Source organism: Pelobates fuscus, chromosome 6, assembly GCF_036172605.1.
Source record: "Pelobates fuscus isolate aPelFus1 chromosome 6, aPelFus1.pri, whole genome shotgun sequence".
NCBI lineage: Eukaryota > Metazoa > Chordata > Amphibia > Anura > Pelobatidae > Pelobates > Pelobates fuscus.
In genome coordinates this window covers 230,344,873-230,446,147 of record NC_086322.1, presented here as the reverse complement: position 1 = coordinate 230,446,147, position 101,275 = coordinate 230,344,873, and the positions used below count along the sequence as shown (strand labels likewise).

Here is a 101,275-nt window from a genome sequence, read left to right as displayed (position 1 = left end):
GTAAGCACTGTATTTTCTGAGAAAATGCAGTGTTTACATTGGAAGCTTGGAACACCTCTTGTTGCAGTCAATCAGACGGCCACCAGAGGGACTTCCGAGTTCAGAGGCCCTAAAAAGGCCTCTCGTCCGATGCATTCTGGGTGAATGCATCAGACGGGCTATCAGCACACAAAGCACTGTGAACGCGCTTTGTGTGCTGATAGCCTGTCAGCACTGCTGTGGGCGTGGCTTCAGCTGACAGCTTCAGCTTCAGCTGACAGCTGAAGCCCGAACCCACAGGGACGCTTACTGTCCACAATAGTGGTTGAAGGGGGGGGGGGGGGGGGAGACCTACTCTCCTTCCCCCCCCTCGGCCCCCACCGCTGTGCGGCGGGTGGGGGCCCTAACATTATCAATGAGGGGGGGACCTATCTATTGTCCCCCCCCGGCCCCCACCCCTGAGCGGTGGGTGGGGGCCCTAAAATTATCGATAAGGGGGGGACCTACTGTCCCCCCCCCCCGGCCCCCACCCCTGTGCGGCGGGTGGGGGCCCTAAAATTATCAATAAGGGGGGGACCTATTGTCCCCCCCCCGGCCCCCACCCCTGAGCGGTGGGTGGGGGCCCTAAAATTATCGATAAGGGGGGGGACCTACTGTCCCCCCCCCGGCCCCCACCCCTGTGCGGCGGGTGGGGGCCCTAAAATTATCAATAAGGGGGGGTACCTACTGTCCCCCCCCCCCGGCCCCCACCCCTGTGCGGCGGGTGGGGGCCCTAAAATGATCAATAAGGGGGGGACCTATTGTCCCCCCCGGCCCCCACCCCTGAGCGGTGGGTGGGGGCCCTAAAATGATCAATAAGGGGGGGGGGGACCTACTGTCCCCCCCCGGCCCCCACCCCTGTGCGGCGGGTGGGGGCCCTAAAATTATCAATAAGGGGGGACCTACTGTCCCCCCCGGCCCCCACCCCTGAGCGGTGGGTGGGGGCCCTAAATACAAAGGGGGGGGGGACCCTAGTTAACCCTCCCCCCCCCCAAAAAAAAATTATCTCCCTACCTACCCCCCTCACCCTAAAAATAATGAGGGGGGGAACATTAACTAAAAACCTGTAAAAAAAAAAAGAGATAAAAAAAACTTACCATTCAATGTTTTCTTTCTTCTAAAATCTTCTTTCTTCAGCCCAAAAAAGGCCAAATAAAAATCCATAATAACCGACGCAATTAAAAAAAAAAAAAAAAAAAAAAAAACGAGCGCAAAAAAAATAATCCATCTTCACCCATGGAGGGCTCCGCGCAGACTGAGCTCCGCAGGGTGGGGAAGGCTTATAAAGCCTTGCCCCGCCCTGCAATTAGGCTAAGAACACTCTGATTGGTGGGTTTAAACCAATCAGAGTGCTCTTTGTCATTTTACAAGCGTGGGAAAGTTCTTTGGAATTTTCCCACGCTTGTAAAATGACACAGAGCACTGTGATTGGATGGCTTGAAACCCATCCAATCACAGTGCTCTGTGTCATTTTACAAGCGTGGGAAAATTCCAAAGAACTTTCCCACGCTTGTAAAATGACAAAGAGCACTGTGATTGGATGGCTTGAAATCCATCCAATCACAGTGCTCTGTGTCATTTTACAAGCGTGGGAAAATTCCAAAGAACTTTCCCACGCTTGTAAAATGACAAAGAGCACTGTGATTGGATGGCTTGAAATCCATCCAATCACAGTGCTCTGTGTCATTTTACAAGCGTGGGAAAATTCCAAAGAACTTTCCCACGCTTGTAAAATGACAAAGAGCACTCTGATTGGCTTAAACCCACCAATCAGAGTGTTCTTAGCCTAATTGCAGGGCGGGGCAAGGCTTTATAAGCCTTCCCCCGCCCTGCGGAGCTCAGTCTGCGCGGAGCCCTCCATGGGTGAAGATGGATTTTTTTTTTTTTTTAATTGCGTCGGTTATTATGGATTTTTATTTGGCCTTTTTTGGGGCTGAAGAAAGAAGATTTTAGAAGAAAGAAAACATCGAATGGTAAGTTGATTTAATCTCATTTTTTTTTTTTTACAGGTTTTTAGTTAATGGTCCCCCCTCATTATTTTTAGGGTGAGGGGGGTAGGTAGGGAGATATTTTTTTTTTGGGGGGGGGGAGGGTTAACTAGAGTCCCCCCCCCCTTTGTATTTAGGGCCCCCACCCACCGCTCAGGGGTGGGGGCCGGGGGGGACAATAGGTCCCCCCCTTATTGATAATTTTAGGGCCCCCACCCGCCGCTCAGGGGTGGGGGCCGGGGGGGGACTGTAGGTCCCCCCCTCATTGATAATTTTAGGGCCCCCACCCGCCGCACAGGGGTGGGGGCCGGGGGGGGGACAGTAGGTCCCCCCCTTATTGATCATTTTAGGGCCCCCACCCGCCGCTCAGGGGTGGGGGCCGGGGGGGGCAGTAGGTCCCCCCCCATTGATAATTTTAGGGCCCCCACCCGCCGCACAGGGGTGGGGGCCGGGGGGGGACAGTAGGTCCCCCCCTCATTGATCATTTTAGGGCCCCCACCCGCCACACAGGGGTGGGGGCCGGGGGGGGGACAGTAGGTCCCCCCCCTTATTGATAATTTTAGGGCCCCCACCCGCCGCTCAGGGGTGGGGGCCAGGGGGGGCAGTAGGTCCCCCCCCCTCATTGATAATTTTAGGGGCCGGGGGGGGACAGTAGGTCCCCCCCTTATTGATAATTTTAGGGCCCCCACCCGCCGCTCAGGGGTGGGGGCCAGGGGGGGCAGTAGGTCCCCCCCCTCATTGATAATTTTAGGGCCCCCACCCGCCGCACAGGGGTGGGGGCCGGGGGGGGGACAGTAGGTCCCCCCCCCTTATTGATAATTTTAGAAAGCGAGCTGAGCTGTCAGTCAGACAGCTCAGCTCGCGAACGCGCATTCCGCGCACATGCGCGGTAAAGCGCTCAGGTTCTTCATAGGGCGGCATTCAATGGTAGGTAGGGATCGACTGAAATAATAAAATAATAATAATGATTTTTTTAGAGCCGATACCGATAATTCGTGAACTTTCAGGCAGATAGCTTGCCGATATTCTGTACATTTACCATTTTGAAAAAAATAAACTAATTCTAAAGTTAAATGCACAAAATATACATGCCACATGTAGTGGATCCAGTGTGTTTAGACAGTGGAGCTGTGTATATTTGTGTAGTGTGTATAGTGAATGCAGTGAGTGTTTGTGTAGTGTGTGTATATATAGTAAATGCAGTGTTTGTGTAGTGTGTATAGTGAATGCAGTGAGTGTTTGTGTAGTATACATATATATATATATATATAGTGAATGCAGTGTGTATAGTGAATGCAGTGAGTGTATATATAGTGAATGCAGTGTGTGTTTGTGTAGTGTGTTTAGTGAATGCAGTGAGTGTTTGTGCAGTGTGTTTAGTGAATGCAGTGAGTGTTTGTGTAGTGCAGTGGTAGTAAACCTTTTTCTACCTACCGCCCACTAATGCATCTTTCTTGATGGAAAAATGTCCTTACTGCCCACCAGTTTTTGCGCAAGTGCGGAATATTGGTTAAGAAAGGAGGGTGTTTAAAAAAAAAAAAAAGAAAGAAATGTACGTACATTTATCTTTTTATTTCTACTTTATGCATGTTTATAATGTTTTTAACTTTATAAAGTTTAATTAGAAAACAATAAAGTAAATTGAAATTAGCTTTACTAGTGAGATCCTTGAGGCTGATGCTGCGAGACTAAATATTTGATATCTGGTTTGATTTTCGTAAGGAACAAACGAAGGTCTCCTCTTTCAGTGATATTCAGACGGTTTCTCTGTTTGCTCATAATATGATTAACAGCACTAAAGCCTGATTCTACAAGATATGTGGTAGGGAAAGGTATCAAATGTTTTTATTTTGCCAGAGTTTTTGGTATCCACCACTGCCAAAATTACATTTACTCTCTTCGTCATATTTAAGTTCTAATAGTTCTTGGCAAGTTATATCAACCTCAGCAACATTTGCTGTAAAAGGATTTATCATCCAGTCATGCACCTTTAAGTTCAAAATATCTTGAAATCGTTTTTCCATATCCAATTTGAGTTCCTTGAGGTGGCTACTGAACCTTTCAATATCCCCCAGAGTTACATCATTGTTTATAGATGACAATTCAGGAAACTGATGAAATTCTCTCTTGAAAATATTATGACGGGGAAGATCAAGCTTTTCGATAAATAATGACACAATATTTTTGCAACTTATAAGAGTTATATTGGCTCCTTGAAGCTGCAAATTAATTTCATTAAATCTCTTGAAAATGTCTGCCAAATAAAAGGCATCATTCTTTATGTTTTTTTAACTGTTCATTGAGATCAGCCTCATTATCACTTCCAAAAAACTGTACGACACTATCAAATAATGCAACAAAACAAGACAAGCATGTACCCTTTGAGAGCCATCGAACTTCTGTATGTAAAAGTAACCTAATAAACTGCTCGTTATTGTCCTGGCACAGCTGTCGAAACATTCTATCACCTTTGGCATTAGATTTGATCTTATTTACAGCTTGAATTATTATACTTAATGATGAATGGAGACTTGTACTTAAATGTTTTCCTACAATATGTTGTCTGTGCACAACACAATGAATACACAAAACATTTGGCACTTCTTCCTTCAAGTAAGCAACAAACCCACGATAGCTGCCTACCATTGATGGTGCTCCATCAGTAGCACATGCAACAATATTGTTCAAGGGTATATTCTTTTTTGCAAAGTATGATTTCACAGCATTAAATATTGATAATACTTTTGTATCTGTAATCAGATTGACCGCGAATAGCATTTCTTCTTGCAATGTATTGTTTTCATCAAGGTACTGTACATATGTCATCAGTAGAGCATTATTATCTGCAATGACAGACTCATCCAATTGTATGGAAAATGACGAATTTTGGAGAATACCTATAAGTTTATTTTCAACATTAGCCGCCATTTCGTCAATGCGTCTCTTTACTGTGTTATCGCTAAGGGGCAATGTTTTTAAAACTTCAGGTATATCCTGATGCATTACTGTTGAGATAAATTATTTGATAGAGGGTATTATCAATGTTTCTCCAGTATTATGGCTATTACCACTTTTTGCAATTAAGTGTGAAATACGATAAGTTGCAGTTAATCCATCCTCATTCTTTTCATGTTGTTTTTGAAAGGATGTTGCTATTGTTGAACGATTTTGAAATCTTTTATAGATTTCTTGAAAATATTCAATGGGCTTATCTTTATCTTGCGAATGCTTTGTAGCATCGACTTGGCTTTATTGCTTCATTAGATAATGTCTTGTGGCACAGTAAACACATTGGAAGCTGTTTATTTGTAACAAATCCAATGAAACCCATCTTCAGATATTCTGGTAAATAGCCACGAGCATATTTCTTTTTTTCAGACATGGGTTCTAAATTAGTTTCACAATTTAACCCCTTAAGGACCAAACTTCTGGAATAAAAGGGAATCATGACGTGTCACACACGTCATGTGTCCTTAAGGGGTTAACAACTACTTTTACTCTTACGTTTTGATCTGCACTCCACACAGTGCTTTTTTCCCTCCTCTTTTCCTTTTTATTACAAACACCAAAAACAATGCTGTATTACAATTTTTATTAAGTGTCACTATCAAAAGAAATTCCTTTTCCTGCCTTCTTCTTTACCTTGCTTAGTAAATCACTATATCAAAGATCTCCTTTTCCCTTTTTTATTTTCTCCTTCTCCTTCCCACTACACACTACACAAATGCATTCACTTTACCCACACTACAAACACTGCATTCACTATACACACACTACACAAACACACACTCTGCATTCACTATACACACACTACACAAACACACACTCTGCATTCACTATACACACACACTACACAAACACACACACTACACAAACACACACACTCTGCATTCACTATACACACACACTACACAAAAACAATGCTGTATTACAATTTTTATTAAGTGTCACTATCAAAAGAAATTCCTTTTCCTGCCTTCTTCTTCACCTTGCTTAGTATATCACTATATCAAAGATCTCTTTTTCCCTTTTTTTATTTTCTCCTTCCCACTACACACTACACAAACGCATTCACTTTATCCACACTACAAACACTGCATTCACTATACACACACTCTGCATTCACTATACACACACTACACAAACACACACTCTGCATTCACTATACACACACACACTGCATTCACTATACACACACACACTGCATTCACTATACACACACTACACAAACACACACTCTGCATTCACTATACACACACTACACAAACACAATGCTGTATTACAATTTTTATTAAGTATCACTATCAAAAGAAATTCCTTTTCCTGCCTTCTTCTTCTTTACCTTCCTTAGTATATCACTATATCAAAGATCTTTTTCCCTTTTTTATTTTCTCCTTCTCCTTCCCTTACTTATTTTTTTCTTTTATTTTATAAGATAACAAAACTTAATTTATGAGCCAGACTAAACACTGCTTACTCTCCTCTTTTATTTTATCCCCTTTTCTCTATTTTTCTTCCCTTTTATCTCATTTCTTTTACCTTCCTGAGGTACAAAAGTAGCTAATTAGCCCAATTATTATTAGACAACAACAATTCTTTCTCCTGCCTATAACTTTTCTTTCTCCTATTTTGCAACTGCTCTGCTCCGTTTCTGCCTGCTTCTGCCTGTCCCTGCTATCAGTTTCCACTCCTCCCCTTCCTCTTCCCACGTTTGTGTGCTTGCGCTTTAGTTCATTGATGTGTGCGCTCGCGCTCACCTCCTTCTCGCACAAAAGGAGGTTGATTGATGTGTGCGTTTGCGCCTGCCTGCTCGCTCAAAAGGAGGTTTTAACCTCCGAAATCCCTACCGCACGCATTCTCGCGCACGTTGGTGTCTTGATGTGTGCGCGCTCGCTCTCGCGCCCGCCCGCTCAATAGGAGGTTTTAACCTCCAAAGTCCCTACCGCCCACCTGGAATCCTGAAACGCCCACTAGTGGGCGGTAGGGACCAGGTTGACGACCCATGGTGTAGTGTATATATAGTGAATGCAGAGTGTGTGTTTGTGTAGTGTGTATATAGTGAATTAGGGATCGACCGATTATCGGTTTTACCAATATTATCGGGCGATATTCGATATTTTCGGCAATATCGGTATCGGCCAATATGGATACCGATATTACCTCCTAGGACCGCCAGGCTCATTACAAGCCGGCAGTCCTGGGGGGGCCCGCAGGAAGCCGTTTCTTACCTTGCCAGCAGCTCCTCCAGCTCCCCAGTGCAAATCTCGCGAGTCCCGCGGCCGCAGAGCGTTGCCACGGGTTACCATGGCAACGCTCCGCGCGGCACTAAGGGCCGCAAGATTTCCACAGGGGAGCTGGAGAAGCTGCAATCAAGGTAAGAAACAGCTTCCTGCGGGACCCCCCAGTACTTAACAAGCCATTGGACCACCAGGGAATACTATATCTCCCCCTCCCTGGTAAGAAGCAGGGAGGGGGACTAAACAAACAAAAAAAAAACATTTAAATCCCCCCCCCCATTTTACACAAATTACATCACTACACACACACACACTGAATTATATACACACACACACACACTGCATTATATATATATACACACACACACAGCATTATATATACACACACACTACACAAACATTGCATTATATATACACAAACTGCATTATACACACACACACACACTACACAAACACATTCACTTTAACCACACTACAAACACTGCATTCACTATACACACACTACACAAGCACACTCTGCATTCACTATACACACTAAACAAACACACTCTGCATTCACTATACACACACTACACAAACACACACTCTGCATTCACTATACACACACTACACAAACACACACACTCTGCATTCACTATACACACACTACACAAAAACACACTCTGCATTCACTATACACACACACTCTGCATTCCCTATACACACACTACACAAACACACACTCTGCATTCACTATACACACACTACACAAAAACACACTCTGCATTCACTATACACACTACACAAACACACACTCTGCATTCACTATACACACACTACACAAACACACACTCTCCATTCACTATACACACACTACACACACACTCTGCATCCACTACACACACACTACACACACACACACTCTGCATTCACTATATATACACACACTACAAAAAACACTCACTGCATTCACTATACACAATACACAAACACTCATACTACACAAATACACACTGCATCCACTACACACACACACACACACACACACACACTACACAAACACACACAGCTCCCCTGTCTAAAAGACACTTCATCCACTACATGTGGCATGTATATTTTGTGCATTTACCTTTAGAATTCGTTTATTTTTTTCAAAATGGTAAATGTACAGAATATCTGCAAGTTATCGGCTTTTGGCCTGAAAGTTCACAGATTGTCAGTATCGGCTCTAAAAAAAAAAAATCGATCCCTATAGTAAATGCAGTGAGTGTTTGTGTAGTGTGTATATATAGTGAATGCAGAGTCTCTTTGAGTAGTTTGTATAGTGAATGCAGTGAGTATTTGTGTAGTGTGTATAATGAATGCAGAGTGTGTGTGTGTTTGTGTAGTGTGTATAGTGAATGCAGAGTGTGTGTGTGTGTGTGGTGTGTATATAGTGATTGCAGAGAGTTTTTGTAGTGTGTATAGTGAATGCAGTGAGTGTGTGTGTAGTGTGTATAGGGAATGCAGAGTGTGTGGTGTGTATAGTGATTGCAGAGAGTTTTTGTAGTGTGTATAGTGAATGCAGTTTGTGCAGTGTGGGTATAGTGAATGCATTTTGTGTGTGTATATAATGCAGAGTGTGTGTTTGTGTAGAGATGTAATTTGTGTAAAATGGGGAGACATTTTTTAATTTTAATTATTTTTTTTAATATTTAAAAAAATTTTTAGTCCCCCCTCTCTGCTTCTTCTTCTGCAACAAGCGGTGACTTACCTCCCAGCAGCTCCTCAGTGTAAATCTCGCGGCCTGCATGCCGTACGGAGCGTTGCCATGGTCTCGCGAGATTGACACTGGGGAGCTGGAGGAGCTAAGTCACAGCTTGTTGCCGGCACCCCCAGGACCACCGGGCTTGTGATGAGCCCGGCGGTCCTGTTAAGTATTATCAGCAATATCGGTATCTATAAAACCGATAATCGGTCGATCCCAAATAGAAGGCTTATCAATAAAATGCAATCTTTAAGTTTGGATTCCAATATTGTTGAATGGGTAAGGCAGTGGCTGAATGACAGGCAACAGAGGGTTGTAGTCAATGGAGTATATTCGAAGCATGGGCTTGTCACGAGTGAGGGTACCTCAGGGATCTGTACTTGGGCCCATTCTCTTTAATATTTTTATTAGTGATATTGCAGAAGGTCTTGATTTTAAGGGTATGTCTTTTTGCTGATGATACTAAGATATGTAACAGGGTTGATGTTCCAGGAGGGATAAGCCAAATGGCAAATGATTTAGGTAAACTAGAAAAATGGTCAGAGTTGTGGAAATTTACATTTAATGTGCATAAGTGCAAGATAATGCATCTTGGAGGTAAAAACCCAAGGGAACAGTACAGAATATTTGATAGAGTCCTAACCTCAACATCTGAGGAAAGGGATTTAGGGGTGATTATTTCTGATGACTTAAAAAGGTAGGCAGACAATGTAATAGAGCAGCAGGAAATGGTAGCAGAATGCTTGGTTGTATAGGGAGAGGTATTAGTGATGTAATTAAAAAACCTGTATTGAATTTTTGTACTAACTCCATTTTAACTTCATTTCATGACAGATTCTCCATTTTAACTACAGAATTTCCTAACAGCATTTAGTATAATGAATAGAGACTGTATTTTCTAGAAGGACATGACTAACACCGGACTTATAGAGTTCCTGTAACATGTAACAAAGTATAGCCAAGGCCATGAGAAAGCTGCTCTAATGAAATGTTCTTTCATAAAAAAGAACCCTGAATCTGACCACGAGTCTGACATCACTAACTACCCAAAATGACGCCCAAGCCCCCCTTCCCACCGAGTAAGCCTCGTGCTGGGTAAGATGGCGCTTGAGCCATCTGTCCACACCCTTGTCCAAAATAACGCCACCTCCCGGTGGGAGGACACCTAGCTAACCACTTAGTTCTTGAGCCAATTAATAATATTGATGGGTGGACATTGACATAACCACTTAACACTTAATCCAATTAATGATGTTTATTTACTGTTATCTTGATATGCAATGATGATGTAATTTTGCTCTTATAAGGGTCTGCGAGCCCGCTTTTAATCAGATGCCATTAAATTTTCTCGAAGTGCTTTTAACCTGAACTCCGTGTGTCAGTGTGAACTTACTTCTGCGTATTTGCAATTTAATCATCTCAGATTTGGACAGGAACAGATAGACATTTAAACATATTTGTTTATTTCTAAATTAATCTACATCAATTTGGCGCCCAGAACGTGGGGCACCGGGCTATGGCCTCTGGCCGGTAAGCCGTCCTAAGGAAGACGCTGTTGGACGGAGGAATCCTGGGGGAAGGATAAGAGACTGATCACCTCTGAATACACGGTAGAGACTACTGCAGAGCCTATCCGGTATGTTCCAGCCCCTTTGATTGACCCGTCCAAGTGTCTGTGACTGCTACCGGGAGGACATCAAAGACAGGTAATATCTTGCCCGGTGTCTTGTTGTTACCAACTTGTTTACCTGCATTTAGTCTATCTGTTGCCTGGGTGTGTTTGTATTGGCCTGTCTCTAGCTTAAGTGCCCGGGTAGAGTGTTTATCTGTGTACCCCTTTTGGGATAAAGGGGGGTGGACCCGTGGTAGTTTGCCTGGGGGTCCTCTGTTTGTCTGTTTACCCCTTTTGGGATAAAGGGGGGTGGACCTGTGGGTGTTTGCCTGGGGGTCCTCTGTTGCCTGTTTACTCCTTTTAGGAGCCACATGGCTGTGGCTGTAGGGAAAAAGGAGGGTGGACCTGTGGAAGTTTTCCTGGGGGTCTTCTTGGCCTGTTTACCTCTTTTAGGTGCTGGGTAGCTGCAGCAGTAAGGAAAAAGAGGTGGGGGGGGGGATCTGTGGAAGGGTGTAGACTCATTGCTTCCTGGGGATTCCCCATGGTGTCACTTTGATAGCCTAGCTAGCATCATTGTGCACATAGAGAGAGGTGGTACCCTCCAGCTTCGAGCGCTGAGGCTGGTGGCATTCCAATTTTATTTGTGGTGCGTGGATTCGGGCAGGCATTGCTGTCTCCATCACCACGGGGTAGTGGGACTTACGGGTGGGTCCGTAGGGGCGCTACGGGGGTGAGGATAGTGGTGGTCACGAGTATCGGACCGCTGTAACGAGGGAGGCATATGGATTTCGGGCCGGTGTTAGCTGTTATCCTTGGCCGCTGGTAGTGAGACTTGAGGAAGTCATTCTCCGAGCGGGGACACTACGAGGTTGAGGGAGGTGGCTTTGGTCACATGAGTAAAGGAAAGGGATTACTGTTGATTTTATTTGAACTGTGATGCATGCACTGTATTTCAATTGAATTGTTGTCTTAATTGGGAGTCATTCAAACTCCTGTGTCTGTCTCTACTTTCACTTTACTTTTACTTTTTTACTCTACTTCCTGTGTTATTTACACTTTCCACTCCTATTTCTCTTGTGAGAGAAGTGATTGGTCACACACTTCTCACCTCGCTCCAATCCGTGGCTACCTTGGGTAGGCGGAAATTAGTGACTAGTCTACGTTTTGGGAAGACGCACTTGGGGGGACCCACCCTTCCGAGTGGCAGTTGAGCATTTAGACTCTCTGTTTCATCTTCCTTTCCCTATATCTGGGACACCTTTTATAGGGGGATATGGGACAGGGATTGGGTAAGCCCGGTAAGGGCTGGTTAGCGTGTGATCTAGTTGAAGACAGAGAGGGTGAAGAGATGGTTAAGGGAGTTGAAAAGATTGCTAAAGTGTGTAAAATTGCTGTGCCTTCATGTGGTAGATTGCAGCCAGAGAGCTGGCGTAGATTACTGACAGATAAAAAAGGCAAGCTTACAGATAATGATTTATTACGTACTGCAGAAGCATGGTATAGAGTAGCAAAGGCTATTCAGCAGGAAGGTTGGGTTGAGGAAGAAATAGATCACAAAGGTGTGAAATTGTATGTATATCATAATAATTATGTTGCTGGGGCATTCCCTCAGCCAGCGCCCCAAAATGGCGCCCAGGGGATGTCCATTCCCAAGGTTCAGTCAGCAATAAGTGACGGCCAGCTGACCATGCTCCCCACTCCCAATCCTCCCATCACCCATCCCGTCATTTCCCCTGTTTGTCCGGTCCTGAATTCTGATGGATCATTATTTTCCCCATCATCATCCCTAACATTCCCATCATCCTTATCCATCCCTGCACTACCTTCTCAGCCTAATCCTAACATTTCATCCGCCATTCCTTCCCTACGTTCTCTCTCCGTCAATAATCCTACCCTCCCACTTGCATCCACCCAGTCCTCTAACCCCCTCCTCACCCGCTACTGTCAATCCCACTACACCCACTCCGGTCCCTCCCACTACACCCGCCTCTGCTAATCCCTCTCCGTTCTCTCCCCTTCCTACTCCTCCCACAGCCCAAGTTCCCACCCCTTCAGCTTCATATCCGTACCCCGGATGTCCCACCTCCTTCCCTAATCCCTGCCCAACTAACCCACCCTCTCCAGGTTCCACCTCAGCCCCTGCCCAGATGGCCTGGCCATACCCCTTCCCTTATCACATGGCCCTGTCCTATCCAAACCAAGCCTACTTCCTTTCCCAAGCCACTCCCCAGACCCCGGATGTGCCCACATCCAACATGGCCGCCACTTCCTCCCTTAACCCTAACGCAGCTTCCTTTCACGCCTCCAATATGGCGGCCCCCAGTCATCCAGCACCCCTAATGCCGGTACTTCCCGGTGACTACTCACCCCAAGCTCATAATCCACTGGCCACCCCAGCATCTGGGATTCCCTCATTTCCCCCGGTTCTGACACCTCAAACGGCCCCATTACTCAGAGGGGTCCAGGTCACAGACGAAGATGAGTATGAGGAGGGATCCCAGGGCTCACAGGATGCCACGGGGCCCCCGCCCCGCCGTTCCCTCGATGATCCTTTCGGACATACGGGCCGGGGGGGATCGGCCCCTCCTAAATATGTAGCTTTTAATCCTACTCAGGCTAGTGCCCTGATGAAATCACTCCCTGACCCAGAAAAGCAACCTATGCCTTTTTACCGAGGGATAGTTCAGATTCAAAAGACTTATTCCGCAGCATGGCGTGATTTACTGAGCATTTGTGCTATTAAAGCCGGAGATGCATACTGGCCCAGCATAGCCAGCCACCTCAGTACAGATCTGCTTATAAGTGACATTGATTACCCCTCCGGAGTAACTTTTTGTAACCAATTAAAAGAATGGGCTAAGGACAAACTTGCTGATCAGGCTGCTGGCCTTACTGATATTGTACAGGAAAAAGGAGAATCAGTGGAAAAGTTTCATGCAAGACTGTTTCAGCTGTTTACAGATTTGGGATTTGATCTGACAGACAAGATCCATTCTCAAATGCTGTCTGGTGCATTTGTCCAAGGTGTTAAAGACTCCATACGCAAGGGAATCATTGCTGCACGCCCTGAATATAAGGTAGTCCCTCTGGATACCTTACTCTTAGTTGCTAGGGGTCTGGAATCTGCCCAGACTCCTAGGAGGCCCAATTCAGCTCCTCTCATGGTGTCCCACACCGGACCTGTCCCTAAAGGCACCAAACCCGAGGATGGATATTGCTTCAATTGCAAAGCTAAAGGACATTTCAAAAATGATTGCCCTGAACCCAAGAAGATGTCCAAGCCTGCCCCTGGCCCCAAGGCCACAAAAACAGTTCCAATAGTTGAGGAACCTGATGAATAGGAAATTGGCAAGCCTGTGTCATTAACCCCTGTCATGGCAGTGTCTTCAGGGGATAAGGGGGGGGCCACTTGCCACTGTGACTCTACCAATTGAAGGACAACCTACTACATTTCTTGTTGACACAGGTGCAGCCCGAAGTGTTCTACGGGAACAAGACCTGCCAGACCCATCATTTCTGTCAAATATTGATGTCTCTTGTGTAGGAGTGGATGGCCAACCAAGACACAGTCCTTTAACAACTCCATTAAGAGTTGGCAACTACCCTAGCTTGCTTGCTCGTTTTGTGGTATCCTCCACATGCCCAATTAACCTGTTAGGCGCTGATGTCCTCTCACGCCTGCAGGCATCTATCATCTTCACTCCAGATGGACAATTAGAACTATCTACCCCTCTATCTGTATCAGACACCTCAGCCTTGTGCTCCCTGCCTTTGATGCTCCATTTAGAGGAACCCCATGGGGAGGCAAAAGAACTGAGGTCCAATTTCCCTGATTCCCTGAAGACACAAGTACCTGCAAAGCTGTGGTCCTCAGGCCCAGAGGACATAGGACACCTAAAGGTCCCTCCTGTGGTGGTAAAACTCATTCCAGGAGCAAAACTACCAAGGAAACCACAGTATCCTTTAAAACCAGCCCAAGCTGCAGCTAGTCAATTCAAATCAAAGCACTCTTGGAGAAGGGTGCTCTCGTGAAATGTGAATCAAAATGCAACACCCCATTATTTCCTGTGAAGAAGAAGACTCCAAAAGGTGAACCAGAGAAATACAGAATGGTCCAGGATCTCCGTGCAGTGAATGAAGCCACAGTCCTGGACACCCCTATTGTGCCAAACCCACACACTCTGCTCTCTGGGGTCCCACCTTCTGCAAAATACTTCACTGTCATTGATCTGGCCAATGCCTTCTTCAGTGTAGCACTGGATCCAATTTGCCAATACCTGTTTGCCTTCTCACATGAAAAGCAACAGTATACATGGACTGTCATGCCCCAAGGGGCACAAAATTCTCCAAGTCAATTTGCAAAGGCCATGTGCTCTATTCTTGACCCATGGCAATTAGACCATCCAGAAGTTGTCCTACTCCAGTATGTGGATGATTTGCTGCTCTGTGGAGATGACATACCAACAACAGAAAAATGTTCAATTAATCTCCTTTGCTATCTAGCAGACCAAGGATGCAAAGCTTCACTCCTCAAGCTTCAATTCTGTCAACCCACTGTCATCTTCCTTGGCCATTGTCTATCCCAAGGTACTAGACATCTCACCCGTGACCGAGTTAAAGCAGTACTGGAAATCCCACCTCCAAGGACTTCAAAATCTCTACATGCCTTCTTAGGCCTCATTTCCTACTGCCGAGCATGGATCCCAGAAGCCTCTCTGCTCATGCAACCACTCTATGATGCACTCAAGTCAGACCCATTCTGCCTGACCAATGAAGCACTGGATAATTTCAATACACTAAAACGTGCCATTGCATCTGCTCCTGCTCTAGGCCTACCAGACTATACCAAACCCTTCAAGTTATTTGTCTCTGAAAGACAAGGCCATGCCACAGGAGTCCTTACTCAAACAAATGAATTAAGAGGCCGTCAAAGGCCTATTGGATTTTTCTCCTGCCAGCTGGATATTGTGGCCAGAGGGACCCCTTCTTGCCTTCGGGCCGTTTTTGCAGCAAGAGAACTTATTGAAAAAACTGCAGACCTGGTCCTTGGCCACCCTCTAGTTGTCTTGGCCCCTCCTGACATTTCTGCCATCATTAACCAAGTACAACTCAAGCATGTGTCTCCTGCAAGGCACCTACGTCTTCAATGTCATCTCCTGTTACCTGACAACATTACCATACAAAGATGTCAAGTTCTCAATCCGTCCACTCCCCTCCCACTACCTGAGGGGGGTATTCACTATGGGTTTATCATGGATGAAACCTACATCTACCTTCTTACTGGTACCATCAAGAAAATGCATCCTGATTTATCCTTTCATGATGGACAAACACCTCTCTGCGAGGGAGCAGGATATGCCTTCTGTACCATGTGGTACAAACCAAACATCAGTCCTGAACCTTGCTATGAAGATGAACTCTATCATTGGGTGGAGGTGAAACTCACTGCACAAGACTTTTACTGTGACTCTGAAGGCAACAGCATGGTCTTGATTCAACTACCTTCAGAACTCAAATACTTGTACCGTCATTGGGATACTGCCATTCCACATGTCCCTGTCACCAAGTTGAAAACAAAATCATGGAATGATCTTGGGCCCATGGCAAAATTATGGGCCACCATGGATGAATCACAGCTACAAGAAAATGGCATTGTCAAATACCCAACAACTGACCATCTTGAAGCATGGCCACGCCACTTCCTGGAAAATGAATTTCAAGATCTGGTCATAGTGAATGATTATGATCCAGAGACACCTCATGACTGTTTTGAACAGATGAAAATGGAGACAATACATCTGCCAACTGTACATGAGAATCCATTAGCAGATCCTGATCTCACTCTGTTTGTGGACGGTTCAAGGTATGCTGATGAAGAAGGAAAATACCACACAGGATATGCCGTAACCACAACAGATGAAGTTATCAAATCATCATCTTTACCACCAGCAATGTCTGCACAAGAAGCTGAATTGCAAGCCCTGACTTCAGCATGCAAGATCTCCGAAGGAAAACGTGCCAACATCTACACAGATTCAAGATACGCTCTGGGTGTGTCACATGACTTCGGACTAATTTGGAAAACAAGAGGATTTCTTACCACTGCCGGTACACCAGTCAAACACAGCTCTGCAATCAAGGAACTAATGGACGCCCTCCTACTCCCTGAAGAAGTGGCCATCCTGAAAGTGAAGGCACATGGGAAGTTGGATACAGATGATGCAAAGGGCAACCACTTAGCTGATCAGGCTGCTAAGCAAGCAGCAAGAAATTTGCAGGAAGTGGATGAAGAAGTGTCCGGACACGAAGAAATTCCAATTTTCACTTTGCAGACTCTTCCTACTGACTTAAGAATCCTACGGGAACAGCAAGCAACAACTGCCCCCGAAGAAATACAGAAATGGAAGAAGAAAGGAGCAGTCCTGAAGGATGGTGTATACTACAACAACCTTAGATTCTGTCTTCCTAAGAATTTATATCCAGCAGTTGTCCAATGGGCACATGGAGCTGCAGATCTGTCAAAAGACTTAATGACTGCCCTCATACAGAAGTATTATGAAGCACCTGGAATCACAACATTGATCAACAACTTCTGTAGGGCCTGTGTCATTTGCACAAAATGCAACCCAGGAAAACCAACCAAAGTGCCCTTGAAACACCTGGCTAAGCCTACGTACCCATTCCAGAGAATTCAGATTGATCATATACAAATGCCCAAGAGTGGGCCTCATGAATATGCACTAGTAATAGTGGACATGTTTTCAGGCTGGCCTGAAGCCTACCCAGTAACCAATATCACTGCAAAAACAACAGCAAGACGTCTACTTACAGACATTGTATGTAGATTTGGACTTCCAGAAGTTATTGAAAGTGACCAGGGCCCAGCCTTTACAGCAACAGTGACTAAAGAAATTTGGACTGCTCTGGGAGTGACCCTAGCTTTTCACACCCCTTACCACCCACAAAGTAGTGGCAAAGTGGAACGCATGAATGGCACCCTAAAAGCCAGAATGTTAAAAATGTCACAAGAAACAAAGATGCCCTGGCCAGAAAGCCTGTCAATAGCTTTATTCAGCGTTAGGCACACACCTAGAGGGAAGCACTCATCATCCCCATATGAGATTCTATTTGGGACTGCACCCAGACTAGGTTGTTATTACCCGCAACAGTTGCAGCTTCAAACTGATGTTTTAGTAGACTATGTAACTGAACTTGCAAGTGCCTTGAACAAAATACATGCCCAAGTTTTCTCTTCAATTCCAGATCCCGATTTTGACACAGGTACCCACAACCTGGTTCCCGGAGATTGGGTTCTGGTCAAGAAATTTGTGCGGAAACATACCCTGGAACCAAGATTTGACGGACCATTCCAAGTTCTCCTGATCACCTCAACCTCCGTCAAGTTGGCCAGCAGGCCACATTGGATCCACGCTTCCCATTGCAAGAAGACTCCTGCCCCAGAGGAAGCAGATACCGCACAACCATGTGCCTCTGGTACATCATCTCCTTAATTAAGGCCCAACAAGTAACCATTACTAAAGATGCCAGTGGGTATACCTTCTGGTACAATTCTTCATGTACCCGTGTGGCTACTTACACTTTTGATTACTGTGACATTGTAGACTGCCCATTCCCTACGTCACAAATTCAAAATATCCATAGAGATATCCCACATGTTATATGACCCCTATGTTTGTGTAGTTGACAAACAATGGGGGCATAACTGTAACCATTGGGGGGCTGCAGGGTGGAATGCTGGGCCTGCCTGGGGTTACAAACCCAAAAGTGCCTTATCTAAGGTAGATGACCATGGTAGATGCCTCCTCCAAAGAATGACCCTAAGGAAGCCTGGAGGAGGTACACCCATGAAATTAATCCTAAATATTGAGCATCCCAGCCCAACAGATGCAGACCAGTATGTAATGGGAATGTATTGGAAGAAAGGTTCCTATAACAAATTAGGGCACTTCTACCTGAAAGATATGTGCCACTCCCCAGAGTGGCAAGGGGCCACCCATATGGTCTCAAATCCATTAAAACCACACATCCAGTCCTTTAAAGACACGATGGCCATTGCTAACCCCACCTTTGAAGATACCATGGCCGCTGAAACAGGTTTTAATGATGTTAATTTATGGTTAGAATGGATGAAATATAATGCCAACAAACATAACAGAACTGCATGCTATGTGTGTGGTGGTGCCCGGCCTCACCTCGGCACCGTACCTTTAACCTTACCAGTAGATATAGAAGAATGTGTTTTGAGTCTTTTTGCCTACCATTACAACTATAATAGGTCCCTCTGCGAAGCATGGACAGTGGAGTACCCTCTCCTAACCAAGGATGTCAAACCCCCAGAAGGTGTTACAGTTTATAAAGGTAACTACACCTGCTATGCTAATTATGATGGAATTGGTAAATTCTTGGGTAACTTCTCCAAAGGGTATTGTGCCACTTACAGAACTGTCCCTATGCACCTGTTACAATTCCATACCAGGTCATTGGGGGATATTTACTGGTTGTGTGGGGATTTACAGCTAAGATCCAGGATGGACAAGGAATGGTGGGGGGAGTGTACTCTGGCTAAAGCCATCATGCCTATACATATTATCTCTGACACACACCCTGACATACACGAGTCCATACACACACCAGCCAAGGTTAAGCGTGAAGCCCCAGTAAGAGGCAGTTTTGACCCTCACATTTACATTGATGCCATTGGGGTGCCTAGGGGGTGCCTAATGAATTTAAAGCAAGAGATGAAGTGGCTGTGGGGTTTGAATCACTTTTTACCATAGTTACTGCAAACAAGAATTTAAATTGGATAAATTACATTTACTACAACCAACAATGTTTTGTTAACTACACCAGGGATGCCCTCCAGGGTTTAGCCGAACAGCTGCAGGCTACATCTCAAATGTCCTTCCAGAATAGAATGGCCTTAGACATGATTCTAGCTGAAAAAGGGGGTGTATGTAAAATATTGCCCGACACCATGACCTGTTGTACTTACATCCCAGAAAACACAGGTCCTAATGGTAAAGTCACTTTGGCCATAGAGAAATTAAATGAGCTCTCTGAAGAGTTAAAGAGGAATTCTGGGATAAAAGATCCCTGGGAAAGATGGTTTGGTTGGATGACAGGATGGCAAAAAGCTTTAATGCATATTGGTATGGCAATACTAATTTCTCTTTTTATTTTTGCTCTTCTCGTTTGTTGTGTCCTCCCTTGTCTGAGAAAATTCCTACAGAACACTGTAGACCAAGCAACACCAACTTTTGCACATCTGACAGTTGATGACCAAGATTTCCAAGATCTCAACTCACCCTGTATACCGCTGCAAACTATCCCTTTCACTGATAAAGTGCAAGAGTTTTAGGTAGGGAACCAGCTTAGGGATAGCGTCCGTCTCTATGGAACTGACTGCCGTGCGGAGAAGTGGTGGACTAGCCACCATGGGCCACCAGCGGAGTGAAGAGATTTCCTGACCGTATTGACGGATGTGCTGCAGCCTGTTAGGGAAAGGAAGGGACAGAATTGCACTTTGCAATAACACCTAGCTAGCGGTCACTGGGTTTCTGTGCCTTTGGGCTAACACGTCTTCTGGTATTAACAAATAAAGTTTATCTTTTTTAGAATCTAACATTTCATAGGGGGGACTGATGTAGAATTATTAAAAAACCTGTATTGAATTTTTGTACTAACTCCATTTTAACTTCATTTCATGACAGATTCTCCATTTTAACTACATTACATGACAGAATTTCCTAACAGCATTTAGTATAATGAATAGAGACTGTATTTTCTAGAAGGACATGACTAACACCGGACTTATAGAGTTCCTGTAACATGTAACAAAGTATAACCAAGGCCATGAGAAAGCTGCTCTAATGAAATGTTCTTTCATAAAAAAGAACCCTGAATCTGACCACGAGTCTGACATCACTAACTACCCAAAATGACGCCCAAGGCCCCCTTCCTACCGAGTAAGCCTCGTGCTGGGTAAGATGGCGCTTGAGCCATCTGTCCACACCCGTGTCCAAAATAACGCCACCTCCCGGTGGGAGGACACCTAGCTAACCACTTAGTTCTTGAGCCAATTAATAATATTGATGGGTGGACATTGACATAACCACTTAACACTTAATCCAATTACTGATGTTTATTTACTGTTATCTTGATATGCAATGATGATGTAATTTTGCTCTTATAAGGGTCTGCGAGCCCGCTTTTAATCAGATGCCATTAAATTTTCTCGAAGTGCTTTTAACCTGAACTCCGTGTGTCAGTGTGAACTTACTTCTGCGTATACGCAATTGAATCCTCTCAGATTTGGACAGGAACAGATAGACATTTAAACATATTTGTTTATTTCTAAATTAATCTACATCATTAGCAGTAGAAAGAGGGAAGTGCTCATGCCATTGTACAGAACACTGGTGAGACCTCACTTGGAGTATTGTACGCGGTACTGGAGACTGTATCTCCAGAAGGATATTGATACCTTAGAGAGAGTTCAGAGAAAGGCTACTAAACTGGTTCATGGATTGCAGGATAAAACTTACCAGGAAAGGTTAAAGGAACTTAACATGCATAGCTTGGTGGAAAGACGAGACAGGGGGAATACGATAGAAACATTTAAATACATAAAGGATCAACACAGTAAAGGAGGAGACTATATTTAAAAGAAGAAAAACTACCACAACAAGAGGACAGTCTTAAATTAGAGGGACAAAGGTTTAAAAATAATATGCATGGAATAGCCTTCCGGCTGAAATGGAAGAGGTTAACACAGTAGGAGTTTAAGCATGTGTGGGATAGGCATAAGGCTATCCTAACTATAAGATAAGGCCAGGGACTAATGAAAGTATTTAGAAAATTGGGCAGACTAGATAGTCTGCTGTTACATTCTATGTTTCTACGAGTCAAATGTGAGGCCATGTGTTCGACAACTGAAGCTTGGCCATAAATGGGTCACGCAACAGGACAATGATCCAAAGCACAACAGAAAATCTACAACATTATGGCTGCAAGAGAAAAGCATCAAGGTGTTGCAAAATCCAGACCTCAACCCGATAGAAGTGTTGTGGCAGGAAGCCTCATTGAACTGAAGAAACGTTGTAAAGAACTGTGGGCCAAAATTCCTCCACAACAATGTGACAGTTTGATAAACTCATACAGAAAATTATTTCTTCAAAGTTATTGCTGCTACAGGTGGTTCTACAAGTTATTGAATTATAAGGTGTACTTAGTTTTTTACATGGCTTCTCCATGTTGGGTTTATTTTTGTTAAATAAAATCATGACACAGTGTAATATGTCATTTGTTGTTCATCTGAGGTTGTATTTACCTAATTTTAAGACCTGCTAAGGAACAGATGATTGTTATTATGTCCTAATATGTAAAACCAAAGAGGGTGTACTTTCTTTTCCCCATGACTGTAGATCATGCCCCTGCAGTCTAACCGCTCAATTCTCTGCCAATTATGTCTGTTTATGCAGCCCTAGCCAGTCCACCCCTGGCTGTGACTCACACAGCCTGCATGAAAATATGGTTTCATTGTCAGATTATCAGATGTTAACTTGCTTTAACATTTTGTTTTTTACCTCCTGCTCAGTAAAGTGAATTTTAATCACACACAGGAGACTTCTGCAGGGTCTATGAGGCTATTGACAGAGCAGGAAATTCTACATTAAACAGAATGTGCAATACAGGGACCTACAATATATAGGTAATGTTTCAGGAAGTGTTTATGAAGGCTGTGCAAATCACATGCAGGGAAGTGTGACTAGGGCTGCATGAGATAAAAAAGAAAGTTATTTAACTCCTAAATGGCATTGAATTGAGCGTTGAAACTGCAGGGGCATGGTCTATACCAGTGATGGCGAACTTGTGGCACGCCGGGCCCTTTCTGGCCGTAGGTTCGGCATCAATGCAGAGTAGGCACCTGCCTGCCCAAAATGGCAGGCACCTACTCTGCTTCCGTGTCGGCAGGACCGGAAGGAGGCATCTAGGAAGCAGCTCTCTAATAAGTAAATTAAAAAATGTAAAAATAATAATAAAAATTATATATCTAAAATGAAATTTTATTCTAACTGTATTTTGATATTAATCTATATATATATTTATATCAAAATACACTTAGAATGAAATTGTATATATATATATATATATAAATAAAAAGAATACGAACTATACATATGTCCATATACAAAATTACATAAATAATTATATAAATATACACGTAGACTTCAAATATATAAATATGCATACACCGTATGTTTCGCTCCATAAGACGCACTTAGTTTTTAGAGGAGGAAACCCAGAAAAAAAAGATTCTGAACAAACGGTCCCATAGTGTTTCTTACTATGGGAAAGTTTGTTCAGAATATTTTTTTTTCTACCCTGTCCCAGTGTTCCTTACCACCCACTCCCCTCTCCTGTTCCATAATGATCTTTAACCCCCCTCCCCTGTCCCATAGTGATTTCAACCCCTCCTCCCCTGTCCCATAGTGTTCTTTAACCCCCTCATCCCCTTGTCCAATAGTGTTCTTTAACCCCCTCATCCCCTTGTCCAATAGTGTTCTTTAACCCCCTCATCCCCTTGTCCAATAGTGTTCTCCCCTCCCCTCATCCCATAGTGTTCTCCCCCCCTCCCCTTGTCCCATAGTGCACTTTCCCTCCCATAGTGTCCCCCCTCCCATTGTCCCATAGTGTCCCCCACCCCTGCCCCCATAGTGCTCCCTCCCCGCATAGTGCCCCATAGTGTCCCCCTCCCCTCATAGTGCCCCATAGTGTCCCCCTCCCCTCGTCCCATAGTGTCCCCCTCCCCTCGTCCCATAGTGTCCCCCTCCCCTCGTCCCATAGTGTCCCCCAGTGTCCCCCTCCCCTTGTCCCATAGTGTCCACCTCCCCTCGTCCCATAGTGTCCCCCTCCCCTCGTCCCATAGTGTCCCCCAGTGTCCCCCTCCCCTTGTCCCATAGTGTCCACCTCCCCTCATAGTGCCCCATAGTGTCCCCCTCCCCTTGTCCCATAGTGTCACCTCCCCTTGTCCCATAGTGCCCCCCAATGACTTACTTGTCTTGTAGCGTGGGCCGGCTTCACAGCGCGCACCGCGGTACTGGAACTTCAATTTCAGGTTCCGGTGGTACTGAAAGGAAGTGTGCACACTGGTTCCGGTTTCCGGCGGTACTGAAAAGAAGTGTGCACACTGAGTGCGCATTTCCTTTCAGTCCCGCCGGAAACCGGAACCTGAAATTGAAGTTCCAGTACCGCGGTGCGAGCTGTGAAGCCGGCCCACGCTTCAAGACAGGTAAGTAAAGCTTCACATTCGCTCCATAAGACGCACAGACATTTCCCCTCACTTTTGAGGGTAAAAAAAGTGCGTCTTATGGAGCGAAAAATACGGTATATTTAAATTCTACGTGTGTATTTATGTAATATTTTTACATAACTAAGTGATTTTATTGATTGCAATTTGAGGGACCTGCCTGCCAACCCAGGTCAAAAGTCCAGAGAATTTAATTTGCTAGCACTGTATTTTACCCTGTAACGTTCTACGACACCCTAAAACCTGTACATAGGGGGGTACTGTTTTACTCGGGAGACTTCGCTGAACACAAATATTAGTGATTCAAAACAGTAAAACATATCACAGCGATGATATTGTCAGTGAAAGTGACTTTTTTTTGCATTTTTCACACACAAACAGCACTTTTACTGATGATATAATTGTTGTGATACATTTTCCAGTTTTGAAACACTAATATTTGTGTTCAGCAAAGTCTCCTGAGTATAACAGTACCCCCAATGTACAGGTTTTATAGCGTTTTTGAAAGTTACAGGGTCAAATATTTTTTTTTTTTGTCAATCTGTATTTTATTGAGGCATGGTAGTTGGGATACAGAATAGAGAGAGGGAAATGTGCATTTAGAATACAGTATAGGGTTCGCTAACAATGGTAACTAACATTTCCTTAGTATTCGTGCCTCTTTTTTATATATTATGGTTTAACGTCTACAGGCAAGCAAAACAGTAAATAGTATTAGCAGAATCAAGCAGGGTCTCGGCTAGTCAGTATTAGTGAGTGTTTCAGTCGTTTAGTTTCAGTAGCTGAAGGGTGATATAGTTATTCGCTTTCAGGCAAGAAACGGTCGTTCTAATGCTACGGTCAGTCGCTTTAGTGCTCTCGTTAGTCACAGAAATAGTAATTTTTGTCGTGTTAACCCCTGTCGCTGTAACATGTGTCGCTGTAACATGTGTCGCTGTAACATGTGTCGCTCTAACATGTGTCGCTCTAACATGTGTCGCTCTAACATGTGTCGCTCTAACATGTGTCGCTCTAACATGTGTCGCTCTAACATGTGTCGCTCTAACATGTGTCGCTCTAACATGTGTCGCTCTAACTTTTGTCGCTCTAACTTTTGTCGCTCTAACTTTTGTCGCATTATCGTCAAACTTTTTAGTAGTATCAGAGCTTAAAATAAAATAATAACATAAAGTCATACGAGTAGGCAAAATGGGGGGCATATGCACAAGTGGGAGTCCAGCAAGGAGAGTCCATGGGGGTCATTCAGGCTAGAGCACTGCGTCTATCAGCTAAAAGTGGTGATGGTGGGGACGCCAGTTAGTGGGGTCTGTTCAGCCAATACCTCTGCTGGGCATGGTGGGGAAGTTGGCACCGTCGTTAAGAATGAGCCACCGGGGTACGGCATGGTGCGAGTAGGCGTCGGCCGTCGGCCGGCCCCAGGTCATTATGAAGGCCTTCACCTGTGTCCCACCGACTCTGTTGCTCGGAGAGAGCGGGGCTCGGGTGTTCTGCTGCCGCCAGCGGCGGGCGAGCCTCCGGCGGTGTGGTTGGTGTCTTGGAGTCGGACTCCATGCGGTCTTCAGCCTGGGAAGGCGTTGTAGACGGCCTATGGTAGAGGCTTCTGGTAAGTGAGTGAGTAGTCGGGCGGTTTGTCGCAGTGTGATAGTACCTCGCCCCTGCTGTTGCGGGTGAAGCTTTGGGCCTTGAGGTGAGACTTTGAGCCTGACTGGGACACTGCTGGCTGAGTTAGGCCTATTGGTTTGAGTTTGAGGCACCTTTGGCTTGTGGGGTCGTGGTTGGCCCTTCTCGCTGTCCGCCTTAGCCTGGCATGTGTCATGCCACCGCCATGTATGAGGTCTGTGAGTGAGAGGTTGCTCGCTGAATCGCCGTGAATCAGGCCGTCGGTGGTGCGAGGCCTCGGCCCTCAGGAGGGTCTGGGCTGGACGGGACATTAGTACCTCCAGTTTGCGCCAAAAGATTTGGAAAATTCTGTCCATTCTCGCCTCATATCCCAGCTCGCTCCGTGCCTCCTCAGGCTTCCACGTGGCCGGCGTTCCCCCAGCTGTCTTGCTGCTGGTATGGGCTCCCGTATATGGGTTGGGTTTAGCCCCATGCTGTATGCGGTGGACCGGGATATCCCCCCCGGACCTGTGGGGGGGGGGGGGGAACGGGACTTTGTGAGGACTCGTTAGTAGGGGAGGAGAGGGACGGGAGATCGGCCGATTCTCCCGCCCGCAACCCCTGCTAGGCCGCAGCTGTTCCACCTGGCTTTTGCCTATCAGCGTCTCGGCTTTCCGCTTCGGGACTTTCCAGCCGTAGTCTGCGGCAGATGGGTACCCGTTTGGAGCATGATGTGAGCGGCAGGAGTCCCAGCAAGTCGCTTGACAGTGTAGGTTAGTAGGGAGCTCCTGCATGCTGCGACCGTCCGCCATGCTGGTCAAGCCCCGCCCCCCGGGTCAAATATTTTTACATTGAAAATGGCCAGGTTGGTTATGTTGCCTTTGAGAGCGTATGGTAGCCCAGGAATGAGAATTACCCCCATGATGGCATACCATTTGCGAAAGAAGACAACCCAAGGTATTGCACATGGGGTATGTCCAGTCTTTTTTAGTAACCACTTAGTCACAAACACTGGCCAAAATTAGCGTTCAATTTAGTTTTTTACTTTTTTCACACACAAACAAATATGAACGCTAACCTTGGCCAGTGTTTGCGACTAAGTGGCTACTAAAAAAAAAAGTCTGGAATACCCTGGGTTGTCTACTTTAAAAAAAAAAAAAAATGTACATGTGGGGTGTTATTCAGAGATTTATGACAGATAGTGTTACAATGTCACTATTGATACATTTTAAAAATGTATGTTTTGAAACCGCAATGTCCTACTTGTACTTATAGCCCTAAAACATGCAAAAAAATAGCAAAAAGCATGTAAACACTGGGTAATTTTAAACTCAGGACAACATTTTGAATCTATTTAGCAGTTTTTTTCATTCGCTTTTGTAGATGAGTAAAAGATTTTTCACATAAAAGTCAAAAAACATGTATTTTTTTTTCAAATTTTCATCATATTTTTTCTTTTTTTTTAATTACATGAGATTATATAAATCATGGTATGTAAAGAAAGTCCCTTTTGTCCTGAAAAAAACAATATATAATAATTTGTATGGGAACAGTAAATGAGAGAGCGGAAAACTACAGCTAAACACAAACACCACAAAAGTGTAAAGAGAGGCCTGGTCCTTAAGGGGTTAATTATTGGGAAATGCGTAAACAAAATATGAAGAAAAAAATAAATCATGTGATGTCACAGCTCCTCTTTTAAAAAAGTATCCTGCTCCCCCTACCAAATATACAGGCAGAAAATACATCAGTTCATTCCACCTGACTCCATCACTGGACATGACATGGGCCTTCCTCTTCTCTCACATGGCTATTATGTGTTGTCATGGCACCGGTCTCCCATCTCTCTCGTTTGGCATTTCGACCACTTCCGGTCCTCCAAGGACCCATCATGCATCATTCTACTTCCGGTTTACTTGGTATCCCAGCATGCAGTGAGGCTCCCTATGACTGAGCTTTTTCGTTCCAAACGCCTCTCCCAGACCCAGTTAACCAATTAGCGCTGACTGACAAGACCCCAGCCCAATCAGCAGCCACTTGTTTTATTTCTCTCACCAATCAGCGCATTGTGGGAGGGGTCTGCAGAGCGCTGCTGTAACCGGCTTTGGGTTTCGCTTTCGCACAGAGGGAAACGACACGGAGCAGCCATGGTGAGACCCAAGAGGACAATGGAGGAGGAGGGAGCCGGGGGGAGACAGTATAGCTCGGGGAAATCCCAGGACAGAAGGGGGAGGGGTGTGTGAAGGGGCTCCCCAGCGTGTTGGGCTGCTGGGGTGCCAGGGAAAGGAAGGGGGGTGCCAGGGGAAGGACATTAGAAGCTGTCGTGTTGGGGTGCCAGGAGATGGAAAGTGGGTGTTGGGATGCCAGGGGAAGGACATTCCGTGCTGGGCTATCAGGAAAAGGAAAGTAGAACCTGTCGTGTTGGGGTGTCAGGGGGCTACAGAGAGGGAGGCTCTGTTATGTTGCAGTGCTAATGGAGGAAAACGAGGCTCCTGTGTTTTGGGGAGTCAGGGAAAAAGGGAACCCAGGCATGTTTGGAGTAGTGGATATTATGGAGGCAATGTTGTATGTTATTTCTTCTGGCAGGATCAAGTATAGGTAAAGGAACACAACAACATTCAAAATAGTTGTATGGTTTTGACATTTGGAGTGTGCCTTTAAACGGACACTATAGGCACCCAAACCATTTCATTTGATTGAAGTGGTCTGGGTGCACTGACCTCTTAACCCTGCAGCTGAAAACATTGCAGTGTTAAGGCTGCTAGAGGCACTTCCTGCTGTAAACAGCGCAGGATGATATCAAACCTCCACAACGATGCCCTGCATCTTTGAAGTCTGCCATAGGAAAGCATTGAATCAATTAAGGCATAATCACTCAGCACTCGCTGCATATTCACATTCAGTTCCCCCCTCGTGATGACTTCACAGGAGACAACTAGCGCCAAGGTTTTTTTTTATACCCTTTAATTGTCGCTGAGGCAGTAGGACATTATAGTGCTAGGAATACAGCTTTGTTTTCCTATTAACTCTCTACACGCTATATCTTAGAGCAGTGATGGCGAACCTTTTTGAGCCCGAGTGCCCAAACCGCAATACATGCCAATTTTTTTTCCTTAAAGTGCCAACACGGCAATTAAACCTGAATATTGAGGTTTAAGTTTAGAAAAAACAACTCGTACTGTTGTCCGAACTAATTAACAACTTTTGTTTTAAAAGAACACAACGACAGAGAGTTCAATGATACAAATTTTAAATAATGATATAAATAGATAAAATTAAGCTTATATTTATTAGTATCTCGAAAAAATGCAATACATACACACACAGACTGCTGAATACATACACACACACACAGACTGCTGAATACATACACACACACACAGACTGCTGAATACATACACACACACACAGACTGCTGAATACATACACACACACACAGACTGCTGAATACATACACACACACACAGACTGCTGAATACATACACACACACACAGACTGCTGAATACATACACACACACACAGACTGCTGAATACATACACACACACACACAGACTGCTGAATACATACACACACACACACACAGACTGCTGAATACATACACACACACACACACAGACTGCTGAATACATACACACACACACACACAGACTGCTGAATACATACACACACACACACACACAGACTGCTGAATACATACACACACACACACACAGACTGCTGAATACATACACACACACACACACAGACTGCTGAATACATACACACACACACACACAGACTGCTGAATACATACACACACACACACACACACAGACTGCTGAATACATACACACACACACACACAGACTGCTGAATACATACACACACACACACACAGACTGCTGAATACATACACACACACACACACAGACTGCTGAATACATACACACACACACACACAGACTGCTGAATACATACACACACACACACACAGACTGCTGAATACATACACACACACACACAGACTGCTGAATACATACACACACACACACAGACTGCTGAATACATACACACACACACACAGACTGCTGAATACATACACACAGACTGCTGAATACATACACACACACACACAGACTGCTGAATACATACACACACACACACAGACTGCTGAATACATACACACACACACACACACAGACTGCTGAATACACACACACACACACACAGACTGCTGAATACATACACACACACACACAGACTGCTGAATACATACACACACACACACAGACTGCTGAATACATACACACACACACACAGACTGCTGAATACATACACACACACACAGACTGCTGAATACATACACACACACACACAGACTGCTGAATACATACACACACACACACACACACACAGACTGCTGAATACATACACACACACACACACACAGACTGCTGAATACATACACACACACACACACAGACTGCTGAATACATACACACACACACACACACAGACTGCTGAATACATACACACACACACACACACAGACTGCTGAATACATACACACACACACACACAGACTGCTGAATACATACACACACACACACAGACTGCTGAATACACACACACACACAGACTGCTGAATACACACACACACACACAGACTGCTGAATACACACACACACACACACAGACTGCTGAATACATACACACACACACACACAGACTGCTGAATACATACACACACACACACACAGACTGCTGAATACATACACACGCGCACACACAGACTGCTGAATACATACACACGCGCACGCAGAGGCTGCTGAGTGCGCGCACGCAGAGGCTGCTGAGTGCGCGCACGCAGAGGCTGCTGAGTGCGCGCACGCAGAGGCTGCTGAGTGCGCGCACGCAGAGGCTGCTGAGTGCGCGCACGCAGAGGCTGCTGAGTGCGCGCACGCAGAGGCTGCTGAGTGCGCGCACGCAGAGGCTGCTGAGTGCGCGCACGCAGAGGCTGCTGAGTGCGCGCACGCAGAGGCTGCTGAGTGCGCGCACGCAGAGGCTGCTGAGTGCGCGCACGCAGAGGCTGCTGAGTGCGCGCACGCAGAGGCTGCTGAGTGCGCGCACGCAGAGGCTGCTGAGTGCGCGCACGCAGAGGCTGCTGAGTGCGCGCACGCAGAGGCTGCTGAGTGCGCGCACGCAGAGGCTGCTGAGTGCGCGCACGCAGAGGCTGCTGAGTGCGCGCACGCAGAGGCTGCTGAGTGCGCGCACGCAGAGGCTGCTGAGTGCGCGCACGCAGAGGCTGCTGAGTGCGCGCACGCAGAGGCTGCTGAGTGCGCGCACGCAGAGGCTGCTGAGTGCGCGCACGCAGAGGCTGCTGAGTGCGCGCACGCAGAGGCTGCTGAGTGCGCGCACGCAGAGGCTGCTGAGTGCGCGCACGCAGAGGCTGCTGAGTGCGCGCACGCAGAGGCTGCTGAGTGCGCGCACGCAGAGGCTGCTGAGTGCGCGCACGCAGAGGCTGCTGAGTGCGCGCACGCAGAGGCTGCTGAGTGGCGGGGGGTAGGGGTGCTGTGTGTGTGGGGGGGGGGTAGGGGTGCTGTGTGTGGGGGGGGGTAGGGGTGCTGTGTGTGTGGGGGGGGGTAGGGGTGCTGTGTGTGTGGGGGGGGGTAGGGGTGCTGTGTGTGTGGGGGGGGTAGGGGTGCTGTGTGTGTGGGGGGGGGTAGGGGTGCTGTGTGTGTGGGGGGGGGGTAGGGGTGCTGTGTGTGTGGGGGGGGGTAGGGGTGCTGTGTGTGTGGGGGGGGTAGGGGTGCTGTGTGTGTGTGGAGGGGGTAGGGGTGCTGTGTGTGGTGGGGGGGGGGGTAGGGGTGCTGTGTGTGGTGGGGGGGGGGGTAGGGGTGCTGTGTGTGGTGGGGGGGGGGTAGGGGTGCTGTGTGTGGTGGGGGGGGGGGTAGGGGTGCTGTGTGTGGGGGGGGGTAGGGGTGCTGTGTGTGGGGGGGGGTAGGGGTGCTGTGTGGGGGGGGGTAGGGGTGCTGTGTGTGTGGGGGGGGGTAGGGGTGCTGTGTGTGGGGGGGGGTAGGGGTGCTGTGTGGGGGGGGGTAGGGGTGCTGTGTGTGGGGGGTAGGGGTGCTGTGTGTGGGGGGGGTAGGGGTGCTGTGTGGGGGGGGTAGGGGTGCTGTGTGTGGGGGGGGGGGTAGGGGTGCTGTGTGTGGGGGGTAGGGGTGCTGTGTGGGGGGGGTAGATGTGATGTGTGTGTGGGGGGGTAGGGGAGGGATGCTGGGTGCTGTGTGGGGGAGAGGAGGGGTGCTGTGTGGGGGGTAGGGGTACTAATGGGGGGTAGGGGTGCTGTGTGTGTGTGGGGTAGGGGTGCTGTGTGTGTGTGGGGGGGGTAGGGGTGCTGTGTGTGTGGGGGGGGGTAGGGGTGCTGTGTGTGTGGGGGGGGTAGGGGTGCTGTGTGTGTGTGGGGGGGGTAGGGGTGCTGTGTGTGTGGGGGGGGTAGGGGTGCTGTGTGTGTGTGGGGGGTAGGGGTGCTGTGTGTGTGGTGGGGGGTAGGGGTGCTGTGTGGGGGGGGTAGGGGTACTGCTGGGGGGTAGGGGTACTACTGGGGGGTAGGGGTGCTGTGTGTGTGTGGGGGGGGGTAGGGGTGCTGTGTGTGTGGGGGGGTAGGGGTACTGCTGGGGGGTAGGGGTACTGCTGGGGGGTAGGGGTGCTGTGTGTGTGTGTGGGGGGGTAAAGGTGCTGTGTGTGTGTGGGGGGGTAAAGGTGCTGTGTGTGGGGGGGGGGTAAAGGTGCTGTGTGTGTGTGGGGGGGTAAAGGTGCTGTGTGTGGGGGGGTAAAGGTGCTGTGTGTGGGGGGGGGGTAAAGGTGCTGTGTGTGTGTGTGGGGGGGTAAAGGTGCTGTGTGTGTGTGGGGGGGTAAAGGTGCTGTGTGTGGGGGGGTAAAGGTGCTGTGTGTGGGGGGGGGGTAAAGGTGCTGTGTGTGTGTGGGGGGGTAAAGGTGCTGTGTGTGTGTGGGGGGGTAAAGGTGCTGTGTGTGTGGGGGGGGTAAAGGTGCTGTGTGTGTGGGGGGGGTAAAGGTGCTGTGTGTGTGGGGGGGGTAAAGGTGCTGTGTGTGTGGGGGGGGGTAAAGGTGCTGTGTGTGTGTGTGGGGGGGGGTAAAGGTGCTGTGTGTGTGTGGGGGGGGGTAAAGGTGCTGTGTGTGTGGGGGGGGGTAAAGGTGCTGTGTGTGTGGGGGGGGGTAAAGGTGCTGTGTGTGTGGGGGGGGGGTAAAGGTGCTGTGTGGGGGGGGGGGTAAAGGTGCTGTGTGTGTGTGGGGGGGGGGGTAAAGGTGCTGTGTGTGTGTGTGGGGGGGGGGTAAAGGTGCTGTGTGTGTGTGTGGGGGGGGGGGGGTAAAGGTGCTGTGTGTGTGTGGGGGGGGTAAAGGTGCTGTGTGTGTGTGGGGGGGGTAAAGGTGCTGTGTGTGTGTGGGGGGGGTAAAGGTGCTGTGTGTGTGGGGGGGGGGTTAAAGGTGCTGTGTGTGTGGGGGGGGTAAAGGTGCTGTGTGTGTGTGGGGGGGGTAAAGGTGCTGTGTGTGTGTGTGGGGGGGGTAAAGGTGCTGTGTGTGTGTGTGGGGGGGTAAAGGTGCTGTGTGTGTGTGGGGGGGTAAAGGTGCTGTGTGTGTGTGTGTGGGGGGGTAAAGGTGCTGTGTGTGTGTGGGGGGGTAAAGGTGCTGTGTGTGTGTGGGGGGGTAAAGGTGCTGTGTGTGTGTGGGGGGGTAAAGGTGCTGTGTGTGTGTGGGGGGGGTAAGGGTACTGCTGGGGGGGTAGGGGTGCTGTGTGTGTGTGGGGGTAAGGGTACTGCTGGGGGGTTGGGGTGCTGTTTGTGTGGGGGGGTAAACGTTTAAAAAAAAAAGTATGGTAAATCATTATCCTCTCTCCCCCCCCCCCCCTTACCTTTAATGAGGGGGGGGGCACAGTCATCCCTGGCGGTCCTGTGGTGGCAAGTACTGCTTCCAGTTCGGGAGGCAGGGGAAGGATCTGTGAAGCAGCTCCCCTGTACTCCCGCGCGATGCTGTGTGGAGCATTGCCATGGTAACGCGCTGCAACGCTCCACACAGCTTGCTCGCGGGAGGACAGGGGAGCTGCTGTGTGTGGGGGGGTAGGGGTGCTCTGTGTGTGTGTGTGTGTGTGGGGGGGGTAGGGGTGCTGTGTGTGTGGGGGGGGTAGGGGTGCTGTGTGTGGCGGGGGGGTAGGGGTGCTGTGTGTGGCGGGGGGGGTAGGGGTGCTATGTGTGGCAGGGGGTAGGGGTGCTGTGTGTGTGGGGGGAGGGGAGGGATGCTGGGTGTGGGGGAGAGGAGGGGTGCTGTGGGGGGTATGGGTGCTGTGTGGGGGGGTAGGGGTGCTGAGTGGGGGGGTAGGGGTGCTGAGTGGGGGGGTAGGGGTGCTGTGTGGGGGGGTAGGGGTGCTGTGTGGGGGGGTAGGGGTGCTGTGTGTGGCGGGGGGTAGGGGTGCTGTGTGTGGCGGGGGGGTAGGGGTGCTGTGTGTGGCGGGGGGGTAGGGGTGCTGTGTGTGGCGGGGGGGTAGGGGTGCTATGTGTGGCAGGGGGTAGGGGTGCTGTGTGTGTGGGGGGAGGGGAGGGATGCTGGGTGTGGGGGAGAGGAGGGGTGCTGTGGGGGGTATGGGTGCTGTGTGGGGGGGTAGGGGTGCTGAGTGGGGGGGTAGGGGTGCTGAGTGGGGGGGTAGGGGTGCTGAGTGGGGGGTAGGGGTGCAGTGTGGGGGGGGTAGGGGTGCAGTGTGGGGGGGTAGGGGTGCAGTGTGGGGGGGGTAGGGGTGCAGTGTGGGGGGGTAGGGGTGCAGTGTGGGGGGGGTAGGGGTGCAGTGTGGGGGGGGTAGGGGTGCAGTGTGGGGGGGGTAGGGGTGCAGTGTGGGGGGGGTAGGGGTGCAGTGTGGGGGGGGTAGGGGTGCAGTGTGGGGGGGGTAGGGGTGCAGTGTGGGGGGGGTAGGGGTGCAGTGTGGGGGGGGTAGGGGTGCAGTGTGGGGGGGGTAGGGGTGCAGTGTGGGGGGGGTAGGGGTGCAGTGTGGGGGGGGTGGGGGTAGGGGTGCAGTGTGGGTGGGGGTAGGGGTGCAGTGTGGGGGGGGGGTAGGGGTGCAGTGTGGGGGGGGGTAGGGGTGCTGTGTGGGGGGGGTAGGGGTGCTGTGTGGGGGGGGGTAGGGGTGCTGTGTGGGGGGGGTAGGGGTGCTGTGTGGGGGGGTAGGGGTGCTGTGTGTGTGTGTGTGGGGGGTAGGGGTGCTGTGTGTGTGTGTGGGGGGGGGTAGGGGTGCTGTGTGTGTGGGGGGGTAGGGGTACGGCTGGGGGGGTAGGGGTGCTGGGTGTGTGGGGGGGGGTAGGGGTGCTGGGTGTGTGGGGGGGGGTAAGGGTACTGCTGGGGGGTTGGGGTTCTGTGTGTGTGGGGGTAAACGTTTAAAAAAAAAAAAAGTATGGTAAATCATTATCTTCTCTCTCTCCCCCCCCCTTACTGTTAATGAAGGGGGGGGGGGGGGGCGCACAGTCATCCCTGGCGGTCCTGTGGTGGCAAGTACTGCTTCCGGTTCGGGAGGCAGGGGAAGGATCTGTGAAGCGGCTCCCCTGTCCTCCCGCGCGATGCTGTGTGGAGCATTGCCATGGTAACGCGCTGCAACGCTCCACACAGCTTGCTCACGGGAGGACAGGGGAGCTGCTTTAAAGATCCCTCCCGTGCCTCCCGACCCGGAAGCAGAGTAGGCGCCTGCCGTTTCGGGCAGGCAGGTGCCTACTCTGCATTAATGGCGAGCCTATGGCCGCGTGCCCACAGAAAGGGCCCGGCGTGCCACAGGTTCGCCATCACTGTCTTAGAGGGAGTGGGGTAAAGTGACACAAGACGTAAGGGTAGGATGTATTTCATATACGGGAAAAGTGGTCTATAAGTTCTAAGTAACGGTTAAGAGAGACCTCCGTCTTTCATAATGAATGCAATGAGCATACAATGCTATGGTACCATTTTAGAAACAATAAGAAAATGACTTCAGTACAGAACTGGCAGACCATAGCTTGGGAAGATAAACAGGAAATGTCTATAGGTCACAACCACTAAATGTTATTAGTTTTTCCCCCTTGGTTGGTGATTACTGTGTTGAACCTGCAGCAGCTATGTTGTTACCATTCAGTAGTAGCATAATATCTAATGTTAAAACATCTCCAAATATCATGATGGCATCTGACAACTCTTTCTGTTGGTCATTTTGGATGAGGAGGAAGTATTTCATGTGGGTGCATCTTTAGACTTTCAGTTGATTTTTGCCAGGATAACACGTAGATTCATTCTGGGACCATATAATTTACATGATTTGTGGATTATATGCTTCTTAACAAAACTTAAGCAAAGAATACATACTCTGTATAAAACTTTCATTGTACCAAAATTCCATTGCAGTTATCCATACGCCTAGATTTTGCAAATTTAGAATATTAAAACATGATGCAGGATATGTAAGTTCAAAGACATACAGTGCCACAATTATGGTAAAAAAAAAATAATGTGAGGTAAGTATGATTTATTATCAAAAGATCACAAATTTAGGGATTCCCTCTACTTATATTAGCAGAGGGATTTCCTAACAAACAGTACTGAGCCCTTTGCGAGATTTCCACATGAAAAGGAGATCGTCCTCTCCTGCATGCTGTTCCTGTACATCCCAGTTGAAATATTGTTGGCAGCAGGGATTGCAGAGTGACTCTATTTTGGGCAAGGATGTAATCACACCAAAAACATAATAAAGGGAAACTCTAAGCACCAGAACACAACAACAGCATAATGTAGTACTGCTTAAAAGTGACTGTCCCTGCATTCTCTAGTAATGCAGCCAGCCAGTAGGGGGGACTCCTGTTGCAGGACTAACGTTTGGCATCAAAACACTCTGCATTAAGACGCCAAATGCTTCTCATGCTAATCTCTATAAAGAGAGGCTAATTGGCATATCATTGTAATTGCCGCACATGCACAGTAGCCTCATAATGTTTCCCTATGAAAAGCATTGGATAGACTTAAATCATCATTAATGAGCTCATTTGGGACAAGAGCATTGCAGCGCTAGCCTAAAAGCAAGTAAATCTTAGTTATCTTTTTAGGGAGGACCCAATAATCTTGATTGTTTGGAAAACACTCAACATTAGACATCATACAGTTTTATATACATTAGGTTGTTTTTTTTTGTCAGTCAAACCCTGCACTATTCACTATACCCTGTCATAGAGAATTCTAACCAGCCATAATTATGGCTATGTAAATAATGTGTCCCTAATCTTGCTTTGCAGTCTATTATGTCATATAACGGTGGGGCCGTCATGGCCATGAAAGGAAAGAACTGTGTGGCTATTGCTGCTGACCGCCGCTTTGGAGTCCAGGCTCAGATGGTGACTACTGATTTCCAGAAGATCTTCCCTATGGGAGACCGCTTGTATATCGGATTAGCTGGTCTTGCAACAGACGTACAGACTGTGTAAGTGCTGTCCTATGTCATCCTTAGTGGACAAATTGGATTAGTGGAAGAACTTACAGTATAGGCAGAGGCTATTTCAGAATGTACGTACAAACCTACTTGATATACCATTGTCTTGAGTCTCAATAACGTCACAGAGCTTACATTTCTTGTTGGACGTGAAAATTATTGTTGTAGTACTGATCACGTCTTTACACTATATAATAAATGTTTCAGGCTGCATGGTATGTATTAGTGACAGATTGCCATGGACAAACTCAAATTCTTCATTGTTTTATTGGAGAAATACTGTATAGTCATTGAGAAAAGGACTAACCAGCAATCCTTATAGATAGAGCTGTATTTTGTACTTTTAGTTGTTCTGCTCAAGTCTTTGAGGTAAAGACTTGAACAGAGCTCCACAATAAAGTTATTTTGTTATGAGTCTGTTATTCCAGAAACTAAATAGATTTTACAGCCTTCCGAATATATAAAAATATAGGCTTAGGTTGGTTAAATGGCTATTGCGTACTGTAAACTACTGTTTCTGTGATGGAATCTCGAACCTAATATGAGTTCTGATCCACTGTCCTAGGTCCCAACGTCTGAAGTTTCGTCTGAACCTTTATGAATTAAAGGAAGGATGTCAGATTAAACCCAAAACATTCATGAGCATGGTGTCTAACTTGCTTTATGAGAGAAGGTGAGTGGCATAGTTTTTCTATGACTTAGTGGCTGACCATTGAGGTCGCATGAGGCAAAATAAGGTGTACAGCTATGCTCATTGATAAATAGGTGATAGGGATGACATAAATGTACATGGATTAGAACAATTGTAGGCAAAAATAGGGTAAATGGGGGGCGGGGCCGGACCGCCGAGCTGGATGGTCGCAAGCATGAGAAGCTCCTGCAACAATCCACTAAAAATAAGCAAAATGCTGCCAAATAACAAGCCTGCACACTTGAAAATAGACCGACAGCACAGGCGCCCAAAGCAGAGGGAACACTGGATCCAGGGAGAGGCTGGCCTATCGGGCTCCAGTCCCCTGGAGGAGAACTTTCCATGGCCTCAACGGAGGCCTTCTCCAGCGGTGAGTGGGGCAGACGGCCGCTGCCCCTACTATCCTGCAACAAAGCTCCCAGCCAACGGCGCCAAACATAGTGGACCTGGCCCTGTTCCCCCCCCTTTGGACCGGTGGGGGTCATCCCGGTCCTCACCCTGCGGCTCTGGCCGGGCTGCCTCTGAAGGGGCCGTGGGCACGACAGCAGCGTCTAAGATGGCGAGCGCCACGTGTACGGAGGACGAGGGGGAGGCTGACTCCCTCCCCACACTCACAGCGGTCACCGCAGCTCCCACATTCCGAACATGCCACAAGAATGCCGGTGGGGGTCATCCCGGTCCTCACCCTGCGGCTCTGGCCGGGCTGCCTCTGAAGGGGCCGTGGGCACGACAGCAGCATCTAAGATGGCGAGCGCCACGTGTACGGAGGACGAGGGGGAGGCTGACTCCCTCCCCACACTCACAGCGGTCACCGCAGCTCCCACATTCCGAACATGCCACAAGAATGCGGGATAACACTCGCATACCCTCACAGCCGAAACAACCAACCTTGACGGCAGCTGCACTGAGGGGAAAGCACAACAATGCACGCCAAACGATCCCGCCCGAAATACCGAATCTGCAGCCAAGCGAGAACTGCCGGCACCCCAGCCGACCTTCTACCGACCTTCTACCCACCTCCCAGCAAGCCTGCACCGAGACGTCCCAAGAACCGGCAAGCCTGTTCAACCGACTTAAAAATCTCCCTGCGGCACCTGTCATCAGCCTCCAGATCAACATGAGGGGCATGCACACCACCTTACAGCTACAACCTGAGAGACGTTTGCAGGACACCCACAGCACGGAAGGGAAGCGCTCTGACACCCACTCAGACAGATCCTCGAACCTAAACAGAAGCAGCGGAGCAGGTGCCGGACGGCGGTGGGACTCCTTCTTTGCCGGTGAGAGCTCGGGACCAACATGCTGGCTCTCTCGCCTCCCCCCCCCCTGGGGCGGCTTGGACAGCCCCGATACAATAGGGTGAAAATCTGTAATACACATGATCCGTATTTAATAGTATCTCTGCCCACTGGCCCTCATGGCGTTATTTTACTTATCATTTCGTTTGCATTTTTATTAAGCGATATTTTACTTATTCTGTGAAACGTTAACCCAGAGGCAGACTCTGAGGGATCCCCTCTAGCGCAAAATCACAGCAACTGCTTAGCTAAATATCCTTAGAGCAGTTAGCTCGACCCCAGTAGTCTACAAAACTACTTGTCTCCTCAGAATGCCACTAGACAACTAATATTTCAAGTTTAACAAATAACATAACACCGAACAGCAACTAAATAAGCAACCACAGCAGTGACTTAGCTAGCATGTAACTTAACGTATGGTTCATACCTAAGAAGTCATATCCGTGTTATACCCATTTATCTGGTCTATGCATGTTTGTAGTGGCACTATATATATATATATTAGACAATTCATTGAGAATAAGCTTAAAAACTGTATATTAAACATAAAATTGTGCATGCAAAAAAAAAAAAAAGCAGGTACACACAACCGTTTAGCCAAGCTTGCTAAAAATATAATATGTGCGGACTCTCATGCCACTGTTTATCCAATGTATTATATATATATATATATATATATATAATAGACAATTCATTGAGAATAAGCTTAAAAACTGTATATTAAACATAAAATTGTGCATGCAAAAAAAAAAAAGCAGGTACACACAACCGTTTAGCCAAGCTTGCTAAAAATATAAAATGTGCGGACTCTCATGCCACTGTTTATCCAATGTATTATATATATATATATATATATAATAGACAATTCATTGAGAATAAGCTTAAAAACTGTATATTAAACATAAAATTGTGCATGCAAAAAAAAAAAAAGCAGGTACACACAACCGTTTAGCCAAGCTTGCTAAAAATATAAAATGTGCGGACTCTCATGCCACTGTTTATCCAATGTATATCTTGCAATACGCTGTGTGGCGTCTGTTGAATCCTTGTACCAACCTGCACAGCAAAAATAAAGAATAAAAAAAAAAAAAAAAATAGGGTAAATGTACTTAAAAGAATACCATGATGGTCTGAGATGACCTTTTTAGAAACACCTCTACACATTCAAAAGAAAAAACACTAGTTGCTCCTAAGGGCTCGTATCACAGTATGCATGGTCTGACCAACACTACCTATACCTGACGGCGCCTGTTGTACCTTAATTGTCCATCATGTATACATGGTCTGTCCCTGTAGCTCAAGAGCCCATCTGTATTTCTGATCATGCCTCATCCGAACACTAACGCAACTACATCAGACGCCTCTTGTGTTTATTATACTTTGTACTTTTCTTTTCTATACACTATTTTACCTGTAAACCTACAAATACCTTTAAATAAAGAATGTTAGAAAGAAAAAAATATACCATGGTAACCTATGCTGATAATGTTGGTTACAGTGCAATTAAAGGACCACTATAGTGCCAGGAAAACAAACTCATTTTCCTGGCACTATGTAGTCCTTAGGTCCCACCTCCCCCTCTCTGTGAGACAGCCACTAGAGGCTGGATTTAACCCTCAGTGTAAACATAGCAGTTTCTCTGAAACTGCTATGTTTTCAGCTGCATGGTTAAAACTAGAGGAACATGGCCCCCAGGCCACTTCATTGAGCTGAAGTGGTCTGGGTGCCTAGAGTGGTCTCCATTCTATTTATTATAGTTGCATAGATAACAGGGGCAAACAATGCTTTTGCTGCCTGAAATGTATTTGTATGAAGGCTGCACATCATAGACCTCCATACTACAGCACTCTGTCTAAAACCAGTCCTCATGACCCAGTAACAGTCCAGGTTTGTCAGTAGTTCTAGAAAAGGAAAAACCTAAATCTGGACTGTTGCTTGGACACGGAAATTGGTTTGACTACCACTGCTTTAGAGGGTGTTTTGCAGTCTTTCATAGAGCCTGTTCTGAGGTTCCCAAGACCTTAAAAATGTATAAAACATAAAAAAAAAATGTAATTGAACTTGGACAAAGCTGTTAAAAAAAAAAAAAAATGACATGACTATTAAGTATTTGAACTTGTAAAATTTTATATGAATAAAATGGTAACCACGTCAAAGAGATCAACTGGTTATAATTCTTTGAGTGTTCTTTAAAGGAAAAACCTGTTATTTGTTTTCTTTTCAGGAAGGGAAGGCAGGAATAGGGCAGCAAAAATAAGGTGGTTCAATTCCTAAAGGGTTGAAAATTGACTGGTGGTATGATCTATGCACCAGAATCACATCTTTATAGTAGTGTTTTTGGTGCTTAGATTGATAATTTAAAGGACCATTATAGTGCCAGGAAAACTCGTTTTCCTGGCACTATATTATTAATAGGTCCCCCCCACCCTCATGACCCCCCTCCTGCCAGACTGAAGGGAGAGGAAGGGGTTAAATCACTTACCTTTCTCCAGCGCCGGGCTCCCTCGGCGTTGGGGACTCTCCTCCTCCTTCCGACATCATCGGCTGAATGCATATGTGCGGCATGTTTTCCTATGGACGCTGGCGTCTTCTCACTGTGAAAATCACAGTGAGAAGCGCCTCTAGCGTCTGTCAGTGAGAGAGCCACTAGAGGCTGTATTAACCCATATGTAAACATAGCAGTTTCTCTGAAACACCTATGTTTACAGCAGGCAGGGTTAACACTAGATGGACCTGGCACCAAGACCACTTCATTGAGCTAAAGTGGTCTGGGTGCCTATAGTGGTCCTTTATAGCAAAACCCTTCAAGTGCTCCAAAGAGAAGATGTTGGCATGCCACCATCAATATATATACTTGTTGAATTAAAAACCCCTGAAATAAGGGTATTAAACTAATAGAAGCGAAAATGAGACACAGTTTGTAGTTTGATTTCTGTTTGCTTGCCAAATAGTTTTGTATAGTAATGCAGCTTTTCTTATAGTAATGTTCTATCCTGGGTGTTAAAGACAAAAACTACTTATGTCTTCTGGTAATTTCAGAATAGGATTAAAGGGGAACGCTAAACATCAAATCCAAGTGGTCTTGTTGCATATATAGAGTCCCTGCAGACTAACAAATGTGAGCATTGCTGTTTCTCTAGTGTGCCACTTTAGGCACTCTCTCCTAGAACCCCTTTTTTTTTTTTTGGCTTGATGTTTAGTGTCATGACAATGAGGAAAATTCCAAGCGCACAGCGCAGCATGCTCAGTAGAGTACTTTTTTGGGAGAAGCATTAAATCGGCTTGAGATCATCCCAGTGATGATCTCAGGAGATGGCAGAGTGGTGGCCATGGCAAGACCTGAAGGCACCTGGATAGAAAAACATTGTTTAACTTTATTATTATTATTATTATTTGCAAAGAGGGCCCAACAATCTAATGCCACATGGGACACTGTAAGATTCTAAATATTTAAATACATTAAAAATGTTAGTGTTCATGTAAGGGTCATGGCTTGAACTTAGATCTACTGGTTAGACTTTAGAATTATGAGACCTCTTTCCGGGTAATTTATTTTTATTACATGACTTTATTATTTTATGTTATTCCTAACCCCAAAAATATAAAATAAAATGTAATCTATTAACTAGTTTAAAACATGCCAAAGAGCTTTTGAATAGTAATTTATTTTTCATATTGTGGCTTCCAGCATCTTACAGGAGCTTTCCAAGTATGGGATAGCAATGAAAAAACACAAACTGTAAAATCTAGAGAATTGCATGTTAAAATGCGATCAATAAAACATAAATATTCACTTAGATCCAGTGCTCAGAATGTTTCCTCACAAGTAATTTGTACAGATTAGTAAAGTTGGCTTTACAAACTGTTGGTTTGCTTTTTATCCTTAATGTTCTTTGGATATTTATTCTTGACTCCATCAGGTTTGGCCCATACTATGTTGAACCTGTCATTGCTGGCTTGGACCCCAAGACATTTGAGCCCTTTATTTGTTCATTGGACCTAATTGGTTGCCCGATGGTAACAGAAGATTTTGTTGTGAGCGGAACGTGCTCGGAGCAGATGTATGGAATGTGTGAGTCCCTTTGGGAGCCAGATCTGGTGAGTTAAACAAACTCTTATGCAAGATATGGATTTCCAATTTTCTAACTTTTGGCTTGGTTCATGCCAAACAATTGAAATTGTTTTTACAACCAATGAAACTTCATGAAAACTCCTACTGACTGCACTGGAAGTACAGAATCCTTCTAGGATTTTGTGATGCGAGCTGAAAGCTATTGGTTTCTCCTGGAGCTGACTTACTCCCCAAATGTCTTCTGATTGTCCCTTTTATCCAGTTTACAACCTCTGTCTCTGAACAGCTCAGCTCACATTGTGTTCACAGTGGTTCATTATGTACTGAAAGGCAGAGGCCAGTCCAGAACACTGAAATGGGGGATTTAAGGAGGCAGAAAAACGTAATTTAAAAAAATATATTTTTTAGCAATAACTAATGAATTGGGCACTGACAAAAATACAACATACCTGTGAACTCAAAGCATGAGCTATGTTTGTAGCCAGAGGGTCTCTATAACTTTATATCCTAAATCTGCAGACATTTCTGGATGTTATTGACATATCAGCCTTTTAGTGTTGAGCTGAACTACAACTCAGAAAAAAACATAGCCGTGCTTTTGGATTAGATGTACTATCCTTCTGGAAAAACACTTCAGATTTGAAAATAGTTAACATCTACTAAAGCAATTAAATGTCACGTGAATTAACCACAAATTCAGGATCATGGGTCTTGCCTGGAAACATGCACCTAGCTCCTCCTCCATGATGCCACCCTGGTTTCATTGTTTGATAGAAGAATTAGCATAACAAATAAAGTATATGTGCTGTAGTTGCGGTTGCAGAGGAGAGCAAGTTAAGCTGCACAGTTAGATTTAATACATACAAACTTGATGTTGTAAAGTCTTAACAAGGTATGCAATAAGGAGGTGCACTCAGAAGAGTGTCTATGGTATGTAGCTTTTAGCATCATTAGACAAATACTTGAACAGGCCAGTTACAACTGTTAACCTTGTGTTTGAAACATGTCCAAATGTTACTCATTTATTTTACCCATTAATTTCTGTATTCATTACCCAAAATAGGAACCAGAGGATTTATTTGAAACAATCTCTCAAGCCATGCTAAATGCAGTGGATCGTGATGCAGTGTCTGGAATGGGAGTTGTCGTACATGTAATGTAAGTTTTTTTGGAGAGCCAAGTACAGTCAGAAGAATACAATGTCATTATGATACCCCATGCCATTAGTGCAATGTATTGTCAAAAATGGTCTTTAGAGAGCTTGAGAGGAACAAATGTCTTGACACTTTTGTCTAACTATTTAGGTCTCCAGCCCCCCTTGCATTGCATGGGAAAGGTTTAACTAATCTCCCCCCCCCCCCCCTGTGTAGGTCGTGCCATGGCTGGCTCCACTTTTTTTTTTTTTTTTATCATTTTTAGAATAAATGCAAGACCATCATATTGGGCATAAAATGCCAGAGTAATTATAGAGAGCATATGTGCAGACAGATAAGTAATGAGTATAGCTCAGTTATGTGGTGACGGTACTGTGTCCCAGTTGGAGAAGGATGAAATGGCAGTGCGCTTATAGAACAGAACCACATCTGCTCATTACCGGCTGCCGGGTCAGTCAGATCTCCGCTGTGTGGGATATGGTTGGCAGCTAGGCTGGTTTTGGATTCTCATTTGTAGGAGAGACAATAGATGCTGGGGTTTCCTGGTTTGTGGCGAGGTATTGGCCTGTGCACTCCTGTGGGTGTGCCACACATGGGGAAAAGGCAGGATATTCTGACATATGTCTGCTTTGCTGTTGCAGGGAACTGCAGTAGGCTACTGAGATTAGAGCAATTTTTGGAAAAGTCAAGTAATGCTGTAGCCTCCTATATTTTAGACTGTCAGATTTTTGAGAAGTGGTTGGGTATAATTGAAGAGCAACCAATTTAAAGATTTCAGATTCATCTACTGGACCCATGTCCTTCTTGGACCAAAATATTCGCCCCTAGCTGCATACAAATTGTAAGAGAACAACTTGGGCTGTTTAAAGTGAACCTAACATGCAAATTCACTGACCTGCAATAGTTACTATATATCACAAAGATACATGGTGTATCAATGTAAAATCTAGAGATTTGCTCACTTTGTCTCCATTCCAGAGCCGCCATCATGCTTTATGCGTGTTACAAATAGAGTAACATCCATCTCTGGGCAGTGCTGTGCTCTTCTCGCAGTCTTCTTTGATTTGCCCCACTCGGGGCGCATCCCCAAACAGTGCAAATCTAGTCAGTGATGCAGGTGTCGGGATGGAGTGAAGTCAAGTCAGTTTCCATAGTAACTACAGCACATGCACTGGTTGCAATGGGTGGAGAGCAGAGAGACCTCCAATGGAAGATCGTTTCTGCTTTCACTCACCAGTGAATGCCTCGGTACGTCGAGGCATTGACTGAAACCTGTGAGAACTTTTTTTTTTTTATAGCATAAAGGTATAGATTAGGAGCCAAAATCACTTGGCTGAATTTAGAGGTAACTTTCCCCTTCTCCCTCACATATTGAACTTTACTAGTAAGTCATAAGCCTTATGGGTTCTACCTCTTCACTTGCCTGTGGTCTATATTCTGCTCCTAAAGTTCAATATCCCACATACATGTGCTAGGATCAAATGGGAGATATGCCCCAAAATTTTTTTTTCCCCCCCTTGCTTCCTACAGTTGCTATTTTGTTAAAGGTGACTGTATTGGTTTCACCATATTGTCTAATTTTACTTTGATACTATATATATCTAACCCTGGCAATTACCCTGGGGGCTAATTTACTAAACAGCTGAGTGATTACTTTGAGAGGCAATCACATTGCTTGAATTACCTCAACTGATAGCCAAGATAATGTAGTGAGGGGAAACCTGCACACTGAATAAATGTAAATTTTAGTTTACAGTCAAAGGCTTCCCCCACGTAATGAGAATACATTTATTTGTACTTCAACACTAGACAGCAACCAAGTGTGGAGCCAACAATGTTTTAACCCAACACAGTTATTTGTCAAGCTAGAAAATTATCGGTTGCATTTTTATTTATTTTTTGACAGCTTAGGCAAGTGATCACTGTTGAGTGCCTCACGACACAATTAGTCAATCAGCGACTGGTGCTGGACTGGCTCGTTTCTGAGGCAGCCAGCAGTAGTCAGTTCACCCTGGAGTGCACTGTGGTAGCTGGGTATAAGATTGCTGTGATTGGCTGCCACAATAACCCTATAGTGTGGGTGAGAGACCTATTCAAGCTGGACAGTCTCAAATTAGGCTGCCTAGTATGCCCTGCAACGGTGCACTAAACAGTTGTTAATGCAGGTTCCCCAGGCAACTGTTTAAAGGGCGGTCACAAAATGCATTGACAGCACTGTGCCCTATAAAGTGGTTGTTACAAAGCATTGTTGTTTACACAAGCCCCAAGACTGTAAAGTACTCATGTGATTCTAACACATTTTTCTCTTTGCAGAGAGAAAGATAAAATAACCACAAGAACACTGAAGGCACGAATGGATTAAAACACTTCATATGTTCTGGATTCTCTGATTTCGATCAATACCTTTTTTTTATTATTAAAAAATTATATATCCACCAAATTAAACACTTGTATTTATTTCTAGTGCCATGGTAGTGCATATTTGCTCTCTGTACATTGTGTTGCATGCAGGGTGTTTAACAAAATGATTGACACTACTACAAGAGTAACCAAGAACACTCACTTTATTGACAAGTTTTACAATTGATGAAGGAAAAAATTTGGCAAACTGCTGTTTGTGGAAACATGAACCATTCCCTCACCTCTGCTAGACATTCAGACTAGTTCTTGAAAACAATTCCATCAAGCTCCAGTGCTATTGCAAATGCAATATATATTTTAATTACTAAGGATAAGAAGATTGGGAGGACATACTGTAACACCAGCACTCAGACCAAAAGATCATCATTATAAAAAAAAAAATATGAAAAACTCAGACAACCATATATACCATGATTAATATTAAATAAGTACAAGGAATAAAAGATGACCTAGGAAGAGAACCAAATCAAGAGCCAAAAAAAAAAAATCCCTTTTTCTTTAAACAAAAAAAAAATTGCAACTCGTTAATAAAACAATACTGTCAGAAACGATTAGCATTTGTAACAGAATGCTACATTATATGTAAACAGATTACAGAACACTTATATTAAATCAGTTAAATACCTGGGAAAAGGAAGCAGTTTCCTTTAGGGTAAAACTGAAGGAGTGCCGTGGCAGTTAAGTCATAGTGAACTCCTTAACCAACACAAGGATCAACAACACATCTGATTTAGGGACATTGGACCTAGAACAGTATAAATACTACAAAAAGGAGAGGGGGATTTGGGGAGTTTGTCTTCATTATAGACTGTAACATTTCCTGTGCCTTTAGGATGAGGCTCAAGTTATATAAGAGCATTCTGTGAGGATGGGTAGATCTCTCCTGCCATCATACTGAAATTAATAGTTATAAGTGACTAAACTTCAGCTATCTGAACCCATAGACCTAGTTTTATACATAATTCCAAAATTGAATATTTACATGAATATTGTATTGAGCTACCAACAATGAAATTGAATGTAGCATGGTAGTAGTGCTTTTTAAAAGGATACTTTAATGGCCGCAGAATTTCTGCTCATTACCACCTTTTGCCCAAAAATCATCTGGTCAATAAGAGGGTAGTCTTATTCGGTCTTATTTTTTTTTGCACTGGAATGTAAGTGAAATTCTAACATGGTTTGATAGTTTCAGGATTCTATCCTAAAAAATTAAGTGACAAAACAATAGTTCTGATGGATGCTAGCTAATGTGTTAGACTGGTACATTCCAAAATCTAGTTCAGTTTAATTGCACCAAGTAAACTGCATAATCAATGCAACGTTCCATTAAGAAACAGTGTAGGCACCAATCTATCACTGTCATGCAAAAATCAAACAATCATTTGGATTTATGAACAGCATTTCACATCAAACAGCTTAATGTATTTGTCCCATTCATTCTGATATGCATGTACTTCTAGATTGATTAACCTCTGAATCCATGCCAGGGCGAGCACATGGAAGCCAGAACGTTCTATTATACCAACGTTTGGAGCTAATGAATATGCTTCATTATTCTGAGAGATCCCATATCATCTCTCAAAAAGTATATTAATCAACATTGTTTTTACTTGTGAAACCATAATTTTTAGGTTTGTGTATTGTCAAGAGGAGAAATCCACCATCCATTGACACAAATTGCTCCAATCTACAATAGATCAAATGTTTTGAGACAAGATTAGTTTAAGTCAGTGATAGCTACCTTTGGAATTGCAGATGGACGTGAACTGTATTTCTGTGATAGGCTTGAGGCCGGTTATAAGAAATCTAGTGCACTAACCTCTGTAATCCAATGGCGTAGCGATGGAAAACTCAAGCAGGACTTTGGTGGGAAAAGGTCATATAACAGCAATAGTGTGCACACACCTTACAGGCAGAGTACAAAATACTTTCAGATAAAGATAAGGGCAGGGAAGTCTCTACTGTGGGACTGGGGAAGTAACTCAATTCCTAGTATGACCATATTGTCTGTGTGACCTTTAAATTCAACATTACAAATTTTAAACAAAGGGTGGGGTTGTCACATTATTGTTAACATTGTAGGGTGGGAGGGGGGCTCTACAAACAGGATGGGCATGCAGCACAGACCAGCTCACTCAGACTCATGCAGACACTTGCACGCACACCCCCGGGAGTGACCGTAATCTCTCTAGGCATAAAACGGGTAGTGCCAAGGGACGGAGAAAGGAGAGCTACGCAATGATGTTGGACATGAACTCAATAAAGCGCTTTGAATACTGCTCCGGATTTACTGTTGAGATCTCTGCTCCTGCCTAGAAAATAAATGAAAAACAATAAGAAAGCAACATGGAGTAGAGATTAAAAATGATTGTGACAAATTCAGCATTTGGCGACTTTGCTACTCTACTCATGCTCACCCCATGTTTGACAGTTTTGGCTGCATGTGCAGCTTTTTTCTTGGCATCATATGGTGTCAGGATGTCTATAATGGCCATGAAATAAACTTCCTTCTTCGGTGCATCTGGAGAGAGAAATCATTTTACTTATTAAAAGTATAAACAAAAACTCTAAACTATTGTATTGAAGTCAAACAAATGTTAGGCGCGGATTATGAAAAACAAAGGCTATTTTGAGATGTGACCAAGGCCCTTTTGTCATGCATTCATTTTACTACAAGTTCACCTTGTCTGTTTAAAAAGGACACATGACATGATTCCCTTTTATTCCAGAAGTTTGGTCCTTAAGGGGTTAAATAAACCCATAAGTATTGTGTGTGCCCGGGGACAAGCCGTAATACAATGTCGGTTGTGATGTGATGAAACCGACGTACGGGCCTGTAAATAAAGAGGGTTCCACCAGGTAATGATTTAATAAAAAGGGCAGTGGTAGGTGGCCAAATGGTCGGCCACGGTTTAGATAAGAGGGTTGTGGAAGTGGAAGGGATATCCGGTGTAGCGCTCTAATAGTAGTGGATATATAGAAATAATTGAAAGAAATCCTAACTGTACCTTAATGGATCATATACATTTATGAGTAGTATCACTCTATTCAGGGTAACCTTAAACAAAAAACACAAATATACAGAACATAGTGCAACCTGTATACAGAGTGTAAATAAAAAAAGGAGTGCGTAGATAACTAACTCACACTTTCAAGAGCTATCACACTAGCTCAGGTATATGCGCCTTAGGGTCCGTAGAGGCGACCCTCACCCTCCTTTCAGTCCAAGTTTTCTCCAGGTGAAATGTCCTAGGTAATGGGTATAGGAGGGAACGCTATATGTTCCCTCCTATACCCATTACCTAGGACATTGCACCTGGAGAAAACTCTGACTGAAAGGAGGGTGAGGGTCGCCTCTACGGACCCTAAGGCGCATATACCTGAGCTAGTGTGATAGCTCTTGAAAGTGTGAGTTAGTTATCTACGCACTCCTTTTTTTATTTACACTCTGTATACAGGTTGCACTATGTTCTGTATATTTGTGTTTTTTTGTTTAAGGTTACCCTGAATAGAGTGATACTACTCATAAATGTATATGATCCATTAAGGTACAGTTAGGATTTCTTTCAATTATTTCTATATATCCACTACTATTAGAGCGCTACACCGGATATCCCTTCCACTTCCACTATCTTTGATAGAAAGATAAGCACGGTGGCATAGCAGCTCACTATAAAACTTTGGAACTATCCAGATTACTAACCTATATACATAAGCGCTTGTACTTCCTATTCTAGATAAGAGGGTTGTTTGAGTTTAAATAGCCATGTAAGCTTTCCTGCAACTACAGGCTATAGCAAATTCTCAGTTTTACATTTAATAATTTATACACGCCAAGTTCAACTAAAGAAAACAAACTCAAAATAAATTTAATTAGTCCTGTTTAAATCCCTATATATTTATTTCAACTCCTTTTTAGAAATTATAAAAAAAAATTGCAAGGAGGTGTTTCCGGTTTTAAAGCAAAATTCAGCATGCTGAGATTACAACTTCTATAGTAGTCACAGAATACAAAGCCGCTACACATACTATATTATATCTATATTTTCCGAAATTACATCCCCAGGTTACTCAACTAAGAGCATTTTGACACTTTTAATGCAATTATTTAATTACAAACCTAGGTCAAAATATTTAAATGTGGGTTTTATTCACATGTGGTTTTTCTTGCTGAAATTTAATGACCTGTGTGTCCCACTACTGTAAAACACCATATTTGTTCTGCTACTGTTCTTGATTACAATCATACCCACATGCATACCTTTTCCCCTACAATTGCCCTTAAATTACTGAGGTTGATATAACTTGCCACGAAGAACTATTAGAACTTAAATATGACAAAAAGAGTAAATGTAATTTCGGCTGTGGTGTATAATAAAATCTCTGGCAAACCAATGGAGACCTGAACCCAATGGAGGGGGCATCAGCAAAAAGCTGGACTTTGGTCCTACAGTGGGACTATCGTGGTGAGAGTGGGAGTAAGGTGATCCACACATACAGGACTCTGAATACAGCATTAAGCCAGTCCCTTCTGTGTATATACAAATTACCCAGTGTACCATTATTACATCTCTAGCACCAAAGTGCACGTGTCTCCACAGTCTCATAGAAATGTCACCCATGCTAACCATAAATAGCTTGACTTTATTCTGTTGCACAGCCTAAACATGTATGCTTCTATCAAGGTATTAACTAGCCTTTTCATATCTAGCGAGTCCACATAGTTAGACACATACTCATTTGCTACAGTCAGGCAAGTAGATTATGTTCATTGAATGTTAATAAGCCTGTTTTACATTTTACATGTCCAGTGTACACCAGCTAACTTACATGTTTACCTTACCTTTACTGTTATATTCACCGCATAATTTGCCTAGCCTGTACTAAAAGTTATGTTTAAGTTTGAATATAAAAACATGATTCAATTAAGCGACGCACAAAACTGAATCAACTACACTAGTATGCTGGTATAGTTACCATTACACCGGACACAGCATCTTAATTTTATTCCATGAGCAGAAAGTTTAATCGACGTTATTTTAGTTTATTTTATGTTATGAATATGCTTAAGCAACGACAATCGATACCGTATATTGCATAACTCAACCTTATAAAAACATGCAAGATCAACCCTGTACCTCTATGTTTAAATGTTTTATAATGCGCTGGAGGATTGCCTCTGGGGTACCTCACAAGCGATTGTACTAAGCTTATGCACTACAAAAATAAAGAATTAAAAAAATAAAATTAAAAAAAATCTGGCAAAATAAAAAATGCCTGCGTTATATCAAAATATGTGGAAAATGATATTCAATTTATTGCTACCTTTCCCTACCACATATCTTGTAGAATCAGGCTTTAGTGCTGTTAATCATATGAGCAAACATAGAAACAATCTGAATAACATCGAAAGAGGAGACTATTTGTTCCTTACGAAAATCAAACCAGATATCAAATATTTCGTCTCGCAGCATCAGCCTCAAGGATCTCATTAATCACCAGTTAAAGGTAATTGCAATTTACTTTACTGCTTTCACATTTAACTTTATAAAAGTTAAAAACATCATAAACTTGGCCTGCAATACCTTGAGAGGGTGAAGAAACAAGAAAAATCCTATCAATCCCAATCATTTTTCTCCTTGTGGCCTAGAATAATGGATTTCTCCAGCACTAGCAGAATCTTCATCTAGAAAATCCTTTCACAAAAGACTGAACTACTCTCTCCAAAGTCAGAATGTAATATTAGCCCAAGCCTCCTTTCCTCTGCACAAAGTTAAAGATATTATCCAAATGAATGAGAGAAAGCAGATCAAAAACAAAATTACAAGGGAAAAATCTACCCCTTTCATCAAAAGGATGGAAAGTTTAAGGACAATACCTCCCTCAATAAGTGATGCCGCAATAATATAAAATATAAATACATTATTCAGCCTTGCCTTTAGAAAGAGTTACTTCTCTGACAGATTCAATGTAGAAGTACATATCTGGCTCTGGGACCACGTCTACATCTACAAGTCTATATCTCAACAGCAGTAAAAAGAGAGGGATTATTTAAGAAGTCTGTCAAGGAATTTTCCGTAGCTGTTGCATTTATTTCTCAAAGCATATAATAAAATATATTATGTCTTAAAGGGACACTCCAGTGCCAGGAAAACAAACCTTTTTCCTGGAACTGCAGGTCCCCTCTCCCTCCAACCACCCATCCCATGTTGCTGAAGGGGTGGAAACCCCTTCAGTGACTTAACTGAGACCCCCGACGATGTCCCTCGCGGTGGTTTTGGGTCCGCCCACGCTCCTCCCGGCGGGGGAGACCGATCGCGCATGCGCAGCTGCCGGCGGGGGAGACCTAATGCGCGCGCAATGGGGAATTGAGCGACGCTGGAGGTCCTCACACAGCGTGAGGACGTCCAGTGACGCTCTAGCACAGAAAACCTGTGCTGGAAACCAGGAAGTGCCCTCTAGTAGACAGCCACTAGAGGAGGAGTTAACCCTGCAATGTAATTATTGCAGTTTATGAAAACTGCAAAAATTACACTTGCAGGGTTAAGGGTAGTGCGAGTTTGCACCCAGACCACTTCAATGGGCAGAAGTGGTCTGGGTGCCTGGAGTGTCCCTTTAAGTTATGGGGAACAGTTTATTTATCTAAAGCATTTTCAAAGTGATCTAGTCAGGAAATTACTAAAAAAAAGTCCATTCAGAAATCAGCTAGGAATGACCGGAAACAGACGTCTATCAGTAGTGTCGATTATACCAGGAGGGAGCCATAGTGACCTAAATTGAAGGGTTGGAAACTGACAAGTTGGAGTTAAGAAAGCCTTCCTAATAAAGGAAGGTCATCACAGTCATTCAGAGGATATGAAGAGGAAAATTATCTTCAAACTCCTTCTGGGAGGTGTGCAGGTTCTGATGTAAGTTAATGTTGATGAATGCAACATTATGAATTTTGAGATGAGAATCCAAGCAACTTATTCACTAAATTATACCGAGTTAGGGAAAACAAAAAAAATAAGGCAAAACACTAAACACAGATTAAGCACTCACACACACAAAATACACAGTTTTAAATTTCATCTGTTTGCCAAGATTTTAAGTACCCTTGTAAAAATTAAAAATTAATTTTTTGTGTGCGTTGTTCCTTAATCTGTATTTGTATATGTTTTGGTCTTTACAGCAACACCACTAATGAGAAATGCATGTTTCGGATGTGCACCTAACTCCCCTTTTTTCTGTAAACAAAAAAGACATGTTGGTCAGCATTTGCAAAGTCCACTAAGGTATTGTCATGCATGAAAAGAATATTAATTGAGGCGGAGCCTGAACGTTGAAGAGAACGGTCGCACAAGGGATTTGCTCCGGGCCCTAATCGAAATTAAAACCACTATAATAACCTCCCTCCTGCACCAGAACCGACAAAATCCACCCAGAACACATATGGGGCGAAAGGGGAAAAAAGTGAGTCCACAAAAGCCCACCTCAGGACTTACGATTGGAGAAATGTGGAGGCAGGCCCGCGGCACCAGCGAGTCAAACATGGCGGCGCTGCATGGCGGATGCTCGGATTTCTCAGAGAAGCAATCTGACGATATGGAGGAAGACTATATACCGACCCCCACCTCCAAACAGAAGGTGAACCGAAGGGGAGCCGGAACGGACTCAGAGCCAGTCACCGCAGCGGTCCTTAAAACACTGCTGGCGGACCTGTAGAAACACATCCACGAGGATGTCACAGCGCTCCGCACGGACATACAAGGCCTGACAGGTCGCATCTCCACTCTGGAGGGAACCTCGCAGGCCCAGGCCCAAGACATAAATGCTCTGCAACACTCTGCAGGAGCTGCAACAGCAGAACCAGCAACACGAACGTCGCCTGGCAGCGCAGGAAGACTCCAGGCGGCAAAACAATATGAACATAAAGGGAATCCCTGAAGAATACCGGAGGCTGATCTCCCGAAAGTCATGAGGCGCCTACTGCCAGCAATTCTAACAAACAGACAAAACATAACACCTTCCCCAGAAGAGAACTTCAGGGTCCCCAAACCTGCCAATGCTCCGTCCACAGCAACAAGAGATGTGATAATCACTTTCCACAAACGTCATGAAAAAGCTACGATCCTCGCAGCCCTACGGGGAAAAAACTCCCTTCGAAACCATGAACCTGACATTCTACGCGGACCTATCCGGAGCCACCCTGGCCTGGCGCAGGTATCTCAAGCCAATTACCTCCGTACTCCAGCTCCACAACATCGACTACCGCTGGCGATCTTCCAGAGCACTGACGGTGAAACAGGGGACAACCATACACACCATCCAAGAAGCACAGGCCCTACTGCAAACTCTGGGTCTGCCACACGAATCCACTACCCAAATGACGCCGACCAACAACACTCCTTCAACCCACACCTGGACACCAGGCAAGACCGCACCATTCATTCCCCGGGACTCCACGCCGATTTCCTATGCAGCGGTCACCTCTTAGGAGCTACATGCCCCAAGGAACTCCCGACACGAAGCCGGGCACTGTGAAGAATTGTGGTATTCTTTGCTTTAAATTATACTAAATCTGACCCCGGAGCCGCAGCAGTCTTCCTGTCTTCTTTAGTTTTCTTTAAAATCATAAGACAAAGTAGGGACTCTTTGTCTTATGGAGGATTCCTCCGCTTGACCAGCTCAGACCAGCGGAGGAGCAAAGTGTGCTTCATTTCCGCTGGTCAGAGCAATTTTCCCATGATCCCTAGCTTTCCTCCCTGTTTCCACAATGCTTCATGTCAGTATTGCCGAACATCCTGTCACTTAGACAGAACGCCGGCAAAACTGCCGAATTGCATCCTAACAGAATGAGCACTGTTTCTCCATTGGTGTTAGGATGCAATTCGGTACTTTGATCGTATCGGAATTTCATTCTAATGAATGAAACTCCGATCCTATTCATTGCCGCGGCTGCTTCTTGCAGCCGCTTAGTAGATAGCTCCCTGATACCGTGGGAATTAGGGAGTTATCTACTAAAAGGCTGAAAGACCTAAATTAGTCTTTCAGCCAACTTTACTAATACTAAGTAAAGATTACTTAGTATTAGTAAATAATATGCCCCTACTCGCTATACCGCGAGTAGGGGCATGTCTAGTAAGCAGTGAGCAGCTGCGGCTGCTCACTGTAAAAAAAAAAAAAATTAATACACCCCCCCCCCCCCCCTACTGTCCTCCCCCCTGGCCCCCACCCCTGCGCGGTGGGTGGGGGCCCTAATAAAACAATAAGGGGGGGGGAACCTACTGTCCTCCCCCCTGGCCCCCACCCCTGCGCGGTGGGTGGGGGCCCTAATAAAACAATAAGGGGGGGGGACCTACTGTCCTCCCCCCCCCCCGGCCCCCACCCCTGAGCGGTGGGTGGAGGCCCTAATAGAACAATAAGGGGGGGGGGACCTATTGTCCTCCCCCCTGGCCCCCACCCCTGCACAGTGGGTGGGGGCCCTAAATGAACCCCCCCCCCCATCAAGGTGACTAGGGGTCCCAAGCCCCTAGTCACCCCCCCACCCCCCACCCAAAACATTCTATCCCCTACCTACCCCCCTCACCCTAAAAATAGTGAGGGGGAATAAAATAACTAACCTGTAAAAAAAAAAATTAAACTTACCATTTGACGTCTTCTTTTTTCTAAATTCTTCTTTCTTCAGCCCCCCAAAAGGCCAAATAAAAATCCATCATACCCGTCGCACTTTAAAAAAACAAAACAAAAAAAAACAAAAAACGAGTGCAAACTAAAATTAATCCATGTTCACCCATGGAGGGCGCGCCGCGTACTGAGCTCCGCAGGGCGGGTCAAGGCTTATAAAGCCTTGCCCCGCCCTGCAATTAGGCTTAGAACACACTGATTGGTTGGTTTAAGCCAATCAGAGTGCTCTGTGTCATTTTACACTGCGTGGGAAAATTTAAAAGAACTTTCCCACGCTGTGTAAAATGACAGATCACTGTGATTGGATGGTTTTCAAGCCATCCAATCACAGTGCTCTGTCATTTTACAAGCGTGGGAAAATTCCAAAGAACTTTCCCACGCTTGTAAAATGACACAATTACATTTTATTCCCCCCTCACTATTTTTAGGGTGAGGGTGGTAGGTAGGGGATAGAATGTTTTGGGTGGGGGGGGGGGGGGGGGTGACTAGGGGCTTGGGACTTGGGGGGGGGGGGGGTCATTTAGGGCCCCCACCCACTGTGCAGGGGTGGGGGCCGGGGGGAGGACAATAGGTCCCCCCCCTTATTGTTTTATCAGGGCCCCCACCCACCGCGCAGGGGTGCGGGCCAGGGGGGAGGACAATAGGTCCCCCCCCTTATTGTTCTATTAGGGCCCCCACCCACCGCACAGGGGTGGGGGCCAGGGGGGAGGACAGTAGGTCCCCCCCCTTATTACCATTTTTTTTTTTACAGTGAGCAGCCACAGGCTGCTCACTGTTTAGTGGACATGCCCCTACGCGCGGTATAGCGAGTAGAGGCATTGGGGAGATTTTAATCTCCCTTGTGCTATTATGGGGGTCATATTGACCCCCATAGAGTGAGGGAGGGACCTGGGGGGGCTTATGAAGTGGTGGGGAGCACTGCTCCCTGCCGCTTCTATAGTTACATATTACAAGGAGGGAGCTGCATGCCGGTAGCTCCCTCCTTGTAATAAACTGAAAGAACAAACTAACACTGATACTCAGTGTTAGTTTGTATGTCTGATGTTTCTATTCATTCATTTGTCTGTCTGATGAATGAATGAATGGATGAAATTCCCGTTCGCATGTCCAGGTGTTTCACTGGGCATGTGCGGGAATCTCACAGTCTGTGTAGTGTGGGCATATGACGTGTCCCACAGGGACTTCACCTACCCACACAAAGATGGCGGCGCCCTGAATATAGATCGGGCAGAAAATAAAGAATTAAAAATAGGTAATGTGGGGGGCTTAGGGGCATTTGGGGGTGACTACAAGGTCGATTGGATGTATTGGAGGCGGGAGGGGGGTTAAAAAAAAACGGGATTCGGCATGACAGTGCCGCTTTAATATCAAAATCCTTTTATCAAGTTTTGAAAGGAAATAGATTTTTATTATTAAAAAAAAAGAAAAAAAAAAACCTCATTGCTACCTTTAGTATTTGTCAGGATCCTTCAGGCAAGTAGATGCACCTTGGGTCAAACAGTGTTTGTAAACTGACAGTTAATCTCTCTCATCATCATTTTATGCAAAGAAGCATGGAAGACTATAGGGACTAACTTGTTTTCAACCACGGCTGGTCCCAAGATGCACATATATATTTATGGCCGAAAGATCCTGCATGGTCTTTCAAAACTTGACAAAATGATTATTATACTAAAAAAATAGTTTTGAGTACTAGACCATACTAGCTCTTTCCAGAAATCGTAACTCCGACACTAGTGTGTCAAGGGCATTGGGAGTGGGGACAGACACTTGTGGGCATGGTTGGATTTTGTTTTCTTTCAGTTTGTTGTATTTTGCTTGATATTTTAAAATGCTAATGATAATCTTCTTTTCTGCATTTTTTAAAATTTTTAAATTTTGTATTTTTGCAGTGCAAAAGAATATAACAGGCAAGCATGAGGTACCCCAACGGCATTCCTCAGGCGTAATGTAAAGTTATTTTATAACGATGAGGGAAATAAGTCACAGGTTAGGTCAAGATACAAACAGGCATATAATAAGATTCTATTCTAACCGGTGTGCGGAATTGTAAACATATGTGATGGTTGTCAGGCTGAAACATGGCTTAGAAGTGATATATATGCATGCAGTGTGAGATGTCTGCTGGGTTTGGAGAGTTGGTTATGGTTAATGCTATAACGCGGTTACCTTTAAGAGCAGGAGAATGGATAGGTAGAGAGATAAGGGAAAGCAATAAAGTATTGAGCATGCTAGACAGGGCTCATATACATTCAAAACTTTTCTATGTCCCCTAGGATTACAGTGCCTGGTGGCAGTAACGCAGACACTTTTAGGGTAGGAGTCCAGGGCTGTACATTTCTATGTTAAGTAATCACATTGCGTGGAGGCCATTGGCTATTGGGGACAGTGCGTGGTTCTGTGTGGATCTTGGATCAAGTGTTGATACGTGTTTTCAACCCACTCCGCAGGGCGGGAAAGCGTGGTGGTCCCGGGGATCCAACCATCAGGTCGTGAGGGGGGCCCTGTCTGTCCCGTGCACAAATATGCGTCACTAGATAGTCCTTCCTTGGCAGGAGGTCTTTTGGCTGACCTGGGTGTTTGTAGTTTCCAACTGTTCATTGACTTGTGGTGTCTGCGTGCCACGTGTCGTCGGCCTGAGGCCTTAAGGGGAACTTGCGCCTTCGATCCCTTTTCGAAGGTTGTGGGCCCAGGGTACCTTTGTTTCTCGGGTGTCTCGTCGGGTGTATGGCTGGCGTAGGAGAGGTGCCTCCAAGTGAGTACCCAGCTCAGAGGAAGGGTAGGTGGCGGAGACTTCAGCATCGTCCATGCGTGGGGCTGAGCTTGTTGGTTCGATGGAGCTGGTCGCTGAGAGGGCTGCTGTCTGGAGCTGCGAGGTAGGAGTGATAGGCGGTTGCGTCTGCTCTGCACGGGCTGCAATCCGGCACCACAACGCTGCACATTTCCTATTAAATTAAGCGTTAAAGTTGGTTTCCCAGGTTGGATCAGTGTGTTCCCCTACTCCGTTGGCCATGTTGGTTGCAGCCCAGGAGCAGGAAGCGGCAGTGTAGCTTGATGGGGTGCACTCTACTGCTTTTTCCCCAGCTGGGACCAGGATGACCCCAACTGGTCCAGAGAGGGGGAGGGGGGAGGGAACGGGTTGCTTGCATTAGCCCTGCGGCCCTAGGTTGGAGGATCGCCCGTTTCCTCCCCCCGTGGGTTCTTAGACATGTGTAGGCCTCAGAAGCGGCTTTTGACGTCAGATCGGCGGGCGAGTCTCCGGAGTCATCCGTGAGTGTTCCCCATCGCTTAGGTACAGTATACAGTCTTTTTGGTTGCGGTTTTGGGGGTATCATCCCATTTTGTGCTCTGTTTGAGAGAGGAGCTCACCGCACACACGTCTGTTGGCCACGGTGGTCAGGCCCCGCCCCCCTCTTTTCTGCATTTTACTAAACCGTAACATTTACATTACACCATTTGCCACACTTTACCAGTGTCCCAACTAAGCCAAAATATAGTATATACTGGTCAATCCAGATACCTTGAGTTTTCATCTCCTTTACAGCAATTCTTCCTGCTAGGACAGAGCTCAAGGTCTATAATTTTTTTATTACACGTTTGAACAGTGCACCTATCTGTCAATACAATATATCTTACGGTCAACCTAGCCATGTTGTTTCAGACTATAGTTGTAAAAGGGGACATTTAGCCAACTAGTGCCAGGGCGCTACACGTCTCTACAGCCAATTAAAGTGGTATGTGGCTTTGCACTATTTTGCACAGTTTCTTTTTTTAGATTTATAATAAAAATAAAAAAACCCATACTGCATCCCCTATAATCACTATAGAAACCCTTGCACACACTAGATCCCCTGTATGCAAAAACACTCTACAGCCCATACATACTACGTCACCTTTACACACAATGTACAACAGCCTCTATGCACACACTTGCTGTATCCCCTAAACACACACACACTGTAGACCATAGCCACACATATTACACCACAAAACACTACTGAAACCAACCTATCACCACAAAACACAACACTACAATCAGTTTACTCTACACACACACAAAAAGCCCAACACATACACAATACTGTTTCCTGGCCCTTTTGTCTACTAGTATCCCACTAATGGAAACACCAGAGACAAATCACAGTCATTAAATTCACTTGTGCTGCGCAGAACATATACAGGGCCTTTGTCTCATGCAAGAGCTCTTCAGCAGGGCTCGGCACATTGGCTGCCCTGGACGAATATTAAACCACTTGGGGGGCAAGGGAGGCGCTCTCGTCATGGTGATACAACAGGCCCAGCTCTATTCCCTGGGACGCTGCGATAAAAAAAATGCCCTGGACAAATTTGTTTCCCAGTCCGGCCCTGAATACACCCTAAAACTTGACAGTTGGTATACATGCATTCACTAACACAAGTTAACTTATTGTGATAAGGTGAATGGGGTGGTTTGTGAGGGAGTTTATATTTCGCCAGAATTGTTCAGAGAGGCATTTGATTTTTAACCCCAGGGGGAGTGTATGTTTCTGTGTGTATAAAACCAAAATGAATATTTAGTTATGGGCCCCTGGGATGGAGCATTTGGAGAGCAGGGTCGGCCAGTGCTCCACTCCGCAGTTTAGCGGTTTTCTTGGGAGACATAGATCCAGGCCAGGGTTTTTGGACTGTCTCCAACCCACTGCTCCGCTGCAGGTAATCAGCTGCAGCAGTGGGAATAAACCCCTCCCTGCTAGGCAGGTAAGGAGAGAATGTTTGTTTCTCTCTGGAAGCAGCAGGCTGACTAAACACTGGAGTGCTGACAGTTGACAAAGACACTAGGTTGGTGAAACCAATATTATTTTGTTATAGTTTAACCCCTGAGAGATAGGGAATCTGATGTTAGTTAGTGCTCAGACGAGCTAGGTTTTTGTTTATAGGGATTTGCGTTATATTTATGTTTTCATTTGCTGCTGTCTCCTGTGTGGACTTACAAATAAAGTGCCTGGAATTAAGTTACTTTTAAAGACTGTGCATGTTTGTACCCAAAAGGACCGTGCTTGCAGACAGGGATCACATTATTAACTACGAATCTGTATAAGCCTTTACTTACTGTCATGGCTCTTCATTGCATAGACATCAACGGACGGGTCAAACTCCCCTGGCCCAAAAAAGCGAGGGAAATTGAGGAGGTTCCCAGGGCTATCTGGAGGTGTGCCATATGAGCAGATAGGATTCCCAGAACCATCCTCACATTCTTCTTCTTCTGCCCGTTCTTCTACTTCCATCTCTTCTTGCTCTGCTCGATCCACATCATGCAGGCCCACCAAAAGACTGTAATCCATGATCTTCAGTACAGAGAGGAACTAGGGAAAGATTTATTTATTTATTTTTAAATGATTATTTTCAGATGAAAAATTTTTTTGCTAATTTTTGTTATTAGGTTTTTCACAAAGAGTAATAATACACAAACATACTAGTGCATTTGCAGCAGGAGCATACAATAGATGCAAAATGCATTCAAAGTATACCATCTATTTTTTTTAGAAATATACAGTCAATAAATCAGAATACCTTATTCTGTATTGAGTTAATTTAGGTTAACCCCTTAAGGACCGCTGACGGTTCAGGACCGTCAGCGGTAAAACGTGCGTTTGGACCGCTGACGGTCCTGAACCGTCATAACGGTTTTGGGCTACTTACCTGATCGCCGTCGGTCCCACGGCGGCGATCAGCTCTCCTCCCGGTCCAGGGGGACTGCCTGTCTGCCCGGGCAGTCCCCCCTCAGCAGATCAGGACCACACGGCCATGTGATCACTCGATCACATGACCGCAATAGGGGTCTGTGTATCTGCCTGCAGGGGGACTGTCTGTGCTGACAGGCAGTCTCCCTGCAAGTGAAAAATCAAAAATAAAGTGTAAAAAAAAAATCTGTGTAAAAAAATAATAATATGTGTATATATATATATATATATATATGTATATATATATATGCTATATATACACATGTATTATATCTATATATACCTATATATAATATATGTATATATATATCATATATATAATGTCACACTAAGTGTATTTTTATATTTATATATACGTATATAATTATAAAAATACACTTATATTTAAATTACACACGAATATATACAATATATATAATAACTATATATATGGTATATATATATTATTATAAAATACAAATATGTTAATAAAAATAAATAACAAAAAATAAAAATATTTTTTAATAATTAAAAAAAAATTATATATATATATATTCAGTTTTATTCTAACAGTATTTTGATATTGATATATATATATTTATATCAAAATACACTTAGAATGTAATGATATATATATCTATGTATAAATAAATAAAAATAATACGAAATATACATATGTCCACATACATAATTACATAAATAATTTCATAAATATACACGTAGACGTCAAATATATAAATATGTATATATATTAAAATTCTACGTGCATATTTATGTAATACTTTTACCTAATTAAGTAATTTTAATGATTGCAATTTGAGGGACCTGCCTGCCAACCCAGGCCAAAAGTCCAGATAATTTAATTTGCTAGCACTGTGTTTAACCCTGTAACTTTCTATGACACCCTAAATCCTGTACATGGGGGGTACTGTTTTACTCGGGAGACTTCGCTGAACACAAATATTAGTGTTTCAAAACAGTAAAACATATCACAGCGATGATATTGTCAGTGAAAGTGAAGTTTTTTGCATTTTTCACACACAAACAGCTCTTTCACTGAGGATATTATTGCTGTGATACATTTTACTGTTCTGATACACTAATATTTGTGTTCAGCGAAGTCTCCTGAGTATAACAGTACCCCACATGTAGAGGTTTTATAGTGTTTGTGAAAGTTACAGGGTCAAATATAAGGCTTGATTTTACTTTTTTTTTTTTATTGAAATTTGTCAGATTGGTTAGGTTGCCTTTGAGAGCGTATGGTAGCCAAGGAATGAGAATTAGCCCCATGATGGCATACCATTTGCAAAAGAAGACAACCCAAGGTATTGCAAATGGGGTATGTTCAGCTTTTTTTAGTAGCCACTTAGTCACAAACACCGGCCAAAGTTAGCGTTTTTTGCATTTTTAACACACAAACAAATATAAATGCTAACTTTGGCCAGTGTTTGTGACTAGGTGGCTACTAAAAAAGACTGGACATACCCCATTTTGAATACCCTGGGTTGTCTACTTTAAAAAATATGTACATGTTAGGTGTGTTTCGGGGATTTATGACAGATAACGGTGTAACAATGTCACTATTGATACATTTAAAATATATATATATTGAAACAGCAATTTCCTACTTGTATTTATAGGCCTATAACTTGCAAAAAAAAGCAATAAAGCATGTAAACACTGGGTGTTTTTAAACTCGGGACAAAATGTTGAATCTATTTAGCAGTTTTTTTCATTAGCTTTTGTAGATAAGTAAAAGATTTTTCAAGTAAAAGTCCAAAAACATGTTTTTTTTTTTATTTTTCACCATATTTTATTATTTTTTTTAAATACAATATATGACATAATATAAATACTGGTATGTAAAGAAAGCCCTTCTTGTCGTGAAAAAAACAATATATAACTTGTATGGGAACCGTAAATGAGAGAGCGGAAAATTACAGCTAAACACAAACACCACAAAAGTGTTAAAACTGCTCTGGTCCTTAACGTACAAACATCGCAAAAACAGGCCGGTCCTGAAGGGGTTAAAAAAGGACTGTAGCGTTTATGTTCATTGCATGCTAACAAGCCTGTTTTACATTTCACATACCCAGTGTACACCAGCTGACCTACACGTTTTCCTTACCCTTCACGTTACCCACCTCATAAATTGTCTAGCCGGTATTAAAAGTTATGTTTAAGGTTGAACATATTGACTGTAAGCCATCTAAGCGGATTGTATATCCCACCCCATTACAGCTCACACTATTACCTCTAACTTGACCACCAGCGTGTGAGGGGGCTTCCCTGATGATACCAAAATTGTTAACCAAGTTATCCATCCTGCAATTTAGCATGAACTAAACTACTGTACCTTATACATGCATAACCCATAGCACTCGTTGTCTGTTCAAAAGGCATGTCATGCTATATATTACTCCCTACAATACTGCTATTTACTCTTGTAACCTCAACTATTACAAAAGAGAAAACAGGGCAGCATATCTTGTCGATTACAATACCTGCTATGTCATTCATCAATGTTGCCTTGAGTTATTTACTATACGCTCACTGTACTGTTATCATACTCCCTTAAAATGTATGCATACTTAATCTGCCACAACTGTTATAACATGTAAATGAATATCAAGCCTGCGAATGCCGTTGTGGCAAAACAGGCACTGTTGTACCTACCTGCATACCAAAAATAAAGAATTTAAAAAAAAAAAAAAAAGGACTGTAGCGCACAATAGAGGAATTGACAATTTAGTGACTAAACCCTTTTGTATCAATGTGCACAGCATATATAAAAATATATCAGATGAAGTAAAAAGATGTCTGGGAACACACATATAGCCCAAGTTGCATACATTCCACTCCAAAAAAATTCTAACTTGTGATATATTTTGTGTGTGCTAGACATCTTTTTCCTTCATCTGATGTGCTTTCATGGATTGGTTTGTAGGGCACCACTGTGTTAATCCTCTCTTAAAGCAGCACGGTCATGGGCGCATCAGTTTTTAAATTTTTAATTTATTTATTTTTTATTTAATTTTTAACCCCCGTCCCGACTTTACTACTTTTAATTGCCCCTCTAGTCACCTCCAAATGCCCCCCTATGACCCCCAATTTAGCTATTTTTTTCCCATCTTTACTTTATGCCCGGACCTAGGCGCCGCCATCTTTGTGTGGGCAGATGAAGTTCTTGTGGGATACGTCATCTACCCACACTAAATAGCGCTGTGAAATTCCCGTGCATGCCCAGTTAAGCACTTGGGCATTCGATATTGTCAGAAATTCAGATGGAAATTTCGTCTATTCATTAATTCGTCAGAAAGACGAATGAATGAATAGAAGTTTCAGACGAACAAACATCGAATGTCAGTGTTCGTTTGTTTAGTTTGTTACAAAGAGGGAGCTAATGGCGCGCAGCTCCCTCCTTGTAATATATAAATGCGCACTGCTCCCCGCCACTTCTTAAGTCCCCCCCCATGTCCTCCCTCAATCTATGGGGTCAATATGACCCCCTATTAAGATAAGGGAGATTGAGAACTCCTGAATGCCCCTACTCGCTATGCCATGCCGCGAGTATGGACATGTCTACTAAACAGTGAGCAGCCTGTGGCTGCTCATGGTTTTACCAATTATTTTTAAATCCCCCCCCGCTCCCCATTAATAGGTGCTCCACCAAAGGGCACTTTAGTAGAGGAGGTTTTTTTTGTTTGTTTGTTTTTTTAAACAGTAAGCAGACATTGGCTGCTCACTGTTTAGTAGACATCCCCTACTCGCGATATAGCGAGTAGGGGCAGAAGGAAGATTTTAATCTAATTTAATTACTAATACCAAGTAATCTTATTTAGTATTAGTAATGTTGGCTGAAAGACCAATTTAGGTTGCGTTTCTACCATTTAAAAAGGAACGAGGAATGCAGTGTAAACTAAATACAATGGAGGGCTATTTCTGATTTGTCTAAATGGCTTTATTACATAATTTTACTGTATTCTCCCTAAATGCTTTCCGAAGAAACGCAGATTAGCATTTCATCAACTGAATCCCAGCAAGGCATCAATTGCCTGTTTTCAGGAAACCCATTTTTCAAGTAGTAACCCACCAAAATGTTATTCTACTAAATATCCACTTGCCTTTCATGCATACTCACCAAATAAGACTAAAGGAGTCTGACTGGGTATTTCAATGTGAAAAAGAGTATGAGATATAGAGGGAAGAATATTAGTTTTGGTGTAAATAATGTAAAATTTACAGTAGCCAATATTTATGCTCCCAATTCATACCAATATAATTTAAGAAAGGCTTTTAGGAAGATAGATGAACTAAAACAGGGAAAATTGCTTATTTGTGGCGATTTAAATAGGTCTGGGAGTGCCATGGCTTCATTACGGAGCGCAGCTTGAGCAGAAAAATGGTTTATCTCTTGCAGAGCTTCAGCCTGTACGATACTTGGAGGTCACTTTACCCTGCCACTAGGAACTACACTTCTTATTCGAAAGTTCACGACCAGTATTCGCAAATTGATATGTGTCTTATAGATAGAAATTCCTTAGATACATTAGTGGATGTTAATATCTTGCCTATAACCTGGTCTAATCACTCTCCAATAATGATTAAATTTTCTACTCTTTATCCGACAAGAGGTAGAGGCATGTGGCGCTTAAATTAGTCATTATTGGTGACTGACCAGTACAGAGAGGAAACCAGAACAACTATAAGGAATTTATTTGAGGATAATCCTTACCAGTTAAATGTTTTTACTATGTGGCTTGCCCATAAGGCAGAAGTGATATGGGGACTTTTAATAAAACAAGGTTCCCATCTAAAACGTAAAAGCATAGACAAAAGCAATAATTTGATGGCTGGTCTAAAAAGAGCAGAGGAACAACATAAATTACAACCGAATGCCACAACAAGTGGAAAGGGCGTTAAGAAAATTAAAATGCGATTACTATAGACAGGGAAATAGAGCAGGTAGACACTTGGCCCCACAATTAAAACACAAGGCTTCTCAGATTAAAATAAGCTATTTACTTACAGAAACTAAAATCAAACTGACTAATCCTAAAATGATTATCAAGGAGTTTGCTTTATTTTACAAAACTCTATAATCTGAATTCAGTTATCAGTATATACCAACAAACAAGGAAATATCCGACTTCCTAGATGGGGTAGAGTTGTCCAAGTTGCCTTGTGAGCAAGTAGAAGATTTAGATAGGCTCTTTACAAATGATGATATCTTTCAGGTATTAAAGGAAACTCAAACATAAAACACCAGGACCACATGCTTTTCCACCTATTATTATACCAAATTTGCTGACTTTTTAATACCTAATTTGACTGCACTCTTTAATAATATTCAGGAGTAGGGTTATCTACCACCAGAGATGTTGCAGGCAACTATTATCACCCTCCCTATACCAGGAAAATTAGTCTCTTATAGTTAGGATAGCCTTATGCCTATCCCACGCATGCTTAAACTCCTTTACTGTGTTAACCTCTACCACTTCAGCTGGAAGGCTATTCCATGCATCCACTACCCTCTCAGTAAAGTAATACTTCCTGATATTATTTTTAAACCTTTGTCCCTCTAATTTAAGACTATGTCCTCTTGTTGTGGTCGTTTTTCTTCTTTTAAATATAGTCTCCTCCTTTACTGTGTTGATTCCCTTTATGTATTTAAATGTTTCTATCATATCCCCCCTGTCTCGTCTTTCCTCCAAGCTATACATGTTAAGATCCTTTAACCTTTCCTGGTAAGTTTTATCCTGCAATCCATGAACCAGTTTAGTAGCCCTTCTCTGAACTCTCTCTAAGGTATCAATATCCTTCTGAAGATACGGTCTCCAGTACTGCGTACAATACTCCAAGTGAGGTTTCACCAGTGTTCTGTACAATGGCATGAGCACTTTCCTCTTTCTACTGCTAATACCTCTCCCTATACAACCAAGCATTCTGCTAGCATTTCCTGCTGCTCTATTACATTGTCTGCCTACCTTTAAGTCATCAGAAATAATCACCCCTAAATCCCTTTCCTCAGATGTTGAGGTTAGGAATCTATCAAATATTCTGTACTCTGCCCTTGGATTTTTACGTCCAAGATGCATTATCTTGCACTTATCCACATTAAATGTCAGTTGCCACAACTGTGACCATTTTTCTAGTTTACCTAAATCATTAGCCATTTGGCTTATCCCTCCTGGAACATCAACCCTGTTACATATCTTAGTATCATCAGCAAAAAGACATACCTTACCATCAAGACTTTCTGCAATATCACTAATAAAAATATTAAAGAGAATGGGTCCAAGTACAGATCCCTGAGGTACCCCACTGGTGACAAGCCCAAGCTTTGAATATACTCCATTGACTACAACCCTCTGTTGCCTGTCACTCAGCCACTGCCTCACCCATTCAACAATATTGGAATCCAAACGTAAAGATTGCAGTTTATTGATAAGCCTTCTATGTGCAACAGTGTCAAAAGCCTTACTGAAATCTAGGTAAGCAATGTCTACTGCACCACCCTGATCTATAATTTTAGTTACCCAATCAAAAAAATCAAATCACCTATAATATGTGCAAACTACCGCCCGATAGCATTATTAAACACGGATATAAAACTATTTTTCAAAGCAATGGCCAATAGAGTAAGACATCTTTTGTCCATCTTAGTATCCCCTGAACATGCAGGGTATGTCCCAGGGCGAAAGGTTGAGGACAATACACGGAGAGCCCTGAATCTTTTTGAACTAATGACTTCTAACAATAGGCCTGGCCTTGCTCTAGACGTAGAGAAGGCTTTGATCATTACGGTCTTTATACTCTGTACCATCAGCTAGGGTGTTGAATGCAGGTTTTTTTATCTCTGAATTTTATACTTACAAATGGCACGAGGCAGGGTTGCCCCCCGTCGCCCTTAATCTTTATTTTAGTATTAGAACCTTTTATTTATCTGATCAAACATTATAAGGACATAGAGGAGGTTCTTACATCAAAAAGCAACCCAAAAATTGTTGTATTTGCAGACGATATTTTATTATTTCTTCCTCGCCTGCATTTTTCTTTGAAGTCCGTAATAGCGCTCCTTGAAGCATATGGCAAAGTGTCTTATTATAAAAAGAACACGGCTAAAGCCCAGGTGCTTCCTGTAAATATTCAGCATCATCAACTGAATGAACTAAAGGCCTTATATGAGTTTGAATGGAGAAAAGACACTAGCTTATTCAGGGACACACTTGTCATTTTCAAATTTTATTATTTTGAAGCAAAACCATTACAAACTACAGACTAAAATATCCCAAACTTTAAAGGGTTGGTGTGGGACCAAAACCTCATGGTTAGGACGGATTAATGCATTGAAAATGCTTGTTTTGTGTACAATTTTTGTTTCTATTTCGAACACTACCGACTGAAATCCCTATAGCGCTTTTAAAGAAATACCAACAGACAATAAGCACATATATGGAAACGCAAGCCCCCGAGGGTTTCCTTGACAAGTACTTGCACTGCCATGAAGGATGGAGGCTTGGATGTTCCAAATGTGGCAAAGTATTATGTGGCATCTATCCTGTCACAGACAGCCACAGCAGGTGCCACATGCACCCCCACCCCCCAACGGTATATATTAGAACAACCAATAAGTGCCCCACATTTAATAACAGATCTATTTTAGATCCCGAAACAGCAGTATCCATCTAAAGTCATAACATTGGCTACAATGTAAATTGTCACTGTCATTATAGCGCAAATTGGTTCCAAAACTGGTATCGCTACTGATAGGCATGTATGCCACTATGCAGAGCATGCAATACCACACACGTGACCGGTCTCTAGCGAATTGGAGTCAGAGGGGTATAAAAAGAGTAATACAGTTAATAGGTAAAGAAGGGATTTGTCAGTTTGCAGAAAGGCAAAGGAGCTGATATAGCACTCCTCCAGGAGACGCACCTCCCCAGGTCGGCAACCACATCACTGAGAGACATGAATTACACGGTGGTACACAAAGCAAGACACAGCAGAAAAAGAGCAGAGGTTGCGGTACTCCTACACAAACGCTGCCCCTTTACAATCACCGGGAGCCAGGCGGACCCGGAGGGACGTTACATTAAGGTAACAGGAACCATACATAACAAAAATTAGCATAATCAACGTCTATGCCGCCAATGACCCAGACACGACCTTCTGGTCTGCATTGGACACCCTTACATCGGCTCTCAGCCGGGGAACGATGGTGGTGGGGGATTTTAATTCGGTGCCATTCCCAGTGATGGACAGGAGCACAAAACCAGGGACCCTGCGATCCCAGGGTAGAGGGAGGCAGGATAGGTTACTACATGAATATCTGACTCACACAGGCCTCCTAGACGCCTGGCGACTGCAACACCCTGATACATTAGACTACACGTTCTACTCAAACCCACATGACAGGTACTCACGCATTGATAATATCTTCAAAAATGACATAGGCATGAACAAAGTAATACACACCGAAATTAATAGCATCACATGGTCGGATTATGCCAACATAGCGATCTCACTAGGTAAGCTGCAAAACAGCTCCTCGTGGATCTGGAGACTAAACTCTGGCCTTCTCAGAGATGAAGGAGCATGAGCCTCCATAAAAGAGGCTCTCTCCTTTTACTTCGCACTTAACTCTACGCCTGGCACGGGCCCCACCTCGCTTTGGGCGGCCCATAAAACAGTGATAAGGGGGCACTTCATCAAGATAGCCATCCACAAGAAGAAACAAAAAACTCCTCCTAGAGCTCCAATCAAGCCTCCGGAGACTGGAACAGCAGCACAAAACACGCCCTACCGCCCCTAAACTAGCGGAACTCACCACTCTTAGACACTCCATCAAGGAACAAATGTTAGAAGACATAGCCCGCTCCTTGGCATGGTCCAAACGACTCTACTATAAGAAGGCAAACAAGATGGACACACTACTGGCCAGACAACTCAGACCCAGACAAGAAAGCAAACCCATCACTAAAATTAGAAGACCCAATGGCGATATGGCCAACAACCCAACACAAAACACATCAATGCGGAATTCACTGCCTATTTCACCACATTGTATGATCACTCCCCACTTCATACCCCTGACAACCCCGACTACATGGCTCACATAAACACTTTTCTTGGCTGCCTCCCTCTGCTGCGGGTCAGAACCACGGAATTGGGAGAACTCACTGCACCAATCACAGTAGAGTAGGTACAGGCCGCCATATCTCACCTGAACGCCAAAAAGACGCCAGGCCCCGACGGGTTCGATATGAGTTACTTTAAAACATTTAAGGAGGAAAAACACCCCACAAACCTACATAACCACTTCCGGGAGGGAGGCGCATCCGATGCAGCCATATGCCACTGCGAACATAGTCCTGCTACCAAAACCAGACAAGGATCTCACACAAACATCTAGCTACAGACCCATTTCGCTAATCAACTCTGACCTAAAGATATTTGCCACAATCCTTGCCACTAGGCTCACGCCGCTATTAACGTGGCTGATACACCCGGTCCAGGTGGGGTTCATGCCAGGGAGACAGCTCTGCACAAATACCCGTAGAAACGCAGATCTCTTCTGGTATAATGAGGGAAACCAGAAGGCCCTCTCGTTGGACGTAGAAAAGGCGTTCGACAGAGTGTAGTGGCCATACCTTTTCGAACTATTGGGGAAACTGGGCTTCCCAGACCCTGGGCAGTTACCTAGGTGTCACACTAGCGACTGACCCTTCCTCCCTCTACCTTCGCAACTATACACCACTCTTCCAAACGCTAATGGGTGACCTTGAGAAGTGGACTGACAGGCCCATCTCATGGATGGGACGACTGCACACGGCGAAGATGAATGTCTTACCGAGACTACTCTTCCTATTCCAGTCCTTGCCCCTCAGGCTAACTAAAGGGGACCTGACGCCTATGCAAAAAGCAATCAACTCCTTTATCTGGCAGAGAAAAAGGCCTAGACTAGCCCGGAACCTATTATACCAACCCAAGTACAGGGGGGGCCTAGGACTGTCCCCCCCCCTCTACCACTACTACCAAGCAGCTCAAATGGCCCAGATAATTCACTGGCACTCACCCACGGACAGCAGAAAATGGGTGGACATTGAGTCCCTACTGACGAGGGCAGATCTGCCACAATTTTACTTACAGGCCCCCAAACCACAGAGGCCCATTTTACAAACCACCTGCCCGGCCATTCTGAACTCCATACAAATTTGGGATCAGACCAAACACAAACATAAGCTAGGGAACAACCCGTCCCCGCTAACCCCAGTTCTTAGGAACCGAGCATTCCCCCCCGGGACTCAGAGCAAGGGACTTTAAGGGCGTAGAAGCCACAGGGCTACAAAGGTACATACACTTATATGTGGACAACAACGTGGTCACCTACGACCACCTGAAAACTAAAGCCCCACTTCAGTCTAGAGATTACTTCCGCTACTTACAGATAAGAGACTTTGCCCACACAACGGAGGTCCGAGTGGCCGCAAATCAGACCCTCACTTTTTTTGAAAAACTATGAAAAACTACGAAGAAACAACCCAAACCAAACTCATAACACTATTATATCAACACATTAGCTCGGAGTCTGGGGAATGCGGAACCCTCAGATACACAGACCAATGGGAAGCCGACCTGGGAGAGACCCTAGAGCAGGCATAGGCAACCTTCGGCACTCCAGATGTTTTGGACTACACCTCCCATGATGCTTTGTCAGCATTATGGGTGTAAGAGCATTATGGGGGATGTAGTCCACAACATCTGGAGTGCCGAAGGTTGCCTACCCCTGCCCTAGAGGGAATAGAATGGCAGGAGATCTGGGAGGCATGCACCAAAGTGTCTATGTGCGTTACACAAAGCTATAAAACCCTCTTTAGATGGTACATGACACCGGTAAAACAATACCACATGAGACTAAGCCCCACAGATACCTGCTGGCGCCTCTGTGGCGATCGGGGCAGCTACATCCATATGTGGTGGCAGTGCCCGAAGGTACAAGTGTATTGGACCAAGGTGGTGGACCTTAGCTCCCAGATACTCCAAAGAAAATTAGAACTAGACCCATGGGGCGGTTTGCTGTCCAGGCCCACTGAAGGACTTAACCGCTATGAACAGAAATTACTTAACTTGCTATACCTGGCAGTACGTCGGGCACTGTCGCAAACATGGGCTAGCTTGGACCTCCCACAAATAGCCCTAGTCCTCACGAAAATTAGAGATAACTATCTCATGGACAAGATAACCGTACAGGTCCGAAGCACCATACCTTCTTTCACTAAAATATGGGAACTGTGGAAATAATATGAGAGTCAGCACTAGACACATGGGAATCACCCACCTACTTGCGCACCGCCGCTCCCACAAGCCATTGACACCAATAACCAATAACCAGGGGAAACAGCAAATACACTCATGAGTCGCAGAGCCATTTAGTTACATGTTTGTATTAAACTGTTAAAGTATACTATTTTCACAAAACTTGACAGAATGTCGCTGTAGAAAGCCTAGATTAACACCTCAATGTATAACACTGCAAAAACCATATCAAGTTTGTACACCACTACCTATACAGCACTGACATTTATCAGCTTCTGCGCAAGCCCAGCAAAAGTATGTGAACTACTGTCAACGCAAAAATAAAGTTTAAAAAAAAAAAAAACAATTTGGTTGCAGGTACAGGTACTCATTGAGCGTACTAAGACATTGTTGCTTCCCCTTAGCCCAGAGTTTTATTTGCTTCACATGTTGCCTACAACCTTTCCGAAACATGCTGCTGTATTAGCTGTGCATATCTCATTTCTCATTGGCAGCAAAGACATGCATAGCGAGACTTTGGAAATCTCCTAACAGTCCTGATATTAGGTTAGTTATAGAGAAAATAAACCGTACCAAAAAATATGAGGAAATGGCACATAAAAATATGGGTACGAGGGGCAAGTTTACCAAAGCATGGGGACAACGGCAAGAATAGTGGGGCGCTGCAGGGATACAGAATAGGATACTCTGATTGTATCTAGAACATCTCATGGAATTGTATTATTTAAAAAGAAAATTATTTGGTGTATGTGTATTTGTGTTTACTTCTTGTATTTCAAAAATGAATAACAATTGTATAGATGTTACATTGTATGCTGGAATTGATAATTATGGCCCAATGGGGTACTGTTATGATTTTCTTCTTTTTTATTTGAAGATAAGTCTTTGATATAACAATTGAGATTTGCTTACAATAAAAAAATTTTTTTTAAAAAAAATCCTGAGAGAGGCAGAGAAGAGGAAGAGATTGGAGAAAGGTAAGTTCGGCGTGACAGTGCCGCTTTAAGTGTGTGTGGTTAAGGTTTTGGAGCATATACAAAAATGGCAGACTGGGGCGTGGCCTGACTGCCGATGGAGTGAGACGCATCTCTGCACAGCTCCTAGGCCCCAACCTGTTAAACCCAGCATAATAGCGCTATTAATCGATTAAAATGGGGAGAACAAGGAAACCTCATGACGCAGATACCTCCGGGATGACACCGGCGAAAAACAACCCTGGCCCGATGGACGGATTTTTACTGGCCTCCCAGGGCCCGCGGGGCCTTGACGGCACTGCCACGCCGGCACCGTCTTCCCCGGCCTCCAGCATGGCACTCTCGGGCAGGACCTCACCGACGGCCCCCACGATGTCACAGATATCAGCCGAGCTTGCCAATATCACCGCTAACATGCTTACCCGCAGAGACAAGGCCGACATGGTCGCGGAGCTGAGAGCGGTTATCCGGGAAGAGATCACGGCAGTCCGAAGGGACCTTACGGCCCTGGAGCAGCGTGTAGACAACTTGGAAGTTGATCGCCTGCAAAGCAACCAAACGATGCAGGCTGCAGAGCTGGCGACTGGGAGACAGGGAAATATCCTCCTGGACATCCGCCGCCAAGTCGAGGATCTGGACAACAGAGGTCGCCGTAAGAACATCAGGATTAGAGGCCTCCCGGAAACTGATGGGGAAAATCCGCACGAGGTTCTAACAGGCCTCTTCACTTACCTTTTGGGAGAATCTGCCCCTAATGACTTTGGCATAGAAAGGGCGCACAGAGCCTTGCGGGCCCCTAGAAGAGACGGCCTCCCGCGAGATGTAATTTGCTCCCTTGACTCCTTCCAATTAAAAGAGGCGATAATGCAGGCCGCAAGGGCGCAACAACGGATAACTTACCTGGACTCACAGGTCTCCCTCTACCAAGACCTATCCACAATAACCCTGGATGCCCGTAGAGCGCTCCGACCGTTAACCAGGCTTCTGCAGGAGCGGAGGATAAACTACAAGTGGGGGTTCCCCTTTAGCCTCCAGGCGAGAGTGGGCAATGTGTGGCACATCATCCGCTGGCCGAATGACGTTCCCCGCTTTCTTCAGGCGGCGGGCCTGCCAGCTACACAGATTCCGAATTGGATCCTGGAAGGACCCCCAGCCAGGGCCTCGGGCCCTCTGGAAGTGGCGCACAACCTCAGGGCGGGCCCTACCCCGACACCACGTAGAGGAGGCCCGGAGTCTCCAGAAGAATAATCGGATACGGAACCCGGCAGGTGGCCTGGACACCCATTCCGAATGTCCCAGCTGAATGACATCTTGCCTCGGCTGCCCTCCACGGGGTCCCCTTACACCGGCCCCTACCGCACGCCGCCTTACCAGGGGTATGTACTTTCTTTACACTCTGCACATTAGTATTAGCTTGGGATAATAGGGGGGGAACTACTTAGGTGGGGTGGGGGGACTGCACAGGGAAGTGAATGTGGGGACAAAAGTACACCCAGATAACCACCGATGCAGTTTACTAACATAGGGGTCCCCAGCCAGGTTGGGAGGGTTGGGCCCTTTCTGGGGGTACGCAGGGAAGCAGTGGATGGACTCATCTAATGGTAATCGGACACATTGTAAAGGGTGGTCCCCTGTAAACGACCTCGATCGATGGACACCTGATGGACCACAGCCTGTTTCAGGGGGGGGCGGTGTGGGGGGTACCGGGAGGGCATGGGAGGTCGGGGGCTTAATGGAGGGGGGTTACTGGGCTGTATGTTGGGATACGGATCTGATTTGGGGGGATGCTGTGCAGCACAATGTTTTTTCTTTTATTATACCATCGTTTAGACATGTTGAAGTTGTACATTATGTTTATAGGCCCACATGTTTGTTACGAAGCCACATAGTATACACGTTAGGGGTAGCTATGTTCGCACGGATGCCAATCTGCACACAAATGCCAACGGTTGACAGCACACCTTACTGCACACGTGGCAACCGTGCACACACACTATGCAACTGATGCGACAATGCACCTCCCCAATCTAATACTCTAGCCGGAGAAATCCGCATGGGCACGCTGATAGAAAGGCCCCTTAGCCACGCATGTTAAAGTAGATCATTATGTTTCTGGGCCCACATGTTTGTCCCGAAGCCACATAGTAACCACGTTAGGGGTAGTTATGCAAGCACGGACGCTAATCTGCACGCAATTACCAATGGTACAAGTCGCACCTTACTGCACACATGGCTGCCGTACACACGCACAATACAACTGATGCGATAACGCACCTCCCCAACCTAATACACAGGCCGGAGAAACCCGCTTGGGCATGCTAGTAGAAGGGCCCCTTAGCCATAACGCACAGGACGAGCCTGGCACACCTTACAACACCCCACAGGATACACAATAAATGGGCACAGGGACCCCAAATTGTGCAGACATAACGAACAGCTCACAACCCCACAGTTAACACACGAAGGGGGAGATCTTGACATAAGGGAAGTGGGGAATATCCCCCACGCACACACAGGGCTGGGCTCACGGAAGACTCTGTGGCTACACGGGAGACCGGAGGGACACGAACTTGCCCCGCACTCCAGTTCAAACAGTTCACTACGCTACGCACATAGAAGCCTACAACAGGTTGGGAGCCGTGGGAGACGGTAGAAGTAGGAGGACATATAGACCGAATCACTCCATTGGTTACGACGGACTCGACCTCACTGAGACTGACCCATTTGTAAATACTACCGGGGACCAGGTAGGGCTGACTGCCGACCCATAGGATCCACAACAAACCGGTACAGGGTCGTTGTCACACTAACGAGAAACCCACACACGGGATTGACTGGACACCGGACCGCCCCAACCCCTAGAACCCACTTCCCCGACAACTCTTATCCCAGTAACTTTCTGGTGCGGCGGCGGGTAGGTCGTTCCCCGCCCCTTGCTTCCCCAGTGGAATGACCGCCGCACGAGGGTTTATCCCAGCTCAATTGAAATATTGGTCCAATAATGTCCAGGGACTCAACACCCCGGAAAAACGGGCTCACCTGCGCCGCCGACTATGGCACGCCAAGGCATCAATAGCCTTCCTCCAAGAAACCCACCTCAAAGGTGGGAACGCACCAAAATTGGAAAATCAACGCTTCCCATTAGGCTACTACGCGAACCACCCCGACGCAAAAAGGGCCGGGGTGGCGATTCTGTTCTCACACACTGTCCCGTTCCAATGCACACAATCTCAGGCGGACCCGAATGGGAGATATCTCTTCCTGAAAGGCACAATAGCTGATCATGTATACACCTTCGCCTGCCTCTATGGCCCAAACAGGAAACAACACTCTTTCCTTAGCCGAACACTGGCCAAGCTGGAGAGGTTCAGGGAAGGCTTACTGATCATGGCAGGAGACCTAAACATGCCACTGGACCCATTACGGGATACGTCTAGGGGCCAAAGCTCGATCCCCTCGCACTGCTTGAGAGCAGCACAACGTTCCCTACGTAGACTGGGATTAGTGGACTGCTGGAGGGCGTTCCACCCTGAGGGACGAGACTACACCCATTATTCTTCTGTGCACTCGCACTATAGTCGCATTGACTATTTCTTTATAGCCCAAGAGTACCTCAACCTGCTGCTCGGTGCAGACATCGACATCATGGACCACTCGGACCATGCGCCGGTACAGATTCGCACTCGCTCGCCTCTCTTTAAACCACGAGAGAGGCAGTGGAAGCTGAACGAATCTTTACTGGGTGACCTGGAATTCACCGCTGCGATGTCCCAAACTTTGACCGATTACTTCGAAACGAACGACAGCCCAGATATGCAACCCCTGACAATATGGGAAGCCCATAAGTGCGTGATACGGGGTCACCTCATCACTGCGAGCACTAGACGAAAACGGCTGAGGATGGCGCAAATTGCCGATCTAACGAGCAGAATTGCCGATCTGGAACAGACCCATAAGGTCTCCCTAGACGATTGCACTTACCTCCGTCTCACGGAGGCCCGTAGAGAGCTCAGGGATATCCTATCGCAGGGCCTGATTCACACGGCAAGGAAGTCGTCTAGGTATTTTTATGAGCACTCGAATAAAAGTGGGAGACTACTTGCGAAGATGTTACAGGAAAAACGGAGATCCCGGCACGTCCACAAGATACACACAAAAACTGGGACCGTTACACAGCTTCCAGAGGGCATCCTATCAGCCTTCCGCGAATACTACGCGGCATTATATGCCCAAACGCAGGCTAAAAAAGGGCATGAGGAGCAACTCCAGCGGGTGCGGATCGCAGCATACTTAGAGGAACACGTCACACGCAAACTGACCCCAGAACAAACGGCCGTCCTGGAGCAACCCATGTCAGTTGAGGAACTGGCGGGAGCACTGAAGGCGACTAAACCGCACAAAGCCCCTGGACCCGATGGTCTTCCAGTTACATACCTTCGAACGTTTAAAGACATCCTCCTGCCCAGACTTTTACTGGGACTCAATTCCATTCAAGACGGGGGATGTTTTCCTAAAGATTCCCTGAGGGCTACGATCGCGATCCTGCCGAAGGAGGGGAAAGACCCGACCAACTGTTCCAGCTACCGGCCGATTTCGCTGCTTAACGCGGACGTAAAACTTTTCGCCAAGGCCATGGCTGCCAGGGTGGCACAGACACTCCCGGACCTGGTACACGCGGATCAAGTCGGGTTCATCCCAGGGAGAGAAGCAAGGGACAATACCATCCGGGCCCTTAACATCATACACAACGCGGCAGCAAGCAAACGAGACATGGTGCTCCTCTCTACCGACGCCGAAAAGGCGTTCGATAGAGTGGACTGGCATTATATGGCCGCTACCCTGGACCACATGGGATTCGGGCCGCGCCTGCGAACTTGGGTTGCGGCGCTATACACCGCACCCTCAGCGCGCATAAGGGTCAACGGAGTGTTGACAGATTCATTTGACATCAGCAACGGCACGAGGCAGGGATGTCCCCTGTCCCCTCTACTGTTCGCCCTTACACTAGAACCCTTTCTGGAAGCAGTCCGGCAACACGGGGGGATCACGGGACACCACATAGGGGGGAAGGAGCATAGAGTGGCGGCGTACGCCGACGATATGCTCTTCTTCCTAGAACAGCCGAGAATCTCGACACCGAATCTACTGGAAGCATTTCGTATTTACGGTGAAATATCCAATTTGAAGCTCAACCTGGACAAATCTGAGGCTCTGCCTCTCACCAGGGACCAGGCGCTTAGACGTCACCTTCAAACGCAATTCCCATTCAAAATATGCACCACCAAATTGCGCTACCTCGGCATCTGGCTGCCAGAAGACACAAAGGACATATACCAACTTAACTTCGCGCCCCTTTTGGCAACCATACAACAAGATATCAAAAGGTGGACGGCCCTTTACGTCTCGTGGTTTGGGAGGATAAACGCCGTAAAAATGAATGTCCTACCTCGCATTCTGTACCTCTTCCAGACATTGCCGACAGCAATCCCAAGGAGCTTTTTTCAATCGGTGTCGACCACCATACGACAGTTTATCTGGAACCACAAACCTTCACGTATAAGAAGGTCCACACTGGAACGCCCAAAAACCGAAGGGGGAGCGGGACTGCCGTCCATCGTTACATACTATCAAGCTACCCACCTCCATAGACTGGTCGACTGGCATGCCAGCCCGAGCACAAAGCAATGGGTTCACATTGAAATACAACAGGCCAGAGGCAAGATCCCTGCACAGCTATGGCTTGGAGGCGCTTCCCTTGGGGAACTGCGCACAGGTAACCCAATGATAGATGCGACGCTGTGGGTTTGGTGCAGTGTGCGCTATAACAGACACCTCACAACATCTCCCAACCCGCTAACGCCCATCACCAACAACCCGAAACTGGCAGGGGGGCTTAACCCGTCCGACCTGCGGAACCTAGGTGCACAAGACTGGGTATACATTAACCAGTGGTGTATTGGACCGACTTTGAAACCGATAGCGGTATTGTTGCATGACCGTAGACCTAGCGGGCTGGACGAATTCCGATACCACCAGGTTAAACACTATGTTACTTCAGTGGCGGGCAAACACCACCTACATCGCCCACTGTTCCACCTGGAGAAGCTTTGTGCGGCAAGGCACCACCTTTCACATGGGGTCTCGACCTTATACACATTGCTCCAAAGCAATGGTGGCAAAACACCCCTAGGATTCACGGAAAAGTGGGAAAGAGATGCAGAGGTAGAACTCACGGAAGAAGACTGGGGAAAAATTTTCCAACTAACGCACAAAGGGACTATCTGCACCAAATACCAAGAATGTAATTACAAAATCCTGACGCATTGGTACAGAACACCGGACGTTCTTCGCCATGTGCATGATTCGATCTCGAGTGTATGTTGGAGATGTGGCGCAGAGGACGGGACAGGGATACACATATGGTGGAAGTGCACGCACATCATACCATACTGGCGAATGGTGCAAAGAACAATCAAAGACATCACGGGAACGGAGGTCCCCTTTCAGCCGTTACCTATGCTGCTAAATCACACGACTACACCGACAAAAGTATACAAGAAAGGTCTTGTTATACACCTGCTGACGGCGGCGAAAACGCTCATTCCAACGATGTGGAAGAGCCCGGCCGTGCCCACGTACCAGCAATGGATAACCAGAGTGGAATCCATATATGACATGGAAATGATGACGGCATCCCTGCAAGGCCGCTCGGACAACTGCGCCCGGACGTGGTTCCCATGGATGGACTATATTTCTAGGAGAGCAGCGGAGGCCGACACGGAAGGGGACGGGGACACCAGTGCCGCCGCACGAGAGAACCCGACGGGTTGACTAGCACTCATTGACTCTATTACACCCGACTGACCTCACCTACGACGGAACTCCCCCACGCTTTTCCTTATTCCTTCTTCCCTACCCGGACAGTTTGACGTCAGACGGACCATGACTACAGACAGGTGCTCGACAGGTGAAAAGAGGGACGGACACAATGTAGACATCACAAGCGACTTCAACGACTAGTGAGGCTGGACGAGATACATAGGATACCCTTGGAAAACACAACCACGCACTGGCATAAGCAGGGACCCCAGACGACGGGACTGCCCTGGTTCGACTACAACTAACGGAGACTGACAGGGGCTACCAGCACCCACACCATGACAGGAAAACGGACACTGACAGAACAATGAGACATAGGCAAGCATCAGACACATACTCACAACCACCGCATGATGCTGCCAAACACCGCCAAACACGCCCCTTCCCACCATAGCCCAGGCACCTGATAGCAAACATACACGGACCTACATCGCACTTGCCATCCCGATAGACCCTCTCGGACCAGGGAGGGAGCGGGCAATCACCTGACTTACAACTGAATGGGATTAGGTAGAGGATACCACGAACGTAGGCCGTAAAGACAACCCACCTATCCCTGGACCCTGACTTCCCACACGAACTCAAAAAGTCAACCACATTCACGCTGCCATCGCCCTTAGCAATTACAGACATGGGGGGAGATAGAAGGAGGGTTAGTAATGAACACCTAACGCTAGCGACCGCTACGACAGTACAGCAGGGAAACAATCGTGAACAGTCATGACACGGCTCATACTAGACAGGGGAAGCAGACATTGAAGTTATTCGATACACCACACGATAGATGGGATCAATAGTGAATACGCCCACGCAGATTGGGGGACACAACGACACCCAACCAGGTATGATTCCCCCGCTGTCTCCGCCCGCAACCTCAACTTGCGAGTACGGGGACATGCCAAATTAGACAAAACCCGCCTGCTTACCGAAATGCCTACTATTGTCCCCGCCTAGAGCTCTAACTAGCACCCGCACATAGCTTGAAGAGAAGTTTACTCGGGCTGTTGGGTAATGAAACTCTTACATTGCGATAAGTGGCCTATCTTCACTAAATCATAACAGTCAGGATACTGTAGAACCACCTAAGAACCAGGACGCCGGCCCTGGGCCGGGAAGTCCCTACGTAAGCCTATCCATGTCATGTTATTGTATTACTGTCATACGTATGTATCTCATTGCTGTAACTATTTACTTTGACCGAACCAATGTCCATGTATGCGATTATTACTGACTGCTGTTGTAAATATGTACGCCTGTTCGGAGACTAAAGTGAAGTATTACTGTATTATCCGCTACGTTAAAGATGCTCACTTTCCAATATACTTGTATGATGAAAAAACTACAAATAAAGAATGTCAAAAAAAAAAAAAATGGCAGACTGTCTGGGATAATTCATTCAGATTTACCAAGGCAGCCAAGGATACACTATGATGCTGAAGTCTATCAACACTACTATTTTAAGATTGACACTCCCAAACAAGCAGAGACAGAATCTCACCTCAACATCTCTCTTCAACTTCTCCAGAAAGATTTTCTTGTTCTCTTCACCCACGTGGAGTTTCTGCCCTTCATTTAGAAAATCGTTATCTTTAAATGTGGGGAGTTCTTTTGCCTGTTAACAGGGGGAAAACAGTATTGAGTATATTATTACGCTCAAATATTATGAAAATACTAAAGTAATGTTAGTATATCATTAGTTACATGAGATTGAGCAAATTAATAAAGACTTGGGGACAGAAGTTTACACAGAACGTTAATGTTCAATTTATTTGCAAAAAGGCTTTCCTTATATATTTGAATGTAGATTAAGTAAAAGGAAGCTGTACAGTTTATTGGAAATACAAACATAGCCATGTTTGTGTAACAGTTGATTCCACCATGCAGAGAACTGCTCTGAATCATTGCCGTGTGTCCTCTAACTCACCTTTTCTTTATCACTGGCTTCTCTGGAGACTGTGGAACCCTGAATGGAAGAGAGAAAAAATAAATAAATGTATATATTACAGGGGACTAAATATTAACCAGCATCCATGATCTCCCTTGTCTAGTTGCTTCACAGGAGCACTTTGCTACAGTCCCTAATATGCTCAAGCAGGTATGTTGATCTCTCAAAAATGAGGTGAAAAATTGATTTGTGCCAAAATGAATTTAAATTGTGGTGAACCCAGTCAAGCCACAACGGTTTCATGAAGGCATGAGGGCTGGAATTATTTTATTTCACTCAAGTACAAAGAGGAATTAATTACCTCTCTTGATTCTTACTCCCTTATTCGTAACAGACTTTTCCAACTGTATGGAGCCATATCTATTCAGCCACTTTATAGACAAAGGCCTCTCCCACTTATGCCATCTTTTCCTTCCTTTTTCTGATATTTCCCACTCACACTTCTTTTCTCCCTTTGATTAATTTTTTTTTTTTTGTTATCTACAACTGTGTAGCTTTTCCCCTGCACCCACAGTTTGTATGAGTGGTGTAGCTAAACTCACTCCTTTTTATATATATTTTAGCCTAGATAAAATATTTGGGTCTGTCGGATGAACCCAGAATCTGGCAGGTCATCTGGTACTATACTGCCCATTAACACATAAGGAACAAGCTTCCAAAACCCAACTACGCTGGTATCTTGCTTCTTTACTACTTTGTTAAAGGAGTAAAATACCCACTGACTTTTTCTGGAAGGGTTGTTGGTGGACCGCCTTTAAATTCAGCCGCTTTGATTTAGCTATAACTTCATTTATTTCTTCCACCCTGTGTTAATTGTGTTCTCATGTCAATACTTCTCTCTAAACCAAAGAACTCCCTCACAAGCAGAAAATAAGTTGGCTGCCAAAATCGACTTTGCAAACCCACAGGAACTGGGAGCTGATAGCAAACATGCCAATAGGAGTACTATTACCCGTGAAACAAGAGAGACCATGGAATTTGACAAAATGACCACAGTGATCTATGATACACCTAAACATTTCCACAAAACATTGAATCTTTGTCTGTCGTCCCTACAAATCTCTAAAACCAAGCTCTTGATTTCTCCACTCTCTCCATTTCTTTTTCTCGCTCATGTTTCTTTCTAAATTTACTTCAGCTATAAAGAAACTTAATGAAGGAAGACAGTGGCAGGGAAGGTCTTTGCAACCTATACAAATGACATGGCAATGTTATGTCTCCTGGACTTTCCCTTTGATTTTATATTGTTGTTAAAAACTCAAGTAGCAGGTCCACTTTAAATTCTTATATTATGTTTGAGAAAAACCAAAGAGTAAATATTCCTTTTAACACCATCAAGATATGTAACTTGACAGGACTGTCATAATACCAATGGATATGCCTAATCCTGGAAAAAAGTACCTTTAGGTCATACTTTCGATGGACCCCAAGTCGATGGCTGAACACATTCCTGGTGACAACCATATAGGTTTCTACACCATCCACTGTAAGCCGGTACATACCAAGAAACTGTGGAAGTAGTGTGTTACCATGACACTCCACTATAAACTGGTAAGAAAGATAAAATAAATAATTTATCATTATTATTTTTTTTTAATTTTTTTTTTAAACAGCGTAACATTATGAAATTCAACAAAAACATTAAAACAAAAAAACAAAAAAAATGAAAATTTGGAAAGCAATAGATACCTGGTGATATTTCTTTAAGATATTGTGCATCTCAGCCACATCCTCGCTGGATATCGTTTTGATAACAAACCGCCGGTCAAAGGTGGTGAGAAAACGCGAGCCAAATCGGCCCTGAGTCTCGCTGTTCACAGGTGCACTACGGGTCAATGAGTTCTAAGGAAGATCATACAATATATCATCATAATTACAGAGTATCTGTGGCATCGTATTCCAGCTGAGGTCAAAACCATACAGAAAATTAAAGCTGCTTAAAGTAAATTTTAAAAAGAATAAAGTAAAAAATTGGAAACTAATCTTCCAAATTACGTGCTTCTATAAGTATACTTTGGTTATTTCACTAATGTTCCTAACCTGGTAGTCTTGATCATCGATGCCAAATCTTTCCCGCAGGTTTCGGAAGACCATGGGACAATACTCCTTAAATTTGAATCGGCTTGGCAGGTTCTCTCTACGGGTAGAAGTATTTTTACAGGTAAATGTACAATGCCGTGATTAAAAATAAAAATATCATATAGAGGATTTGGCAAGGCAGTATTTTGGACTGCTATTATACATTCTAATCTATACATTATATGACGTTTATAACATGCTGCATCTTAAAGGAACACTATAATGTTATAAAAATAATTAAATAAATAAAAATTTTACAGTAATCAAGCACAGGGACAGACACCGCTAGGCAGCCACTTCTCTCCTGAGATCATCTCTTCTGATTATTTTTAGTACAATCTAATGCTTCTCATAGAAGAGTATTGGGCACCTATGGAGCAAGTGTGGCAATAGTCAGATACTTTTAACAGAGGAGCATTAAATCCAATGTTTCTTTTTGAGAAGCATTCACAGCGTTTCTTGCTTGAAGTGATGTCGCAAAACTAAAACTGAAAGTCTTCAAGGAAAAGTGTCTCTAGGCAATCTAGATAGACGGCCACTAGAGGTGTGGTTTAAAGGACACTTCACACAGGACAAGTCTGTTGATCTGCACTCATAGGGAAACCCCCAGGAAGAAATCGTAAAAAAAATTCACATTTATTGAAGTCAAAAAAGAAAATACAAATGGCAAGATACTAGAACAGCAGTCCTCATGTATTGGCCCAAGCATGTAAAAAAAAAAAAAATGGTTGTGAACAAAGTATAAAATGTCCAAAAACGGAGCATAGGACCACCCACAGCTGCTGTACATGGGGAAAACCACCAAAGAAGCCAAACCTAAAGAAAGATTAGGAAAGCCCTGGGCACAGTTCACACCACTCCACTTTCTCAGCAGCATCTTGCTTGAAGTGATGTCGCAAAATTGAAGACCTAAAAAACTAAAAAGGTCTTTAAAGGGACACTATAGTCACCAGAACAACTACAGCTTATTGAATTTGTTCTGGTGAGTAGAATCATTACCTTCAGGCTTTTTGCTGTAAACACTGTCTTTTCAGAGAAAATGCAGTATTTACATTACACTTCACTGGCCACTCCTCAGATGTCTGTTAGAGATCCTTCCTGGGTCATGGCTGCCTAAAATGCATTCAAACATTCAGTGTCTCCTCCCTCTGCATGCAGATACTGAACTTTCCTCACAGAGATTCATTGATTCAATTCATCTCTATGAGGAGATGCTGTTTGGCCAGGGCTGTGTTTGAATCATGCTGGCTCTGCCCCTGATCTGCCTCTTTGTGAGTCTCAGACAATCTTATAGGGATGCATTGTGATTGGATCAGGCTATCACTTCTGCTGATGTCAGCAGGCAGGTCTAAAGGAAAGAGGCACAAAGCATACAGCTGCAGACTTGAATACAAGTAAGATTTACTATATTTAGGGAGGCATGAAGGGACCAGGGTGGCTAGATGTTTGTTCCTGACTCTGTAGTGCTCCTTTAAGAAGAAGTGTCTCTAGGCACTGTCAGATAGACAGTCAGTAGAGGTGTGGTTTAAAGGACTACTAAAGTCACCCAGGCCACTTCATTTCAATTAAGTGGCCTGTGTGCAGTCTTCTTGTCCTTTTAATCCTGCATTGCAAAATAATGTTTACATTACAGGGTTAAATCCGCAGAACATGAAGCAAAGCTCTGATTCAAAGCTTTCCTATGGGGAAGCTTGAATGTGTGCATGGCACTCAATGCACATGCGCATTGTGTCCCCAAATTCTCCTCTCTGAGGAGCATTGAATTGGATCAATGATGGAGGATGCTATGCCTATTCTGAGACATTAAGGGAGGCAGAGAGGTGAGCAGAACCAAGGGAAACTTGTAGCTAAAAAAAAATGTAAGTTTAACTTTAACTTCTCTTAATATTTATAGCAAACGGAGGGGATCTTAAAACAACTAGGGACAAGGACACTAAAACGTTAAAAAAAAAGTGCCATTTCACTGAAAATATAATGCTACTTAAAATAAAATTTAAAAAATTCTTCTTTTACTTTTTAGGACTCTTAAAAAATGTATTATCTATATAGTAAAATACTAGTAAAAAGCAGAATGGGTTCAGTTATAGCTTAAAGCTGCCCTTATTTATTCCCTCAGCCCTGAGCTCTTTGGTTTCAGTTCAACAATCCCCCAAACTGGTGCAAATAAAATTTTTTTAAAGAGGTATCTATCCCGTTGGGTCTTTTATCACATCACTGAGAATCTTAAAGTGTAGGACGGTGGCTGAGAATGGCATCCTCTGCCCTTTCCTTGGGTGTGCATGTAGAATCACTCCATGACCAATAGTTGCCACAGAGCTCAGTTGGCTCTCACAATAACGCATGAGTGCATACTGAGGATCTGTGACACTCCGCTGTTGAAAGGGACGTTGGAGGGAGGTGAGTATTGACCAAGACGGCTAATGACAAAAATGACAAATGACAAGGAGCTTGACTACAGCTCCACCTTTTTTTAACCTGCAGGATCTACATAACGACAAGTTGTCCCTACTTTTCCTTATGTAGAACATTTCAAATAAGCACCATTAAAATAAAAAAAAAATATGGGGCTGCCATGATGAGGGACATGAAAAGAAAAGGGAAAAAAGTGTCAGTCTCTTTAAATGCCTAATTTTGAGCTTTACTTTATCAGTAAATACTGGCTTTTTAATTTATTTATTTTATTAAATGTTTTAAAATCAAATCTTCAACGCACTCCTTAAACATGTACCTATTTGTAATAACCATAATACCACAAGCTCACAGAATTTTTAGATCACATTAGCCTATGGAAATGCCACACCAGTTTTACCATGATGCTGGTAGCAGAGGCATAAACAGATATGCTCATTTAGGAATACAATTACCTACAGAGTTTCACCAGGTCTTATTCACATGGCAGAAGCACACTGCAGGTGTCCGCTTTTACTCCCAATAACGCAACATATCATTAAATCATGTGTTGTCTGATTTAGCGTGTAGCATAAAATGGGTAACACTCACTTGTTGAAAAGGTGATTGTCCACTTTGATCTTGCTGTAGGCTTTAAAGTCATCGGGCATCAGCATAACAGGTACTGGGACATTACTCAGCTCATTGATCTACAAAAGGGAGACAATTGAATAATGACAATAAGAGGGGGCATGACAGCTTTCACGTGTAGTTACATATGCATTAATACAAGGTTAATCTGTTGCCCTTCCAAATCTGTGCAGTCTCCTTTCACAACACATACATTAGTTGTATGATATGGCAAGTGTTTCTTAACTTTAGCCTATGAAGAATAATTATTATTATTATTGGAGCCTACATTTATCAGATCTACAATCCCTTAATTCTACTATGGATACCTTAAAAACATAAAATAAAATGTTTTGTGCTCCTTACAGACTGTAATGAAGAAACTATACGGCTCATTCGCTAAAATTAGAATTGTGAAGATTAGACAAAAAATAAAAATGCAGTTTTAAATTGAAATGGCTTAGTTAAAAAAAAAAATAGGAGTTTTTTTTTTTCCCCAAAGTAGATATTCTGGTCTGAAATTTGAAATTGGCTAGTCAATTCTCCACAATTCCTTATTTATTGAATAAATGTGAAATACATAGCCACAAAGATTTCTAGCAGCTGCATTTAAAACAGTTTGTTGAAAACGGCTCTCCATGTGAAAGATAGATGTAAATGCCACATGTGGCCAGAATGGTGGCTGCACCTTATAACTAGTAATATATTAAGAAAAGTATAAACCTTCATTTCATATACACAGGTAGCTCTGATCAAGGATCTTAAAATAAAAATCTAAATTTATAAAAAAATAAATAAAAAAGGTTTTTATGAGCTTTTCATTTCAGCAAGTAACTTTTCCCACTAGAAGAAGCTCATGGAAGTCATTATAGAAACCAAGTTTCAAATTTCTCTCAGTCACAACTGCTTCTAAACATAATCAGTGAGTGACCCAGCAGTTCCTAGTTTCTCGGAGGTCAATGAACTCACACCAGCCATTAGAAATTTGAGTCAAATGACTGCAGGCTTCCCCTAAACCACACAACAGGAAGAGATTCTCTGGGAGGAAATAAAAAGAGCATTCTGTTAAAATATTCATATGCTGCAATTGTTTTTAAACTCTCAACAAATGAGAAGTACAATAGTGTTTCTTTCAATAAATCTGCCAATTTGAAGGTGTTAACAAAAGTATAAAAGTAAGCAACTGATTCTGGGTACCAATTGATAAGACTAACCTACAAATAAATCTAATATGCTGCATTGCGTCAGAAGAATTCACAGGAGACAATATGATTAACATACGGAAAGTAAGGAGGTCTAAAGAAAAAAATATTAGAAAAGAAACTGCACCGTCACACAAACACTGGAAAGAGTGATACCTTTATAGAGTGCAAGTGTTCTAGACTAAAAAAAAAATAGACCTGAGAGGTCTGTATGGAATGCCTGTCCTCTAAATATATATAGTTCTATTATAACAAAGTATCACCTTTACTTTGTTTCTTTAAAGAAAAACAAAATAACAGAAAATAAAAGTGGCTTGTTCGGAATTGAGAAATAGCTACATAAACCTATATACTCAGAGGGAGGTTGGGAGATCAGCCCAGAATTCTTCATCATGATGTGTATCATGCTTACAATAATAAAGACGTGGTATTCCATCTAACCTATACATAGTAAAATAGCAAGGATAGAGACCTGAGGTACCACAAGGACAAGTAAAAGAATGTTTTAAAGTATATGATGCTGGGTGTTCGTCTCATTGTCAAGGAAACCAACAAAAATTAACTGAAACTAAAGGGCCACAATTACAACAGTACATGGAATAAAAAAACAATTTGGTGTATACAATGTACATATACTTTATCTGCAATGGGTCACTCACTAAAGATGTTCTATATCTGGCACACAGGGCAGGGTGCCACTCAGAATATACTTAAAACAACTCCCAACTGTGGAGATGTATGTGCATATATAGTGTGTGGGCATTATATTTTCTAATTATAGATTTAATTGCTAGGGAACAATGCTACTTCGAGATATATAGTAAATGTTCATTTAATGAAATTTACACATTTTAGGTATGATACATAAATAAGCTCATAGATGCGGAGCTCGAATGACTCCTGATTCCTACATTATTTTGCCTCGTGAGGAGGGTCGGCTAAATTAATGTACCTATGTGAGGTAATTTTGGCTTTTTTAATAAAACGTGTGTGAGCAATAAACCTATATAATCCACAAACCATAACCACTTAAAGGGACACTAACCATTGTAACAATTACAGCTCATTATAGTGGTCTAGGTGCAAACACTCTCTGTGCACTGTGCGGTGTAAAGCACCAATCACAAAACTGGGAATTGTGCAGTAGATAGGCTGATAGGGACACTGGGGCATCTATCTGCTAATTCAGATATTCCACTCATCAGAGCTCATAAATTAAACAACTGCAAAGGAATGACTTGCATGTCTCAAACTCCTGCTGGTCAGAAATTTATGAGATATTATCAGGACCAACAGTTTTCAATAAGGCTCTTTGTCGGAGACAGATATAAGGGTAGCTTCTTTATGTTTCAGTTTTATTTATTTTCTATAATTGAATGCATTACCTATTTAATCCACTAAAAATGGAGGTCACCTGCAATATGGAGTATTATAAAACGTATTCCCATATATGTGTGAATATCACACAGAATGTGCAGAGCAAATTCAATCAAACATATATGGGTAGTACGGGTGAGTTCGCAGAGAACAATAATTCCCCAGCCTGCTTGATCTGTACAGACAGAAATAGGGGCTTCTCAGCATTTCTCATTATAAAGGTTTTTTCAATGTGCTTCTAATTTTTAACCTGTAAAGAAGAGTACTGGTAATACCTATAAAACAGGCGTTGGCAACCTTTGGCACTCCAGATGTTTTGGCCTACATCTCCCATAATGCTTACAGCCACAATGCTGATAAAGATGTAGTCTACAACATCTGGAGTGCCAAATGTTGCTATTTGGGGTCTAGACATATAAGATGGACACCTGTCACACAGGAGAACTGTTTTGTCAACTTTGCATTTTAAGTATTTTTTATATTTTTATAATACTATAACAATATTGAGAGATGATAGTGAACATACTAAAATATGTTGGTAGAATGTATAGTAACATTGAACTAAATCATGCCTGCCAACATGAAATATTAAATATGTGTATTCTTTCCATGTTAAAAAAAAACATACACAGAAAGAGACTGAGCCGCTGTTATCCCCATACCTAGGCCTGATAAATGTAACATATGGGCAATATCACAATGTGACGGGAACCACATATCAGTAGCAATGGTCACATTATGATTGGGCCCAAACCAAATCAAAACATCTACGATAGACACTTTTCATAGAATATTAACATAATTGCAACCATATAACAAACTGAGATTATAGATGTACAATGGTGGGAGTATCTGATAGTTAAATGATACATAATGTGGTGTGTTTATATGACAGCCAGGCATAAAGTGGTGGACAATCAGTAGTGGCATTATAGGACAATCTGGTGGGATTATATAATCAATAGATATAGCACTGGAATTACATGACGATAGACAGATAGACCAATAGATATATATGGTTCAAGATAGATAGATAAATGATATAGTACAGGATGGATGGATAGATATAGCACTAGGATTATATGACATAAAATGGATTAGATAGACAACAGAGGTGGATTAAGATGGACAGACAGCTAGATAGAGGTAGGACAGGTTGGATAGATGATATGGTACAGGTTGGATAGACAGACTGACGTGGCAGGTTGGTGAGAGACAGACAGAAAGTAAGTGGTGGGATTACAGGACAACCAGTAATGGGATATGACTGAAAAGATTGGTGGAATTATATGATGGATAGATATAGCACTGGAATTACATGACGATATAGATAGATAGATAGATAGATAGATAGGGCACAGGACTGACAGGTAGAGGTGGTAGTAGATAGATAGAGGTAGTAAAGGACTGACAGGTAGAGGTGGTAGTAGATAGATAGAGGTAGTACAGGACTGACAGGTAGAGGTGGTAGTAGATAGATATGGTACAGGACTGACAGGTAGAGGTGGTAGTAGATAGATAGATGTGGTACAGGACTGACAGGTAGAGGTGGTAGTAGATAGAGATGGTACAGGATTGACAGGTAGAGGTGGTAGTAGATAGAGATGGTACAGGATTGACAGGTAGAGGTGGTAGTAGATAGAGATGGTACAGGATTGACAGGTAGAGGTGGTAGTAGATAGAGATGGTACAGGATTGACAGGTAGAGGTGGTAGTAGATAGAGATGGTACAGGATTGACAGGTAGAGGTGGTAGTAGATAGAGATGGTACAGGATTGACAGGTAGAGGTGGTAGTAGATAGAGATGGTACAGGATTGACAGGTAGAGGTGGTAGTAGATAGAGATGGTACAGGATTGACAGGTAGAGGTGGTAGTAGATAGAGATGGTACAGGATTGACAGGTAGAGGTGGTAGTAGATAGAGATGGTACAGGATTGACAGGTAGAGGTGGTAGTAGATAGAGATGGTACAGGATTGACAGGTAGAGGTGGTAGTAGATAGAGATGGTACAGGATTGACAGGTAGAGGTGGTAGTAGATAGAGATGGTACAGGATTGACAGGTAGAGGTGGTAGTAGATAGAAATGGTACAGGATTGACAGGTAGAGGTGGTAGTAGATAGAGATGGTACAGGCTTGACAGGTAGAGGTGGTAGTAGATAGAGATGGTACAGGCTTGACAGGTAGAGGTGGTAGTAGATAGGGTACAGGCTTGACAGGTAGAGGTGGTAGTAGATAGGGTACAGGCTTGACAGGTAGAGGTGGTAGTAGATAGGGTACAGGCTTGACAGGTAGAGGTGGTAGTAGATAGGGTACAGGCTTGACAGGTAGAGGTGGTAGTAGATAGGGTACAGGCTTGACAGGTAGAGGTGGTAGTAGATAGGGTACAGGCTTGACAGGTAGAGGTGGTAGTAGATAGGGTACAGGCTTGACAGGTAGAGGTGGTAGTAGATAGGGTACAGGCTTGACAGGTAGAGGTGGTAGTAGATGGGGTACAGGACAGGTAGAGGTGGTAGTAGATGGGGTACAGGATTGACAGGTAGAGGTGGTAGTAGATGGGGTACAGGATTGACAGGTAGAGGTGGTAGTAGATGGGGTACAGGATTGACAGGTAGAGGTGGTAGTAGATGGGGTACAGGATTGACAGGTAGAGGTGGTAGTAGACAGATTGCTGGATAGCTATAAGGTGGGGGATGCTCTCACTGTATGATTGACCCCCCACATTAGGACACTCAGGAGGGGCTCGCTGGCTCGGAAGAGCTTCACTTTCTGACACACGAAGTGTTTTTTCTTAGTCTTGGTCTTGCTGGCGCTCCCGGTCACGGCGCTGCTGCTGCAGTTTGAGGCCATGGTGTCCGTGGACCCCCCGGGATGTGACCCGCTCCCTCTCCGGGACCCTTTCCCGGGCCACCGGCTGCGGCTACCAGCAGCTCATCTTCCCGGTCTCTTGGTCCGAGCTAGGACCCGCCGGGAGAGCCAACACCCGGTCCCAACCGCAGCCCAGGGATCGCAGTGCCAGTCCGGGTCTCCCTCGGTGCCCCCCGGCTGGTGCCGGTTCCGACCGCTCCGGTAAGACAGGTCCCCACCCCCGGAATCCCCTGCTCGGCCGGGCTGGGGTGTCAATGCCGGGATTCCAAGTTACACCCGGCTTTCCTGCTGGTCTCGGTCCGGTACTCCCGGTAGCGCCGGTCCGGTCCCCGCTCCGGACAAGATGGCTGCCGGCTGGGGGCGGGCGGAACACTGCAGCCTGGGGAGAGGAAAGGGGGGCGAGCGAGAGCGGAGACAGAGACAACGGAGGGAAACAAGGCGATAACTCCGGGATCGAAGTGCTCGCACATTGGTTTAGTAAATACCGCATGGCAGCCCCGGTAACAGAACCAGCAAACCGGCATTGCGAGCGGCCACTCACTGACACAATTATAGACAGACACTCCCCCCTTCCGGGTGCCGAATGGTACAGTCCGACACGGCCTGACAGATTGATGGAGGATGCATCTAATCTGTGCAAGGGGTGTGTGGCTAGAATGTGCATGAGCGGTGTGTGTGTGTGGATATAGAATGTGTGAATATTGCAGAATGTTCTGTGTGTAATCATTATTAAGGAATATGTCAATATAAAACCCAGCAGAGGATATACTGAGTATTTGGAGGGCCTCAGGGCTGCAGTGATTTTTGGCACACATCTGGCACTCAGGTTGTAAGGCTTGGGTGGCCAAACCCTGATGCTTTGTCAGTATTAAGACTGGCAATATACCAGGGGCAAGCAACCTTCCTCACTCCAGATGTTGTGGACTACATCTACCCTGATGCTTTGCCAGCATAATGACTGTAAGAACATTATGGGAGATGTAGTCCAAAACATCTGGAGTTATGAAGGTTACCTACCCCTGTAACACACTATGGGTGTTGTTGTTGTTCTACAACAGCTAGAGATAATTTTAGGTTTTGGAGTAAAGAATGTGTGGGCAGACAGTGTCAATGCATGAATGAAAGATGACAACGCTATAGCAGCAGTGCCAAACACCGCTTCCATATGAGAAATATAAATAAGCAGCTACTTGACATGGTTATGGAGCTTGGAAACCCCCTGCGACACACCAGTGTTCAGCGTTAAACCAGTTTTAAATGGTTTACCACTTAATGAGAGTCCCTAGGTGCCTTCATTAACAATGGGATGGCACCAGGGAGCTGCAGACACCATAACTAAATGAGATTAAGCAGTTATGGTGCCTAGTCCCTTTAATATATTACACTGCAACTAGCGGCAAAGCTCAGGACTCTTGGGCAACTAGTCTGACAAAAATCATACTGCAAGGCACTTTTTGAAGGACCATGATGGTCTTCTTAAAAAAGATGGTTTATGATAAAATGCATTATGGCACAAAACATGTCTGACTGTTGACTGTATGAGGCCTGCTTGGAATAGAGAGCCCCAGACAAGGAATCTCACATAAGAACAGGCCAGACCTTATCTTCAATAAGATAGGCTCTCATCCCATTCTTAAGACTTTAATAGATATTAAATTACTTTTCGCACTGTAGCTAGCCTTTGTAAGAGATGCTAGGTCAGTATAAGTGGGCAACATTAAAACAGCTGAGGAAGATACAGTTGTCTCCATATACAAGCAAACTGATCTGGAGACTTAAATAAAACACATGAAACAAATCTATGCTATAATGTAGGACAAGCTATAACGACAGAACCAAAGAATATGAATCTACACATTACCAACAGTTACCCCACTTTCTGTGGTATTTATTTTTCCCTATTTTATTTCCTTCAACAGACCAGGTCTGTTGGTATTAATAGTTATTTTGGATTACTCAAATCTCCAAGGATTTATGTGGAAGCATATACAGATCTGCAAGGGAGATTCTGACTGGAGAAGGGCTAACAAGCAAATTAAAACCAGTGTAGTTTAGTAAAAGAGTCAGTCATATAATTAAAGACAAGAAAAGGGCGAGCAAAACATTTTAATCGGAGGGGTCAACAACATCCTATAAAAAAATATAAGGATGTCAACAGGACTTGCAAAAGTTTAATTAAAAGTGCTAAACATGGAAATGAAAAGCTCAGAGTCATAGCCAAAGAAAGCAAGACCAACCCCAAAAGGGTTTTGTTTTTTAAGTACGTCAAAAACTACCACAACAAGAGTACAAAGTCTTAAATTAGAGGGGCAAAGGTTTAAAAATATTTCAGGAAGCATTACTTTACAGAGAGGGTAGTGGACACATGGAATAGCCTCCCAGCTGAAGTGGTAGAGGTTGACGCATTGGGGGAGTTTAAGCATGTGTGGGATAAGCATAAGGCTATCCTAACTATAAGATAAGGCCAGGGACTAATTAAAAGTATTTTGAAAATTGGGCAGACTAGATGGGCCGAATGGTTCTTATCTGCCGTCACAGTCTATGTTTCTATGACCAAAAGGTTAATAGTGAAAGTGTTGGTCCTTTGAAATGTGAGATGGGTGAGTTAATCAAGAAGGATCAGGACAAGGCAGAAATTCAATATATATTTTTTTCTTCAGTGTAAATGGAAGAAGACTCTATGGCTGCCAATTTGCAAATCCCTGTTACAAAAGCTTTACAGCAAACAGGTGATTGGTTAACACACAATAAAGTGCTTTAGAAATTAAATAAAGTTCATGTAAACAAATCTCAATGGCCATGCGGTATTTACCCACACGTGCTTAGGAAGCTTAGTGTAGAAAACTTCAATTTTACTCACCGTTAATTCCTTTTTCCTTAATATGGTGGCAGTACAATAGGGATAAACTCTTCCCATGTGACAAGCATCTGAAATTAAAATTAACATAAAAAGTTCCCACCCCACCCCACAGGTATAAGACACCGACCTGCCATACACCTTCAGTACGTATCAAGAAAACATTAGAGACTCAATACTGCAAAAATATCAAATTTATTCATAAAGGGAGGGAGTGATGTACTGCCACCATATTAAGGAAAAAGGAATTTACGGTGAGTAAAATTGAAGTTTTTCCTGACATATGGTGGCATTACAATAGGGGTATATCGAGATCCCAGAACTATGGGCGGGAATTACGCAACCACCACTTGTAACACCTTATGCTCAAAAGCAGCGTCAGAGGCAGAGAATAAGTCTAGTCTGTAGTGTTTGACAAAAGGTGTTGAACGAAGACCATGTAGCAGCTCTGCAGATATCTTCTGGTGAAGCTTGTGCTTTTTCTGCCCAGGAAGTAGCCATGGCTCTTGCAGAATGGGCTTTCAAGTAGGTAGGCAAAAGTAGATTTGAGGAAGAATAAGCCAACTTAATAGTGTCCACGAGCCATCTAGCCAGAGTAGACTTGGAGGCAGCATGACCTTTAAATTTTCCAAAGAAATTCACAAAAAGATGGTCAGTCTTCCTGTATGCACAGTAGCGGTCTAAGTAGATTTTTAAAGCTCTTCCGACATCCAACTTGTGACAGTTATCCTCCAGATTGGAAGCCGATGGACAACTAAAGGAAGGCAGGGAAATTGGTTGGTTAATAGCCCTGGAAGAGATGACTTTTGGCAGAAATGAAGGTTTTGGATACAGAACAACCTTTTCTAGAAGAACTTTGTAAATTCAGTAGTAAATTAAAGGGCCTGAATTTCACCTTTTCTTTAAGAAGATGTTATGGCCGCCAAAAATTATGTTTTTAGGGACAAAAGTTTCAAGGAAGCTTACTCCAAAGATTCGAAAGGCTGGGTACAAAGAGGCCTAATGAGCCTGACTGCCTTAAAAAGCTCCTAACATGAAGATTTGAAGCCAAGTTCTTTATCAAAAAGTAGCTCACGGCAGAAACTTAAACTTTAAGGGTAGACAAACTAAGACCCTCTTGAAGGCAGTCAAATGCAAGATTGTATCAGTAGAAGTTATTAGGAAATAATGAGAGATGAGCGGACGCAAACCTCTGGAGCTCCGAGACAGAAAACAAAATAGAGCAGGAAAAAGAAATACAGGAGCATCACTGGCGACATCCCTACTCACCCTCCGACAGAGACTACTATGGGGCGCAAAAACAGAAGAAACCAGCCGCCAGCGACCCCGAGAATGCCGGACATAAGGCTCTCCTTTGAGAGACCTGCAGCCGCGACCGCGGCTCCCGCCAAAATGGCGCCCGCGGCTCGGGTTGAAGAGGAGGCCTCAGAAGCGTCCCAGGAGGAGGGAGACCTATCTACCTCGCCTGAACCGGGAGAAGAATACCCAGAAACGGATTCCGACGAGGACTCCTCCCCAGTGACTAAAGGAGACATTAAAAGCCTCCTACAAAACATAAGGCAAGTCTGGAAAGAAGATTTAAAGGAAGCACAAGCAGACATAGGAGACCTCCGCAAGAGGGTCTCTGACATAGAAGATAAAGAGCAGACTAGGGAACACCAGATGCAGGACGCCCACGACCAAATCGAGGATCTGGCCACGAAGGTGCAGAAACTTACCCGGTCGGTGACCGCACTGGAATCCCGCCACAGACGCAAAAATGTCCGCATGCGGGGAATCCCAGAAACAGTGGGTGACGAAGTCCTGCTGCCCTTCGTCCAGAGATTGGTGGACTCGATGGGCCTAAAGAGCAAAGACACCAAAGGGATGGTGGTCTCAGCGTTCAGAGTACGGAAGGCGGCAGCAGCACCACAGGAGGCACCAAGAGACATAATAGTCATCACCAGAGACATAGGGGTGAGAACTGCTATCCTCAACAAATCCAGAGAGATCAAGGTGTTCCGGCTCGAGGGCTGCAGTGTGACGGTTTATGGAGACCTTCCCTTCACAGCGCTGGTAGCGAGAAGACAATTGGCACCAGTAGCCAAGAAATTGAGAGAGGCAGAGGTCCGGTACCGCTGGGGAGATGATGGAACGCTGAACATCCAAAAGGCACACGAAACACTTACCCTATCAGCTGGGGAAGATCCCACGGCGTTTTGGAAGTCTATGAACCTACCGGGTAAAGAACCAAGAAATACTGCGGCCTGACCCGGAGGGATCCAGGTTCCAGCAAAGACGCCGGAGAGCCTAAGGGCAGAGCGGCCCTAAAACAAGGACTGTCCTGCCACATGCCTAACCCCATACTAGGCTACATGACTCATAGACCACACGAGACTCACATAGAGAGAGAGCGACAGCCCCACATAAGGACGGACTAGAAGGTAACCCATGACAATCTGCCCCTCAGACACTTCACAAAACACCTAAGAGACGCAAAACCACATAGCCTTGAAGCTCGACACCATAGATACACATAGCCACACAAGATTACACAACACAGCCGAAACACAACAACTCACAGTAGACGAGAACACACACCAGACAATGACAAAACCCAACTGAAGACAACCTGTGTGACACGTTTGAAGAGCAACAGAACTCTGACTTATAGAAGAGGCAAAGGACTAATACATGCCTCCAAGACATACCCTGTATAAGTTGTATTCTATGTTGCAAAACACTCAATAAAATACAAATTACAAAAAAAAAAAGGAAATAATGAGAGATGCACCAATGCAGGAATTCCATCCAAATTTTTAAGTAGATAGCAGAGGTAGATTTTCTGGTGGAATTCAGCAGTGACTTGAATCTCTTTTTCTTAAAGGGACACTCCAGGCACCCAGACCACTTCTGCTCATTGGAGTGGTCTGGGTGCCAACTCCCACTTCCCTTAACCCTGCAAGTGTAATTATTGCAGTTTTTTTTAAACTGCAATAATTACCTTGCAGGGTTAAGTCCTCCCCTAGTGGCTGTCTATTAGACAGCCACTAGAGGACACTTCCTGCTCTATAGCACAGGTTTTCTGTGCTAGAGCGTCGCTGGACGTCCTCACGCTGTGTGAGGACCTCCAGCGTCGCTCTATTCCCCATAGGGAAGCATTGAAATTAATTTTCAATGCTTTCCTATGGGGTGCGCTAATGCGCATGCGCGGCATTGCCGCGCATGCGCATTAGGTCTCCTCGGCCGGCGGGCGAGATCAGTCTCGCCCACCGGCCGACGTAAGCAGAAGGAGGAGCGGCGGGGGAGAAGGAAGCAGCGACGTGGGACCTGTCGCTGCCTCTGGTAAGTCACTGAAGGGGTTTTCACCCCTTCAGCAACTGGGAATTGGGGGGTGGGAGGGAGAGGGACCCTCCAGTGCCAGGAAAACGGATCGTTTTCCTGGCACTGGCACTGGAGTTTCCCTTTAATGCCCCTGCTCTGCAGGATTAGCTGTGCAGCAGCCAAGCCATCAATTTGAACATCTGCAATACCTCTTCTGGAATCCCTTCATTCTCTAGGAGCTCTGTTGAAATTGGAAGTTCCCAGTACTTCAAAACCATCGTCGTTAAAACCGAGAACCAGCTCTGCCGTGAGCCCATCCAGAACCAGAGTCAAAATGATAGACCTTTTGATATCAAACTGGTCCTTTGCCACCAATTTAGTTGTCTTGTTACAGGCTCTGAAATATTCATCAAGGTATCCAAGTCTTCTTCTTTCTTTGACCATTTTGGATTAGACTTTTCTAGTTTTATCACCCAACCATGTTCTTCTAGGATTTTTAGGGTGTATGCCACATCCGACTCTAGCGTGTCTCTTGAATCTGCCTTTATGAGCCAGTCGTCCAGGTATGGAATAACCGTGATTCCTTGTTTCCTTAGGACAGCTGTGATATACATTAGAACCTTTCTAAAAATCCTGGGAGCTGAGGCAAGACCGAATGGAAGAGCTTTGAATTGAAAGTGATGAATCTTGTAACCCTTTCTGAAGGAAAACCACAGGTACTTTCTTGAGCCTATGTCTATAGGAATGTGCAGGTAGGCATCTTTCAAATCCAAGGTTGCCATAAAATCTCCTTTTTGTAGGATTTGAGAGACTGAAGTGATGGTTTCCATTCTGAAATGCTGGTATGGAATATTGTTGTTTAACTCTTTAAAATCCAATATGATGGGGCGAAAGGACATATTTGGTTTTGGAACCAGGAATAACAGAGAATAGACACCTTGATATAGCTGGGCTCTTGGAACTCTTTCGACAACCCTTTCTTTAAAAGAATAACTGTAGCGGAAAAGAGAGCCTGGTTTTTAAGCTTTGAATGGTAGGAGGAGACAAGGAAACTTGGTCTTGGTACCTGTAAGAACTTTATTTTGTATCCTCTTGCAACCAGATTCAAAATCCATAGATTTGCAGTGGTCTCTCTCCATCTGTGAGCAAATTGTTGTATGCGTTCGCCCACTTGTATGGTGTCAGAATCTTTTTGCTCTGTCGGTCTTGATTTCTTTATGTGCGTCAAACATTGGATCTTTCCTTTGTTGACAAAAAAAAACTTTTTTTCTTGATACCCTCTGTGGTTCTTGTACTGGAAGTTTTTCTATCTGGGTTTCCAGGAATACTTCCTGTCCTGAGGAAGAGCTTTTTGGGTTTCCAACATTTGTTGGATTAATTCTTCTAAAAGGAGAACCAAACAAAGGAAGTTCACAAAGTGCAGATTTAAGCCATAGTGCCCTACGAGCCACATATCGCAA

General features: G+C 44.6%; 2 protein-coding genes across 2 annotated transcripts; one reads left to right on the top strand and one right to left on the bottom strand.

Moving 5' to 3' along the window:
* The first annotated feature begins 27,551 nt into the window (after nucleotides 1–27,551).
* PSMB3 (proteasome 20S subunit beta 3) lies at nucleotides 27,552–46,645 on the top strand. Its single transcript, XM_063425370.1, has 6 exons — nucleotides 27,552–27,660; nucleotides 36,798–36,982; nucleotides 37,557–37,664; nucleotides 42,901–43,078; nucleotides 44,116–44,210; nucleotides 46,520–46,645. The coding sequence occupies exons 1-6, from the start codon at nucleotides 27,658–27,660 to the stop codon at nucleotides 46,566–46,568; spliced, it is 618 nt and encodes a 205-aa protein (XP_063281440.1). The 5' UTR covers nucleotides 27,552–27,657; the 3' UTR covers nucleotides 46,569–46,645.
* A 107-nt stretch (nucleotides 46,646–46,752) lies between these two features.
* On the bottom strand, nucleotides 46,753–94,040 carry PIP4K2B (phosphatidylinositol-5-phosphate 4-kinase type 2 beta). The gene is made up of 10 exons (XM_063458812.1): nucleotides 93,491–94,040; nucleotides 88,192–88,289; nucleotides 85,153–85,249; nucleotides 84,802–84,954; nucleotides 84,514–84,660; nucleotides 83,092–83,130; nucleotides 82,666–82,779; nucleotides 61,383–61,635; nucleotides 49,045–49,148; nucleotides 46,753–48,939 (listed from the first exon to the last, which is right to left on the bottom strand). Exons 1-10 carry the CDS (start codon nucleotides 93,635–93,637, stop codon nucleotides 48,859–48,861), a joined length of 1,233 nt encoding a protein of 410 aa, XP_063314882.1. The 5' UTR covers nucleotides 93,638–94,040; the 3' UTR covers nucleotides 46,753–48,858.
* Nucleotides 94,041–101,275: the final 7,235 nt, after the last annotated feature.

What these genes read in the sequence shown, in the direction of transcription:
- PSMB3 (XM_063425370.1), top strand. An exon ending in GCAACAGACGTACAGACTGT is followed by an intron (nt 36,983 to 37,556) that starts GTAAGTGCTGTC and finishes CCACTGTCCTAG; the next exon opens with GTCCCAACGTCTGAAGTTTC. An exon ending in GGAGTTGTCGTACATGTAAT is followed by an intron (nt 44,211 to 46,519) that starts GTAAGTTTTTTT and finishes TTCTCTTTGCAG; the next exon opens with AGAGAAAGATAAAATAACCA.
- PIP4K2B (XM_063458812.1), bottom strand. Translation starts at nt 93,637, where the DNA reads ATGGCCTCAAACTGCAGCAGCAGCGCCGTGACCGGGAGCGCCAGCAAG. An exon ending in TGTGGGGGGTCAATCATACA is followed by an intron (nt 88,290 to 93,490) that starts GTGAGAGCATCC and finishes TCCCTTTTGTAG; the next exon opens with ATCAATGAGCTGAGTAATGT. An exon ending in TCGATGATCAAGACTACCAG is followed by an intron (nt 84,955 to 85,152) that starts GTTAGGAACATT and finishes GATCTTCCTTAG; the next exon opens with AACTCATTGACCCGTAGTGC.